The 144,179-nt window shown below is 31.7% G+C and overlaps 5 protein-coding genes across 8 annotated transcripts; 3 read left to right on the top strand and 2 right to left on the bottom strand.

Moving 5' to 3' along the window:
• The first annotated feature begins 18,034 nt into the window (after positions 1–18,034).
• On the top strand, positions 18,035–25,203 carry Trc8 (TRC8 ring finger protein). Its single transcript, XM_077427825.1, has 3 exons — positions 18,035–18,573; positions 21,269–23,025; positions 23,675–25,203. The coding sequence occupies exons 1-3, from the start codon at positions 18,267–18,269 to the stop codon at positions 23,693–23,695; spliced, it is 2,085 nt and encodes a 694-aa protein (XP_077283951.1). The 5' UTR covers positions 18,035–18,266; the 3' UTR covers positions 23,696–25,203.
• On the bottom strand, positions 24,485–31,497 carry FipoQ (F-box/LRR-repeat protein FipoQ). 2 transcript variants are annotated; one of them, XM_077427838.1, is made up of 11 exons: positions 28,050–28,241; positions 27,708–27,876; positions 27,404–27,559; positions 27,182–27,331; positions 26,951–27,111; positions 26,755–26,860; positions 26,479–26,680; positions 26,231–26,398; positions 26,099–26,153; positions 25,861–26,009; positions 24,485–25,779 (listed from the first exon to the last, which is right to left on the bottom strand). In XM_077427838.1, the coding sequence occupies exons 1-11, from the start codon at positions 28,143–28,145 to the stop codon at positions 25,644–25,646; spliced, it is 1,548 nt and encodes a 515-aa protein (XP_077283964.1). In that variant the 5' UTR covers positions 28,146–28,241; the 3' UTR covers positions 24,485–25,643. The 2 variants fall into 2 exon arrangements, with proteins under 2 accessions (XP_077283964.1, XP_077283965.1); XM_077427839.1 differs by lacking the exon at positions 28,050–28,241 and adding an exon at positions 31,278–31,497 and having other exon boundaries at positions 24,511–25,779.
• Positions 31,498–37,408: 5,911 nt separating this feature from the next.
• Positions 37,409–48,607, top strand: Zip99C (Zinc transporter Zip99C). Of its 3 annotated transcripts, none has more exons than XM_077427846.1 (8): positions 37,409–37,683; positions 39,445–39,732; positions 45,899–46,000; positions 46,295–46,782; positions 46,863–46,983; positions 47,054–47,139; positions 47,257–47,326; positions 47,417–48,607. In XM_077427846.1, exons 2-8 carry the CDS (start codon positions 39,528–39,530, stop codon positions 47,590–47,592), a joined length of 1,248 nt encoding a protein of 415 aa, XP_077283972.1. In that variant the 5' UTR covers positions 37,409–37,683; positions 39,445–39,527; the 3' UTR covers positions 47,593–48,607. The 3 variants fall into 3 exon arrangements, with proteins under 3 accessions (XP_077283972.1, XP_077283971.1, XP_077283973.1); XM_077427845.1 differs by having other exon boundaries at positions 37,482–37,683; positions 45,899–46,003; positions 47,417–48,168; XM_077427847.1 differs by lacking the exon at positions 37,409–37,683 and adding an exon at positions 37,728–37,863 and having other exon boundaries at positions 47,417–48,590.
• Positions 48,608–52,304: 3,697 nt separating this feature from the next.
• LOC143909146 (uncharacterized) lies at positions 52,305–66,126 on the top strand. The gene is made up of 6 exons (XM_077427047.1): positions 52,305–52,537; positions 61,975–62,328; positions 64,227–64,455; positions 64,627–64,815; positions 64,897–65,032; positions 65,115–66,126. Exons 3-6 carry the CDS (start codon positions 64,233–64,235, stop codon positions 65,248–65,250), a joined length of 684 nt encoding a protein of 227 aa, XP_077283173.1. The 5' UTR covers positions 52,305–52,537; positions 61,975–62,328; positions 64,227–64,232; the 3' UTR covers positions 65,251–66,126.
• A 12,886-nt stretch (positions 66,127–79,012) lies between these two features.
• On the bottom strand, positions 79,013–133,718 carry LOC143909145 (octopamine receptor beta-1R-like). Its single transcript, XM_077427045.1, has 3 exons — positions 133,528–133,718; positions 80,811–81,002; positions 79,013–79,367 (listed from the first exon to the last, which is right to left on the bottom strand). Exons 1-3 carry the CDS (start codon positions 133,716–133,718, stop codon positions 79,013–79,015), a joined length of 738 nt encoding a protein of 245 aa, XP_077283171.1.
• Positions 133,719–144,179: the final 10,461 nt, after the last annotated feature.

Here is a 144,179-nt window from a genome sequence, read left to right as displayed (position 1 = left end):
CCCGTTTCTTCCATCCGTTTAGACGCCGACTTGCCGTTTCCACGAAATGGTATGAACGACCTGTATTGTTTCGCAGATATTGTGCTCAACCTCAATGATATTTGAAGCTTATTTTAACTGATTCTAACTTTTATTTTATTTTAACTACTTATTTTAATTGAAATAGAACGGTAAATATAATATAAAATTTGAAAAAATTAAATCATTTGGAATTGTAAATTATGTTTTTTAGTTTATCTATGTATGTACGTAGTAACAATAGATGAAGTTTTGTGATCATGCGAAAATTCAAACTCGAGATTTTGACTGATTCGAACACAGAATCGATTACTGATCACATTTTCATGATCTAGAAAAAATGTGTGTGTGTGTGTGTGTGTGTCTGTGTATTTTGGGGATTTTTTGAACACTGTTTGTCCTATCGAACTGAAACTTAGTATTGGATACTGAAATTTTTATCGATTCACCGTAATTTTTTTTCAAATTTTTAGGTTGACCGGAAATGGTACCTTCCCTTAAAGGTGTCCTCTTTCTTTTTAAGTTTTTGAATTAAATTATCTCCCAAACCACTCATCAAATCGGACTGAAATTTCTTACTTGTAATAGAAATTATTAATATTATGCCCCAATATTATTTCCTAAGCCTTTCGAAAGTAGTACTTTTAATTTAGAGAATCAAGGTTATTTATGTGTTTTTTATACATACATTTGTGTTCAATTTGTATTGATTATCGAATTTTGTTTTTTATCCTTCTTGTATTCCTCAAATACAAAGATTAAGTCGTAGGTTGGTCACATCCGAATTTTCTACATAAAGTATATGTAATTGGAGTTTTTTTATATTAGGTGGATTGTTTCGATGAATAATTACTAGACGGTACAAACTATTTGTAAAAACGAATCAATGAATCAAAGCGATGTTTTTTTACTTTATTTAATTGTATTTTCGGATTTTTTTTATTTAATCTTAGAAATTTATGGATACAAACCGAAAATTTAAAGAATGTAGCCAAACTCTCAAAATTAGTACGCCAATATGGGAGTATTTTTTGCGTGAAACATAGGGAGAGTTTGCAAAATGCAATTGAACGTTTTTGAAATATGAAAACATGCAATTGAACTTTTTTTCATATACATTTGAAATCCCGGTGCTAGCACCGGGATCGCAGGATCGGAAATTCCCAGCACCGCAATCCCGGTGCTGAAGTAACCTTCCGGGATTGAAAGCACTAGTACATACGTATGTATGTACATATACACTATATGTTGAAATGTGCATATTAATGGAAAATTTTAAATGCTTTGAAAATGTTAGTTGGGAAAACATCCAGGAGTGGTTTGATCACGATTTAAGTGATCCGGGCTTGCAATGCATGAGTGTCTTGTCACTACAACAATAGAAACAATATCAAAAATTTAAAGTTCATTTATCCGGTCTGATACTCGCCAGCATCAGCCCGGATAATCGAAAGTGCACGGTAATTAAAAACAAATAAAATGTTTGATGTCGATATTAAATTAACAAGGCTAATTGCTTCTTCAGATACATACCTAATAAATGATGCTCTTTGCACAAATGCTTTATGATCCGTTGATCCTTGGCAATTTGAATGCAATCCCCTTCTCTTTGCAACGCACTGTGCATTTGAATGCATTTTGCAATAAAAACTGTACAAGAAAATTGCATGTTTAAATTAAATATGAATCAGACGACTGAATGAATGACTAGTGTGACGTACAAAGAATTAAAACAGAATAATTAAGCAAATCTATACAATACAAATTTTCATTACATACCTTGAGTACATATAAGTATAATTTGATTTATTGAAATTATATTCATTTCGAATTAAACACTATTTATCATCTACATAGGAACACACTATTTATTTATTTACATATCAAAAGACGAATGTATTAATTATTTTCAATTTAAATATTGTTTTGTGGTTGGTATGACTGACGCTTAATGCGAATGTGAAACTCGACGTATTGTTTACAAGTTTAACCTTTTGCTAGTATGCAATTTATAAATATATGAAAGAACTAGATAATATAATAAAATAATAATAATTTTGACATTGTACACGCAGACTTACTTGAATGGTCAATTTATATTAATTAAAATAGTAATGATCACTTTCAAAAACTGAAAAAATTAAATACTTTGTTATGGTGTTTATAACGATTTTCAAAATCTGATCAAATTGTTTGATAAATATCAGGGCAATCACGTTTACATTTTCCATATATTTTTTGTGGATAAATCGTACGTGTTATTCGTGTATATGTGTGTTATACTTATTATTTCTTGGTTAAAAAAATCTATTCGTACATAAAAATTAATATTTGCAAAAAAAATAGCCTAGACCTAATTTATTCAAAGTGAAAAATTGAAATTGAAGGTATTATACTGTCATGGTATTTATTTTATTTCCATTACAGTGAAATTTATATTTATGTTTAATTTTAGATTGCTTCCTTGACCATTCATTTCATTCATCTGCAAGGCTTTTAATTTTAACGTTAAAGAAAATTTCGCTGCTATTGGTTGTTATACTTGTATGTACATACTATATACATACATATATGTATGTATGTATAGGTATAATCTTATTTATTTCATTGTAATCATTTTTTATTATTCTACGATTATTTAGTTTCGCATACATACATAGGTATATGGATGTTTACTCTTTATATTTGAAAGTGGCGGAAGTCTAATTTTCAGTTCCAAAAACACTATTTACTCAATTCACAAATTATTATCAATTATTTTATTTAAATATGTCCAGAATCTCGGAAAAGCAGAATAAATGTATTACGGGCCACCAGTATTTTTAAATATTATAAAACGCAAAATATTATAGTGTTTTGCGAGATATTTCTCGAAATGAAGAAAAGTGGACTTAGCGCAAATTTCAAATATAACTGCTCATACTTGTATGTATTTGTATGTCCCAAAAACATATAAGAATTATAGTCTTATAATTCGTGAGATTTTTCAAAATATACTGTTACGTACACCGCCGAGTAAGAGCAATCGGATTAGGCCGAGTAGCATCCCAGAGACTGTGTGACCGTTATAATTGATTTCAAGGATTATCTCTAGACTGTGCATGTAGGCTAAACAATGGCCACGGAATTGGCCGCTATTGGTCTTCTCAGAATTGACCGATACCGTAGGACTGAGTGTCGTGGGAATACATATCCGGGTACATGCCTAAACAATAGGGAAGTAACCGGACGTTGAAGATGCCCTGAGCGACCGATCCGTTATAAGGCGATATCAAGACATTCTGGACGGAGCACTAGCAGTGCGTGTATCTCCTCAATCACCAATAAATGCTGTGACACGACTTTGGCCTTTTACTTGGATCCTCTACCCACCTCTACGCAACAATATATTTCTTAAAAACCGAAGTACATATAAATAGGTACATGTGTATATATTAAAATTGAAGTACATATATATTAAAATTGATAAATTATATATAGAGAAATTAAATGGATGTAAAATAAGGATGTCTTTGACAGTGATGGCCAAAATAAGACACGCGTGTCAAAGGTGACACGCATCCTTTACGTATGTACATATGTATGTATGTATGTACATATATAAAGTATCGGCATATTGTGAACTCGTAACTTGACCAGTTCGGTGAAAAATTAAATCAATTTAGACGTCTGAAACAGACAATTAAAAAAAATATGCCGTGAAGGTAGGTATCGATTCCAAAACTAAATCTAAACTATCTATCAAAACTAAACTATCGAGACACTAAAATACGAACCTTTTAAGGTCTCTTCATACCGTTCATTCCGTATTTAGTCCAATGTATCAAATAATACTGTCCGTACTTGCATTTTGCCTTCTGCTGCCGATACGTGCCGATTAGGTATGAACAGACCTTTACTAGTGCGAATCGTGATATAAAATCTTGGGATACTTATATCCAGTGGCGGCTCGTCCATATGCACTGCGGTACTGCAGCACCTCCAAGAAAATTGAGAAAAATGTAATATACATAAATTTATGTATATTATATGTAAATATCAATATTATTTAAGCTCCCACACACCGATACATTCAATAATGATCATATACCTCGGTACTAATATCGTTTATGATTTTTTGCAGTACGGTTTTCGATGAAATATGCTCGAGTGGGCGAAGGAGGGGCGCGGGGAGGGAGCTCGCAGCTAGAAACTTGGTCTCGTACTGCCACTTCCGACAGTATTTCGTGTTGCGTCGTATGCGCGTGTCCGAGACCTGTCACTTTTCGTCATTCCTTCTGCTTTCGTCTTTCCTTCTACACCTCTTACACTTTTTACATTTCTACACTTCATTCTACACCTCACTGTAAGAGTTTTATTTCTTCTAATTTGTTTGGCAAACTTATTTTTTTAAAAGCGAGATTTGCCCCTATTTTTGGAACAGAATCATGGCTCTAACCATAACAGAAATAAAAACGATGAAATTTTCAATGTTGTCACTCGAGGAAAAAGTGAAGACCGTTCGAAGAGGTCGTCCTATTCCAGATATTCATATTACTCAATCGGGAGTTAGCCATAATAGAAAATACGTTCAAACTTTTAGTTCAAATTGGTATGATAAGAAGAATTGGCTTTGTGGATGTGAAATAAGAAATACATTATTTTGTTTTCCATGTTTGCTAATGGGTGGCGATTCATTCTGGACAGAAAATGGATTTAATGGCATTAATAGAATAAAAGAAAAAACGTCTAAACATGAACTTTTAAGAAAACATATATGTACATACGTAGATAATGTCGTGGGTTTGTCACTATTGGGTAGACATAATGAAAATGTCATGAAAAACAGACAGTTATTATCAAAAATAATAGACTGTATAAAGTTTTGCGGATACTTTGAACTTCCTCTTCGTGGCCATGATGAGACAGACGATTCCATCAATCCAGGCGTTTTTAAAGGGCTCGTCAATTATTCTGTAAACTTGGATTCAGAATTAAAAATACACTTAAGTAGTGATTCAGTTTTTAAATGCACTTCAAAATCGATTCAAAATGATATCTTAAATTGCATGCTGGAAATATGCAATATTAAAATTTATTTCTGCAAGCAATTTATGCAAAGTTCTTGAGGAAATAACAAAACTTATTCAAATTTATCTCACAACTCCAATGACTACCACCGAGCCAGAACGGTGATTTTCGTCAATAAAAAGACATATATATGTATGAGAAACACAATGGTTGAGGAAAGATTGACGGCTTTGTCTATGCTGTCAATTGAAAAAAAAAATGATCATGAATAATGAAAAATTCAACGAAAAGGTGAGACTGTTTTTCAAGGAAAAAAGACAGAAGAATCAATTTTATAATGAAATAAAAATACATATAACATTTAATTTTAATAATTTTGATGTTAATAATAAAATATAATCCAAATAAACATTTTTTTAATCAACCGCAGCACCCCCCGATATCTTATTCACGAGCCGCCACTGCTTATATCACTAGGATATTTTTGCTTATAGGCATTATAAGATAAATACGCCATTAAACTTTTGTCTGTAAAATTGTTTTTTTTTTTACTGTTTTCCTATGTATTGAATTGAAATAAGTTATATAATAATAGTCGATGATTTTTATTGAATTAAAAACAGTTGATTTTTAAAACAATAAGTTTCCTTTTAATATTCTTAAATAATATTCTTGAATAATATTCTTAAATACAGGATTCGGATTCGGTTTTGAGAAAATTTAAAATTCTTCCCACCGTTTAACATTGTTCTGATAGATTTTTCGCAAATTAAAAATATGTTTATCTATAAGTTTTTTTTCAGTTTGTCATAGGACCTGGAATTATTTTTCCCAGGACTCGGGATTCCTCTCAGCGGCCCTGATTGTACATACATATGTATTAATGTAAGCACTAGTATGTTTTTATATGCATGTGCGTGGTTACCATTCATATCATACCTACTTCCGTATTTATCCGATATTATTGCAGACAAACTATTCAAATGCCTATTTAACAATTGTAATTTTTGATAAACGAATAATAATTTATATGAAAATTAATACTGGATATTTTTCAACTTTTATTAAAAGTGAAGGCCCCATTTCCGAGTAAAACTGAAGTTGTAGTTACATAGATTTTGACCTTACCTTTAATTTTGTATGAAATTTTTGTAATATGTACTTAGTACGTAAACGTTAATATGTAAACACATCATTCATATACATAGCTTGTGAATTTTTGTGCAATAAGTTAAATTAATGTGAGGTTTAAGTCAGCTTAGGATGGTTTTACTAACCATTTTTCATATTATATTATACCATAGTACATATGGATGTACATATTATATGCAGGGCCGGCGCGTCATATTTTTATTGTACGTGCGGTTCAATCTTTGGCGCCTTTTCTAAAAAAAAATCTGTTTTTAACAAAATACTATCATTATTAAAGAGACGAATTTGGAAAGAGTTCCTCTAGGTTGTTGTTATATATCCACTTCATAACCCACTCTGGTGTACTACCTTCTTCAATTTTTCGAGACAACAATTTCAACTCCATTTCAACTTTATCTGCTTCTATATCCTTCGTTAAAAATACATGGCATTTTTAATCATTCCCAAAAAATTATCCCTTGTTGCTTTAGCAATCAATGAAATAAATTCCTGCTGGATATCCTTTCCCAAGAAATTAGTCTTTTGTGGATTTTTTCGGTGAATAGCTTGTCTGAAAATCCTGTAAATGCAATATTCTCTGAGGTCATCGTTAAAATAATTGAATTTATTCTCTTGAGCAACTCATCCCAATGTATGACCTCGCTCAAATATAAATTATTTGCTATACATATTTATTTATTATATTTATTTATTTTAATATACAAGTATACCACAGAGTCTTTACAGGTCACCCCAATATGACACTGTGGCCAGACAATACATAAAAGATCAAATACATAAGAAAAAATAAAACAAAAATAATAGAAAAACAAATAAAATAAAACATTTAAAAAATTGTACATAAAAATTAAAAATTGAAAAATTGAGAATTAATAAATTGAAAAATCAAAAATTAAAAAAAAAAAATGAAAAATTACAAATTGAAAATAATAAACAAATATCTAATATGAAAATAATAAACATACAATCGATAGTTTGATTTGTGGAAAACCTCTTTTTTAAATCACTCCACTTCTCATAGCAATCAACATCTTCCAACAGCTTCCCTCGTGTCCCTTTAATAAAGCCGACACGTGTCTCCAATCATTAGAACTAGCTTTTGTCAAAGCAAATTCGCCTTTACTAAATATTTTGCAACGGAAACGGAACACTCGATCTAATTCGGATGAATACACTAGCCATGTTCTATCCACTAATTCACCATTTGCTGTTCTCCGTTGGAAATATATTTTGTTAAAAGACCGCCCTACAGTGTCTTTTGGTTAATAATGAATTAAAACTTGTATCGGTACTGTCAAAACTATGGTGTCAATTTGATTACTCTATAGTTTTTCCTCACACTTTTTTTCACAATATGTAATTTTTTTTGAGCTGGGTTGGCGCCTTTTTGTCTCTTGCCTCTGTGCCAAGCACTGATTGCACAGGCCACGCGCCGGCCCTGATTATATTATATTTAAAAATTCAAAAAATATAATATTAAGTTAACATCAATGTTATCTTTATTACATGTATTTATTTGAAGTAAAAATTTAAGTGTCAAAACGTCTTATTATGTACGACTCAATTAAAATTAGAACCTCAAGTATGAATTCCTAGGGTGACCGTGAAAAAGTCGAAGTGAATAAGTCGAAAATATTCGTTTATCATGCATACATATGAAAAACGGTTAGTATATATACTAGTGGCGTGCGATAAAACTCTCTCTCTTCCCCCGTCGTACATCCTCACTTAATTTGCGCGAGCAGGATACAACAGGAACAAGAGGAACAAGCTTTTCCTCCCGTATCCTGCGCGCGCACATTAAACAAGGCTGTATGACAAAAAGAGAGATAATTTCACTGCATGCCACTGATATATAGTATATATACATAGTACCGTTTACCATGCACCCTTTTTTTTGATCTTTCGACTTGAGATCTTTCGATTTTCGATATTTGCTTTTTCGACCTTTTCACTTTCGGTCCCGTGGGGTAGACCCGAATTCCTATGCATCATAATAATATAATAATAACATCCTTCTAATATTGCACTGCGACGTTGTTTACAGTCACAAATTAATATTATGGACTCACTTTCATTTTTATTTGATACTATAATTTATATAAACGCCCAAAAATTTGGATTGTAATATATTTTTATTTAATTGCAGGTAATATGAATGTATATTTTTTAAATGATGAATACAATACATACATATCTATTTTTTATGTTAAGTGTTTTTGTCCATTATGTAAAGGAAATACGTTTCTATTTAGTTAATCGAAACAACAATAAACAAAATTCACGCTCATGAAAGGATGTTGCTGTCTAAACGTGTAATCGTATGAATCACTAATTCACTTGTTTTTTTTTAATATTTTTTAATCGAGCTCTGGAAGGAAGTTTGCGAAAAACGGAAAACTACACTTAGATCGAAATTATTCGATTTTGTAAAAATACTGCGTATGATGACGCTGAAATTTTCGTACCTAATCCATTTTATCTCGTCGTTCATTTACTTTTATCGCATTTGCAATCAAAGCAGAGGTCGTTTTTATTCATAGTCTATCAATTTTATGGAATCTCTACATGTGAAATTTTTCAATTGTTTTTTGAAAGAAAAAGGATGTACATATGTAATTAAAATTTGTAAACATTTACAAATGTTTTATTTTATTTTGGTCGACTAGGTATGGTGCAAGTGTTGTGTTGTTTCACAACTCAAAATAAAATCGAGCATTTAATTTATTTATAATAAACAGTAAAGGGAATTGATTGCTTTAAATTACGAAGCGTTAATGGATTTTTTACATGAAAATTTAAGTGTTTATAAAAGCGATCGTGAGGTGCGTTAAAATAAGCATTGAAAATAACTTAAATTAATTAATCATGATAAAATGCAATTATATTATGTTTATCTATTGCAAAGCAAAGTGCTCAAAGCCACGCGAATTCAAACATCCTTTGTTTTTTAACAGGGAAAACTCGTTTTTTACGGAAAAATCTTTTTACATTTATTTAGATTTTTCCTTGGTCAACGATTTAAATACGATTTTGGAAATCAATTAATGAACTTTGTTATGTACATCTATTATTGCACATATGTAAGTAGAACGTCGCCAATAATCTAAAAAGCAGGTCGCCCGTAGTGATCAAAAGTTTGGCCACCCCTGCGATATACCTACATATGTGCAATAATAGATGTACATAACAAAGTTCATTAATTGATTTCCAAAATCGTATTTAAATCGTTGACCAAGGAAAAATCTAAATAAATGTAAAAAGATTTTTCCGTAAAAAACGAGTTTTCCCTGTTAAAAAACAAAGGATGTTTGAATTCGCGTGGCTTTGAGCACTTTGCTTTGCAATAGATAAACATAATATAATTGCATTTTATCGTGATTAATTAATTTAAGTTATTTTCAATGCATATTTTAACGCACCTCACGATCGCTTTTATAAACACTTAAATTTTCATGTAAAAAATCCATTAACGCTTCGTAATTTAAAGCAATCAATTCCCTTCACTGTTTATTATAAATAAATTAAATGCTCGATTTTATTTTGAGTTGTGAAACAACACAACACTTGCACCATACCTAGTCGACCAAAATAAAATAAAACATTTAAGTAAAAAATATGTTTAAATTTAAAATAAACATAGATAATACCTTACTTCACATAAATATAAAATAGGTGTTGCGTAGGGGTGGGTGGAGGATCCAAGTAAAAGGCCGAAGTCGTTTCACAGCATTTATTGGCGATTAAGGAGATACACACATTGGCAGTGCTCCGTCCAGAATGTCTTGATATGGTCTAAGTACCTCCTTATAAAGTACAGGTCGCTCAAGGCATCTTCGACATCCGGTTACTTCCCCATTGTTTAGTCACGTACTCGGATGTGCAGTCCACACTTTGGCGTTGTCAGTTCTAAGAACTCCACGGGAATGCGACCGAGTGCCGCTATCGCCGCTAAGTGCATTCGGGAGTCTCTCATTGTTTAGCCGACTTGCACTTAAGCCTGCAGATAATCCTGGAAACCAATTATAACGGCGGCTCCTTTTAGCATACGCTAGAATACATAGTTTATAAATAAAACAATATGTTCGTTAATTTTGTTTTTATTAATGCAAATAATGTACTTCAGAAACATGACATTGCATATTTTCGGCAAGCTTGTCATATTGTTGTTCATATGTACTTACAGTTATTCGTAAACATGATTTCAAATGGTCATCTGTTTTACGGGAGCGATGTTTGGTTTTGAATTCATTCATGGTGGAAAATGTTGCTTTGCAGAGTAGTAAGTAGAATCGAAAAAAGTTGTCTAATACCGCACATCTCCAAAAACATCGATATTTTTTTTCACAAAGTAAATTTCAATAACTATTTTGCAAGGACGTCATTTGGAGGGGCATGGGGGGAGGGGCACTCGCCCCCCCTAAATTTATTAATTTAGAAAATAGTGTTACGTACGCCGCGGATTGAGCGAATTGCACTTAGACCAACGGATATCTGTTATCGGATTAACTAAATGCATGCACTTACTTCCATAGATTATATCTGGACTCTAAGTGCATTTAGGCTAAACAATGACCGTTATTAGTTATTTCTCAGAATCGGTACGGGGAGACCCAATGTCGTGGAAATACATATATAAATTTTCAGCTTGATACGTTCAGGGGTGTGGTCACAATATTTTTGACTTTTCTAAGAGGAAAAAATCCCACTTCCGGTTAATTTTTTTTTTATTTTCATCACACTGATACAAGGATTATACTTGAATTTTGTCGTGTATACACATATTTTGAGGGTCGAAAAAAATAGTGGAAGAAAAATCGAACAAGAGTAAATTGCCACTTCCGGTTGACGCATGTTCACGAATTTTTATATATAACTTGGCAATAAACTTATAATTCGATCGATTCTAAGTTCGAATTAGTCAAAGTCTTCAGTTCGAATATTCGCATGATCACAAAACTTCATCTATTGTTATTACGTACATACATACATACATACATAGATAAAGTTAAAAGACACTCGGTAGAAATTAAGTTAATTTGCTAGTTTTTTAGAGATACAGATTTGATTCACGATTTTTGTTGGCGATGTGAAGATTTTATGAATTTTATGAACCTTTTTTTCAAAAATAAGCTTATTTTTTTCATATTTTATAACTCAGTAGGTTGTATTCATGGTATAATTTCCATTTTTATTTCGATATGAAAATATTTTTTGAAAAAATTTCAATTTGACCAATTTTTTCCTCCCCCCCCCCCCCCCAAGAAAAAGCCGAAATGACATCCCTGCTATTTTGAGAAGAAGTTCTTGATCCTCAACTAGTATTTGGTCCACATCCAAAAATTCTTTTAATTTTATTGATATGTCTTCTATTTGTATTTCATCATTGAATGAGAATGACATGAATAATATTATATCCTCTATATTTGAAACATCTTTAAATCTTCTATCATACTCATTTCTTACAGAGATATCGTATTGTCATATTGATCATATTCATGTGAGTTTCTATATGTAAACATGGCTGCCATATTTTCGAATTGTTTTAAATCCTTTCTCCTTATTGCACTTCTAGGAAGGAAAGTGTCCCCTTGAATGCATTTACGTCACCAACCATGCCATTCAATGTTTTGTTCTTTCCTTGAAGTTGCACATTTAATTAATTTGTACATATGTATCTGACGGGCGGGCGACTAGAAATATTATATATGTAATATATGTACATAGGTACATACATATGTAGCTGTAAGTTGAATTCATGTTAGATTTAAGCAAATTTAAAATCTAATCTGTAAAATTAGGAAATTTGAAACTATGAGAATTATATTTTGATTTTCAAGAAAAAAATTAAATATTTCCAAAATTTTTGTATAAATTTAGTAAATATCTTTGAATGTCTGAAAAAACTGCCCATCATGGCCAAAAATGAAACACCACGATATTTTTGTGGTCTTTAAAACCCATCAGGAAATGGAAATGAGTTCAAATACAAATGTAAACAAATTCTCACAGATATCAAACATCATTTGGAAATCACTGTAAAAATTTATTTATTCATTTTTTCCCCTTATTTTCTTTATTGTTATTGAAATACTAATTTATTATGATATTAATCTATATTTCATTTCAATATTCTTTGCAAAGGCCTAGCGCCATCTATAGTTGCCCGATTGTATTATTTTGTTGAGAAGGTGGCTATTTTTTACATACATACCTCTTCTTAGCTTGTTACAAGGCTATCTATGTTTTTTTGGAAAACGCTACACATTATGTCTACCATTGGCATGTCGTGAAAATTCTCTGTTTTTACAAGCTTTTTGTTAGTTTCACTAGTAACAAGCTTTTAATTAGTTTTTATTGCAAATATACATGATCAATATGAATAACAGAAATGAAAATAAAAGATTTTTATTAATTTTATCGATAATTCTGCGATTAATGTGAAAATAAAATTTGTTGCCATGTAGCTTCTACTCAATTTTAAATTTATATTAAAAAATCAACAAATTTTAACATTAATTATTTATTAATTTGAACAATAACAGTCGATAATGAACGAAAATATAGACATAAGAATAAAACAATTTTAAACATCAATTTTATATTTTTCATTAGATTTAACCTTCTGAAGACTACTTTATAAGTACATAATCAAAATTAATATCGAAATCAAAAGTCGCCGCCCTCGAAATCAAAATTGAAATCGAAACGGGTGGTTTCGGAAAGAAATTGATACACGAATTACGAATAACGAAGTGATACGTCCTGTGCATCGCGAATGTATCACTTCGGGATCCGGAACTGAAACAATAATCGGGATACGGAATAGAAAAAGGAATAGGGAACCGGAACTGAAAAAAGAATCGGGATCCGCAACTGAAAAAGGGACAGAACGTGGACAAGAATGGGGAACCAATCACAGCCGAGTATTTGAGACGCAGGGATTTCACTCAGCCGCGGCCGAATAAAATGCAGTGTGGGTAGCAGGGTAGTGTGGTAGCGGGGAAGTGTGGGGGGGGGGTCTGAAGTCGGCGTACGTAATTCGTAATTTATAATTCGTGTTTAGGGGATGGAACGAATGAGACGACTGGCTTGTTAATGCACGTGTGTTTATTATGACGGCCGAAGACGAAGTGATAGTAGCAACTCTGAACGCGGCCGAGTTGACCGAAGTGACCGAACTCGACCATGTCATATAGCGAGCCGCCACACGTGTATTAACTCCTTTCCGAAACCACCCGTTTCGAAACTACCACCCGTTTCGATTTCGATTTTCGGTAGCCTCGAGGCGGCAGCGATGGCACCGGGGGCCGCCGGATTCTGGATTCCTTTTTGTTTCGGATACGGACTCCATTTTCAGTTCCGGATACCGATCCTTGTTTAAGTTCCAATTCCCAATTTCGGTTTTAGTTCCGATTTCGATTAATTATTACTATTCGTATTTTATTTTATTTTATTATTATACAACATCAATTAATCAAGCACACTCGTCTAACAGATTGCTCCAAAGCGTTGAAAAAGCGCTAAAAAGATTAAGAAAGGAAAAAAGCACATGAAATTTTACAATTAAAAATACTTAAATAAAGAAAAGATAAATAAATAAACATGACAAATAAATATCATAACTAAACAAACTAACTCAACCTTTCTAAATGGTCGCGAGGAATGGGAGTGGTGCTGAGAATGAAGAGAGATGTGACAAATGTCAATGGCACCATCCAGTGAATTTAAGAAACGGAGGCCACGAGGAATAGGAGAATAACTATAAGCCACAGCTCTAGCCAGAGGAGTGTGAATTACTATTAACACGAAAACCAAGTGAAATGCAAAGGAGGTATGTAAAAAGGGGACGATGTCGGGTCCATATCACACTCTCCGGAGCATGAAGGCCCAACTCAGCCAGGAGACGGACAGGAGATATAGCCTCTAAATATGGAAAACAAGAACTTGATGAGGGCAACACTCCTCCTGTGTTCAAGGGAAGTGTAGCCGACCATACCCATGACGAATTGTGAAGGAAATAAATATGGGTAAATCCTATATTGCTCCTTATAAAGCAGTCGGAGAAAGCGTCTTTGGATAAGTTCAAGTTTCATAGATAGAGATTTAGTGGAACGATTCCGGATCATAGAGGTGTATTCCAAGATACTCCACTCCTAACTAAAGCATTGTACAGCAATCTCAAAACAGCGGGATTATGGTAGTGTCGAGAATTACGAAAGACAAACCCAAGCATTCGTGAGGCAGAGCAACACGAGTCAATATGATCAGAGAAATTTAGGTCACTCTGGAATGCAACCCCAAGATCAACACTAGAATCGATCCAGTTCAATAAAGAGTTACCAGCAAGATATGAAAAGGTACGATCGGGGATAGATCTGGATCTGGAATAACACATTACCTTGTACCTGTATTGTAACTATATTTTAAATTTTAGTAATCACCAATTTAGTAGTCGGTGGTCACCAATTATAGGACGGATGAAAGGTTTCGACCGTTTCCCGGCCTATGGAAATTCAGTTGAGTTTGAAAGAGGATCGTTTATTTTCGTTCAATTGGTACAATGGTTATTGTATGTACGAAGAGGTTGGAGCGAAGAGGAAGAGCGCTTCGGAGATGTGAACTGGTTCAACTCCAGTGGATCACTCTGGTGTCTGGAGCTGCTGTGTTGCTTTATATACCTTTTGGGTTGGAGCGTGTCGCGTGCAAATGCTTTGTCTTCGTTTCCAGGACACACGTGTTAGAGACACGGGTTGATATTTGAGGCGGGTGCTCGGTACATGTGTGGTTTTATGGGTTCAGAGCCAGGACGTCGTTCGTTTGAGAATGCAAGCGTGTGCCACGAGTTAATGACTTTTCACGTGTAAATGTCTTTCGGAACATGCGTTGCGGTCGCCTGTTCACATCACTGCTGGGTTTCGTTGTTTAACGATCGAACGATGAACTCTTCCTTCTGGAATGGTCGAAGGGGTCGTTGCCCTCGAGTTATGCGGTTTTGGACAGGATCGATAATGAGATCGCTGGTTTTGATGTAATAGCACAAGTTGTACTATATTCCTACAAAATTATGGGGGATGAACGAATGAGACGACTGGCATGTTAATGCACGTGTTTTATTTATGACAGCTGAAGGCAGAGTGAGTAGCAGAGTGAGTAGCCGCTCTCCGAACCCAGCCGAGTTGGTCCCCACTCGCAGGAAGGTAACCAAACTCGGCCATGTCGTATAGCGAGCCGCCACATAACTCCCCCCCCCAAGCATCAGCGATACAAAAATTACAAAGAAACAAATTTTACAAAGAAAAAAAAATATTGTTACACAAAGAAAGAGAAAAAAATTATTGAGTGGGGAGAAAAAAAATTGTTGACGTGGGTCATCCGCTGTGTAGGTGTACCGCCCTGAATGGTCGGTATATTCAAGGGCGGTGACGTCGCGAGCAGAACGGTGGCTCGTCCGATGGTCGCGCCGATGCGATGCTGCGCCGGCGCCGCTCTTCCGAGGCTGATGTCGGTTGGTGGGGCGGCGGGGGCGGCAGGGGCATCGATGTGGTTGATGATACTCCGAGCTGGACCGTGAGTCGTTGTGGCTCGTGGAGGTGTTGTAGCGCTGCCGCCCGTCTCGGCGTGACGACGCTCGTGGGGACGGACGGGGCCTTGATGATGATGATGATGATGGTGCTGAGGTGGTGTATGTCTTGTGGTGCTGGATGACCGTTCTATGTGTACTGGATCACGCATGACTCCACATCCAGCTGTCAAGATCGTCGTCTCATTCGCTCCCCCATTTTTTTAAGCACCTGTCATCGACGTTGTGGCTGGACTCCAGTCGGTAGGTAGGTAGGTAGGTAGCCGTGTCTGCTCGTTTATTGTCACCCGCGGGCCGTGACGTGCTGTGTCGATGGCGATGGCGGCGCGGCGGGTAGCTTTCCCGTCTGGCTCGGCGAGGCAGGGATGAGCAGCGGCATGCTGAATTAATCGAGGCTGCGTGGCTCGATGTCGGGGGTCACCAGTTATGGGGGATGAACGAATGAGACGACTGGCATGTTAATGCAAGTGTTTTATTTATGACAGCTGAAGGCAGAGTGAGTAGCCCAGAGAAGTGTTATACAATAGAAGTGCCTTTTTGAACAAATATCCTGTGTCAAGCGCGTTCACAGACTATAATTAGTAATAGTTGTCTCTGTCACGCTCGTAAGCGTGTCCGCGCGCGAGAAAGAGTCAGAACATCGTGTCTACGCGCCAGCTTTTAATTAACAGACCTTTTTTCACGAACGGAATTAGGGTCATCACAAATTCACTACAGAAATAAAAGTCCTTTTTATTTATTTTTTGATAATAGAATATACATGTTTAGAGATTTATTTACAATTAAATATTGATACAAATAATAAAAAAATTAAATTAGAAACCACTAAAAAGAATTTGCTTATTAAAGCGTTGACGGTTACTTTCGCTTTTATTTTTTATAGTAAACATTTTACTTTCAAAATGTAATCGTATAAAAAATATTTCTCGATTATTGCTTTAATTGGTAATAAACAATGACTTTCTGTATTTCCGTCAAAATGTGGAGCAAATCTAATAATGGTGGAGGTATCTAATAGTTGATATAAAGTTTTGCTTACAAAAAAATTTAGATCGTATTTTGGCAATAAGGTGTTATTACCACTTGCTGTTAAGACACATTTAAATAATTCTTCACAAGTGCAGCAAATATCAATTACTTCTTGAGTGGGGTAAACTAACCCTCCTTTATCTTTTAAAATAATTAAATTGTGATACGGAAGTAGATTTTCAGAAACTAGCGCATCACAACAATAATTACAACATATTTTTTGTAATATTTTTTTCACGGCAAACCCGGCGATATAGGCTATAGTGTTTTTTAATTATTTTTACATTTCTCTGGTGCCACCCCTGAAATTGTATGCAGTCGGTGGCGGTCGCAAGACGCAAGATGCAACTTGTCAAATTACGATGTCAATTGAATAATATGTTACTTAAATGATTAACTTACCTATGAAAATGTATTCCATGTTGTTTGTTGTGTGTATTTGAATGCATTGTGCAACTTTTAATGATGCACTTCCCCATCTTGCCAGTAATATGAACAATGTTTATCAGAGATACGACCAGCCCCATACACGGAACACGACTGCGGCGGAAAAAAATTAAGTGTGGCTACAGCCACACTTCAACTGTCGACACTTTTGATGCCATAGGGCACTTCTATTGTATAACACTTCTCTGGAGTAGCCGCTCTCCGAACCCAGCTGAGTTGGTCCCCACTCGTAGGAAGGTGACCAAACTCGGCCATGTCGTATAGCGAGCCGCCACAAAATCATGTATGAATTTGTTTCCGAAACCACCCGTTGAAATTTCAACGGCCACAACACTAGTGCATAATAGAAAGGCATTTTTGAGGCAACGATTGTCGTGCGCGCGATCGCAATTTGCGCCATAATCTGCAGGCTGCAAAGATTATTCAAGCTGTAGTAGCTCGTTGTGATCGAATGAAAAGAAAAATAGCTTGAATATATACTATACTGGGAGGTTCGCAGCCCCTCAGCCCATGTGGACGACAAAAATAGCATGCATTTGTACTGTACTGAGAGTACTGCAGCCCAATGCACGAGCCGCCATTTACCCATAGTATGGTGTATGTAGTGCTGCCAACTTAAAACCATGCAACAATAAAGAACGCTACAACCCAATTTTTCGAAATCCGTTCCTCATTATTTTCAATCGAAGTCTAATGGGTAGCACCACAACTAAACTGCATGTTAAATTTGATTTCGGAGGAGCGGTAGTGGCAATGCCGTAATGACATCTCACGAGTGAGGTGTGGAGTGTGAGTAGTGTGACAGCGCATAGCGAGGCGAATAGCCGTGATAGATGTGTGGCTGCGGTGCGTTTTAGTGTATGCATGTGTTGTGTTGGTAACGCGGCCCGGCCGGTTGACAGCGGCCGCGGCTGCGGACTGCACACTGCAGACTGCGGGGAGTGGGGAGTGGGGAGTGCTCGTCGGCTGACAGCTGACAGGTGACAATTGACAGGTGACAGGTAACCAGTGAATAGCGAGTGACGAGATGGCCGTGTGGGCTCGGCTGGCCACCCTGGCCGAGGCTGGTCTGCGCGTGCCACCACTCTTCGTGGTCGACGAACTGCTCAAGCGGAGTCTGGGTCTGCCCGTGCCGGTGGGCGAGCCCGAAGCGGATCCGATCACTCTCAACCACAACCACACCCCCGACCAGCATCTCAACCTGACCCTCTTCGCGGACGCTGCCATTTCCCATCTCACCGAGACCCGTGCCTCTGACGACGCCTTCTACTACAATGTCGATTTCGTCAAGGCCTTTCTCTACACCTTTGCCAAGTTCCTTGTTTGCTGTTGTGGTAAGCTTCCATGTTTTCTACTGTTATCACAATCACAATTCTATTTGCCATAGTTCAAACTCCAATCAATTCTAAATACCCATATCAAGAATCTAAATTGTGTATAGGTCGGGATTACCATATAATATAAGGTGACCATTCATACTGTTTCTACCAGTACAGTACTGGTTTTTTGAGTATGGTAAGTCGTGAAATAAAACCTGTACACTTTTTTTTTATCTAATAGATGTATTTAAGTATACAAAGCCTTCAGTGAAAATGTTGCCTCCTACAAAAATACCGGCAAATTAGTCAAATATTGTCTTTGTTTATCGGGAACATATGCATCTGCAGATGGACTTTTTTCGGTGCTACTTTAGTATGCGATCTACCTTTGAATCGCAGTCGATTATTTTATTTGTATCGTAGCAACGAAATGTTTATTATAATTTTTGTTTTTTTACTGCCGCCCCATAATCTTGTCGAAGCATTTCTATCAAAATATTGTCAGCAGATACATATCTCTTAAATGAATAGGGCCAACCTTAACTTAACCTAACCTATCCTGATCCTTAAATAAATATGTGTTGGCTGCTAAGATATGTTTTTTTTTGTGAAAATATTGATGAAATAAAACTTGATATCTTAGCAGACAACATCTATTTATTTAACGGTCAGGATAGATTAGGTTAAGTTAAGGTTGGCCCTATTCATTTAAGATTAGGTTGTTAGGGTCGGTATTATTCAGTCTCAGTGTCACATGCGAGAACTGAGACAGTGAGACCGCATATTAAAGTAAAAACGTGAAGGTAGATCGCATACTTAAGTAGATATGTGAAGGTAGACCGCATACAAAAGTAGCACCCTTTTTTCTTTGATGAATAATATGTGGTCTAGCGATAAAACGCAATATTAAATGTTAAAACTTTAAAATATTTGCTAATCGATAAGAATAATTTTAACCAGTTCTGTGTAGAATTTTATAAGAGCATTAAAGTAAATTAATTCTTTGTTAGTTTTTAATAATGGAAGTATTTAGAAAAAAAAAAAATTTTTTTGTTGATAAAATGTGCTGGTTTTCAATTTGAAAAACATGGTCACCTTAATATAATGGAAATTGAAAATTAGCCTTTTTTTACTTTGTTTTTATTCATGACGCATGCCATTAATTTCTATTCCTAATATGTATAATCATATTTATTGAATATATGTATATTAAACTTGATATGCCTGCCCAGTTTGGGTATGTGTGCTATTCGTGGACTATACATATTATATTGTTTGAAAGAAGAATTGAATAATTTTGTCGGTGTTTTATATATATTACAATTATATGAAATAATTGGTTGTTTTATTTTGGAAACAATGTTGAAGATTAATTTAAAGCCTTATTGGCGTTTTTTAGCGAATGTTATAATAAATTAGTCACATTAACTAATGCGATTTTTCATCCTATTATGTTTATTGAGATAAAAACTATTGACTTATTCAAGGAATTAATTTGAATTGTTTGGAAAATGCAATAAAAAGTCTAGTTATTTTCCTCAATTATCAAATTCTGAATGTCTGATCATATTCTTAATTTTCGCTTTGAATACAACCAAGATGATTATCCTCCTTTTGTGCTTACCTCATAAAATCAATTATTTTCAATACTTACTTTACAACTAAACTGGCTATCATCTCATTTTTGATCCACTTTGTTTGAAAATTAATTAAAATAGTGAATAAAATTATTAATAATTGTTACGTTTGAAATATTTTGTTCATAATATAATATTAGGTTGTTCAGAAAGAAATTCATCATTTTTCATGTTAACAATAAGTGTATTCTTCACTATTTATACATATGTACTTCCCTCTTTGTTTATGTAAAAGTAATTTCCACATCTCTGGTAATTTTTCAATACCCTTCGTGGAAAACCTAGTTGGCTTGAATCCAAAATAACTTTCAAGATGATTTTTTATGTCATCTATATTTTTTCTCTTAATGAATGCTCTCTAGGATACAAAGTCCTGTGAGTATGACGGATGAGGTACAACTTCCCAGTTTAATTGCGATATTTTTTCATAGTTCAATAGTTTTCCGGGGATCTACGACAACGGTGAATTCTTCAAGTAAATTAAAATTCTGCAAGTCTGCATCGAATTTTGATGGTCGTCCTGATTTAGAGGCATCCTGTAAATTCCTATTGCCTGATTTGAATCGATGGAACCAAAATGAACATTTGTTTATAATAGCTTTTGTATATAATAGATCGTAGAAAAAGAGCATCCAATGTCTATCATATTCTTGGTTGGTTTCGGGTTTCTCCATTTCACCCTTAAATATCAAAAAGGTTTGTATAGCAAAAAGTAATACTAACGAACAGTCTATAAAAGAATTCATCGAAAAGTTGTGCATTTTGTGGTGTCCGGATTGAAACTGAACCTAAAAGAAAACATGCAAAACGATGGATTTCTTTCCGAACAGCTTAATATTACATGTATTATAAATAAAAAAATATTACATCAAAATTGGGGACAAAAAAAACATAATTTAATATTTTGTCTGTATGTATTTATGTATGTTAAAACAGCCTAGAATAATTTAGTTGATTTTTCCTAATAGTGCAAAATGTTTGCACATCAATAAGGAAAATCTACTGAATTTATTAAAAAACGGCGTATAGTTTATTTAAATAATAAATAATAATGAAATGTTATGTTGTTCCAGGTTTTATGTTCGCCTTGTCGATGTTTGTGCTGCGTATGAAACATCTGATTATAATGTACATGTATTTGACATCTATGGGAATTATCTTCGTATCGTATTGGGCAAATGTGGCAGCTATGAAACAAATGTTAGCATTGTCGGCGGCCGAAAGTGCTGAAAATGTAATCAAAAGTAGTATATTGGAAGATGCGTTAAATCTGAACATGACGCGACTGGTTGATCCCGAAGGAGCCGGCAGTATAATTATTCAAAACTATGTCTTGCAATTCGTCTTAGGCGCTGTATTTTATGTGATCAATCTCGGCCCCAGACATTGGATGTTGCAGTATTCGTTACCATGGAGTTTCACAATACCGTCTGTTATTGCAACTCTGCCATTCCCCCATGCAGTATTGCAGCATGCACCTGTGTTTGCTGCGTTGTTGCCTTTGCTTGTAGTGAAATTCGTCCTTTGGTCTTCAGCATTTTCCGTCATGCAAATCGTTTTTTCTAGCTATCAACAAGCGAGAAATTTTGCGTCTAATTTTGGACTTTCCGCTTTATTTGAAATGGAATGGCTACGATTGAACGTTCCCAGCGTTTTGCGACTGTTCTGGATTATCAGAGTGATGGAGCATGCCAGTATACTCCTTATGGATAACTATGAATTGTCCGATGACAGTTTCAAAGTCAGCACTTTCCTTGCTTTTCAAACTTTCGCCTCGATGGCAAAATCCTTACTTATAACTGGCTGCGAAACAATAACAGCCGTACTGGGAATGACCTCTGTAATTTCATTCTTTTGTCATTATATTGGTAACTTTTTCCAATGGGTTCTGTTAACAGACGAAGAAGAAGATAGGAACATAGGAACAGTTTCAGCGATATTATTTTATATTCTCGCATTGCAAACTGGTCTCACTTCTTTAAATCCGGAGAAAAGATTTGTACGACTTTGCAGAAACTTTTGTTTGTTGTTTGCTGCTCTGTTGCACTTTGTGCACAATATTGTAAATCCAATGTTGATGTCTTTAAGTGCATCACACAATCCGAATTTGCATAGACATGTACGGGCACTATGTGTGTGTGCGTTCCTAGTCACTTTCCCTGTAGTTTTGCTGTGTTATTTGTGGTCCAACCACACTATATCAACTTGGCTTTTAGCTGTTAGTGCTTTTAGTATAGAAGTAATTGTAAAAGTCTTTGTGAGTATAATGATTTATGCCCTATTTTTATTAGATGCAAATCGCACTACTTTCTGGGAAAAACTTGACGATTATGTATATTACATTCGTGCCTTTGGAAATACCATAGAATTTTGTTTTGGAATATTTCTTTTCTTCAACGGTGCCTGGATTCTATTTTTTGAATCCGGTGGCGCAATCAGAGCCCTCATGATGTGCATCCACGCGTATTTCAATATATGGTGTGAAGCGAGAGCAGGTTGGTCTGTTTTCATGAAGAGACGGTCGGCTGTCAATAAGATAAATTCTCTACCGGAGGCGTCCAGTGTTCAGTTAGATTCGTTAGACGATGTTTGTGCAATCTGTTATCAAGAAATGAGCTCTGCGAAGATAACTAAATGTAACCATTACTTCCACGGAGTGTGTTTGCGTAAGTGGCTGTACGTTCAGGACAGGTGCCCGCTTTGCCATGATATATTGTATAAATTGGATAAAGACGGCAAGGATACAGGCAGTGAGTCCGGTTCCGAGGCGGAAAATATCAACAATGAAAATATTTTAGAAGAGGATCAAGCCATGCGATTGGGTGAAAATGTGAGATGATCTTATTTACATAACGGGAATTTTTAAATTATAACGAAATGTACGAAAATTTATCATTTGCTAATTTATAAATCCATTTATATATATAAACACAATAGATCATATTATATACATATTTGTCGAAGATTTAATCAATATTTTCCCAAACATTTACACTTAGTCTGGGCTCACATGAGGGCTGTTTGGTTTACCTGTCGGGAGATATTGAGGTCTGGGGCACTGTTATATAAACGGGAAGCACTGTTCATACATAAAGCCTCGGACCTTAATCTCGGCGAGACAACAACCCTCGTGTGCTACCAGCCTAAGGGTTGCCAACTCTGTACATACATACATTGGGAAATATCTAGGGTATCATTTTAATGGCTATTACTATTATATTATATTTAAGATTCAAATATTACAGATAGAAAAAAAATGCACATCTCAGTTATAGATTGAGATATTTGATACATCGCAAAATTGGTTGAAACATGTACATATGTATACCAAACCTAGTTTCGAGTTCTTTTACCAAAAGAATACATACAAATGTTGGCAGCCCTATTTGTGCTCTCTTGTTTTTTTTTATCGTACCATTTTCGTTATATGTATTAGTTTTAATACTAGCAATGGGTTATCCATATATTTGGTTTTTCAGATTATTATGCGGCAGTGGTAACTTTTTGATTTTTCGGGTCACACGCCAGTGTCTTTGCAAGATTGTCATGTCAGTACCTCATGTCGTCTAATAGTGAATCGATATTATAGGATAACATTAACACTTGTGAAAATTGAAAGTCGATGAGAGATGTAAATTTGATGCTAGTGATAGTTAACATATTGTGTTTGCATTGTTTCATAGTAATCCAAAAAACCAAACTTCGATCGTTTTCAGTTGCTTTTTTTTTGGAAATTTTGCAGATGTATGTATGTATTTTTTTATACGCGTCTGGTTGTATAATTTAATCTAAATAACTTATAAATATTTGTAAATTATGTAATAGTATATTTATAGTTAGTTGTCAATTATATTCGTGTACCAATACTAAAACGTTGTTAAATACTTCGCAAGTACTTTGTAATATAATGAAAACACAGAAAATATATTTATGGTGAGTCGATGGTAAAGGTTGGATTGTTTTAATTATTTAAATTAAATTGTGATTGTTCTATTAAATTTTAGTTTGTACTTTGGCCTAAATTGTGTTTACCGATGAAGTACATGCATACATATGTAGATATGTTATGCAATCTCATTATCGCAGTGAGCAATAAACTAACTATAAACTTCTTGTCATTGTGGAATATGCCATCTTTTTGCGACATTTATGCTCCAAAGAAGTACATATGAACAATACATATTTCAATATTCACTATTATTTTTTGCAAATACGTACATTTTCAAACTAAAATATTGAAATCTTTGTTACATTAATAGAAGTCCCTAGTTAATAGAAATTATTGAAATGGTGTGGATTTATAACATATTTTTTTGTTAAATTTTATTTGAACCTTATATACAGTGCTAAAATTACTTAATAAAAATAGAAACAGAACATTGTTATTGAGTCATTCTTTTAAAATTATATTTGTGTAAAGCATAACATATGTAATACATTGCCACTGCACATATACAGACTATTTTAATTAAAGATTGTAATTACATAAAAGATACACGATTCTCTGTAAATGTAGTAGTGATACCTCATCATGATTAGTAGTGTGTCAAACTTAAATAACAGCACACACTTTTACTTTTAAGTTTTTGACATTCAAGTTTTCTTTAGCGTTTTGTTGGCAATATAAATATAATTAAATGATTAGGAAATAAACTAAACTAGTTTATTCATGGTTCTATGTAGAATTGAGGAACTTAATTTTTATGACCTTGTACATATGCTATTTGTAAATCAATTGAAAATCGTCATGTAAGTCGTTAGAGTGACTTTAAAAAATTGTTTTAAATAATTAAAGTACGTGTAGTTTTTTTTGCAGCATTTTTGTTTTTATTTTAATCGATGTTGACAAAAGTTAAGATATTTGACGGACCATTTTATTGCTCATATACAATAATATATGCACTATAAGTCTTATAGTTGTAATTTAACGTGTAATATATTTTACATTTGTAAAAAAATCAGGTATTGTGTGATTTTATCGCTATTATAAATTGCCACTATTTATTTGAATGTTTTGAATTTTATTTCAAATATAATGATCCTATCCTTTATTACAATGTTTGGGCCAAATAATATGAGACTATCTACAGCTTTTCCTCTCTATAGAAATTACTATTATGTAGATATAGTGAGTGAATGTCATTTGAGTACGTGAATCATAATAGTTTAAGTGAACGTATGGAAACTGCAATGACCTATCCTTAATCCACCAATGGAGTTGCGCCTCGGACTTATTACTTATATTATTACTATCATTCACACATAAATGATGTATCCTATACCTACTAGATATCAGATTATTCAAAATAATTAATATTATATCTATTACGATACATTTTATAATATATGTTATGTGATGCGTTTTCTCCCAATGCTAATATAATATATAAAATTATTAGTGAATCATTTTAACGTCAATATACCGAAAAGTAATTTAATATGTTAACTTTAATTAAATACTAAATCCTTATAGTTGGACAACAAATGATAGTTAGACACCCTACAATTTGTCGTTGTTCGCACAACTGTTGTACGGTCAGCTCTCTCGAAGTTAGCTTTTACAATTTCATAATAACGACCATCACTGAAATGAAATTTAAAACAAACTGTCAATCATTAATATCCAATATAAAAATTTATATGAAATATTGTATTAAAATTGTACCTTAAGGCTAGGCATCTCATTTTAAGACATTTAACCCTGAGTATGTCAATGGCTTTTTGACTTTTATCAGAGAATCTTAGGTTATCAGGATCCCACCTCAATTCCAAACGTTCCAGAACTGGACAATTATTAGCTATTCCGTCCATTAACTAAGATTAAATTTTAAAATTATTTATATCATTGAATATCACATTTATAGAAATGGTTGCCTTTACCATTAATCATTAGCGAAACTCACCTGATCAACGTGAATATTTACTCCCAATCTATCCTGAGTACCCATAACAAGAATCCTAAAAATGATTGAACCTTTACAGTTTTTTTTATTAACCTATATTCTAAAATATATAGCATTAGGAAAATATTATACTTTGAATTAGTCAATAGTTGTAGAACACTTTGCCATAACTGATCGGTGATGTGTGGCATACCACTAAGAGCCAGGCCCCATAATTGCTGTCCATAGCGAGACAAAAACTTATGAAGAGCATCATCAGTGAGATTATCTGAACTGTCTAAGTCTAATGCCACTAGATTCCTGTTATTGTTATAATATGACTTTTGATTATCGTTCATAATTTTGTAGAGAGAATGTCATAAATAGAAGAAAAAAAATACCTGGCATTACCAGATTCCATGAAACTTTTTAAGACTGAATCGTTAAATCCATTGAGTTGACCAGCACTCAAGAATCTCAAATTTGGTATTCTGCTTAGCATATCGATGAGACATTCGGTCGACAGGTCTGTACCGGTGATATCTAATTCTTGAATTGACGATTTTTCCCATTCGACTTGCATCAAATATTCCGATTGCAGATCTGAAATATATATTATTGTTTTAAATTCAATAAACATTTTACAGATAGTATTTTGTAACAGGGAATTCGTGTACTTGTTCCACTCATCAATAAACATCTCAACCTTCGGGACCTTTGGAATAATGTTTTCATTGTAGAACCTGTCACTTTGTTGCAATAATTTACAGCAAGACATTCCAACTGAAATTTTCAATTTAGTGATAATTTTGATGAAATTTCACACGAAAAATTGAAAAAAATATTTTTCATGGATATTTTGATAGTGTTAACCTGAATACAATTGGAACTAAATGCATCGATATGGGAATCATCTACGAAGTTGATTCCGTAGAGATTGATGACTCTCAAATTGGGAGTTGCTGATTTCAATTTATGAACATTAATAACTTCATAAATTTCTTCTTCCTCTTCCTCAATTTTTTCATATGTACCTAAAGAAAATGTTTGTTGTATGATACATACATATATACTATGTAAACAAATATTTATAAAAATATATACCAATCAAGTGTAAGATTTCCAATCCATTGATGAAATTGTAAATTTTTCTCATGAAACCTTCCATGAAGATGACCTCAGATAAACAAATGCACATGTATTTGAGTTTTGTAGGAAATGCTTGCATTTCAGAAAAATCATGAAGTTGCATAGCTGTAAAATAGAATTTTAGAATAGTATAGGTATGTTACTTGATAAGTTGTTTTTATTTTCAACAAATAATACCTGTACTGAAGTCCAATAGCATGTGGGTCAAATTTGGGCATTTATTTGCCAATTCGTGTAGAACTGTATGAGTGATTAATTCAATTGGCAATTCAATGTAGCGAAGTGATGGGCCAAAACGGATCGATATAAGAGCCAGAAGAGATTCCAATGATCCTAAAATTTAATTGACACAATACAAATTATTATCCGAGTTTGACATCATATTTTGCTTCAATGACACTTATGCTTTTTAGTGCAAATCAATTGTTACATGTGTGTTTTGTTATTATTTATTTAAAAAAATCTTTTATGTAGTACTAACCAACATGCAATCCAGATATTTCCGGTCTCAAGCTGACATGTTTCCACAATCTAGTGTCATACGCAATGATCCTCCACTTCTTGCACACGCGGGCCATTTGACAAATTTCTCTGTGTGATAGATAGCTGAATATATTCAGGAGTACTTTATCTGGTAACTTTTCAATTGTCTGCAAATTAAATAACATTTTTTTTATATTGCAACATAAATAAATAAATCATTTTTTAAAGTTCTAAATGTTTCATTATGAAAAATGATATTCGTTGCTTTTATAAATTTTAAATAAATTATAGTGTATTTTAAGTATGCAGTCTGGTTTTGTCGTCCGTCGATCTTTCTCACCGTGTCAGCAAATGGACTTCGCATAACACCATCGATAAGATAAACTTGTGAAGCCTCAAGGGCTATCTGGCCCCATATATCACCTCCTATATCCATGATGCGTTAAGATTTGTGAAAATGTAAGATTTTATTACAATATTTGCAGGAGTACTGAAATTTTTGACGTGGCACGTTAATGAAATTGTGGAAACTGGAAGCATCTCAAGTTATTTTCGTACTTCCCAACAACAGCTAGTTGGCTGGTGCTCAACGCTATGAAAATTAAGTATCATCACTCCTATTCTATACAACAACAGTGGTATTTATTGGAAAATATCACAGTATGTATACGATGTTTTTCCATGGAACTGTTTTTTAGAAAAAATCTTACCGTTGTTGATACATAAACGGGTTTTTTGTTTTCAAAACCATCACCATCATCTGCAAGTGTTGCTTCGTCGTTGCGTGGTTTCCAGGAAGATTTTTTTGAACCCATTATTGCGGAGGATAAATGTAAGATCAGTGCACTTATAATTCAATCGGTTGATCGATTGAGACTGATCCAATTAATTAAATATGTTGGAATGATATCGTCACGTTGTGATTGCAATTAGCGCCCAGAGTTGCATGTCGCATTCCTCGTTTGGATTGGTTGATCTGTAAGAGCTGAATTCGAATTCATTGCTTGAATTTTGTTATTGTTTGCAATAAATAATTCAGCACAATCAATATGATAGCTGATCAATGTGTGTAAATCTAATATATAATTTCGAAAGAGACTTTGTATGTATGTATGTAAGTTTTGGTTCGTAGAATCCGCGACATTAAATTTAATAAAAAAAAAAATGTTTCCTATTAGATTAGAGATGTTTAAGCGGTTTATATTACAAATGCCGAGCGAAGCCTGGTAAAATCACTAGTATATTATATTGTAAACAATGCAAGTAAATTTTTTTCGGATTATTCGAGCTGAATTACTTTTTGTGTTAGATTGATTGTAGTAGCTTAGCTGGGTATACCAGATCAGTATAAAAATAAATTCATAACTTTGGAACAAGCTCGCCCGACATTTTGCAATAATCAGAATGCTTTCGTAATATACCTCTGAATTTGTCTAAATTTTACACAAATGTATGTTATAATCAAAAAGATGAACAAATTTTAAAACGTAATATATGTGTATAGTTAAAATAGCATTCAATGATTTTTTAATCAATAAATATTGTAATTCATACAATATTAAAATACGTATATTATATAATTTAATAACATTATTAAAAGCTAATATTATATTGCTAATTTTCTCACGGTATTTTTTTTAGATCGATCACTTTCGCAATGAATAGAGGGCTGGCTGAAAGCTTTTCTTCCAAATTTTCATTGGTTCAAACCTGTGCTAAAAAGCTTTTTAATTTTTTGTATAGATGTCACTGTATCAAAAATAGACAATTAAATGTTTATTTTTTATTATTTTACATTTTGCTATATCGTATTATTTCGAGTTTAGAAAGTACGAAATTAGAATAAAAATATGTTTTATTCCCCTTTTAGAGGATGAAATTATTAATATTAAAGTTTACGACTAAATTTTAACATACTTATGTACATCATCGAATCAAAGAAAGGTGAATATTTCGCTTTCAAAGTATATGAATATACATATTTCAGTATATGTTTATTATATTTTAAGCTCAGTTTACATTTCTGGAAAATTGGCAGAGGCAATGAGATTTCTGAATCACATGAATAATATGCGGAAGTGAAATATTCGTCTACCGTGTTAATTACGTACCAATTTAAAATATATCAATGAACTGGTTTGGATGTTTGTTTGATTGTTTGGTCACTAAGGCAATAAATTCTTTGAATTTTATAATGTAAACGACCAGATTTTCTTCTTCGATTATGTTATTTTAATTCTGAAAATAAAGCGTATATGCACACCTGTTTCTTCTATTCTCAATACGTTCCAAGCAAGTTTCGCAAAAGTACCCAAAATATAGTTTATTTCATTAAAAATATATAATTACAACGTCAAAAATTTATAGTGAATTCAAACAATAGAATTCTAATACGTACTTATTCATTTATTTATTTTATTTTTGGAAAACTTTCCAACTTTTTCACATATGATATGTGAAAAAGATCTATGTACATAGTATATCGATTTTCGACTAAAATACAAATGAGTACATATACATACATATACGTACATTTAATACAACTTAACTGAGATATACACGCTTGATAGAAAAGTCGATGAATCGAATTTTGAAAAACAATGGACATTGCTAATATGGAGATATCGATAATGTCCATAGTTCACATTCAATTTACATACACATACCTATGTATGTATGTAGAATATCATATCAGAATATATACCTACATTTCTAAATCGATAGTCATAACGCATGGACTTTTTTCTTTATATTGGTTTTTATTACAGTAGCTAGATTGAAAAATTGAAACCCAATTAATAAAAGACTTTAAATATGTGGGCAGGTGAATCTATGGACATACATACATACAAACGAACATATATATATATATATATATATATATATATATATATATATATATATATATATATATATATATATATATATATATATATATATATATATATATATATATATATATATATATATGTATATATATGAAAATATTGAATTGGGTTATGCGTTCCACGTAGATGAACCAGTTATTAACATAAACTATTTAGAACTAGAATTTTTGATTAATAATTCGAAGAAAGCTGCACAATCATAAATTTTATGAATATAAACCAGAGTATATTATTGTTATTATAAAATTATAATAGTATTTAATTTAAATTTAAACACTGATTATTTTATGCAAATATGCTAACACACATGTTACAGATCAATCACCGACGTTGGATGTAAAATCGAATGAAATATTACGACGATCTATGTATAAATATGTGATGCGTTTTGTAACCGACAAACAAAACCATTGATATTACAATAAGTTAAATGAATTATTTATAATTAGCCCCAAAAGGGCTGTAGGCTGTGAATTTCCCTTTACGCTGTGTAGCCTACTTCCATCTTCATTTCCGTTGCTGGACAATGATAATAGTGAATACTGAAGACAGTTGTTCCAAACAATGTATATTTTTATAGGTTGCTTGGCTAAACAATACAATACAGTTTTTGACCAATTATAAGAAAACTTTTTAATACCCAGCATTGGATTTACACAAAGACGCATTAAAACACTCACGATTTTGTTTTTTCTCCGAAAACTGCCATTCATGTCATCTCTGGAGATGGCAGTGGTCGCAAAGTCGACGCTGAGTGCTCCCCACGAATCCATGACTGTCGGTGGGTTAGGTTATGTACACAAACAATATCGCATACGGCCTATTGTCATCCGGGAAGCTCGATCCTGCCGGGATTGTCACTTGGCACGTCTGTTCGCTGAAAACTATTTCAGGTAAGTGAGAACCGATCGGACGCGTTTTCATTTCAGTTCTTGTTACTTTTTTTTTACTTTGACGCGTGTCAATTCGAATGACTGACACTCATCTGTGTAGGGGCAAACGTACATCTTACAGATATTCATATCTGTTAACACCTGCCCGTGTTCAGAGAAGTCGTCAATCACAGAATATATTATGAAACTGTTTCAACTTTCAATTGTATATTCCAATTAAAAGCAATACTCCGATCTATGTACATATTTCTAAGTTAAAACATAGTTACAATGTTATTATAATTGTACAATCGCATTGAGGCGTATTTTAATGGTGCGTACTGACCAAGCCAACGAAGGCAAACGGTGTGAATTAACGCTCGTTGGGACCATTGATAGTTTTAGTTTTGATATTTTATTTTATTTTTTGATTTAATCTTCGACATTTAATTTTTATTTCGATATTTTGTACGCTCCTGTTCCCAAAGCCGAATCCACTTCGCTTGCCTTCGTTGACTTAATGTGTACGCACCATAAGACAATCATTGGAACTGTATTAGTAGTTAGTTTAAATAAGCGAAGTGAAACTTAGAATAGCCTTATAACAATCAGTGTGATGTCAGTTGACAGACTGCACTGTGCGCATGCACATTGTCGGTATAACGTCTGTACGTTCAAACAATCATCAGACAATTATTGTGAAGTGTGACAAAATATGCGTTTGTCACACTTCACTTGAACCCGGCATGCGTTGCAATGGCACAATAACGCATGCAATTCCCGTTCCCATTTGTCGGAAAAACGCAGGCAGCGAACACGTTGGTCGCGACGCGAAAACATTTGAAATTGTAGCGTTGCAATGACTCATTCCCGTTTTTCCAGTTTCCGTTTCCGTTTTTTCTCATTTTATTTTCATAGTAATCTTACCGGACATGCATACAGCAAATCCTGAAATTTCCATCGCAATCGGTTCAGTGGTTTAGAAGCCTATTCGAGACACACACACAGACATTCATTTTTATATACATATAGTTGAACCCTGGCATGCGTTGCAATGCCATAATAACGAATGCAATTCCCGTTCCCGTTCCCGTTCCCATTTGTCGGAAAAACGCAGGTAGCGAACACATTTGGAATTATTGCGTTGCAATGACACTCATTTCCGTTTTTTCCCGAACTTTTTTTCACAGTAATCTTCCCAGACATGCATAGAACAAATCCTGAAAGTTCCATCGTAATCGGCTGAGTGGTTTAGAAGCCTATTCGAGACACACGCACAGACATTCATTTATATATATATATATATATATAGATTATAGATAGATTGACGTACACTATTTTCGAGAGAAGAAAATACGCCCCTTTTACTAAGCGCATCTGCTATTAACGGTTTTTAATTTAACAACTAATTAAAAAAAATAGGTGACCGATATTTTGAAACTAATATTTGATCTCGATGAAATTTGTCGAAAATAAATCAACCTTGATAAGCTTTAGTGGTAATTACGATTTTTGTATGATATTCCATTCGTCTGGAGAGTTCTGGTTTAAGTACATAGTTTTCTTTCTTATGTCATATTATTGAAAGAAATTGCTACTAAATAGAAAAATGGCGGAAAAACTGATATTTGATTACGGGAAGTGCGGTCGCGGGAATCCCGGGAGCCGGTCGGCGGTCGTGAGCTGACTAACATTGGGATAAATGTCTAATTACCACATTCGAATTGGCAGACCAAAATAAGTGCAGCCCGGGACACGGCACAATAGTCGACCGTTAATTCGGGAGCGCTAAGCTGAAACCATTTACTCTCCTCGGTCTAAGCCTCCCCTCTTCCTCCTTCTGGAGCACATCACAATACAACAAAAACAAATCGCTTGCGGAATTCCCGTTTGTCTACCGTGCTAAATGGGTCACAGAAAAATAATTAGATGGACACGACACACTTGGCGAAATGGTAGATGGCTGGCGGAGTCCATCAACATTATTCCACTTTCTATGCTTAAAATTAATGGAAACGCATTGTCCTTTTACCACCGCGCGCCAATTTTAACTGTATTTGAAAATAAATGATCAAAATAGATGGTGTTGTCAACGGTTTGTATTAACTATTTAAGTGGTTGGTTACTAATTCCTCTTTTCGGTCAGTAAATTAAATAATATATCAAAATGGTCAATTAATGCTATAAATGGTCTGTATCAATTGGTCAGTATGTTTTAGGTCATTTAATAAATTAAATGGTATGTAGTTAATTGAAATAATCAGCAATTAATATAATTGCGTTGCGTAGGGGTAGGTTCAGGATTCAAATGCCAGCAGCATAGCTCGGACGTTAAGCTTCTGCTTACCGTCAAGAAGGTGCCGGGTTCTATCCCTGAATGGAAATGAATTTTTCAGAGTATGCTGTTGGTCAGACCTGGATTTGTGACTCCAGGTTGATCGTTTCCTATCAAAGTTTGCCAATTTTCTCTGATTTCATTGTTGAAACGGTTCCCGGAAAAAAAATTGGCTAAAAATCCTTCCTACCTACTATGTCACCACCATTTGAAATTTGATGGATGTACAATAAAAATTTATGTACAATTCATATATGTCTCGTTAATTTGCGAGTTTTTTCAGTGTCTCGCAATTCAACGACTTATAATAAAAAAATGCTGCATTTTTATTTGTAATTGGCCAGGAAGGCGCATTGGGATTTACCTGTAAGGCCTTCCTGGTATATATGTAAAATAAAAAAATTAAAATAAAATAAAAATTAAATGAAAGGTCAAAGTCGCTTCACATCACTTATTCAATGATTCAAGAGGTCCACACGGATCTACCGCTCACTCCAGAATAATCTGATCTACCGTGTGTACCTACTTATAATGTGTATTTATGTGTATTTTATAATGTGTATTTATGTGAATCCTGTATGTATGTGTATTTGTGTATACGTGTAAGTATTTGTGAATATATATAATATACATATATGTTTATATAATTGTCTTTGGCCAGGAAGGCGCATTGGGTTTACCTGTTAGGCCTTCCTGGTATAAATTAAATAAACAAAAAAAAAAAAAATAAAGGACAAATTGCCCATCACAGCTTCCCCGATCCATTAATGGGTCTATTGTCTATTGGCACTTAAAGGTCTACTCTGGCGGGTTTATTGTTTGCGCATGTACTCACCCAGGTCAGTGAGAATTCCAGCGTATCCTTTGTTTGGGCACTTATTGAGTCCCGTTAGCCTAATCCGGGTTATCTATTGCTCACCCACGAATGCACTTAGACAGAGGATACTCTCACTCATGTTCCCACGTTACAATAGAGTTAGTATTCAAATTGAATAGTCGGCGATTCAAAAGAAATACATATATCATCCAACTGTTCATGTGAATACAGTAATACACGAACACATAAGATAATCACTGTACAATTTGAACATTCCTGTAAAATAAATACGTGAAATATTATTAGAAAAGGATTTCATGGTAAAAATAAGATGCAAATATCTAATTATTTTACATTTTTAAAAAACAACATGTACGCATATACCAAAATTTATCTTGGTCAGTAGAACAGAAGTGTTTAGATCCCACGGAGATACCAAAATCAAAGAATTCAATAGATGTGGAGTATTTTACTTGCCGTTTAATGATTTTTACGGACCACTTTTATGAAAATTTACCGTTTATGTATTAAGTAGCAGACCAAAAAAATTTTGCCTTTGCCAATCACGCATATCAATAGTTATTATTTGAAAAATTCTGATCAGACGCGCAAGGACTCAATGTTCCTGTTAATGTTCTTCGCTACTTCAAATTTGGATGTCTCTTCTGATCTGATCGTCAACCTTCGAATTAGTGCTTGAATCTATCATATTAACCTAATTTTTGTATAAATATTTGAAGCCAATTAAATTCATTAGTTTTTGGCTAGACGTAGGCAAATATAGGATACAGGAATTTCTTTACACCTGATCTTTATTGGTGTGATGGTCAATAATATTTATTAATTATGGGATATCGCTTAAATTTTGATAAGATGCTAAAACGATTTTTTTTGGATTTCAAAAAAACTTTTTATTTGAAGTATAATGTACATATTTATGTATATATGTAGTTAAAAAATCCTATTAGGCTATTTATATACGCAATTAAAAGTCAACTGAAACCTACACGATTTTATCATACGTCTGAAAATCTCTTTAATGAGATTGTTTTGACTATACTGTAATCTTCAACGATAATAAAGAATAAAACGAATCGATCAAGGTCCACGCTTCACTACTAGTAGGTAGATAAAATACGATCGGGTGTCTCCAACACAATGATGTTACAAAAAAATTATACACTTTCGATTGGCAGAGTGACAAATATTTGGCCACGCTGTTGTCATTTGTAAGTTCCAATTTCATTTTGACCTTTTTACAAGGTTATATTAGGTTCATTTCTTGTATAAAATATCACGATCAGGTCAAAAGTTTTAATAATCTCAAAAATTTTACATTTTAAATTAGTTTTTAAAAATCAGGTAATTTTTTTTCTTGGGCCGGATGAAAATCGCTCGCGGGCTGTAGGTTGGTGACCGCTGATCTATTAGGCCAGCAATGCATAGCCTTTTCATTGGCAAGCCTATTTTGTACTTTATTGTAATTGTTTAGGGGTGGCAGAGTACTTAAATAACCTATTCATTGGCCCTAAGCATGGCACCAATTTCGGTTGTTTAATTTTAATAGGATAAATGATAATATAATAGATAAACATTTTTATATAAGTAAATTGGTGTATTTAATTTTTTTTGTTGTTAATCTTTAATCTAGGTTGAATTGAGTGGCGAAATCTCCTGAACAAAAATTAAAAGCCGTGTAAAATTAGTCACATTTTAAATTAAGGTGTGTGTTATGATAGAATCTTGGAATAAAATGAGTGACTCTTCGTTTATCTTATAGCAATCTGTAAACGGTTTAGTTTTAATTTAAACGATCTATGAAAAGCAAAACATTTTTACTCCAGAGTTGTGGTGAAAAGAAGATATATGAAATAACAGACAAAATCGAAAGAAAAACATAGTTTTTCGTGGAAACTATCTACCCTAACAAAGGACAGGTATACCAATTTACATACTTATGTAGGTACATACCTAATATATAATTTCGAAAGAGACTTTGTATGTAAGTATGTATATATGAAAGTATCTTTGGTTGGGAACTTCGTAAACAAAATAAAGTCTCTATGACGATAATTCAATTGTTTGAATATTATATTTTTTGATGCAGTGGTGTAGCTACCTCATAGCAAAGTCTTGCAAAGCATGACGGTACGTATTTGTAGATACACTCAATATAATTATTATCAATCTAACAAATATAACTTAAAATTATGGAAAGTAATAAAAATGACTCGAGTCATACACTTGTAGGTACATATACAATATTAATTTGCTTCTCCTTTATTTTAAGACGCATAAATGTGAAAAGGTCTATTTGGACTTAAATCTTTGCAGACCATAAAAAGCTACAATATTTGGATTCCAGTGGAATAATTAATCACAATTGCCTTGAATTATTTGGTCTCACACATATTTTAAAATTTTGCATGAGGACCCGAAATTCCTAGCTACGCAACTGGGTCGAAATAGTTCACATCCCAATTTTTAATCGATTTAAATAAAATTCTTGCAAGTGACATCTGTGTAAAAATTTTAAAAGCTTTACAAACTATTGAGCAAAGAAGCTTTTCCGATTCGGAAAATTACTTGCACTTGGCTTTTGAACAAGATATAAATTTTCCACGACCGAAGATAAATCGTGCGTCTCATCCGATAATAAAATGGAAACGACAAATTTTCCGCAAATCACCGAACGGTCGCAACACCTAAAAATATGGACAGCGTTCCATCGCAATTAGATACACACGACATTAGACGAAAATCAATTTATAAAACCGCAACTCGTACACTTGGCAACGATTTAATTAAACAACAATTACGCAGTTTGCGGACGGGGAATGGCGATTGCCGAGTAGGCTGCGCAGTCGACGGGAGCATCTGTTCGTGATGTAAACACGCAGCTTCAGCCCACAGCCGATAGGAACAGCCCGCGCGCTCTGCGTGCAATATACATATGTACAGTCATACGAATACAATAACATTCAGTAGCGCGGCCGCTCGGTCTCAGTGCAGACTAGCGACGTGCTTTCGCTCCTGGCATCTATCGACTGCACCTTGATCAGGTAATTCGTTTGTTGTCGTTTTCTTTCTCGGCTATCGGTCGTTTGTCTTCGTTCGAGCGTTCGTTCAACTGGCGTGCGATACGGCTCATCGCTCATCGCTCATCGCTCATCGCTCATCGCTCATTGCTCACTAATCGCCTCTCATCAACGCAGTCAGAGTCTGACCGTCGTCGGTTACGGGTGAGTAGGTGTAGGCGTGGATGTGTGCGTGCGTGTGGGAAGAGCGAGAGTGAGAGTGAGAGTGAGAGTGAGATTGAACATGTGAGCGAGCGAGCGAGCGAGTGCGGTGCGCCTCATCAGCTGATCCTCTTCCTGGACTCTCGAGTCGAGGATTTCTCTTTGTCGTCGCGTCGACTCACGGTCTCCGTTTCTCGATTTTGATTTGGCGCCATTTGTAATTTCAAATTTGAATGACGTTTCGCTCGGATCACAATAGTGTTGTGTCATAACGCGTCGATGTACAGCCACGACCGTCGCTAACCCCGTGATTTAATTATATGCGTCGCAACTTTGTTTTTGTTATGCGAATGTTTTCAATTACGAATTTCTTCTATTGTCCTTCAATATTCTCTCTCTCGCGTGCGTTTCCTCATCAGAGGTAAACGACTTTATCGCAAATGCCAGGTGAAGAATCAATTATGAACGTGGGCGAAATTAATGATAGTTTTACACCAATACTACAATTTAATTGAGTTTGTATTTTATTTCCCATGGATCGATCAATTTTTGTATTGATATTGATTCTTTATGTAGACAAATTTTCACTCGCAGTACCATTTTCATAATTTTATTTATAATCATTTGCTAATAAATGTTTGTCTTGTGGAGGTTCAATGTCATCAATAAACTTTTTTTATGTCTCCAAAATAATTTTTTGCTCGGCAACAATTTTTTCATTACGAAAATTCAATTCAATATGTTGGCTTGAAATACCATATCTCTCAAATTTCCAAATAAAAAAATGGTCTATAAAGGATAGAATATGTTTAGGAGGATGTCTTGAGTTTCTTTCATGTATAAAAGAATTGTTTAATTATTTTAAAATAATTGCAAAAATTGTGCATATAACTGGAGTAAATTTTATAAAATTATTTGCTCACATTTATTGATTTAAAAAAAGGATTTCTTACCCATTGCTGTATATGCAGGGCCGGCGAGAGGAAACTCGGGGCCCTGGAAAAATAATTCCATACCCTATGACAAACCAAAAAAAAAAATCTTATAGATATATTTTTAATATGCAAAAAATCTATCAAAACTATTAGAAAAATACCTACATATATGAATGTTAAATGCTATTTTTTGAAATAATCGAATAAAAAAGTAAATTTAGCATTAAAGAAATATATGTATTTTTATGTAGAATAATATAAAATATCAATATCGATCATTCGAACGTCCCAACATGGAGCCCTTCAAGTAGTCCGGGCCCTGGAACTTTAACCCCAGCTTCCTCCCCCTCTCGACGGCTTTGTTTATATGTACTTATTTATACAATATTTTTATAGATAATTTTAACTCAATTATTTTAATCAAAATACTAAATGAAGAAATATACTAATGAGAACAGTTTTGATTATAAATGCAAGTAAATCACAGATAACATACCAGTTACATATGTATATATATACGTAGGAGGATGCAGGAACTGATATTTAGAACATGCATGCCAGTGCGATGAACGCATTTACTTTTTGATTCCGGGATTGACGTCCCCGTTAAATTTATCATTAAACTAAACTGTTTTTATTTTGATTCCAGGATCCATCCGACAACAAAAATATCAAACATTAGCCATGTGTCAATGTGAACAAGTGTAATTTTGATTTTTTGATTATTTTGAAATGGCTAACGTTAGTGAAGATGTGATTAGTCATATTTACAATGAAGTATTGAAAGTAGTGCCAGATTATGTGTTGACAATTACTGACGACTTTGTGTATCATCCATGGCTGTTTGCATTCCTCGGTTCCATGCTGGTCGGATTAAGTGGAATATTTCCACTTTTCATAATTCCTGTCAATGACACAACATCATTGGAAAACAATGGTAATAAAAATATTTAATGTTCTTTTATTTATTGTTTGAAATTTCGTGAATTTTACAATTACTAATGTACTACTGTGATTTTATTTATTATAATATATCGTTACTCAACAATGTCAAGGGTATTGTACGTTTAAAATTGTAGGCAACGTCAATCTGTGGTCGTTAACAAATGATTCGTTGTGTCAAATAGGACAGTGAAATCGCAAAATATGGTCATTGAACTATGATCTTGTGGATTAAAATAGGAATACATATAAATACATTGTGTATTTATATATGAATAATTTAACAATAATTATCAATTTCTCTTATTTATCAGAGCTGCATAAATACATCAATGTTGCTTCATTTCAAATTTCTTCAAATCCATATACGCATTGTATACATATGATATTACATAAATACGATTAGAATACATAATTATATTCAATTTTGAAATGCTTAATAACATCATTAGTTGGTAAAATTTGAACAGTGGCTAAAGACCTTCCTGGAATTTATTTTTATTATTTTTCCTGTTTGAGGAAGTTCAATTTTATTACTCTACTTATACATATCTACTACCATTTTTTTTTTTAATATATTTACATGAAACTTACAAGCTATGTTGCGTCATTTGTGACAAACTCGCCTGTCATGGCTGCTGTTCAATTTGTTTCTTTTTGAAGTTTTCGTTTGAATTCATTGATTTTTTTTCTATTTGCTAGTTTCCTCATTTCTTAATAGAACTGCCAAATTTCGTCGACAAAACTTTGAATGACTGTGATAAAGAAATTGTCTAAATTTGTTTATGTGCTCTCGTCTTTTGCAAATCATTTGGGGTGTCCTGTCCTGCTCAGTGAAAAGGTTGTCAACCCATGCAGTAATCAGCATCATAAATTTAGCTTTTCTTCCATAATTAGTCAACATTCTAATAATAAGTCGTTACTATTTTAATATTGAATTCGTTTATACAATTTTTTACATAGTCTAATTTCACTTTCTATATTGACGAATTTCACCGTGCACGTTTTTGCTTTGTAGTTTCATAACCATTGTAATACTGTTTACAAATAAATTGTAATATTTCTTGTATTCTGTAAGATAATTTAATTATTCCATGATTGATGTTTATTATAGTAGTAGCAATTAGTTGTATTTAATATTAAACGTCTTGAATTTGACTGAGAAAAAAAAATCATAATTAAAAAGTATCTATAAATCCATCTAAATCTCGACTATCCGACCTTCGATTTTCCAATCAAAGTTAAAATGGAAATTTTGTTACAAATATTACTCTTTCAAACAGTATCGGTTTTTCTTAAATTATTTTCGAAATGTGATACATATCATGTGAAAAAATACAATATATATATTTATATATAAAAAGTTTAAAAATAATTTAATATTAAAGTCAACTTTATTTTGATTTTCAGTGACTCAGAAATTATTCATAATTCTTAGTTATCTTTTATTGGACAATTGGTACTCATATATAAATCATCGATTGTGTAATCAATGTAATAGTTTTATAATGGCATCGATAAAACAGTCTAGATACATATTTTATTGAAAACTGTGAGTTATATTAAAAAAAAAAAAACGGAATAAAAAGCACACTGTATGAGTTTGCTTCGTCACTTTCTTTTTTGTTGTGATATTATTGTTTTGGGTAGTAAGAACAAAGACCTGTTTAATATTTATTTCTCATGTACTACTTTGTATTGAGCGATGTATCTTGTTTAAGTGTGATAATTGTACATCAACATTTATTGAAGTACAATTTTTGAAAGATTGTGGTTTCGATTATTCTAAGTGGCACGTAGTCAGTTAGGAGTGTATTAGATTCTAATATCTCCAAACCACGGAAAACGATTTCATCGAAAGATTATAGTAACATTTCTATTATCTGTCGGTTGGTTCCTGTAAATCATTTTGTAGATCCACGTATAGATGCAACAACGAGTACAATTTATTCACTATCAGTGTGATTGATTGTTTCACTTATAACGTATCACAATTATACCGATTCGTATCTATCACTTTAAAATTACGTTTATCTGTGAACGTGCGCCGATCTCCTGATTAAATAACTAATTCGTCGATTTGTTACCTTTGATAAGAAGGTCACATTAAGCGCCATTTAATTTTCATTTATTATCAGTCTAATTTTTTACACTAAATGTCTACATATATAGTACTTGCATTCGTTTCTTTATCTAACGTTTTAGATCTTCCTCTGCTTACAGAGCTAGAGACTAATACATATAGTGTTTGGGAGAAAAATGTATGATAGTGATAGTCATGATAAAATGAGTCCATCTTATGGTCGATTACATATTTACTTTATTTTCTTAACACTTATCGAAGTCTGTTTTTTCAAAACTTTCACCATTGTTGTCTATGTTTGTATGTGTATATGTTACAGTGAAAGCATATTTCAAGTTAAAATATATTTTAACCAATTCAAGCAGTGAAAATATATCAAACAATTAATTTAAAACGTTTAACCCTATAAATTTTACCCCAACAACCCAATCTGAAGTTAATAGGGCCAACCCTTACTTAACCTAACCTATCCTAACCATAGAAGTAGAATGCATAGAATGGTCATTGTTAACAAAAGTATCGTCTAAAAGCGAGCCATCGAAGAGAGAGACGGAAAGTCAGAAGAGAGACAAGAGAGAGAGAGATGAAGTTTAGCAAACAATGAACAAACTCTTTTTATAGCAACATTTTTGGAGTTGCTACAAAAACTGAGAGCGATTCTATGCATTCTACTTCTATGATCCTAACCCTTAAATAATACCAACCCTTACAATCTAATCTTAAATGAATAAAACCAACCCTGAAAATGAAACTGAAACGTCAGTGAAAATATATTTTCACTTGAAATATAATTTCACTGTGACATATACATTTATGTATAGGCAGAAAGTTTCCAATTTATTTATGATTTTGTGTTTACCAAAACGAATCAACGATTAAAATATCTGTATTTATCATAAACGAAGTTTCTAGCAGAGTTGTGTACTTTATTTGGTCTTATAAATAGTTTTTTTGTATTAAATATATTATATATTTAAATAAAGGAGTCCCCAAGCAACCGAATGGGATTTGTAATAGTGATGTCATCCACACAATACATTTTTTATTTATTTGTATGCAGATTTTAACTGTGATAAATGCGTAGTTGTATTAACAGTGCAATAGGTCAAAGTCATATTGCGTTTCTGGTCTGGTATCTGGTAAAACCGTATTTATAACGCCGATATGATATACATATGTACATACATACATATAATGAATAAACGTTTTGATGCCTATTATTGGTTTCAATTTTACACTCTCATGAACATTTATCGTCTATTTATACAACAAATCATTCACCATTCGCCTACAAACACGTCAGGCTTCTTAAATACTTTCTTTCAAATTCAACAACAATTCCAAACAAGAACTTCTAGTAAAAATTATGCGTATCGATTCAATGGAATAATCACATGTGTTGTAATTGAATCACTCGTGAATGTACATAATAATGACGTGTCATGTTGGTACGCTAACAGTTAGGCCTTGACTTCTGATTACGAACTGATTGAGAATCGCTGGTGCGTCTGGCGAACAACACTTTTCAATAATTTTACACTCCGATTGTTCCATCTTTTATCTGCCATTTGCACTCACTCGCTTTTCCAGTGGCGCTTAACATTTGCGTGGTTGACCCTGAAGTTGCTTTTACGTCAAGGTTTTAGTCATCGATTAGTGTGTTGAAAGACTCATGTATATATGTGCAGGTTTTATTAGTTTGATCGATTGAATGTCAAGGCTTACATTTCCACTATTATTTGGAATGAAGTAAAAAACGGTAAACATACCCTTTCTTCACAAACGAAATTTAGATAATTTTCATATGAATAGGGATTGCAATTTACAGTCAAATTTCATTTACCGGTAAACGGTAAATAATTTGTAAAGAATAATGTCATGTGTGTAAATGCATTAAGGGGGTATTTTAGTCTAGAGGCATGAATTTTAGGTATTTTTTCAGGTGCAATAAAAAAAAACAAAATATTTTTACAAGCCATTATTTCACCAAATATTTATTAATGTTTGAAGAATACATAAAAAAAAATCAAAGGAAAAAATTCAAAATTCAAAAAGTTACAGGCGTCTCAAAAAAATGCTGCGCCCTGGTTGACACGATTCCAACCCTCCTAGTATTCCAAAATCAAAAAAGGAAATTAATTCTTAATTCAAACAAATGCTGCTATAGTATGAACTACGGAAAAGTCAAACAAATTTTTTTTCGCAAAATAGCGGCTGTTTGAAATAAAAAGTCTATTTTTTACCAGTTTTTTTGTAAAAATTGGAATTTTGTCATAGTTCTAGTTCATGCGATAGAGGAATGTATAGAGAAGGCTCACACCAAATTTCAAGTAAATTGGCCCAGTAGAACTTGAGATATCATGTCAACCGTCTCGAAAAAAGTAGTTTCGAGAAAAACGCGTTTAAAGTTTCGGGTTAACTTACGCGCCGGTCAGATGCCACGTCACTAAAGCAGCTATATCTCCGAAAATAATTTGAATTTTGAAAAATCCTCTTAAGGACATATTCTTAAAGGTTTAAGCTTTGAAAATATGAAAGAAAAAAAAATCGATTTTTTCAAATTTCTAGACTAGAATAAAATTAAGTTCATTCGTAATATAATATATAATTTCGAAAGAGACTTTGTATGTAAATATTGTTGGTTGGAAATTGGTTGGGAACTTCGAAAACCAGTGAAAATTTCCATGAGGGGCGCCGGGGGAGCCGCCAGATTCTGGTATAATATATATAATACATACATCTAATATATAATTTCGAAAGACACTTTGTAAATTTGTAACTATAGTTAGTTGGAAATCGCAAAACAAGTCAATTTCTATGACGATTCGATTGGTTGAATTTTTTTTTTCGATTCCAATAAATTAAAAAAAAAAAATGAATATTTACTATTAGATTCGCCATGTTTAAGCTGTTTATATTAAAAATACTGAGCGAAGCCGAGTAAAACAACTAGTAATTTATAATCATAATTGAAACAACCGTCTGATCGCATTTATAACGACTTGGTTGGTCTGTGTTGCCCCTCTGCATGCATCAGTGTAGCCGCTCTTACGAATTCATCAGTGTTGCTACAAGAGAACTGTTAATACGCCAATACGCCATTTGTATCGATTTATAATGGAATAATATGCTTGTATATGTACCTAATTCGCCATAATTTCTGGTAAATTTCCCAATTGACCAGTAAATACCGATAGCGAAAGTTTGACGATTTAAGGTCTGTTCATACCTATCCTGCAGGTGTCATGCAAGTGCGGATAGTATTCTTTGGTACATTCTATATGGACGCGCATGAATGCGCATGCGCGAATGGAGTATGAATACGTCCATATAATGTACCAAAGAATACTATTCGCACTTGCATGACACCTGCAGGATACGGGCCATGCTGGATAGGTATGAACAGACCTTTACCGGTAATGCAATCCCTACATATGAACCATAATTTAAAAAATATCTTAAGTAATTTTTAATGTAAGTAGAAATAGTTTATAAAATTTTAGAGTTACGTGGAGAGGAAATAGTTGATTGATCCGAATTCAATTCTAATGGTATTTTTATATCAATAATTAGTCTTACATGTGAAGAAATAAATACCCAATTCCGTTGGCGAATTTTGAATGTTAAAAAAACATTACCGTCCTTTTCAGGTTGATTTAAATTTAAAACTCCTTATTGTTAACTAAATTTTGATGCAGAACCTCTATATAGAATGTTCTGCTATTTTTGTTACACTTCTTATATAAAATTGGACGATGAAAGGAATTGCATTATCTTCCTCTATGATAATCTGCTAAATTAAGATTGATGAAATCAAATCAGTTCACATAATTGACTACCCAATTAGCTATGACACTGTACTACTATAGTGTGGAGTTACTAGCTGATGTTGCCTTATTTAATATGAACACACGTAACTTTGTTTACGTCTGACATACGAAATTTATCGAGTACCTCAATTTTTTAGTATTAAATCTAACAATTAATTATATTATGTTTATATCTTAAAAATGACAATATGTTATATGTATATGACATATGTTATATCTTAAAAATAACAATATATTTTTTGTTTTAGCTGAATCACCGTCTTTAAAGATTTTGTTGAGTTTTGCAGTAGGAGCCCTATTGGCCGATGTATTTCTTCATTTACTTCCAGAAGCTTGGTTGTATGCTCAAGGTTGTGCACTGTTATTTTTTTTATCTTACGTTATTATACGCATATTATGTATGTTGTAGGTTTTTTTATTATATTGCTATTGTATGTACGTATATAAAAAAGCTATATTGTGATTATAAAATTGTTACATTTTTACAATGTTGCTATCGTTCAATCAGTTGGTTTAATATTATATTTTAATGTGTGATAAAAATGTACGATTACTCAATTTTGATTAAGATATAATTTGTCACTGTGCAAGATATAAATTAATCTGTAAATTTGTATGTATTAATAAATTAAACTATTCAACAGATACTGATCATGCTTCCATGAAGTGCGGACTGTGGGTTTTATGCGGTTTGCTATTGTTTATAATCATTGAAAAGATATTCTCTGAATATTCTGACAGTGAAGAGCTAGAAGAAGAAGAACCAAAAACTTCAGATTGTATCCCACAAGTTGATATAGAGGAAATTCATAGAATGATTGAAAAAGAAAAGAAAAAGAGGGATGAAGCGTTAGGGCCTAATCAAAATGGTGGTGCAATCCTCGCTGACGCCGATAATGGCCCGTTGAATAGTGTGTTGCAAGAAAGTTGTCTATTTAACAACAATTCGACGAGTCCTGGTGGAACGTGCGGTTTGGTAGATGGTATGTCGAACGTTTGTGGTGGTTCCATAAGTCGTAATGGTATGAGAGGTCGCTGTTTAAAAGGAAGATGGATCGAAAGATTAAAAGAAAAATCACTCAAAAAGCAGAACAAAGATGGAAGTGATAAAGAAAACAGTAAATCTAAACATGTTAGTATATTATTTGTGATCTGCCCATCTATTGTATGTTTTATTATGTGATAAAATTATCTTTACTGTTTTTGTTTTAGGTTGCTGGCTACTTGAATCTGCTAGCTAACTCTATAGATAATTTCACTCATGGTCTTGCCGTGGGTGGATCATTTCTCGTATCATTTAGAGTAGGTGTATTGTCAACCTTTGCTATATTAGGTAAGAATTTTATTTTTTTATATTTTTTATACTGTATTTTTCTCAGTATAATTTTTATTGTTATTCGTAGTACATGAAATTCCACATGAAGTTGGTGATTTTGCGATATTGTTAAGGAGTGGTTTTTCAAGATGGGAAGCTGCAAAAGCACAATTAGTGAGTAACAAATGTTAATTTATTTTATGGCTATATGTTTTAGAAGATTGAATGTAAAGAATTCGATATTGTTTTCAAAATAATATGTATTATGCTGTATAATATGTATTATTTTAGGCTACCGCTACGGGCGGTTTAATTGGAGCATTAGCTGCTGTGATGTTTAGTGGTGCAAGTAACACATTAGGTAATTAAAATTTTACTTAACATATGTATACATACTAAGATTTCACATTTTGATTATTATTTTTGTAAAAATACATTTTCAAATTTACAGAAGCAAAAACATCATGGATTCTTCCCTTCACAGCGGGAGGATTTTTGCATATAGCTCTCATAACTGTTTTACCAGATTTACTGAAAGAAGAAAATCCAATCGAATCAATGAAACAACTTTTTGCATTGCTATTTGGCATATTCATAATGGGATCATTAACATATTATCTGGATTAAATGTGATTATGATTATATTGTGAATGAAAACAATGTAAATATTATGCACATGTGTACACCTCAATACATTTAAATTTGGTCAAAATTACTATTTTTATGTATTTAATGAGTATTCGATTCGATTTATTTTGCAAGAAAAAAAATGAGATTATATAGTTGTAATTGATTTTGTATAGAAATACATACACATATTTTTGTACCTTGTATGTGGTACAGTAATGTAAGTTAAATTGAAATACTCTTCAAATTCTTATTCATACATTATGTATAGTACAATCGAAATATACTTATTACATACAGACATATATAAACATGTGAGCGTATAATTGTCATCTTGGCAAACTCTTCAAATTCATAATTTTTGTTCGTGTATAATTTTTTTTCTAAAAAATTTTACCTATAAGAGTATGCATTTTGACATATATCAAATTTTATATTGTTTTCTATCACAAAATATAAATCTGTGCCAAAGTTAACATTCCGAGGTTGGAATTTTGACCTTTATGTTATTGGCAAGTGATAAAATCGAATGATGTCTGGTAGAGTGGTGGCTAATATAGCTAAAACTCAAGTTAGAACAAAAGGGAATTAAGTTTCTTGTGAGAGCAATGTATGTCCTTACATACATATATATATGTATATTTTTTCATGAAACTTGTTTGACAAAATTTATGGTTGAAAAGTAAAGTAGCTATGTATACATAAGTGATAATAGATTAGCTTCTGTTTTCAATGAGAATCATAGCCAGTGACTTAATTTAATGTTTGATGCTATTATTAGTGCCATAATTAAGTATACAAGAGTGGTGTAGTGTGATAGTACATTGTACACAACTACTATTTAAGTTGAATTAATTTTTCGTGTGATATTTAGTTATTCATATGCATATGTAGTTATCTTAGTTATTGTGCTCAAAATTGATGACAGTCAAAAGTTCGATTTTTACAAATATCCAAAATTTCGTTAGGTTTATGTATTTTAATTGTCACAAATAATCAAAAACGTATTATTGTTGAACAAAGCATTCGCATATACATTTATATATTTAGAGGAATGTATGATATACCATTAATGAACAAATGTTATGCATGGTCAGTTTGTAGTGACATTTTTCCATTTTTTTTGTTTTGTTTTAAAACGTGTATAGTTTTTTTTACATATTCAGTCTTAAAATCAAATGGATATTTGAATTTTTGTAAACATAAATATATATATATATATATATATATATATATATATATATATATATATATATATATTTATGATTGTAAAATATATTCAATTTCAAATATTAAAAATAATAATTATATATTTTATTATTCTTATGTAATACGCAAAGTATAAAATTTATGTTAAATAAAATAAATGAAAAGTATGTAGATATATTTTATTTATTTTTAAAAAGATCAAGTCAAATCCCAAACCCAATATGTATTTGAAAATTTTTAATTGAAAGCCACTTAAATTGAATTTTCAACTATTTTCGTATCATCTTTAGAATTAAGTATGTGGAAATATGTTTTTTTAATGAAAAATACTATGCAAGCCAACTTTTTGAAAAATCACTTTTTTTTTAAATATTGGGGTTATATTTTTTAAAGTAATGCATGTATTATTATTATAAAATGGGTCTAAGACAAAGTTTTTCCTGGATTAATATTACTAAAAACTATTTTCACATAAAAAAAGAATATTTATGTACATACATACATACATTAATATTGACATGTACATATATAAAAATGAGAATACCTACAATGTTTTATTGTCTATACGAAATGCTATTGGTCGAGAGCGGCGAAAGATATAGCAAGTACGTTTTTCCTAAGTGTCTTCGTACAGCAGACCAACTATATATGTACGTATGTATACATATATTAAAAATGTATTACATACATCAGCTATGAAAGCAAAGATTTTTATGATGGTAAAATAATCTTTATTCCATATTTTTGTATTTTTTTCAAATATATAGCACCATAGTTGAGAGTGACACTTAAGATTATTTCGTTTATTTTAATAAACAATATACATATGTACATACATAGTAAATTCGCTTGTATATTTATTTTAATTGCGTACTCTCGCCCAATTTTCATATAATCTAATATATAATTTCGAAAGAGACTTTGTATGTACATACATATGTATGTAAGTTTTGGTTCTTGACGTTAAATGTAATAAAGAAAAACGAATATTCAAATAAATGTAATAAAATGTTTACTCTTAGATTAGCTATGTTTAAGCGATTTATATTACAAATACCGAGCGAAGCCGGGTAAAACCACTAGTATCAGTGGTATAGTGCTAAATAAAAAAGAACCCGGTCGGTATTTAATTTGTATGACCCCCCCCCCACTCTTTTTTCATTACATAAACATGTATCCTAATATTGGTAGTTCAAATATTTAAAAAAAAAATCAAATGCTAATTAAGAAATATTCTTGTTGAAATTATGATGTTTTTTATATTTTCTAAAAGTTTTCTTCCATACATTCTTTCCAACATCTTTGATTTTTTAAACCCGTGTTTGTGTGTCAACAGTAACATTTGCTTTTAGCAATACCAAAAACATATTTCTGTCAAAAAACTATGAAATTTTTACATGTGAATTTAGAGATGACTATTTATTTAAGCTGAGTTCCCTTATTTTATTTATCCTCAAGTGTGTATGGTTAATAGTTAAAATTATGTTTTCTTTCGAAGTTTTGGGTGTTTTTAGATAAAAAAAGCTTATAAGTTTCATCAAAACGTCTTTTAAGTTTTGAATATACTCAGATTTCTTTTCGGTTGTAGTCACCAAATGTTAGAACGAGAGTCTGCTCACAATATCTGGTATAAAAAGGATGTGGCTATTTGTACATACAGTATCGACGGATTATTGGCTATTTGCACATACATTATCGAAGAATTATTGGCTATTTGTACATACAGTATCGACGAATTATTGACTATTTGTACATACAGTATCGACTATTTGTACTTACAGTATCGACGAATTATTGGCCATTTGGACATACAGTATCGACGAATTATTGACTATTTTAACATACAGTACATATGTAGTACAGAAGAAGGCGGCAAAACCGACACATGGGGTTTGACTTAATATAAATAATAAAATGAAAACAAAAATATTCATCACAATAATAATATAAAAGAAAAAAAAATAAACATGAAAAAAAATCGAAATAAGAGAATATCAAAATATAAAAGACTAAAAATATCTGGGACGGTAACATAATAACTAAAAGAAAACAAATATAGAAAAGATTGAAAAAGAAGAATTACTAAAAATCTGTTTCTAGCTTGTTTTAAGTTTTTAAATATTAAGGTTTTCAGAATTTACTACATTGTTGGGAAGACTATTCTAAGTTTTAACCACTCTGTTTTAAAAGAAGGAATCTCTGATCAATTTATTCGATTTTCCTTTTTGGAGTCTGAGAGTGTGACCTCTAAAATGAGTGTTTTCATTCAACGTAATGAGTTTGGACATAGGACAATTATGATGATTATTTAAAAACTTCGATTAAGTCGCCTCTTATTATTCTCGTCTGAAGTGTTATTAATATTAGTCAAAATATTTTTTAATATTAATCAAAACAATTCATATCAATCAATCAATCAGGGTGGAGACCTGGCTCTTAAAGAAGTACCAGGGCAGCGACCTGCCCCGATATGACCCGACTACACCACTGACTAGTGGTGTAGTCGGGACCTCGTTGATTTTTTTTTAAATCAACCATTTTGTTGATTCTGCGCGCGCACATCAATACGGGAGGAAAAGCCTGTTCCTCTTGTTCCTGTTGTATCCTGCTCGCGCAAATTAAGTGAGTATGTACCGTTTACCATGCACCCTTTTTTTTGATCTTTCGATCTTTGCCTTCCAATATTTGCGTTTTCTGTAATTTAACATTCTGGCTCGTCACGGAGACCGATCCTGAATATATCCAATATGTAATCGCCATAGTTCTTTATCAACTCAAAATAAAATTAAATTATATTGCGCGCTCATATTACCATTATTAACCTACGCTTCACCTGTATGGAATAACGCCTCGAATACTAAACTTTCCAAGCTGCAAGTAATAAAAAATAAATCCCTAAAAATAATTTATAATACACCCATATATACTAACTTGAAAAAACTGCATTCCATATATAATATTCCGTTTGTTACAGACATTACTAACAAACTAATCAGTAGATTCTATGACAGAATCACTAATAACCATACTAACACACTTGTGAAGAGTCTCGGTGATTACAACAAAATGTCTATACCCTTCAGATATAACACACAGATTACCTAAACACAATCTGCTTTAGGTCATCGACTTTAGTGAGTCTTTAATTAATATTATGTATTAGATGTATTATGAGCATTTATAAGAATTGTAAATAGGTTTTTGAGCTCTTTTTCCTATTATGCTGTACAATAACATTAGAATAATATAATACTATGATTACTAACCAAATAAAATAAAATTGTAAAATAGAAAATGATTAGTAGATCAGTAGCTATTAAAATAGATATAAGATGTATTGTGAACATAATTTCGTAATAATAAAAAGCATTTACAAATCAAATCAAACGCCATCTTTTTGTTTGTTTAACAACTACATACAGACTGCACCATCTCCCATGACCAACATTTAACAAATGACGAAGGTGAACCAACGAGCAGCAGGTAAACGAGTTACCTGGGCCAGTTGTTCTCAGCGTGTTGCTATGTGAGCTAGTGTTCCGCGTATCCGCCTCTCAACACGCACAAACAGACCGTCAAAAACGCCAAGAATTAAAAAAAAACTCACAGTGGAACACTTCTTGTGGTTACTTATTCGTGATCCGTCAATCCAGATTCCTGTGGAAAAAACAATCGTTGGAATAGTGATCGGGAGTGGGTCGCAGCCGCCGTGTCCCACGGATGCAGTGTGAACGTTGTAGGTACACAATGCACCCACGCATACACTAACATCACTTCACGAATTTCATCGTGGAAATTGCCCCAAAAAATTTGATACTCCCTTGTTTCTCATCTGTTGACTTTCGTGGGACCAGCTAAACCTGTCCCAGCATCCGTTTTAGGCCTTTCGATAGGGCATTTCTGCGTTCTGAGATTATCTAATAATACGAACCTATTTCCGATCGAAATCATACAAAAATGTTTCGTGGTAGTGTGCTGTTTCTTAGGAGTAATTATCAATGTTTAAAAGTGCTTTTGAATCTTGACTAATTTTTGATTTAAAAATTATACCATTTCACATTTTTTCATTGATATGTGCTTTCGTAATAAAAAAGTTGGTGACCTTTCTTCCATATAAATTAATGACTTCCTTTCACAACTGCATTTCGGCCAAAATGCATTAATAGTATGATATGTGTAATTATTGACATGTGTAAATCACTATACATATATCCTGGTGAAAAAATCTGATAGGTTACACAAATTTATTTATGTATGTATGTCTCTATCTCATACATTATTGCTGCTAGTAAATTAATTTCACAGACTATCTATTCATGCCTAGGACATTCAATCTATATATTCCTGTTTGGTAACGGGATTTGTAATTCATTCGAAAAGTTCAGCGTTTTCGTATGTGTGTCCCCAAACTCCAATAACGTCTTTTATCCCTTTTTTCAAACGCATATAAAAACGAAAGCTTGTATCTTAATATAGTTCATATAATGATAATTATGATTATATAAGTATATTCATAAAAAATCTCAAGTATCAATATTCAGAATTGCATTTTATTTAATATTGTATGTAAAAAGTTTATTTCGAAATGTGTCTATCGCGAAATGATTAAGAAGATTGCAATGCAAATCAAACGGTATAGAGATGTATCTGTTATACGAATGACATGTAAACGATCGGAAAACGGTTTTCGCTATACGTTGCGTCACATTCGCATTCAATATTCATCCCGCGAATCCAAAACTGTTAGTGACTTTTTTAAAACATTTCCACATATACATATATACATATGTAAATATGTACATTTATATAGCATAGTACGAACACGGACGTGAACGTTCAAGGTTTCCGAAAATGCACGCACGCGTAAAAGAATTTGAATCTGACAAGTATTTCTAAAAAGTTTTACTATAATTTAGCGGTCGTCAAAAATTTTGCAAGAGTGAAATAATTCGTAGGAGATTTTAGAGATTTTTCTTGGTGCGTGTCATGGGTTCGAATTATGAAGAGCTCGTACTACATATCAAATATTCAATTTTGCCATCAATTGAGGTCGTACCGAGCTATGAGCATTGCTCATTTTATGTTCGGACAAGTGAGTCTACTTTCGCTCACACGAATAAAACAAAAATAACACACAAAATAGCTACAATGACGATCTAAAATTTTATACCAGAAAAAATATTACACATAGTTCACCTAGATTCGGCACGAGCGTAAAAAACAATGATGCGATGCGCATCTCGACGAATTGCGAAATTGTTCGATTTGCAATTGAATTACTGCGCCTAAATTTGTTTCTGCCTTAATGATTTTGATAGTTTTTCAGCTGTTCGAAATGTTTATAGATCGAAATTTCGCACGCTGTAAATCCTAAAAAAAAAGAATTGACTAATATCTATTATCCATTCTCAGAAGTGTTGGCAATACTTGTGCAAAGTACCTACACATTAGCACGATTATATTTGTTCGCATGACTTTTAAAATTTATTCGGAATATATTCAATATTTTCTTTTATAATTTTCTTTTTCCTCTTAGAGGTAAAGTAAATTTCATTTAAACGAGAAAGGTTTTAACCCTTTGAGTGCTGACGTCTTTTCTGTTGAAAGCCCGCCACGCTGAAAATTTCGCTAGAATTATTTAGAAATCCAATAGAAAGCAGGGATAAAAATTGTAGCTAATCCAAACAAACCCTAGAGCACTACCCTAAATAGCTACCGCCAAGGATTTCGAGATTTGTAAAGGTGTGTTTAGACTCTCTAATATATGTATCTTGGAACAATATAAAATAAACAAAAGTAGTCTATTAATGAATGTATTTTTCCAAAACTAGTTCCATTTTCTTCATTGTTGTTAAAATGTAATGCTCACAATTTAAATGCCAAGCCCCAATCTAAAATACTCAGCAGTTAGGGATTTCCATCGTGAAATTCTGCTATGGTTATAAATTCAGATATTCCGGTGTAAACCAGTCTTTATAAAGGTTGACAAATGATTGACATGGATTACATGATCCATGTTCGATGCTACCTGGAATGGCATAACGGGTAGTATTCCTGTTTACTTTGTACATGCTCAAAATACAACCTGAAAAATACGCCTACCGGTGTATTTCAGGCCCATGGACTTGTTGGCAAACGACGATTGGCGTTGGTTAGCATTCAAAGGGTTAAATAACCATGTATTATTTTTATTATTACATACATATATGTATGTAGTACATAAAGCGGGCTTAGTACACATTTGAAATTAAAAAGTTATAAACAATATATTAGTCCGACTATCATATATATATGTACATACATATCTATTTTTTATATTTTTATATTTCATGTTTTTACAATTTTGTATTTGTTTTATATTTTATATTTGTTTTATCCGTATTTGCTTTTTTTAATTAATATATAATAATAATATAATATAATAATAATAAATTTTCTTTTTATGTAGCCATAGTGACGACTTGGAGTTGATCTGTAAAGTCACTATGGCAAATTTGTAAATAAATAAATATCTATAAGGCAGTCTTTAAAAAAATCTAAAATATACAATCTTTAAACTGATCTAAATTGATGATGAAAAGATTAATCAAATCCATTGGTGTATAATTGGCCAATAACTTGAGCCAGTTATTATTAAAAATAATCAGTAAATAAAATAAACGGTCGGTATACAATATGTATGCATACATACATATGTATATCGATTGGTCAGTATTATACCAGGACCGTAGCGTGAGGGGACAAGGGAGGCAGATAACCCCGAGCGCAAGATTTAAGGGGGCACCAAAATGCGGTTGGTAATATTCCATAATATGTAAAATAATTAACTTAATTTTATTTTGAGAGAAATGTTCGTATGTTTATTTAGCATGCAGATAGGCGCTACGAGGAGGGACGTCATGTTTATTTAGGAAAATGAAAATATTCTCCTTTTAATTGATTTCATTATTTTGAATTTGAATTTATTTGTTGTTCATATTAGATGGAAAACGGAAGAATTCAAAAATTGTTATAAGAGGGGGGGGGGGGGGAGAGGGCGCTAGTAGCATGTAAATCAGTTTATTTTGAGAGTTGGATCCGTAATATAACATCTGAAGCCAGAGAAATGTAATATTAATAGAAGTGGCTTTAGGTATTATATTGTTGTCAAGTGACGGTTGTCCACAGACAATCCTAAATAATTTTAGAATCAGTCGTATTTGAAACTTTATATTAATCGCAAGATGGGCAAGTGCATCGTTAAAAATTGCCTGATGCATTCAAAAACACACAATAAACAACATGGGTTTCATGGTGTCAGCTAGCATTTGGCAAACAGATTCAGGGGTGGCACCAGAGAAATGTAAAAATTATTTTTAAATGAATGTAAAAACATTTTTCTTGGTGGCCCCGAATAATCAATTATATTAATAACCAATTATTTAAGTTTAATTAATATAAACATCGTTAATTTTATATTATACATATTTTTGTTGAAACTATACATTACACGTTAATTTAAGAGTTCCCAAGGACAGACAAATACATATCCCTTAAGAGGGCTGGACACCAGTGCCTTGTCCATACAAACGTACTATACTTCTCCCTACCTCAATTATGGCACTAGAGAAATTATTTTTTAATATGCTATGGATATCCACCATTGGGGTGCATCTATCGTTTTATTTTTTTGATTAATTATTTTTTATAGGAGCTAGGAGCCGCCAAACATCTATAAAATCGCCTCTTTTTTACACCCACGAAAAGAGTCTGGCGTGGTTATTTAACGGTCGATTTAAAAAAAAAATACGCCGATAGATGCACAGAAAATATCTTTCTCATACCGATGATGAAATTTTTTTAAAAATTGGTCCAGTTTTGGAGGAGAAAATAGTAGAATACGAAACCTCGATTTTGTCAATTTAAAACACGTTTTATCTGGTCGAAGCGCAACTGTCGCATTCACTCAATATATATATTGATATATATTGTCCCATTCACTCAATATATATATACACTCAATATATATATCGAAGAAAGGAACGGTTACAAAATTAAGGTTTCGGGTGTACAGCCCTCTTAATAAATAAATAAATAAATCTTAATCAAAACAAAACATATATTTAATTATCAAAAAGAACTTTAATTATGTAGTAATATGGGATGACCGTGATTCTATATTGCGTAGTTACGGAAACGGACGCTTGTTATTGAAACAAAAAATGTGTTCAAAAGGGCGATTCTATTATTATAACATTTCTCTGTTTGAAGCTCTATTATAATATTACCAAAAGCAAATGAATGATTTTATGTACATACCTGGTTACTGAACATCTAATTTTAAAGTTACTCACCGTATTCAATAACTGACCAAAGATTTAGTTGTTAATATAAGTTAGCGTTTGTAGTTGGGGTTTTGAATTGTCCTTAAAAATGTTTATTAAGAACTTTCGACAGATTGAAAGAAAACAAAATTGAATAGGAAATTTTCAAATAAAAAATATATATTCAATTATTTTAGAAATCCTAATCTAACGAATTTCTGTAATTGAATACTAATATTATGATCAATATCTTTGGTCAAATGAAAATTATACCTCTTGAGTGCAGGGCAATCAATCCTCTCAGTGTTCCTAAAACTTTCGTTGTGCGATTGCGAAAGTGCGCATTCGATTGTTTGCGCCTCTGCAAACGCTTCCTGTAGCCGAGAAAGTGGATTTTGCGTTGACAACGAGCTGACTGTGACATTTTTTCGTCTAATCTCAACATCGGTCGACTGTGCTGCACAATGGATGGCTTTTTGTTCTGCACAGTTTCTAATTGTCGGTGCGCCTTTGTTATTTTACGGATTTTCGCTGCTTACGTAAATATACGACGACAATAATTATCGGTTTCGCATCGACGTCAATTAACGCGCGAAAAATCTTCGGATCAAATTTGGAATGATCTCCCGTCAAGCTTAAATCTCCGCATTATAAATTTGATTGAAATCGGCGATAGTAGTGGAAGCAAATCACACGAAAACCATTGAATCGCATAGAGAAGCGTAAACGAGTTTCGATTCAGTCGGAGCTATAGGTATTCTTGGACGAGAGAACAAATTCCAATTTATGAAGGAAGTACTGTTACGCGATGCGTAAAAATTGAATGTTGCGTCTCTAATAATAACAACGCCTATGGCAATTTACGCCAGGTCTTGCGTAAATTACGCCAGTTCGTTCGCAACGGTCACTGCCGTCCATAGACGATGATGCTTTTTGCGGAAAACCGCTGATTACTCGCTCCGACAGTTTTTCGATCATTTTCTTCCGCGTGAAAATTGTAAATACTAAACAGAAAAAATTATGTTTACTTTTTCATCGGATGCCGTGACACGAATGTCAAATTGCGCGTGAGAACCGCGCGAAAGTAATTATTCAATCGATTAATATTCAGGGCAAACCCTACGCAACGTGCATTCCCAAATTACCATATTTTAAATCGCTTAATGTTTTCACTTTTCTTTTTTGATGATGATCCCGTCGTGGTTCAATGTGTGTACTTTGTATGTATGTAGTTTGTATGTATCTACGGTTGATTTTAAAGTTTATTGAGAATGAAGGAAAAGTTTTTAGTAAAGGTCAATTTTAACCATTTCTTAAAAATAAAAATATAATAGATTGATAGTTATCAGTTTGACCCTTTAAACCTTCAAATGAACTAGAGACAGGGCTATTTATGTTATGTAACGCGATAGAACGGCATTTAGGTTACTTTTTTTCGCAGTATTTTTAATGTTTCAAAAGCAATTAAATAGGTAATTCATCAAAATGATTAAATATGATGCTATGAACCGGATGAAATATGGATGTACTCGAAATATTGGAGTTCTTAATGGCGGGGCTTTTCCTAAAAACCTGCTTTAAATATTATTTACATGATATTTGAATTTAAATTTCTCAAGTAAAAAGCTTGACAAGAAGAGAGCTTCAGCACCTTTTTAAAGTAAAAAGCCCTGAATAGAGACATGTACGTAATGCCTGTATTTATTTGGTCACTAATTCATTTTGATTTGGTTAGTAAATATGCAGATGATCAGTAAGTTATATTATCGGTCAATGACTGCTTGCTTGTCTGCTTGTCAAAAAACATTTAAAACAATAAGCTATTTACTGATCGCTAATTTTTATCTACAAATATACAGTATACTATCATCACCAAATTTTCGTCAAAGTTACTGACCATTTGATAAAAAAAAAGTTGATTAAAATAATATCTAATAAACTTTATAATTAAATATTAATGAGTTGCTGTTTAATATAGAGTAATTTATTTCATTGTTATATTTTTCATGTTTTATGAAAATCATTACAATTAAGCATAGTTTCGTTTATAACGGTCATATGATTTTTTTTTTGCATAAGATGACCTTAATGGTAATAACACAATGAATTGTACTGCATGGACGTGGTCGTGGTTTTCAGCTGTGATGGGCCTATCTTTATGTCATTGTTAATTCGTACGATCTTATTACGTCGACAAGTTTCTCTTACATGTCGTCAAATATGAGAATCGTCGTTATCGATCACTGTCAAACCGAAATACCAAAAAATATCACCAAAAACACTCAAGTGGGTGAGTTTTGCCCTGGGTCGCGATAGCATAGATTAGTCGTGCTAGGGTTTTTTACATGTTAAAAAATCTACAAAAAAAACTCGTGCTGCGTAGCACTCAATTTTGACAACATTGTAAGTACTGTGGACTGACTGTATGACACCAGACTATCTACATAAATAGTCAAAATAAATAAACAGTTTTTTTATTTGTAGTAGTGCATTTTAAACTCACATTAATCGCATTAAAATAAGATTTGGTGCTCTATAGTTCAAAGGTGCAGAGCTACGAGCGAATCATTTGAATTTAAAACGATTAGTAATCTTTGTAACTCACATGCAAATTTCAAATAACGAGTCACTGCATTACCTATTAATTATTATTAATAATAATTATTACTTCAGAACATTTGCAAAATTTTTTGAAGTGTATGTACATGTATGAATGTATAATACATATGTACATAATATGTAAGACACAACTTCTCATAGGATCTCTTAGTGTTGGGTAAGGTTAAATTTTTAATTTTGTTCCGCCTTATTGTATGTATGTATGTGTACATGTAGATATCTTGTTGAAGAACGTTTTTGGCGGAAATCCTAAATAAATTATTTAAAGCATTATTAAAAGATACATAGCTATTATTTTGTATTTATATTATAATAATAATATAAATACCATTGAGGGATTCTTCAATATCATATGTAGCTTCAATCCGTCATTGATTCCACGAGTATTTTAGCGTAGTCAATACAACAAACGAGTGTTGATTCAGTTCTTTTATCATTTTGGTGCTCAACAACCATAACCGGAGGCGTCTTCGAGGAGTCCAGGGTGGCCATTCGGAATCAAGGTCGTCATGGTCCGCTGTCTATACAAAATTGACTCACCTGCCAGAGCTGAAGACTTGGTTAGCGCCCCCTTTGTTCTCCAGTGTCGGCCTTGGACGTCTCAGGTCATCCAGTCCACGTCCACGTAATTATCTACGCTGGGATGATTCCTGAAATTGAATGGCGCCATAAAAAATATCATTTCGTTTTGACTGTATTAATTACTTTTTGCACAGACGAGGCAATTCTGATAATTTTCAACGCCGAAGGTGTATCCGATTCATTTTTTTTCATTTCCGTTGTGCTATAAGAGATCAAATGCTAAGTTTAAATTCAATTCGTTATTTAGTTTGCAGTACGTTTGAAATGGAATGCCCAACATAGCTAATTACATTATACAATGATACAATGACTCATGAGTGTGTTCACTGTAGCACGACACCCTTCTATCATACATATTAGGGACACCTGCCCGTGTGTTCAAACAGATGAAAAACATCTAAAATAATCCATGATATTCTAAATTCATTCAATGTTTAAAAGGTTTTTTTTTAATTATGTATTTAGGCAGTTTTTCAAAGGATTTTCCCAGTGAACTTGTATACAAAGATCGATTTTATACCTATAAATAACGGTCCGTACAGAATTTACATAAATAGTTTTCACTTGTAATTAATATTCAGAAAAGAATAGGAGGCATGTCCCACGAGTGTTTCGATGCATTTAGATACCATCGTGTTTTCTCACATTGTTTCGTAATTATTGAACTTCATATCGAAACTTACTCTTACACCCGTATTATGAAAATAAAATAATTGAAGAGAAAATGGCGTTCTTTCTCCCATCGAGATACTTACATTGAATGATTGATGAATACTATAGTTCATTTTCATCATTAAAACAATGCATTCATTAGCGTTTTATTAAAATTTTCACTGCCATTTTTACAGCCATCACGTCGTTGACGCTTTCATATGTAGTTCGCAGGCAGATTTAGATTAAATTATATGTACATATATTATATGAAAATTTTCATAAAAATAATTAAGTTAACTATGTTTTTATAAATGGAAGTAAAATATTAAATGTCTAGAAAATCCCAATCTATTTAATTATTTTAAGTCAAAGGTGGTTGTATATTATGCCTGGTTTATTTTTATACGTTTATATTTGTATAGAATGACTAGTTATGCACATAATAAAAAAATATATATACGTAATACTAATTACGACCGTGAAGTTATTAGATCTGGAAAGATATCAATCGGTATCAACGTTATAAACATTGCAGAAAGCTGGTATTACCTGTCCATACTAATATAGTAGATTCTTATATCCGTCGCTTCTTTATAAGGAAATGTTTTAATTATCGCAAAGAAATTGCAACAGCTAGCTTTTACATTAAAAGACAAGAAACTTGACAGAATTTCTAATTGCAATTCAATAGTCTGGGGTCGGTAATTAAACTTGACCCTTTCGGCGAATTTGCAAAATTAATAATTGAAACCGTGATCGAATGGTGAAATTCGATATTTAGATTGCTTCAAGAGGAGGTTGAATAAACTTGAAAAGCAGGGAATTTGCGTATCAATCGAAATTCCCAAGCAATTATGTCGATTTTAAAAACATAATATTACCGTTTACTTTTTATGCGCTATTGTTAGAAGTATTTGCCTATTGTGCGAATGCATTTTGAACATTAATTATGATCGCGATTAATTACGCATTCAATTAATTTTGACCTTTTTTGTTTTGCCTTTTATTTTTGCAGACGTCTACCTATACGATGGGAAAAAAGAGGAGATGGAATAGAAAGGGATTGTTCTCAAGCCATCGAGATCGTCGACAATGATACTTGATCGAGAGCCGTCGTGACAACAGTATAACGGAAAATATATCGTCTGCATAGTCGTGAAAAGGGGTGATGATTGAAGGGGAATTTGGAAAGTGAAAATCGATTTATGAATGATTAAAAGTTTGAAATTTGAACGTGACTAATGTCAAAAAAAGAAAGTGGACTCGTGCAGTGAAATTAACGTGTGTCCTATCATACTTAGTGCTGGTGACAAATTTCCTTTTAGTGAACTAGGTGTTGTTTGTATTCAACCATTGTCAACAATACGAGGTGAGAAACATTTTTACTGTTAAATTATAATAATACTATATTCGTATATTACCAGAGATATGTAATAAGAATAGAGGGGCCCATACGAATAAATAGTTGTTGTCAATTTTACGCGGTACGTCTCTATAAATACGCTACATCGCACGGAATACAATCGGATCAATTTACGTATAAAGGTCTGTTCATACCTATCCAGCACGACCCGAATCCTGCAAGTATCCTGCAAGTACAGACAGTATTCTTTAGTACATTCTATATGGACGCGCATGAATGCGTAAATGCGCATGCGCGAATGGAGTATGTATACGTCCATATAATGTACCAAAGAATACTATCCGCACTTGCAGGACACCTGCAGGATACGAGTCGTGATGGATAGGTATGAACAGACCTTAAGAATGTATCCCATGTTGTTTATTGTTTGTTTTTGAATGTACTGTGCAATTTTTACCGATGCTTGCCCATCTTGCGAGTAATATAAACAAACAGAGAAGTTTTTATCGGATATACGTCGAGCACCAAACGTCAAATACGACTGATGCTAAAATTATTTAGATCTGTCCGTGGACAGAATGTCACTTGACAACAAAAGAACACCTAAAGCCACTTCTGTATATTACATATACATTTTTATGTAGGTACGTATGATATTATATTATGAGGATTAGGGATTGCAAAATTACCGGAATTTCCGATACCGGTATTATCGAAATAAAAAATAACGATACCGGTATTATCGGTACTTTCTTATTATCGGTATTTTTTTTAATTAATTAAGTTTTAGTAAAAAAAAATTTGAAAGGTTTGCGAACTTGAGACACATTGTAAGGGGGCCGCGATACCGAAAATGTTGCCTAACATTGTATTTATCGATATGTATCGGAAGGCAGTCAAAATTAAAACAATTTTACAGACGTGTGGCGTGATAATATAAAGAGAGATCGAAAACAATTTATAAAATAATAACTTTCTCAATATCTACCCATATATACCCATCGGTCGTTTTCGTATTTTTTAGCCATAGATATATCGTTTTCGACAAATAAAATGTACGAATATGAAAAAAATCGATACTATCGGTATTTCTTTTTTTAATACCCGTATTACCGAAGGCTTATTTTCGGTAAAATATCGATACTACCGGTATTGCAATCCCTAATGAGGATGTAAACATTTGACACACTGTTGAAAATGAGTTCAATAATATATTAAAACATTTATAATAAAATTTATGTACATATCAAATGCATTATATAATATATCGTGGCATAGGTATTTACTATTGTTTTTATTCACTACTATATAGTTTTGTACTTATTTAGTAGTGTAGTAGCATTTTTTACTGATTAAAGTAATTGTATATGTAATACTTGGGTCTACGTGACGAGCCAGAATGTTAAATTACAGAAAACAGAAATATCGGAAGGCAAAGATCGAAAATCGAAAGATCTTAAGTCGAAAGATAAAAAAAAGGGTGTATGGTAAACGGTATATACTCACGTACATACTCACTTAATTTGTGTGAGCAGGATACAACAGGAACAAGAGGAACAGGCTTTTCCTCCCGTATTAATATGAGCGCGCAGAATTTTTTTTTTTGATCTTTCGACTTAAGATCTTTTGATTTTCGATCTTTGCCTTCCGATATTTTTGTTTTCTGTAATGTAACATTCTGGCTCGTCACGGAGACCGGTAATACTTATGGTCCACAGGAAGTATAATATTAAACGATTTTTTTCTTGTTGAAATTCAATGAATCACTTAATTGCTGAATACTCAAGATGTTATTAATCTAGTAAAAATATTCAATATTTACATATGTACATATACCGTGTATATTATAATATCGTATGCATACAATATTGTAATTTTAATGAGGATGCTTTTTTACTTTTTAGAAAAAAATGAAGTTGAACGTGTTCAGACGTTGTATGATCTTTGCAACATTCTTCGGGTGCTGCCTGAGTGGTGCTCTATTGGCCGGAGCTCTAGGAACACCACGATGGACCGAAGCAGCAGCTACGAGAGCTCCAACAGCTTCTAGTCAGGGACGTCTGCACTTTGGACTATTTCATGGTACAAAGGATTTGAACGTTGCTTATGGATGGCGAACTCAACATTTTAGTGGTAATTTAAAACATTTTTTATATGTACATATGTAAAGCTAAAAATTAATCAAATTTTTAATAATCTAATTAGATTGCTAGTACATAAATAATAGACAGACCATTAATATTCTTATTTCAATATAGTAAAATAAGATTACAAGAATGTTTATCAATAATTTTATAATTTTAGTACCAACCTTAGTGCGCTCGGAGTCGGAACTGCTACACCCTGCTGCATGGCTTGCAACCATAGCCTGTGTTGGTGCTGGTTTAGCTCTTGCAGCTTTGGGAGCATTTTTTGCAGCTGTTAATACTGCAACAACACCATCATCCAAATTGGCAGCTGTTCCTGGTTTATATTTATGGAATTCATTAGCCCGTAAATATTTTACTTCACTAAAAAGACAAATATTTTATTTGTACCTAGATATTTACATATATACATTAATTTATATTTCAGTTTTAGTTGATTTGGCAGCTGTTGGGCTATGGATATTTGAATATTACACAAAAATGCAATATAATGTGTTGACAAAAGAAGATCAGGCGAATAAATGGTCTTCGGAGGGAATGGCAGATTTTGGGAGATCATTTTGGTAATTTTACTTTATATTAAGAAATATGAATTAAAACATATAAAAGTAATTTCAATTCTTAAATGGCTTGTAAATGCTGTAGGTTTGTTGTGGGAGCTGCTATTGTGTCTGCTTTAAATATCATAAGTATAATGATTGCTATGGCTGATGACCGTGATCGAGATCCCATTGCACCAATGATAGAAGAGAAAACTAATGGAGCCATAATGCTGTATTAATACATTATAATATTTTTGCTTGAGGTATTTTATTTTATAATAAAAATATTTAACAACGAATCATTTACAACTGTAGTGCCATTAGTTAAGATTATGAACTAATAATAATATTTATATATTATATTTAATCTGCTGTATGTGAGGAATGTTTTGTATATAAAAGTGTTCTTTATTTATGTACTTGCCAGAAATTATTGTAAAATTATATTGAATTTAAATGATGCTATACCTATTATGTGTTATAATTAATATATGTATGTATATTGGTCATATATAAAATACAAATATACAAGATATCCTATGTGTATGTTACAAAGTAAACTTAATTTTCATTAGTTGATTCTTAATAAATATGTTAATAAATTTTTGCCAATGATCAACAGAACAAGCGCTGTTAAGAATGAAAGAACTGAATAATAAGTGAGTTAGTTTAATATTTAAATTAAGGTGATTACTTACAATATACAAAATATGTATTATGTAGTGATTAGGATGTTATTAATATGTTATAGATTATGTTCAGAATACATAGTACAAGAGACTTTAAAGGAAGCTGTATTATTACATTAAATTGACGAATCAATGAAAAAACCAAATTCTAAATTTAAATCTTTCCCAAATGTAAAAAAAAGTAAAAATATGCTTTATAGTCTAAATATGTCGGTATATGTTGTGAGAAATATGATGGCATATGAAATAATAAATAAATTTAAGAACTATGCATTTACTGTAAATAAAACATGTTATTTTTACATTGTATTTAACCCTCAAATTTAAACACATACATACATACTATATGTATATTTTCAATGTTTTTTTGAATTATATTGTAGTGAATAACGAAAATTGTCTGTTAATTTTGTGAATATATAATTTAAAATATATAAACTATGTTCTTTTATTTTTTTATATTACCTATTAACTCATCTTATTTATCGTTTTTAATTTATTTTTAAACAAAAACTGAAGATTTGATATTTGATAATTATGATTAACGAATGGATCATAATATTTTGGTATTAACATATGTACATATGTATATAATTTGTGCATCATTTCCGTGTATCTTGTGATGCTCAGAACCGTTCGAACATTTTTATTATTTGGTGAATTGTGTAATAACAATTTTTTGTGTTATTCAGTCGAGGAAACTCGTCAAAAGTTAACTCATTCCGAAGTTGAGTACCGGGCTAGATCAGAAGTTATTTTATTAAAAGTTCTATAATAAATTTTATCAACTGCGAATACAGGAAAGTTCAGATAAAAAATGATATGTGGCGGCTACGTGAAACCCCTATTTTATAGGTATAAAAATATAATTTGTAATATACATAAATACGTACCCATTCTTTTATATTGATTTTTTTTTCAATTGAAATTTTACGTTAGGTATTAATTAAATATAATGCTTTTTTCGTGTACTGAAATTAAAATTTAATGTATACAAAATTTCATCTCTAGGTTCAAATAAAAGACAAGATTTTTTATGAACGAGCTTTTTATATACATAGCTGAGTATGCGGACCAAATTGATTGTGAACAAGCAGTTGAGACCTCGCTACTGTAAATAAAAAAAATTACGAAGAAAATTTTTATGTTTTCTTTTTTTTTAAATCAATTTATGTATTAATTAAATTTTTCCTATGAAAATATTGAAAAAAAGAAACAAAATGTATGTAAAAGCATAATATTTGCCGTTATTTAATGAGATTGCTTTCGTTGCTATCCGGAGGGGACTCTTCTGCCTGCAAAAATAACCACAGCAAATTAGAAAGGCACTCAGGTGGGAACGTAGGTATGAGGGTGAAGATGAGACTGCAGTCTACACCAGGTCAAGAGTGACTCTGTCAACGTCCATAGCTCAAGAGGTATTCTCTTTTCTATTTTCAAACACTTGGGTAGCACTATTGTAACTTTATTATGTTATATTTTTTCTAAAAAAAATTATATAAAGTAAATATGTATGTATAACATATCATATTTTTACTTTTATTCGATCTTTCAGACGTAATTTAAATTTAACTACATATGAAAATTATTAGAATATTTTAGAGGTATAGTATTATAGACAAAAATGTTTCCATAAATAAATTTACACTGTAGTAAGTTTGTTTCAGAAATATTGATACATGCTTCGTAGTAACGAAACTTAATCAATTTTGCTTCCAATTAGTTTTCCTTGGTGCAACGTTTTCAACGTTTTCCACAAGCAAATATCTTAATAAGAAAATTAGATTAAATTAATATTGTTCTTCGAAATGCTAAAATATATGTTACTTGTGGTTTTACCCAGCTTCGCTCGGTATTTGCAATATAAACCGCTTAAACATGACTAATCTAATAGTAAACATTTTATTAAATTTATTTGAATAGTTTTATTTATTGGAATACTCATTTTTTATTAAATTGACTGTCACAAACAAATAAAAAAATATATACTAACTATCTTTCGAAATTATATGTATACCAGAATTCGTAATTTCTTTCCGAAACCAGCCGTTTCGATTTCAATTCTGGATTCTAGAGGTGCACACACACACACACACACACACACACACACACACACACACACACACACACACACACACACACACACACACACACACACACACACACACACACACACACACACACACACACACACACACACACACACACACACACACACACACACACACATTCATTCATCATTTCGAACGAGTTGGATTGCTAAGTGCATAATGTGCCACTTTTTATTTCGATTAATATTACGTGCCCGTGCGCCTATAAATTAACTTACATTTATGTAACATATAACTTTATTTTTATCAATTCCCTTTCGAAAACACCCGTTGAGAACAAAGGGCACAACACTAGTATAATATAGTAAAGTATTCTTCTTTCCTGCAACGGACCTAATGTAAAAGTTGCATCCTATCATAGTAACGATTATAAACAGTACCTACATATACATATATTTTTTTTTATTTTATTTTACGTAGATATAAACCAGGAAGGCTTGGCAGGAATATATTTTACTAGTAAATATTTTCTTACAAATTAAATATTTTTTAATGTTTTAAATATTTTATTTACAATACACTAAATTAGATACAGAATATTTGTGACGACATGTAGGATGATTTTTTTTCCGATTTTGAGGAACCGTTTCAACAATGATCAGATAAAATTGGCAAACTCTGATAATAAACGATCGGCTTCGAGTCACAAATATCGAAGTCTAACCAGCAGTATTAAAGATTAGCCCGGGATCAAACCCAATAATCTTTTGGTGCTAATCATAAACTCAACCACTGAGTAATACACTTTTTACACAATATATTATTTATTTTATGTACTCGCTGTTAACACCATGCTCCGTATCTCTTTCTCCCCTTGGAATCTTATTTCGTGGAAAGAGACGGAGCTTGGTGAGTGTTTAAAAGTACTAATAAATTATTAACTCCGTTGATTCGAATTGCGATATTTTTCTGAGTGCACAATTACGTGCACACAGGCTATTATGTACATAATATAGAATATACATATATTTTGAAAATATGTGTGTTTGTTATAGTCGAATACATGACGAGTGTAAAATATGTATCAATTTTAATTTTTAAGAAAAATCTTTGTGGGGGCGCGAATTCAATGCTGCTCCTTGATATATAAGAATTAAATTACTCGACGCTGAAAATTTACTGAAAGCTGATACAAAGTCGATGAATGCAAAAAAGTCCGTTTGATTAAATAATGAATTTAAAAAAACATACAGAATTACAAAATTTCTTTGAAGCGAGTTAATTCGAATTGTGAGAAATTTTGCTTGTAATCTTCGTACGCCCTTACATCGTTTTCTTTCATTCTACGAATTCTCTTTTTGCTTTAAAGTGCTTTTTTTAAATATACAAGATACGGGAGATACAAATTTCCACAAACAAGGCTTACATATTTCTACCAACGCTATAAAATGAGCAGAAAAAATACGTTTCATATTTGAAAATATATTTAAATTTTTATATTAAAAATATAAATATATTTAAAAGATCCAATATCTTTAATATGACTTCGAAAAAACTTTTTGATACCAATTATAAATATCTTTTATATACACGTATTACATTTTTTTTTGCAAAAAAAATGATGTATACGCTTTTTGAAGAAATTGTGGAAAATACATTTACATACATACCTAAAACTGTGTTATCATTCATATTTACATAAATACATAAATATTATATTATATGTAGACATAGTGTTACTAATACTATCTGTATTATACATATATAGATGTCTAGATTATTTATAGTTCCTTTTATATGTAAGAAGATTATATCAAATGCATGAATTTCCCCAGGTGCTTACAGTATTTTGAACTTTTGATATCACGATATTGAAGTAAATAAATATACACTGTATATAGGAGTACATATATGTACATACATATGTATCTATAAAATATATTTAAAAAAAAGTGATTGATTCAATCTTGAGAAGTAGTCGCATAGAATTATAATACTTTATGAAACTAAATATGATGTAACGTTCCTTTTATGTATATTTATTTGAAATTTTCTAACTTTTGTAGTTTTATAACTCGAAGCCATTAAGTCGATCATATACGCAAGTTTTATTGAATTCCCTTGATTTGTATTTCATACATATTTTATAGTGTAAGATGTAGAGTAAAAATAAGAACTTAATATTCTATTCTGCTGTTTCTTGACTTGAGTTATTTATATAAATAAATAAAGTAAGGGTGTCTCTTCAACTTTGCGACTTTGATCTGAGTAACGAAGATACTTGTATCCATGTATGTATGTATATACATTTATGCATGCGTGTCATTCACGGCCAAAGTCCCTTTTTGTAGTTATGTATATGTATAATATATAGACTTTTTATAGTTGCTATAAAAAGTCGAGTTCGGTCACGTTCAACTTTTAGTTCTGTATGCCCCTTCACTATAAACGATGTATCCGTTCAAACCAATTAATTAAAAACCATTTTATTATATCCAAACCAACTCTTCCTAGAATCCAAGAGTCTCTTCAAGTAAAAAGAAATACGTTTTTCCATTACGTTAAACCGATACGAACGTTCTATTCGATTTGAGGATACTATTTGTCTTCAACTGTACATATGTATGTATGTAGTATGTATACATACCTATATACATACATATTTTATCGGAAATAGTATATCAGGTAAAGCTTTTACCCTATCTGGAAATGCTTTATATTTTTCATAAATATAATATGTGTAATACTTCTTTGATCCATAGCATTATGGCATATAAATGTAGCGAATCGATAATGAAATAAACATTTGTTATTGTGTTATTTTATCGTAGGATGATAATTCCACATTATTCTAAGATGGGTTTAAAATCTTCAGACTACATATTAGGTAAGTACATAAGCGCATTATGTGCAATGTGAAATATCTGGTATTATGTACATATGTACACACCTATGTATATTATGTAGGTATGTATTCATACGGTCATATGGTTTTGTTATATATGTACATATTTATGGATGCTTACAGGAGCGGTCGTAATCATATTGTAGAAATCGATGTTGTTGGGGATATCTGTAAGAGCGAGTGGAGGTAGAAAGGGAGTTAGTTATTGGGTAAACCTTTTGCGGTTTTCCCGGAGTCGCAGCGAGGAAAATGTTTAATTAAGCGATTCCGAATACCTATCCAACACCTGTTACTCGTCTTTTATCAAATAGCAGTTTCTCGCTGCTGAGCAGAGAAACCGTGTCGTTTCATTATTGGATTTTTTTTTTCATTTTAACGGTTTAATTATAGCGACATTTAGTATCGCTTTACTGGAAGGAAAAAAATGAGAAATTTTATTAAATTTCATTAAATGCGATTTTATGGAAGACTAGGCATTTTTCAATATTATAATAATGATTTTATATTTAACAATATTTACAATATTTATTTTGTTTTCACATTATTTTAATTTGTTTTTATATACATACAATATTTATTTTGATTTTTATTTAGTATTCTTTTTCAATATATGTATGTACATATATATACCTAATAAAACATTTTGTTTGTATTTTTAGTAAACTGAACACAGATATATTATTATATATTATATTTAGAATTTTTTTTAACAATTAAAATTTAATTTGAGAAAATATTTAAGAAGAATTTAAAAAATGTAACTTGAAGACTAATCAGCGATGGCTATTTTTGGGATTCTGTTAATAAAGTACGTATTTATAAGACATTATTTATTTAATTATTTCGAAGAGATTATCCTCCTCAGTCTTGACATTTCTAGAGGAGATCAAAATTCCACTCATTTATCACATTAACCATGAAAATAATGACTACCAGACAAATAATCTCCGATAGCCTACGCTCATTGAGTTAGAAAATATCACATTCAGGCACGGCAGCAACTAACTAGTCAAAATATATTACGACTGAAAATACACTTCAACTATAAGGGTAGTTGGTACCAGGTTAGATGGAATATATTCCAACACTAGTTTGTTACAATTTCGACTACGAAATAGTAATAACTGTAAGATACATTTCAACTGTAAACATACATTAAATAATATTTTTTATATAAAGTTAATGTAAGTATGTACATTGCAATGTGAGGTTAAAAATTATCTAAATGTACCTAAATTATGTATAATGTAATAGTTTTGTAATTTGTCTATTTATCTAACAATGTGACTACAATTTTATTATAAAATAAAAACGAGCCGAAATGGGTGATGACATCTTTTAAGATATTTATTTTATTTTATTTCGTGTATTTATTTTACTTAATTTTATGAATTATAAAAGTATAACTCAAATACTCATATATTGCAATAACAATAATATACATATATAATATATGTATGTTTAATGAATATATGTAATTTTATACCGTTTAATTTTGAGCTTACAGTAGCGATCCTGGAAAATAGCTCGATGTTTACCGCTTCGGGATTAATTTTCTTGAGTGTCGATTACTTGAACACATTCCGATATTATCGGTAAAACCTTTGCAAGCCGTGCTGATTGTTTTCCATAGCACGCCCTCCGTTTGCCCATCCTCACACACTTGTATAGGAAATTCGATACTTCAATGAGCGATTCTTTTCGGGCATTTATTTTCAATTCCGATTAAAAACAAATTCGCCAGCAATTAATATCGAACAATAGCACTCGTTTTCCGGAATTTTGGAATGTTTTGCGTATTTGGAGATTTTCCGATGATTGACACACATACATATGTAAATATGTATGTATGTATGTAGGTATTATGTATGATGATTGCTCGTTCGTCTATTGTTATTAAATACAGTAATGCCACCTTGAAGGTGTGTAGTTGGTAGCATTGTAATGGACAATGGTAGTGCGCCAAGATGCCTCCCGTCATTGTTCGCCAGTAAAATGCGGCAATTGTAAGCATACTTATTAATTATTCACAATTCGACCCGAAGCGCCGCCACTGCTAAAGTCCATCCATGTTCTATGAATATTTTGGGAATAAATGCTTAACCTACATAGTTGAAATGATTAAAAGATACTCACTACCACAGTACGTTCTCACTTTCAACAATTTAAAAAACGAATTATTCGTAATGTATTACGAATAATTGTATTCGTAAGGACTCAAATTATTATTAAACTAGTTTTGTGCGCGTTGTTATTTAAACGGGTGGTTTTGGAGAGGAATTTATACACCGAGGCTATTGTCGCTACAGGGGGCTATAGACGCTCCAGAATTCCGGAGAGGTATTCCTTGTGGTAGACCTTGAGGTATTATTTTCGGTCGACCTGAAATTGTAGGGGGCTACACACGCTCCGGTATGACGCGATGTTACAACTTTACGTCAATTCTCAGAAGTGATCGTGTGGTGCGAGCAGCGGCATGGCGACAACGGAGAGGGAATAATGAAAAGGGGGTATCCGCCTTGAGGCGAACGAACAGAATTTGCTTCGATATGAGGCGACTTGTACGCTCGTCGACCTCAAGGCGAATCTTCCTACACACGTTGCGGTCTGCGTCAACATGGGTCGCCTCACAGTAGACCTCTCCGGAATTCCGGAGCGTCTGTAGCTCCCTTAATGGCTTCGGCAAGCATTGCCCTTGCGGTCAATTTGCATCATTGCGTGATTTCCAGCATTTCTATGTACTCCCGGTGTATATATGAACAATTTTCATTCCAACCTCACGACTCGCCCGGCCGTCCACGTACAGTTAAGATGTATACCCATGGCCGCCGAGAGAAAATCCGGGCCCCGATACAATTTTGTAGCAGTGGACCCTAAGAAAAAAATTTGATTCAACCTAGTAAAAATATTTATGAAAAATGTTTGGTATTTGGAAAGTTGTACGTATTTAAATTAAAATCGATTATAATCAACAAAAATATATTTAACATAATTTCATAAACAATATTTTCATTTACAAATTTAAATTAGAGTGATATTTTGAAACTTATAATATTATGGCTCGGTGCTAACATCCCAAATGTGAATCGCTACCAGGATAAGCGTCGCTACGAAAATCGCTTGCGCGGATCTCCTGTCGCATTTGGGATGTAACCCGTTTACCTAATATTATATACTAACTAATAGCCTGGGTGCACAAACTTGTTTACTCGATGAAAAGTGAACTTTATATGTATAATTAAATGAATTAAAATGCTATCTATAATTAAATGAATTAAATCGACTGGGCCCTTCTGGATCCCGGGCCCAGGTTATTTGCATACTCTGTACCCCCCCTCTCGTTAGCCCTGTGTATACCTATATGAATCCATGACGAAACATCCCCGAATGAAACGCCGAACGATATAACGTCCCGACAAAACGATTACGCGATATAATGTCTACGGAAAAATGATCAAAAACGAATTTTTTAACGAAAAAAGCGTACAAGAATTCAATAAAACGTATGATGACGAAGATCCATACAAGCCCTTTGACATATTAATAAATGAATATTAGATAAGCCAGTCTAAAGGAAATTTAATCGTAAATAACAAACTCTATCAAAAGAACTTTTGAATTCTTCGTACTAATAATAAAACAATGATTTTTTCACATTCTTTATCGTAAACCTTTAGCGGGCGTGATTTTCTTATTTCTTTTGAGTACACTAAATTAAAAGTATTGATCGTTATAATTATTTTTTACTGTGTCCATTGTAAAAAATGTACTAGAACAAGGTATTATATATAGTCACAATACTTCTAAATTCTTTTTATAATCTTTTATAGACCTAGTTTCGTTCGAGATCATTATGGAATTGTCCATGTCACAAAATTGTCAGTATTTAGATGGGTAATTGTATAATACCAAACAGATATTATAAATATATTTGTTTTATTTTTAAATTATGCTAAAATCATCATAAATATATATTTAAAAATATCATAAATACACCTTCAAAAAATGTCGACTACAAATTCTATTAGTCTTTTTTTACTCATTAGCTTGGAAGTTTCAATTTATCTCACACATAATGTTTGATTATTTTGTCAATATGAGAGACTTTTCTATCGATCTGTTCTTGGTAGCATCTTTATCTACGACATATGTTATAGTCGGGACCAGTGGCGTGCGCTGAAATTCTCTCTCTTTTTGTACAAGACGAACGGGATACAAGAGGAACAGCCTGTTCCTCTTTTACCCTGCTCGTGCACATTAAGTAAGGCTGTACGACAAAAAGAGAGAGAATTTCAGCGCACGCCACTGTCGGGACTTGTCTGTAGATTTTACAATTTACAATCGACCTTAAAAGCGGTCCAAAGACCATTTGCCCTGCGGTTTATCGAAACCATCGCATGTTACGATGTTTTAATGTTTCGTTTAGGGTCGGATGATTCCTAAACTCATTTTAACGCCCATCCCTTCGGGGACAAACAAATTATCTCCAGTACAGTCCATTATCACATCAAATTCGGCGTTATGAATATTAAAATTCCCAGTTAAAATGTTCTTACTGTCGACATGTATGTACCTACATATAATATTTTGTTGGCTACTGTCATCAATACCCATTTTACTGTCTGATCCAAAATTTAAAATGGATCTCAGAGCTAGACATTTCACATTTTTAACAGTCACCTTTTGGTGTCGTGACAAGTATGACTAACTTATTAAAATATACATACGTACATATGTATATTCTCCTGTCAGACGAATGTTTTCCTAGACAGTGAATAATGAAGCTTCAGACGAGAGAAGGTTTTTCTACTACGTTGACGTTGTCGCATAATTTTATCCGTTCATGTGAATAAAAATGAATTTATGAAGTGGTAGGAAAGATAATCGCTCCTTGTTTAACTAGATGGGCGTGATTTTCCTTTGTTTGCGTTCTGAAATTCTAATGAAAATTCCCGTTTACGGTTCACACTACCCCGATGTGTAGGAGTGTGTAAAATATACCGTGAAAATTGAACATGTAAATTTCTTAGTTGAAAATTTACTCTTAATTCGATTTCATGTCAAAATAAATGATATTTAATAGCGTTTCCCCTGTCTCGTTTAATTTTATCTATTAAATTGGAAAATTTTAATATAACAAAAATTGTATAATGTAGCGAACCATCATACTAACGAAAACTCGGGTGACAGATATTCAGTATTCGCGATTTTCTTGTGAAAAAATAATCCGTTTACCGTATATTATTAATATTAGTATTAATATTACTAGGGGTTCCAAATCCGATAATTCGAATACTTTTTATACGATCTTATTTTTTTATTTTCAATCTTCAACACATATATGTACATATAGCCAGCAGCATAGCTCGGTCGTTAAGCTTCTGCTTAGCGTCAAGAAGGTGCCGGGTTCAATCCCTGAATGAAAATTAATTTTTCAGAGTATGCTGTTGGTCAGACCTGGAGTTGTGACTCCAGCTTGATCGTTTCCTATCAGAGTTTGCCAATTTTCTCTGATTTCATTGTTGAAACGGTTCCCGGAAAATAAAATTGGCTAAAAATCCTTCCTACCTACTATGTCACCACTATTTGAAGTTTGATTGATGTACAATAAAATTTATGTACAACTCATAGATGTCTCGCTAATTTGCGAGTTTTTTAGTGTCTCGCAATTCAACGACTTGTAATAAAAAAATGCTGCATTTGTGTTTGTAATTGGCCAGGAAGGCGCATTGGGATTTACCTGTAAGGCCTTCCTGGTATATATGTATGTAAAATAAATATTCTATTTGATATTCCAGATTATGTATGATTCTTTTAAAATTTTAATATCTTGACCTTCTTAAAACTACAAATAAATCATTTAAAGCTACTATACGATATTCGTTATTCGAATATTTTGAACCCTTAGTTTGCAATATGTATACAATCAATATGTTCGATATAATATATGGGAATGTATGAATGCTCGTTTATACCAGTACAGCTCAAGCCAGAAACTGCACATAAAAAGCAGGACGAGAAATATATTTTGGTATATTCTACATCGACGCATTCATATGATTCGTAATGTATATGTGACATATCTGAAACAGCAGCAACCGACACGTTATATTAATACAATACAGCAGTACATGTCACCGAAACGTATCACACAGAACCGGTTTTCTTTGGCCACTGTAGAAATATTCACGCATGACGTGACGTCATAGTGGCAAGTGCACCCGTACTAACGAAAGTGCTGTCATGCGACTATGAATATTTTTGGAACCGTCATATTGTGACAATATTGACTCGGCGATACGACGCAAGCAATATTGCACCATATCATCGCGCTCTATAGTGTATATGTAAGCCGATTTTATGTATGAACATGTTGAAAACGGGTGGTGTTGTATATTATGAATAGAATTAGTCTTTTCCGTGCAATGTCATGTCGAGATATTTAAGTGCAGTGCTTGATAATATATTCGGACCTTTATATGCATTAAAAAGAAAAATAAAGGACAATGATTTTTTTAAATTTTTTTTTATTACTTCATTCCATTCGATAACAAATCATAATATAATAACAGTTCATATTTCCGTCAAATTCATTATACATTTAATAAATAGATAATTTTAAATTCCATCTCAATTCACATCAACACAATTAATAATTTATATTCTATAGATAAATGTGTATACATACATTTTGAATAATTTCACAAAAATTATATCAGAATTGATTGTTAAAACACCGTGTAATCAGTTACAGTACTCAGTGAAAACCTATATGATTGATTTTTCACTTTATAATACCTATGTTACATACATACATACATACATATAATATTGTAATATTTGCTTATAATTAATTTATTATTATGATATGGTTAATTCATATACTTTCTATGATTGTTTAAAATGATTCAAATACACCATATACCTACTAATATGGATATTATTTTGTATACATATCATTATTTTTATTGTTTCTCACGTTGGTCCTTATGAATCGTACGAATAGTGTGTTTTGTTTATTTAGGAATTTAACAATGAATATACTGGTACATATGTACATATATGTACACACAAAAATAGACTATATGTACGTATCAATTTATATTAAATGTAGGTGTTTTCAGAATAATGTGTATGCAATAACATATTATTTAAGTATTATGTATGTATGTTTATTCAAAAATACATTTATATTCCACTTATAATTTTGTGATATTATAGGTATATTAAGTAATTTTATTATACATTCATGTTTAAATATTCACTTATATTACACCTACAAGAAATTCATTTTGGCACAATTATAGTTTAATCATGTAATTACATATATGTATGTCTGTTTGCACAATTTAACAGTAAATATCATATACATACATAGGTGTAAACATATATATGTAGAATGCAAGATGATATTACAATATAATTATGCATAGGTATATACACATATTATCTGACACTCAATGCATAAACACACCAATATTTTATAGGGGTATTATTTCTTAACACATTTACATACATTTACATATGTATTACTTATGTAATTGACAAAATAAGTTTAGAAATACTTCACAATTAAATGTAAATAAAAATTTTTCTATAGAGATATTTTAAATAAATTAACTGGCGATAATTTCATTAAATTAAAAATAGAAATTTTGTTTATTATAGAGATTTTGTTTTTAAAAAAGTATTTTATGTGAATTCAACTATAGTTATAAAAATTGATAACAAGTACAAAAATTGATGTACATATTTTGTGGATTTACTTTAATAGTTATTTCAATTAAATTCAAAATGAATTTCTATGTTTAATATGCTGAATGTAAATTAAAATATATATGTATTATACTTTTCGGAATAATCTAGTCTTATAATATGTACATTCATATTGTGCTTTGTATAAATAGTAACTCTACGATTTCAACAAAGTCGATGAATCTTCGTATTTCTGATTGAATTTGGTTTGATTTAAAAACGAGCTGTATATGTTTACCTATATACTAATGTACGAATTATTCAGATGATTGGAAAATTTTGGGTTGAACTAAACTATGGAGCGGAGGAACTTGTAATTATCATAATAATATGTACTATGCGTTTTATAATATGATTATAAAAGAAAATTGGTACATTAAAAACAAACTTAAATATGTCTTTTTCTAATCAGCGGATAATATCAAATAAAAAATTGTCGCATCTTACATCTCTGCATCGTCGTGTTCAATCGCAATAGGTCATTTAATTGATTATATATATATATATTTATTTTCAAGATTTGAAATGTATCTAGTACATTTTTAACAAAGTGTAATGATGATTATTGTGCAATATTTATGTGAATTCATTGTCATGAATCTTACGTGACACTCTCGCCATGTACAATTTGTTCCTTGAGTACGCACGGTTGTTCGTTTTTCGGCGATATTTTCAAGCAGTTATTCATATGTATTTCAGAGCTGGCATTTGAGTGAACATGCAACTCCCTTCTTCCGAAGCTCCTACCGCTGAAAAGATTGTTACCGGGTTCGCTCCTCAGAATGGTCCTGCAGCAGGACTCGAGTGTCTTCTTGAACGCTACCCTAAACTCTCGGTTAAAGTAGGCGTAGATTAAAGGATTTAGCGCCGAGTTGAAGTATCCTACCCAAAAAACGGCTGTCACCACCATCGGAGGACAGTAGCAAGGACCTCCACATAAAGTAGTTATCAAATACCTGAAAATAAAATGAGGAACTCAATTCAAGTTAAAATTGACTGCAGTCGTACTATTGTATGCATTAGTGAAAATCAAGATAGGAATGCATAATTTTCAATTTGCTTAGCATTTAGTTGTGTTTGAAGAATGGAAATACGCTTTAACCAATTTTAGAAATAATTACATATAAATATTGTCAAAAATTTTATGTAGAGATTGTATGCTATAAAAATCCATCTTACTAAGGAAGAAATGCGCACTTTATTATCTTAACTGACCGTTGTTTATACACACCTTTTGTGGGGGTAAAATGGAAAAAAGCCTATTTAGAGAAGTATGTAAATACACATTCTTAAAATGGCGTGAAACGATTTAAAGAGGAATTAATGGGTGAGAAGCACGTCTCAGATGGAAGAAGCAAAAATATGTACATACATAAGTGACAGTATGTACATAAGAGATGTGATTGAAGCTAGAAGAATACATGTGTGAAATACTAAATACATATCTAATATTCTTGTGAAGAAAGTTTAATGGTTTTTCATCATATAATATATGTATGTATGAGTTCCCATTTATTTGCTTTATATATGTACATTTGCCAGCAGCATAGCTCGGTTGTTAAGCTTCTGCCTAGCACCGAGAGGCGCCGGGTTTGATCCCATGAGCTGACCGCAATTGACAAGAATTTTTCTGAGTATATCTGTAGTGCTGCTGATCAGACCTGGATATATGTGACTCCAGGTCGATCGTTTCCTATCAGAGTTCGTTACCAATTTTTCTGATTTAATTGTTAAAATGGTTCCCGATTAAATTGGCTAAAATCCTTCTTACGTACTATGTCACCACTATTTAAGTATGATTTAATGTACAATAAAATGTATGTACAATTCATAGATGTCTCCTTAATTACGAGTTTTCAGTGTCTCGTAATTCATTGACTTGTGTAATAAAAATGCAGCATTGTTTGTAATTGGCCAGGAAGGCGCATTGGGGTTTACCTGTAAGGCCTTCCTGGTATATGTATATGTAAAAAAAAAAAATTAATTCGTTTTTAATATCCATTTAAAATAAACCCAACTTGCGCATTAAATATTTGGAAAGCTCCACAAATAATAAATATTTCATATTTTTATGAGGATGTATGTATGTATACTGGTATTCATATTGTGAAATATCTGTGATACAGTGGAGCTTTTGTTCGCTTCATAATTAAAGAGGCATCTCTATTGTACTCTAGGAAGACATTTTTTCCGCTGCTGTAGTCGGCGTGCTGTCTATGTGTGTTCAAGTGTGTGTTCTACATTTAATCAACTCGTAGGCGAACACTCTGTATATTGATTGGTTTAATCAACACCCTGTATATTGGTTTTCACGAAAGGCGCACCACAGCATCCCCGATCGATAGCGAAAGTCCCTTCTTCATAGTTGTACAGTTCAAAAATATTTATAGCATTCTTACCAGAGAAAAAATGGAAGCCAGCAGGCGAGAAATGCTGTCATGATTATGCCGAGAGTTCTGGCGGCTTTTCTCTCCCTCTTCATCCTGTTGCATGCTGCGGCTGGAGCCGGAGCTGCTATGCTGGCTCTACCACCAACTCCTATGCCGTTGATCTGAAGATGCTTGTCCAGAAGTAGTGCTGCCACTTTGCTCCTGCATACAAAAAAGAAAAATATGAATTTCAATAAAATTCATCTAAAATATTACGTATGTAGTATATACATATGTATGTATGTACATATATGTATAGGTACTCTGACGCAAAGCGAAGAGTATCACTAGCATCACACGTGAATTATGATATTTTTAAAATACAATGAATGAATAAAAAATTAAAGCAATAGTTTTTGCATTACTTTCTCTAACTCATCTTTAGCAAAAAAAATCTCTTTTGTCAATAAGTAATTTTATGAGAAATATCCTTATAAATTTTGGATGCAAATGATATTTTTTTTCAAAACTTGAGGTAGAGGTTACAAAACAAATCGAAAAAACCCATTAAAAATTCATCATTAAGTTCATTTTACCGAACATAAAAGTTTTAATTTCCCCAATCGATTTAGACTTTTTTCCTTAGTTTTTCTGCCCATCATGCTTCATATATTTTCGATTATATTGAAATCTGGATTGTTTTCTGACCACACCATGGAATTTATTCCCAGGCTGCTTTTATTTTGTATAATGTATTGCAGAGTATGTAGATCGTAGTTAGAATGCTCATTTATCCAAAATTTGACGGAATTCAGATTTCAATTTATTCATAATATACCTATGCATAGAAAAAATTCAAATCAAAATGAAAAAGAAATAGAATTGGTGACTTAATGCTCGAGTAACTTGACCTTAGAAAGATTTCATACAAATGTACACATATCATTTTTTTAAATAACATAAATAGCTTTTATACTGAAAAAAAATTACATTGTTACTTAAATATGAATGTTCAAATATAAGCCAAGACTTTAATATCTTATTATTTAAAATAATATACATATTATAGGATCAAATATTATCTAACGCCACATGAAATTTCAGGAATATTTGCCTAGTTATTAATATAATTTCCCAGACGCCAAATGTTCGGCTATTTTAATTTTCTATGATTAAATAATTTGGTCCATTAATGGATTAAGTCCTAAAATTTTAAACAGAAATCATTATGCAAATCTGTATAGTGGATGAATAAAGCCTAGTGACATCATTTAATACATAGTATATTCATAATATACTGTAATACAAAATCGTTAAATAATATAATGTACATATGTATGTATGTATGTTCGTAGAATACGAGAAAGTTGATACATATGGATTTATAATATAAGACTAAATAAATGGAGTGATTTTCTTATTACTTATTTACTAATTTAAATAATAAGATTAACTATATTTAAATAAATATGTACTATTGATACAGGTAAAATATTAGTTGATAAAATATTATTGAGAGTATATTTATGTAATTTGAATTTTATGATAATTCGATCTTTTCGTTGATTCGACTTGTACACGATAAAGGTATAAGTATGAGTTTATTTCCCAGTGCGTATGTACATACATATGTATGTATATGTGAACGTTGGGGTATCTTAAGCATCCTTACAATCTTGTTAACTTGTGTGGAAATTCACTTCGGACTGAATTTGATGCGCCACTGACTTAGTTGATTAGCTGAGAGAGATAGAGACAATCCTAACGTTTGCCAGAATGTGATGGGAACTTTAAGCGCTGAAGAACCTTCTTAAATTGTTTGAACCTCCAACCGAATTTAGATTAAGAAGTTGAATTAGTTCACCGTTTCGAGTAATATTAAATTTTTCAATTTACGTATATATTTTTTAATCTTATATGAAGGTAAAATGTTTTGACTTTTCCAATTTCAATCAAATTTCTACTCTGAAATTGATGTTATATGAGATTAGTTTTCATTCAAAGTTTCATTTGGGTTTAATAAAAAATTCAAATAAATTACGAAGCAGTCGAAAAAAAAATAATAATCGCAATATTTTTATATTTAGGTGATGCTGCTGCTCGTTCGAAAATTTTGGTAGAATTTCCCAATTCAAAGCATGCTTGTCCTGTTAAAAAGTCAAATAGAAGTCTCGACAAATGCGCAAATTGAAAACGTTGACTACACATTGAAAACGTTGACTGAAAATGTATGTATGTGTGTGTGTGTGTGTGTGTGTGTGTGTGTGTGTGTGTGTATTTATATATTTTATACGTACAAACGCACTACCGTTTCATGTAAAAGTGAATTAATACGGCATTTCGACAAATTTAAATTCAGAGTGTTTCCTTGTGTTATTTATATAGGTATGTATGTATGTATGTACGCACAACGTAAATAAAGAAGTAATTCAGGACTCTCCTCCGCCCAGGACTAATATGGCTGTCATAAAAATAAACGAAGCGTTCGGTAAACGTGTGATAATTTTCCACTAAAGGGAGCATTTCAAAGAGTTTAACCCTTTGCGACCAACCGTGCGGAACGTCTCGCGTCACATGTTCAATTTTTACACGGGTCGAGAGGCGAAACTGTCGTCTACCTATCGTCAGATTTCGCAATATTACGCATCGCTGCTGAAGAATCTTATTCGAGGGGTGATTGGACTCGAAGGGACGACGAAAAAAGGGTTAAACTATAAATATAGTCACACTTATAAAACAGTTACATATAATAATTTCATAATTTACGATCGTCTAAGTGGAAGTAGATAATAATTATTGAGCCATCATCTACTTCTGCCTCACCTGATTCGCCCTCATTTACCGAAATGGCCGTACTTTGTATGAAATTATTGCCACGGAGTCACCATTAGCGCTAATTGTTGTGTGTAATGAGCATAATAGCAATAATTTGATAGAGATAATTGGCTACAATGATTCGTTTCGAATTGTGTTGTCCGATTTTCAGAAAATAGACTGAAAGCCGGTATAATTGGATAATGATTTTGGTGCGTTTCCTTTTTTGTCTCGATGAATTTTAAGTGGTGCCAAAAGCTTTGGGATTATAACTCTAGCAGCTTAGACGAAGTGCTTCTATGATAAATTAAGCCGAAACTTTGTTCATATCTCCACTATGTAGATATGTACTTTCCACCATGTGACGCTGAAAATTTATGGAGAAGATACGCCACAAAATTCAACGTGAAAAGTAATATATTTCTTTGAAACGATTCTTCAAAAATTTCACTATCCGTAAAGTTAATAGTTATAAATTTATGCGAGTTGAATTTCAATATATTATATTTAAAAAAAAATATTTTAAACGTCTGCAATGTGCATATTCCTAAAAATACATACTTCTAAAAAAACAATCTTCACCACAAAATGAATAAAAATTTAGATTCGTTTCAATAACTGCATATTTTTGGCATGTAAAATATCGACCGAAAAAAGTCCAAGTATAGCAGTTTATTCATATTATTCCTACCAATATAAATATTTGATCCTCCATCATCCGTTTAAGATACACCCGACCTTTTAAATCTGTGCCGGTTATGTACAAAGGATTTTTACGGAAAGGGAGATCATTTGATGTTTCAATCATTTTTCTCTTTTCGAGTGAACGCAAAAAAGAAAATATCCTCTGGATTGCGTCGGGATTATTTGATACGCGTACACTTCCCGGTATTTTCCCATTCTCCGTTCATATACTTGAGACTTTTCTTTTTTCGAACATCATGAATGGACACAAAATACAATATACATATGTATATCAAATATATGTATACATACATATGTATATCAAATCGTAACGAAATTGTAAACATATAAAATTTAATTTATTATTCAAAAAAAATATATTTTAATTGTATTATATTATGCGTATGTATAATATGCTTACGGCATTCTCTATATGATGGCAAAATCTAGATAACATATAAAATTTAATTTATTATTAACAAAAAATATATTTTAATCGTATTATATTATGCGTATGTATAATATGCTTACGGCATTCTCTATATGATGGCAAAATCTAGATAATTCCATTTCCAATTTACTTATTAATTCACCCTAATAGAGTACGACAGGTTCTTTGCTTACTTGATTTATTTATGGAACAAATCGGAGTGTATATATTTTCAATGAGAACAATAGTAATAGGAAAAGGTGTTTATTTCAGATTCACAGCTATTTCCAAGGAAATTCAAACGTAATAAATATATTTCCTTTATTAAAGCATTTACCTATATAATACATATGGGCCGTTATATGTATATGAAAGCAGCATAAGTACAATTTTCTTCATTACGAGAAATAATTCGCAAAATATTAAATGTAATGTTTCGCCTTAACAATATTAAAAAACTGTTGGCCTGCAATACGTATGTATGTAAATTCTGAGATTTTGGACATATCGAATTAAAATAAGTGATTTTTTGATTTGTGAATTAAGTCAAACCATTTTCAAATATAATGATGTCTTTCGTAATATATATCATATGCAATGCGTGTACATATGTAAATCATTATTACAGGTGAGTGACTTAGTGATTGAAATGCTCGGCATCAGCACTGATTGGATGCTTTGATATTCGAGTTTAAATCGATAGACAAAGCCCCAATTTCACTTTGCGTTCTTCAGAAGACGATACCTATACATTATGTGTATGTTCAGTACTCAAGTAAATTAAAACTGTCCGTTGTGCGTAGAACAAAGTACCCTATAAGCACGGCTAATTGTGTTCACGCGTTCTCCTAACGAGGGCTCAATTTACGGAATAATCCCTCAATTAGCGTCAGATTGTCAACACATGTCCCCCGAATGTTAACCCTTTTCTCGTCGACCGCTCGATAACGCAGTTACAGCGATGTTTCAAGATCGTAAAATTGATTTTGAATCATGTCATTAACCGACGAACACATTTCACACGGCTACGTGATCATAGCGGTAAAAGCTTACTCAGGATTTCCTCCAATTTGAAATTGGTATCGTTATGTCGCTTCGGGCTCAAAGACGTGACGGTGGACGATCAGTTTGCGGATCGTGATCTACCCCAGCCACAAAACTTCTTCCCCTATTTATATTTGAATCGTTCACCTTCTAGTGCTTCTTGAACGTTAAGTTATGATTAGTTTTTGTTTTATTCTCGATAATGTTTGCCCTATTAATGCATCTTATTATTAGATATACCTTCATTTTGTAAATGTGAAACCACGTCTATTCGAGAGAGTGCTTATCAGCGAAAAAATGTCGTTGTGTAAAAAGTCAGATATTATCTTTCGTATAATATCGTTAAACAAAGAAAAATGACGCTTTCTAACTAAATAAAAATCTTGAGGTCAAATTTTCTCACAATCATAATACTTCGTATATATAATATTATTATAGAGCAAAAATGATTTGGCCTTGTGATTTTCAGTCAGTCCGCAGATTTGCGTTAAAGTTACGTGTATTCGAAAAATGTATGATATGACATCTTATAAATTGCCGCAATAAACAAAACGTGAACAAAGAAAATAAATTAATGTTTGTCAAACAACAACTTTGGTATTTTTATTTAGAAATTTTAAGCTAGGTATTTCTCCGTCCAAAAATACGGCTGGAAAATCCACTTCAGCTCCGCTAAGTTTTTGTTTCTAAATCCTCTGGATTTAAATAATTTTCTTCGGAACTGTATTCAATTTGAAGAGATTGTGATTTTGTCAGCAAAAAATCTATATCGGGAAAGGATACGTTTTTTCATCAATATGATAAAATGGTCACTGAACAATATTATACATATACTAGCTTCCCGCACGCACAACATTATTGACAAAATCGATTCATGCCAATATGCCTCCGAGTCATAAATAATAAATCACGGGCTATTTATATGACTTCAATTATATTAAAAATTCATCAATCATAGATATTTCAATTATACGGACAAAATTTCGGTGTGAGTAAGTACGCTAGTATCATATTATAATCTATATACATATGTACTTAACAATAAAAATATTAGTCAATTTGTTATTGTGGCAATGCAAAATCTATAGTTTTCAATTTAAAATTATCAAATTTGGTTTGCTATCCTATGTATCATAGACCGCGAAGTTCGATATTTTTCAATCTGAATAACGCCGCGCAATACAACTATTTATGTATGTATGATATATGAAAATGTTTGGAATACTAATATTATTATACATATATTATATATTGAATATAATTTCGTAATAACTTTTACTGTATACACATTTACTCATTATGCTATTATATTATACTAGTGTAGGGCCCGTTGATTTCAACGGGTGGTTTCGAAAAGAAATTGAAACTCGAATAAAAATAAAGTTAAAGATATAGAATCGACTGGTTTCGGAAAGACAAAGGCACAAAAAAATGAAAATTATGAAAAAAATGAAAAATATGAAAATAATGAAAAATATGAAAAAAATGAAAAAAATGAAAAATATGAAAAAAATGAAAAAAAATGAAAAAACTGAATATAATGAAAAAAAAATGAAAAAAATGGAAATAATGAAAAAGATGAAAAATTTGAAAAAAATGAAAAAAAATGAAAAAACTGAAAATAATAAAAATATGAAAAAAATGAAAAATATGAAAAAAAAAAATTTGTTCCCCATACTGGTTGATGGTTGATCATAAGAAATCGGAAATCGAAAAAGATTGTCGACGAAAGCCGAAGATACGCGAATGATTGGTTCCCCATACTTCTATAGGATAATCGAATATTAAGTAATTTTAGAGCGTTTTTTCTGTCGAGGCTGTAGTCTAATGGCTAGCGACCTGTTCTGGGCGATTTGGAATTAATTTTATTTTTCAAATATCGCTACAATATAAATTAATTTCAATAATTTCAATTAAAAATATATATTTAATTGTTTTATATGAAAAGAAAAAAAAATGGTTCAAAACCTCGCTAAATTAAATTATTAAAATTACGTATTTTTATATGACGAGAAGGAATATTTCAATTAATGTTTAAAAAAAAAGGCGAAATGAAAAATTGGATTTGGCGTGATGTCCGAGACCATTAGCTCAATTTAGACCCATATTCAGGCTATTTGGGGTGATCGGTTCGAGTCGCGACAAAGTCGTCTCGTCGAAAAATGAATTAATCGATTTTTATCGATTCGTTCATTATGTTCGGCGAGAGTTAGGACACACACACACACACACACACCCACACACACACACACACAGATTACCGTCTTTATATATATGATGATGATTAGTGGCCTGTGAGCACATATGTAATTGGTACACTCGGTAAAATATCGCATTTTGGATCAACGAAATTAATAATTTTAAATATAATTAATTTTTTTGATAAATAAAATTTGTTTTTGTCGGCCACTCATCTGAACGAAGTAATATGCCGAGTCTCTTTCGACGATATACGATTCCAAGAGAAGAAAGAGAGACGGAGCATGGTATTAACAGCGAGTAATTTGTAAATGCGCACGCACGCACTAGACAATTATTATATAAGATACATACATATATAAAAAAAGTATTTAAGGAAAAAAGTAAATTTCAATTTAATTGATCGAGGGTCGTTTCAACTTAGCGATGAAACTCTTTGCTTCAAAATCTGCAATATAAAGATAGATTCGAATAATTAAAGAAAAAAATTGAGCCAAAGGGAAATTAGTGGTAGAGGCTGCTCTTGATCTTTCGCTAATGTCAACTTTCAAAGATTTAAAATTCCAGGTTATACTCTCTGTATATGAAATATCGTTTAATTAAAATTACGGTAACTCGAAAAAATACCTGCCTGAAAGCGGGTCAATCAAAATCTCAAGATTTTACAGTTCACAAGAATGCAAAATCTTCCAAAAGAAAAAATGAATTATAATGCTGGAAAGGATGGGGTGGAAGAAAATATTCTGGAAATTGCTTTTTTTCAATATTAATTGTTGCTTAATCTAAAATCGATTTCAAAGTTAGTTGAGGTTTCACTTAAAACTTTTTATAAGCATAATGAGGGCAACATTTAAAAATCCATTTTGTTCAAAAATAATTTTTCCTGAAAGACGATTAGATTAGACAAAACGTGTTAAATACAGATATTATACATATGTATGTACATACATATTGTATAAATATCCAATTGTAATTGTAATCACTATCAATATATTATAATCAAATCAAATACATATTTGCATTTGTGGGTATAGCAGTTATAAAACTAAAATTGTATGTACGTGCGTTTTCGGAATACCTGCCCGAAATAGTGAAATTCAAATACTGGCCAAAGCTATAAATACCTGAATGCATATCACTATTTCAGATATAAGCTGTCGTTTGACCCACATACGTATGAGTCGGAAATGAACATTCCTAAAATATTATAAATTTTCGTGGAAAGAAAGAAGAATAATTAAATTCTTGGATAAATTTTATCAGATTCAATTCAAATTCTTACACAACGTACACCTTTTTGAATAATACAAATCGATACATAGCTGTATGAAAAACATTCAGTTAGTACAAAATTCAATTCCAATATCATAAATTCGAATGATAAATTGGCACGAGACGATTGCGGAAAATGCTTTCGAATCGATGTGATAGCGCTGCAAGATAATTGAATCAATTTGAATAATAATAATTCAATTCTCTTCATGACTTCATTTTTATAATTTCTCCTTTGATAACCAAAATATATAATTTGATATTACGCTTGTTATATAATCGACGCAAAGTTTATAAATATATAAAAAATGAATAATATGTTCGTACAGTACGAAAAATGGATCGAAGTAGGAAATTAATTATTCATTATACACACATATATTTTTATATCTAATGTTGCGTATGTGCTATATGTACATACATATATGTAGACATAAGGATATTTAATCGGTGATATATTACATTCCCCTGGGACATGAGCAAGTTCCTGATAATTTCTCCAAGCCAAATTTTAGTAAATACCCATTTATGCACATAAGATACGTGTGATAATGATTAGCAATGTCGTCTTTATTATTATGATGCGAAAAAAAGTTACCGATTTTGAGAACCAGTGTGGAGTCGATGGCCGGTTCCGATTGCGCCGCCACGCTGTCTACAAAGCGTTGAATCTAAACAATAAAGGCTTTGTTATCGAAGCTCAAAGCAAAACCAGGCTGATGGATTATGGTGATGTGGACACGTATCAAAAGCCTAGATTTATTTCTATCCACCGGAATGGACTGAAATTTTTTACTTTTTATCATACATGTGTGATGTGTGTATAAAAAACGAAATGCTTTCAGTATTAATATTTTTAGAAATACGAGTATACATACATATATGTATGTATATATGTATAATATATTTTTTATTAAAGTGGAAGCGTAACGTTACAAAGGTTGATTTGTGATATTATGTCGAAATTGTGCCCATCACATTTTTCGTCAATCGAAGCAATTTCCATCCAATTGGTGAAACGATGAGGATCAAAATCGAGAAGAAAAAGATTCGTTTGCAAATTGCTGAGCTTTTTTTCAAACACTTTTTTTTCTCATATATTTTACGTTTCTCTCGATTTTCCGTTACTCATTTCCATTTCACTTACAGCGAAAAAGACGTTAATTGATTAAAAAAAATCAAATCCAACATAAAGGTATGTATGTAGGTATATATTTATGTATGTACATAAATATAAAAATATACATTTAATATTTTAGTTAAAGTGTATCTTATACATACATATATGTATCAAATCGATCTCCGTGACGGGCCGGAATGTGAAATTACCGAAAACGCATATATCGGAAGGCAAAGATCGAAAATCGAAAGATCTTAAGTCGAAAGATAAAAAAAAGGGTGCATGGTAAACGGCACATACTCACTTAATTTGCGCGAGCGGGATACAACAGGAACAAGAGGAACAGGCTTTTCCTCCCATATTAATGTGCGCGCGCAGAATACGGGAGGAAAAGCATGTTCCTCTTGTTCCTGTTGTATCCTGCTCGCGCAAATTAAGTGAGTATGTACCGTTTACCATGCACCATTTTTTTTTGATCTTTCGACTTAAGATCTTTCGATTTTCGATCTTTGCCTTCTGATATTTGTGTTTTCTGTAATTTAACATTCTGTCTCGTCACGTAGACCTGTATCTTATACATATGTATAATAAAATATCATGTTCGAATTTATTAACATATATTTTAACTGAAATATGTATTATTTCCATTTAACACGATTGTATGTACCTATGTACATATTTATACGTATGAGAGATTTTTTTACTCCACATAATTAATGGAAACGCTCGAAAAAAGCGTTCCTCTTGTAACCTTTTAGGCAGTTTGCTTATAAAGTTATGTATGTGTAGGTAACGTGTTGCTAAAAGCCAAGTAGGTACGTTTATTTCAATGTAACTTTATACGAAGCACACATTCACTGCACATATTTATGTTTAAAAAAGTACATTTTAAAAGATAAAACCAAGTGTTATTTAATTGTGATTATAATCCCCAGCAGTAAATCACGATATATAATTTTTACCATTGAGATGAAAGGTCGTACGAACTCGAAATCTTTCTAATTGGCGAGGAATAATGCGGCTACTCATTTTCATCTTGTTTTTCAGCGGCTTTTCAACTGTGGAAATCCTGTTAGCAAATACATATTTCAGCTTGAGCAGGGAGAGGCTTTAATCGTCGACCGCAACGGCGAAATTCACTTTGGTTCGACGCCGTTTTTCCGACGCCCTTGCCCCGGTAATTTGCGTACCACCTGGTGGTCTCCCTCTCCTCCCATCCATCCATTCCTCTCTTGGCTTTAGAAGGGGCCCTCTGAAAAATTAATCGGATGTATTTAAGGACGACAAACGGTCCCACCCTCTGCTTCGAAGCCCCGGAAAAGTACCGCTGAAATTCCTCGTTGACGACCGATCGATTTGACGTTATTAATTTATAATTGGGCTCAAATATTAAAAGAGAATTTCAAACGGATCGTCTTGTCGTTGAAAGTAAAAGGATTGAAGTCACCATTTCAAATTTACGAGCATGAAAATATGACGTAGTTATATATAAAACAAATGATTATATTTTTAATATACGTTTTATTCTTTTGTTTTTAAATCAGCTTTACCCAGGTTTATTTAAAAAAAATCATTAATTTAGAGTTATTGTTTAATGAGCTACCAATTGTATTTTGAGCTGTATTGAGTTTTTTCATTATTTGAGTAGCACCTTTATATTTAGATCTTAAATTAAATGCGGCGTGGTTTGAAATTATCATTGATAAAATCAATATAAAATCAGTATCAACATTTTTGAAATATTCATTCATATTAAATATTCATCCATTGGCCTTTCATTTATATGTAAAATTATTAAGTTTAATTTATTGAAGTAATACCATTATAGAAGTTTGGACCATTGTTTTTATTTTACAAATCACACACCAATAACAAACCATGTATCAAATCGATCTCCGTGACGGGCCGGAATGTGAAATTACCGAAAACGCATATATCGGAAGGCAAAGATCGAAAAAAAAGAATAAAAAAAAGGGTGCATGGTAAACGGCACATACTCACTTAATTTGTGCGAGCAGGGTACAACAGGAACAGGCTTTTCCTCCTGTATTAATGTGCGCGCGCAGAATACGGGAGGAAAAGCCTGTTCCTCTTGTTCCTGTTGTATCCTGCTCGCGCAAATTAAGTGAGTATGTACGTGAGTATGTACCGTTTACCATGCGCCCTTTTATTTTGACCTTTCGATTTTCAATCTTTGCCTTCCGATATTTGCGTTTTCAGTAATTTCACATTCCGGCCCGTGAGGTAGACCCGTATCAAATATATTGTTTTAAATAAATTTATGTTCATAAAAGTATCCTATTTTTTACTATTGTTACGTGGAAATATTATTGGGATAAGTGCATTCGGGGGTTGACAATGGAGACCCCCGAATTGGCCTAAAGGGACACGTAAATGGCTGGTAGAATTCTCAGAATCTGTATGGGAGACTGTATGTGCCTGAGAGCGTGAGACTGTATAGCTGTACGTGCCTAAACAATGGATAAATAAACGGAACGGGGAAGCTGTAGTGAGCAACTTACCCTTTAAAAGGAGGTACACTTGGTACAGGGAGTATTCTGGAACGAGCGCTGGCTGTTCCAGAATCATTCAATAAATGCTGTGAAGCGACTTTGGCCTTTCATTTGGATCCTCAACCCACCCCTACATAACACTATTATAATATAGAAAATGAACAAAAAAAACTTAGACGATATTTAAATCCATGATGAAACTAACGATAAAAAACTTTGCGGTTTAATTATGCCATAGAAAACCTGATTGAAATCATTTCTAATTGGCAGATTTCGAAAACTAAGACTATATAATATTGTTGCGTAGGGGTGGGTGGAGGATCCAAGTAAAAGGCCAAAGTCGTTTCACAGCATTTATTGATGATTAAGGAGATACACACACTGGCAGTGCTCAGTCCAGAATGTCTTGATATCGCCTAAGTACCGCCTTATAAGGGGCAGGTCTCTCAGGACATCTTTAACGTCTGCTTTGTTTACCTATTGTTATGGTCACGTACTCGGATATGTATTCCCACGACATTCGGTCCCACGGTACCAAGGTATCGGTCACTTCTGAGAACTCCACGGGAATACGACCGAGTGCCGCTACTACGCCATTGTTTAGCTTACTTGCACTTAGTTTGCAGATAATCCTCGAAACCAATTATAACGGTCGCACAGTGTCAGGGATGCGCCTCGGCTTAATCCGATTGCACTTAACCGGCGGCTCTTTACTAACCTCTTATTTTAGTATACATAACAATATCATAATACAAATAAATAGATAAATGTCAGTGAATAAAATATCTAAGTATATTTGATTTATTATAAATATAAATGTATAAACTAAAAAACATTAAGGTATATAACTATATAATACAAACATATGTATGTACAATATACTTGCATTTTTTTTTAATAATATTATATTCTAAATTTTGCATGTATGTACATTGGAGGTTTCAATGTGAAATTTCTGATAATTTTGCGTAGGAATATTCGAATTCAGTTGCCACCCACTTGATATGTAATATTAAACGAATGTAGCCTTATGGCATTTTGCATATAAATGTCAGACCTGTTGTTATATAACAACCGTTTGTTTGGAGTAGGTAATATTATAATATCTTCACATTATTATGTACACTTTAAAGGAAATTAAATTTGGCTATTGAAAAGCCAGAACCGGTGCTAATAAAATTATTTCCCCAAAATTATAATGAAATATGTAAATAAAATAATTTTAAGTTTTTGAATTAAAATTATAAAGTCAATGTTAAATATATTAAGAAGAAATCTTATTTTCGGGACGAAAGTTAAAATATAAGTTTCAATGAGAAAATATAATGTTTTAATTTTAAATCATATTTTAATTATCTTTTTAAAACCACCTATTGTACACATTCTACCGAGTAAAATACTAGTAGAACATATTTTATTATTATTTAATACAAGATATGAATATCTAGTCGAAGACTTGCTAATGTGATGTTTTGTAATTATGTATAAACATTATAGGTAAATTATTTAGTTGATATAGTATTAATATGTATATTGTTGATTTAATGCTTTTGGATTGAATTAGTAACACTATATTTCCTAGCATTACGTTTATGTTTATGTATGATGAATTTATAATGTACATATTATTTTATCATAATCTGATATATACTCTACTTATTAGGTACTCTGAGAGTTGTGTATGTAGAATTTTTCTTTTACTTCTTTTGTGTTAACTTCCACGTCTACTGTTTCGATGTGAAACTTCCGAGACGCCCGAAAGAATTTAAGTTGTGAAACGCTTCACAATTCCCAAGAAGACGATCAAACTTTCGTATCAGATTTGAAAGCGCTCAAAACTTTAAGACAAAATATTAAGTACAAATCTGAAAACGAACCAAAAAAAGTTTAACACGCTGTTAATTTTGACATAAATCGATTTCGCTTTAAGATTCGATATTTTGCTAAAATGAACTTAAGATGTTCTCGTAAAGGTAATAAAATAATATAAAGGTTCGTTATTTTGCTCTCGAACACTTGTATTGACTAGTTTGTAGACTTCTTTTGTCTATTCTTCTAGCTTTGTGACCCACCCATTGCCATTTCAATCTCTTCACTCTTTCCACTACATGAATCACCTTGTCATATGTACTTTTCACCAAGTATTTCGTTTATATAAATACATATTACAATTTAAATAATATTATTTTCCACTATTAAATATTTGACTAATATTCTGCAAATTAAACACTTCGTACGTCTTAAAATCCTTGGTTTCTTTTTTTTAAATAAGAATTTAATTATTGGTAATAAATATGACAAACATTTACTAAGGGCTAATAATACTACGTTTCTTAAATTTATAATAAAGTAATCAACTTTGTGCAATTTTGGATATGTAGCAATAGGAGTTCCAATTCTACTTACAATATGAGAACAGATGAAAAGGAAATTAAACTTGGCTAAAACCGGAAACAGTCAGTATATTACTCTGGCTACATTCCATAAAAGACTTTGCAATAAGCAAAACGGCTTTTCCAGGACGCCTTTTATCTGTCGACGAAGAAGAGCAATCGTTTATTTTTGCACCAAAGACGGTGTCTCATAGTTTATGATATTATCCGGTTATGACGCAAATGGTTGAAGAGAATTTCACATAGAAGAGTTTATTAAATGGGCATATGTGAAAGATTAAATTGTAAAATTCTTGTATAATTCGAAAATTTAACAAAGCGACGATTTAGGAAATTATAAACGATTTAAAAACTACATTTTTGACTTAAAATATTTTAAGCCAAAAGGTTTGATTGAATTTACAAGAATTTAAATACTTGCTTTTGAAGTCAATATAAAATGATCTTTTTTTATTAAATAACGTATACAAATATGTATATATAGAATGGTTTTATGAATGGTTAGGTTTTATTAATAGACGTTTCAATCAGAAATCAACGTTTTTCAGCTTGAAAACCTTTTCAATTCTCGTATCAAAGCGGCATTGTATTAACTTTGTGACGTTTTATTTGAATATCGTTAAATATTTTAAAAAACAATGTTGATTTTCTTATCAACAACATTCCTTATCGTATGGACAGTATACAATTTTCCACGAGTTAATTAATATATATATATATTTTTTAAATAAATAAATATCTCACAAAGAAGAGTTTTTGTTTCATTCATTAGACCCCAGACACACTAAGCCTCATTTTTTCAGGCTGCGATGTTGGCGTATGATGTAAAGAGATTAGACAGGTCTCGCAGATTATTGTGTCGATATCTGCCACATGTCAGTCGCTAAATTAATTAATTCTGCAACGGAGAGGCGTCGAAGCCTTTCACATACCGACCTTAAAATGGAAAATATAAATTAAACCTCAAACAAATGGGGCTTTCCAGACCTCAGCTGGTGTAGGTCGCACTCGCAACCGTGCGTGGGATCTTTAAATGAAATCCCGTGTCGCAGTCGAGGAAACGTGCCATATTTTGCTCTCCAAGATGTACAATTGTCGTAAATATAAAAGGATAAATAAATCTAAGTGATGATTCGTCTAGATTTTCGAAAGAATGAGCAATGTAATTGGAAAGTGGATAGTAGGTACATATACAAACATATTTTTTTTATTTTATTTACATAGAAATATACCAGGAAAGCCTAACAGGTAAACCCCAATACGCCTTCCTAGCCAATTACAAACATTGCAGCATTATTTATTACATAAATCACTGAATTTGGAGATGCTAAAGAACACGAAATTAACTATTAATTGATTAATGAATTAATCCATAGAGACACTTGTACATATTTTTTTACATATTGTACATTAATCAAATTCAGATATTGGTGACATAGTGGGTAGGAAGTTTTTTTTTTGCCAATTTGATAGAGGAACCGTTTCAACAATGAAATCAGATAAATTGGAAAACCTTGATAGGAAACGATCTAATTGGAGTCACAAATATCCAAGTATGACCAGCAGCATTAAAGTTTGACACGGGATTGAACCCGGTGACCTCTCGGTGCTAATATATGTGTGTATATGTAGGTACATACATATGTCATATGTATGTACGTGGTCTTGCAATGAAATCCGCGATCGTATATTCTGAAATTGGACGTTTATGGTTTCATTTCAAATGTATGTACATATGTTAAAAAAAAAATTATCATTCGATCTGTTAACGACATATAGGTAAACGTGATAACAATTTACGATGCTAAATATTGATTATACTACATATATTAAACACATCTTCGGGAGGAAGTGTTCTCGGAGAGACTTTTATTTGACGTTTTAGTTAATGTGGAAGAGACTTTTCTTCTTTTTTTTTTAATTTTATCTATTCTTTTTCTCGGTTTAATATGTACATTCATTTCGTTATTCAAAATATAAGTCTAATGCAAAATAACTAAAAAACTGTTTTATTATTCCAGGGACATACCTGTAAAGACTACATACATATGTACATATATTCATTGAGCAGGTGGTGACTTCATACTGAATTTTGTATGTACATATACATACATACATACATATGTCAATTTCATTGACCTTCAAAACAACTTCAATATAATATATAATACAAGTGGTTTAACCCGGTTTCGCTCAGAGTTTGAAATATAAACCGCTTAAACAAATGGCTAACCTAATAGTAAACATTCGTCTGTTTTTTTTTATTAAATTGACTGTCATGAACAAACAATCATATGTATGTATATACTAATTGTCGTTCGAAATTATATGTATACCAGAATCCGGCAGCCCCCCCGGCGCCTTTGCCCTCGGTGCCCCTCGGGACTTCGCCCCTCAGGACTTCGCCCCTGGGAACTTCTCCTCCGGGGACTTCGCCCCCAGGGCTTTCGAATCCTTTGAATCGAAAAAAATGGAATCGGCGCCTATGAATCGAAAAAAAATATCGAATGTCTTGTTTAAGAACCAACCAACCAAGTTTACATAAATTATATATTAGATTTATTTGGATCGAAGAAAAATAATATTCAAGGATATAATATCGTCGGCGGTGACCGGAAAAGTGGCCTAAGCGAAGTAAGCACGCTCGATAGGTCCGCTATTGTAAATTCACTCTAGAAATCTCGCCCAAGCGAGGTACACTGTGAGGGTATACCACTTTGGACAGTTTGGCACTCTCGGATTACCACAGGATTGTGCATCCCACTGATGAGAAATTTCAACTTAATGATGAGAATGTAGAAATTTCAACTTAATTTCAGTTTGGAATAGTCTTCCCAACGATTTAGTAACCTCTAATAATATTAATATTTTTAAGAATAAACTTGATACTTTTTTTAAAACCAAAGGATTTTTGTGATTCTTCTTTCCCATAATCATATTTCTGTATTTTTATATTTTTTGTTTATATATTTTATATTTTTTTTCTTCTCTTATTTTATTTTAATATTGTTTTTTTTTTAATGTATTTTAATTTTTCTCATTTTTTTATTGCATATATGTATAATTTGTAAAATATGTTTATTCAAACCCTTTGGGCCTATCGGTTTTGCCGCCTCCCCCAAGTATATTAAATAAATAAATAAATACAATAGCACTCGCCAAAATTTCTCTTAAAATAATATTTTCTCGTCACTAGCGTGTGTGGTTTGTAGTTAGCCGAGTATTTTTATGGAAGGGTACTAATTTATTAACACACTTTATACTTTTTTTATATTTGTTATTCTATTTTACATTGCATTTGTTTTTCAATTTTGTATTTAGTGGTGAAATTAATATCAGCCAAATATCATCTTATCATGTCCCTCCTTTAGGGGGGATGAGCTGACCAAGGCTCTGGTCCAGTGGTTCGGCATTTGGGGTGTCGGAGTATCCAGACTGATTAAAATATATTACATACGACTATTCGATTATTTTTGTTTTCAATTGTTGATTTCTCAGGGGTGCATTTTTTTATACCTGCTATGACAATTGTTCATCGTACGCATCTTTAAGGATGCAAACACAGTCTCGGTCAATTGTTAAGTTTTACATAATTCAATCGCAGCTGATTTCATTTCTGTTAGACAAACTTTATTTTAATTGAGATATGAATGTGCTTTTTCACACTATCATAGTGTGAAATAACCAAAGTTGAAATAATATATTCAAGGGCTATTGGCAAATGATAATAAACTCGGATGATGCTTTTAAAACTATAAACTTGTTCAGCGAGTCCATTGCTTACGCATGCACTCGACCAGGTCAGTGAGAACTCCAGCGTATCCTTTGTTCGGGCACTTACTGAGTCCCGTTAGCCTAATACGGGGGTCTCTATTGTTCACCCACGAATGCACTTAGACAGAATACTCTCTCTCATGTTCCCACGTTATAATATCAATGAATATCGCTATATATAAATAAAACTGTGTTATTTTTGTATTAATTAGTGAAAAAAATCAAAATCGTCCATCATAAAATATGAGATTATGGCACGAACAAAATTGTATAATAATCTCAACAGCCTCCATGGACGAGAACGGTTTAAAGCCATAACGACGGGGATAAAAGCGGCAACTCAGTTAATATTAAAAATCATAATTCTCCTTATTGCTTTTCCAGAATTAATTATATCGTTAAAGAAAATTGAGTGAAGAATCTTAGGTGCTTCAAAAAAAAATCATTTTTACACTTCAGCTATGCGCATTGCTTAAAATTTGTCATGACATTCGAATAATTGATTAATCCTGTTTGTCAAATTCTCATATAGCATGATGGGGAAAAAATACGCATTAGTACAGAAATGAAAAAAAATAATACGAAACAGACAACAAATAACAAATATAAAGCAGATGTCGTAAAAACGACCCGTTGAAAACTGGGGCTAAGAGGGAAAGAAAGAGAGATCATAATGAAAATCGCTTTTTGGATATAAAACATGTACATTATAATTTGTAATCTTTTTACTTTAAATAAAATCTGTTTCATTTCTGAAAGATATCATTAAATATGATCACGTAATAAGACAAACGTGATTGATAGATTAATTCGCAAATGAGCAAAAAATTAATGATCATACATACATATATTATGATTTTTTATAATACATATTCATATACACATATTATTCGTGGATATTTCCTATCTAGCAAATTAATTAATGTAAATATTCAAATTTTAAAATTTGTATTTCTTCGTATGCTATATAAATAAATAATATTATATATTATTTATTTATTTATTAAAAACAGAAACATACAGTATTACACTATTTTTTAAAAGCTTTAACACCAAAACAGTTACATATTTATTTATTTATCCATTATATATAAGCCCTTATTAGCACATATGTATGTTGTCAGGTTGCTACAGGATGCCCAAGACGACACCTATGATCAAACTTTTGTACATAGTAATAAGCAAATATCATCGTTACACATAATGATTATAAACAAAACATGTTAATAAAATCATTACACATAAAAATACTATTATATTATTTGAAATACACGATATGATACAATATTATATACGTGATATGTATTGTATCATGTTCATTGGATGCTATGCTGTCTTTTCAATAAATACCTACATACTATGTATGTATGTATGTGTTTATGTATATACATATAATTCCATTCATCCAGCCTGGAAATGTAATATTTAATACGTAATGCTGTTAACCCGTTATATTATACACTTATATATGCACACATATATATGTATATACATATGTGTATACATACACAAGTAAACATGTTATCCATTTCGTAAATAAACGATTCCACGTTAATCGCGTCATAAATCGACCCGAAATGTAAAATATTAAAGAAGTGAAAAGTCAAGTGCACCGTGCGTAATTTTCATTTTATCTAGCACGTTCGAATGCGTACCGTGAATTTTTCATTTTGAATATAAGATAGAGGTCAGCCACACCTTCGATACGGTTCTATAACCCTAGGGTCAAGGAATGCCTTCAGAATTGACAAGTTTCCTTAACAAACCGCCGACTTACTTTTCAGAATAGTCAATTAAGTTGGAAGCAAAAAGGAGAGAATGAGATCAAAACAGAATGGAAAAAATCGCTATATACAGATTTAATAAAAAATTACAATGAAATTGTATTCAGTTTAAAGTGGGTCACTTGGAATAATAATCGGCGTTCTTAACAGGCCAATTAATTTTGATCTAAGTTTTAAATTTCGTCTTAATTTGGAACGATATTGCATGACATATGCACATTTTGTAGATAATATAAGATTTATATAAATGTAATGATATATTTCATATCGTTCGAACTCCTTTGAGTCGTATCACGCAGTTTGCAATTTAAACTTAATGCACTTTGAAATCAGACCGGATTGATTTATCTGCATTCTATAAACGTACATTTCGGTGTGGCGTATGTGACGTGCATGCATTATTTACATATACATACATATGTGCCAAAGTTTGCAAACTTAATTGCATGTCATTCGGTATTCACGCTACCTGTCTAACTAAACCTTCACATTTAACAAGACTGAAATCGATTCCCATAATAGTTGGAACCATTTTGAAATATCAGAATTCTTATACCAAATCCAAAGCAAATGAAAAATATAAATAATATTGTATGTTTCTTTTGTTTTTAATTTTTTCTAATAAAATTTTGTTTTTAATAAAATTTTAAACAAAATAATTGAATGTACATTAATTTAATAGCCTTCTTAACCAAAAATATTAACTGCTTGATATATTTTTTTTATATAGTATGAATAGCATTAAGGATTATATTATATATTAGTTTTATGCCCGTTGAAAATTCAACGGGTGGTTTTGGAAAGAAATTGATATGATTGAAAATATAACTAAAACTGAAACAGAAATTGGGTATCGGGAATCAAAACTGAAACGGGGATCGGAAATTGGAACTAAAACAGGAATCGGGATTCAGAACTGAAACAGGAATTGAGAATCGGAACTGAAAAAGGAATTGAGAATCGGAAATGAAATATAATTCCAGATCCAGAGCTGAAAAAGTAATCCGGACCAGATACATAAGTTTAGCTGTTATGTTTAGTTTATAAAATGTTATATTTTCTGATTATAACCAAACGGTCATTTACCTCGTAACGTTGAATATAATTATTACACGTAACAAATTACATACATATGTATACGATGTGCATTTAGCACACGTCTTCTGGGGGAGACGATAGCCGAGTTGGTATCGTGCTCGCACCGAGAAATATGGGTGCTAGGCTCGAAAAATTAAATTAATTTTATTTTTCGAATATCGTTAAAATATAATTCATTTTAATTTTAATTTAAAAATATATATTTAATTGTTAAATATGAAAACAAAAAAATGGTTTAAAACCTCGCTAAATAAAATTATTATAATTCAATTAATGTTTAAAAAAAAAGGCCAATTGAAGAATCAACTTTGGCGTCATGATTGAGACCATTGACCTCAGGTATACCTATATATAAGAGGATATTTTGAGGTCACGGGTTCGATACCGCGGCAAAGTCTTCACGAATGAATTTATGCAAAGTTTTCACCGATTCATTGTGAAAAAAATCTTTCTTGGTTGCGATATATGCATTTACAAATGCACCGGTGTATAGAGCTTAAAAAGCTGGTTCAAATAACATATGTATTTATGTATGTATATACATATGTATACATATATGTATAGGTACATAAGCAGTTACATTGAAAGAGACAAACATTCAAAGAAGAGAGGAATATTTATTAATTTTACTATGAAATTTATAACCTTAAAAGTTCATATTATAATTTGAAATTTTTGGAAGGGAGGGGGGATATTTATTTTAATCGTGTCGTACCAAATCTGAAATGAACCCGTGCAAACCTGGACCGTATGATATATACCTACTTTAGACTGATATAGTGTTTTTATTGACCGCGTTCTCCCTATATACTATTATTAGAATGTCTCCTTCATTTAATATTTCATAGAACTACCGTGTCTTTAAACATTTATGAGTGAACCGTTTGCTGATGGGAAGCAAGTGGACAATGTTTTGTTATGAGCTAACTCCACTAATTGAACTATCGCTTCTTTTATATACATTTGTACATACATATGTATGTACATATTGTTTATGTACCCCGCTTATCACTATAGTTCCCACAATATCAAATGTACTTTTCACACGCTCATATACGTGAATAACAAAACTATAAAAATTCCTGTAATAGGATATTCAGATAACACAGGAATGTGCCCAGCCCATAAGATAACAAATCATTTATATAGATCGCCATTCGATCGCATTAGTCAGTCATCACCATCAAGACTCCGAGAGAGCAGTCATCATCATCGACTCAGAGAGTGACAGTCGTCATCGTAAATACTCCGAGAACGCGTCCTCAATTAACGATCAGCACAGCAGCAGAATAAAGTGAACGAAAGTTATAGTGAAATAGTTCTACGTGTCTCCTATTATAAAAATCATAGTTCCATTATCTATCGGTTTTTCGAATATATCTAGAATATAAGATAACTGTAACATTTTAATAACAATAAAGAAACTTGGTTGGTTAACCAAGTAGTAAATAAGATTTTAAATAAATATCTCCCTGGAACGTGACATGATAATTTTGGTGGCAGCGGTGGGATGAGTCAATTGGTTTAAATTAAAAATATCCGTGCAAGGATAAGTGAAAGTTTTAAAAAGAGGAAAAATTCCTAAAAAGTGAAAGTGCTAAATAAGATATTAAATCTTAATAAATTTCGTGAACTTAAACATTCCAAAAAACGTAGCTATTCAGATTAGATCTTAGTATCTATCATTCCCGAGGGAATCAGCAATTATTGCTCTTGAGTGAATTAGTGACGTTCGGAAGTACAGTTCAGTTTTAATAAAAATAAAAATAATAATTTTAAACCAACGGCGAAAAAACGTAGCAGTTACGGCGGATTCTACATCCTACAACCTCGCAAGGACCTTCCCAGATTTTCGAGACCAAGAACAACCAACATCAATATGGAAATTGTATTAGTGTAAGTCTTCTGATACTTCACACATTACACAAACACACACAAAATAAACTTAGCTGCTGATATTTAAATTCTAAGAATGCCTCCTAAAAAGGATAGTGAAGGTGAAGTTGTGATTCAGGAAGTAATAGACTTCAACACACTCACTAAATTCATAAAAAGGTATGATGGTAGTTCAATACCATTGTACGAATTCATCGATGACTGTGAGAATGCTCTCATATTAGCATCGGATTCCCAACGTAAAATATTATTAAATTACATTGTATCTCAAATTACGGGATCTGCAAGAATAATTATATCGAATATAAATACTAGAGATTTCAATAGTATAAAAGAAGCGCTTGTTAGAAATTATAGTCCCCATAAAAATTACTCTACATTATTATTGGAACTTCAACAATTGAAGCAACGACATGACGAAGACGTAACTAAATTTATGAATCGTATTCAAACCGCGACAAATTCCCTTATTAAAAGCATACAAAATTGTAACATCAAGTCCAAAGCAGACGAATTTAACGGACAAATAAAATTAATTGACGAACTTAGTCTTCAAATGATGATTCACGGAAATAAATGTCAACAAACGCGGATAGTATTTTATTCTACTCACCCAAAAACTCTCTTAGATGCGTATAAAACAGCTCTAGAAATAGAGACTGATACTGCAAGAAACAAAAATTGCAACATTTGTGGTCGAGAAGACATTCAAGCAATGCATGTTTCAAGAATAAAGACAGTAGAAATCGACAAGTCCACTCTGTTGAGACGCGCCCCAAGACATGGGAAAATAATAGAAATAATGATGAACATAAAAATTTTAGCAACAATAATAATAATTATAAAAATGGATATAATAATAAAAACAATGCGGGTTTTAAACCAAATCGTCAGTACAGTAAAACTGATCAAAATAAAAACGGTTATAATAAAATCGATAAATATAACAGAAGTTATGACCAACCAAAGTCATGTACTTATTGTAATTTAAAAGGACACACATTTGAGAATTGCTACAAACGGCAAAATAAAGAACAAAGAGATAAAAATAAGGTCAATCATTTAAACTTAATTCCGTCTGTCGAAGCCCGAGTCAATCGAACAGACTAGTTAATGACTCTTATTGTTTTAAATTAAACCCGAGCGATAACCCCATGAAACATATTAAAATTGATATTAAAAATAATAACAAATTTATTCCTAGAGATTTTCTAGTTGATACAGGAGCAGGGATCTCCATAATAAAAGAATCGTGCTTAGATGAAAAAACTATTTACAATAAAAATGATAAAATTACAATTAACGGTATTAACCAAGGTTCAATATCCGAATCAATAGGAAGCATACATCTAAATTTAGAGTTTGCTCATCACAAAGTATACATTATGAAAGACGATGAAATCGATACCACATATGACGGTATAATTGGCGCTGACTTTTTTGAAATTAATCAGGCTAAAATTTGTTATAAAATAAACAAACTTATTATCAACGAAACGATAAAAATTGATCTTCTTAATAATAACAAAGATAATGAGGATGACGAAATTCTAAATAATTATATTGTAAAACCTCGAACGGAAACGATTACAAAAGTTGAAATAACAAATCCGGAGATAATAAAAAGCGAAATTATCGATGACGAACTTAATCAAGAAGGCGTTTATTTAGTCAACGCAAATGAAAATAATGAAACTCTTTGTACTACTCTCAATACTACCGATCAACAATTGAGAATTGATAATTTGAAAGTCGAATTAAAACCAATATCAATATCTACGGAAATAAATAATTTTGAAAATGAAAGTAATATTCCTATTTCCGAAATGAATGATGAAAATTTTGAAAATAAAACAAACGATCCTATAAATGAAGAAGATAAAGACAATTTTGAAAATAAAAATAATATTTCTATTCCCGAAATAAATAATGAGAACTTTGAAATCGAAATTAAATCACCTGAATTAAAATTATGTAATGACGAAATTGAAAAGTCATTGGAATGTTTTCCTAAAATTCCTGAGCCGCAGGAATGTAATTTATTCGTATACAATGAAAAAATTGTTAATTGCGATATTAAAATAAAATCTATTGATATGAAATTGCCAGAAGATGATTTCCTGTGCAATCTATTAATTAAAAATAAAAAGGTGAAAATAAAAGTTAAAGGGAAAATAAACGGAATTAACCGTAATATTAAAAATGGATTCGTTAAAATGTTAAAAGATATTTTCATAGATAAATTGATTATAAAAATAAATAACGCTACTAATGCGGAAATAAATACGAAAAGGAAAATAATTGAACGTGGTAATAAACCTAAATTTCGAATAACAAATAAAATATTGTGGTGTAAACCAACAGTAAAAATTAAATTAAAACAAAATAAATATAAATTATATAAAATTTACCCTTTACCTATACCTCATACAGATACAGACATATACTCACTCATAATACCAACATATAAATACATTGGAGTATCAGTCGACGATATGAGTTATACTATTTTTGATAATTTAGAAAATAATTGTAAGAATATTATTAATCAAATTTTTATATGTAATAAATTAAATATACTTTCCACACTAAGTGAAATACATTGTGAAACAAAATTGCTAAAAGATGTTACTAAGAATATACCTGAATATTGTAACACAAGAAATGTTAAAGGTAAAATAGACCTATGGCAAAAATTAACTAACAACAGATGGCTATATACCTTGTCGGAAAGTAAGAAATTAACAATTAATTGTAAGAATAAAAAGAATGAATATGTTGAATTATTCCAAACAGGAATCATAAAGTTAGATAAAGGATGTAAAACGAATAATGGCTTAATAAGTTTAAATGCTGATAATAACATTTTTACTGAATATGAAAATCCAATGTCAAATATAAATATAATAAATGATAAATGTTGTGTTATAGGAAAAACAAATTATAGTTTACATCAACTAGATCATATAAAATTAATAAATGTAGATAACACAAACACTCAGAAAGTCCTAGAGACATTTGAAAAATTTAACGATAAATTAGAAAACTATCAAAATCAGCCAGCCATTGTAAAGCAGTCCTCATTTTTTGTAAAGCTAATTTATGGAATAATAATTACTATTGTTATACTTATGCTAGTTAAAATAAGTTTTTATCTTTATAAATGTTTTAGAGATAAGAAAAGATTTAATGTAAAGTATAATCGAAAACCACGAGATAACGTAGAGAACGAAGTAGAAATAGTTCAAATCGAACCAGAAATTAGATCTAGAGAAGAAATATTAAATGCCATGAGCGGCTAACTTCTTAATTTTTATGTATTAATAAGTTTCTTAACAATGGGGGTGTTATGTACCCCGCTTATCACTATAGTTCCCACAATATCAAATGTACTTTTCGCACGCTCATATACGTGAATAACAAAACTATAAAAATTCCTGTAATAGGATATTCAGATAACACAGGAATGTGCCCAGCCCATAAGATAACAAATCATTTATATAGATCGCCATTCGATCGCATTAGTCAGTCATCACCATCAAGACTCCGAGAGAGCAGTCATCATCATCGACTCAGAGAGTGACAGTCGTCATCGTAAATACTCCGAGAACGCGTCCTCAATTAACGATCAGCACAGCAGCAGAATAAAGTGAACGAAAGTTATAGTGAAATAGTTCTACGTGTCTCCTATTATAAAAATCATAGTTCCATTATCTATCGGTTTTTCGAATATATCTAGAATATAAGATAACTGTAACATTTTAATAACAATAAAGAAACTTGGTTGGTTAACCAAGTAGTAAATAAAATTTAAATAAATATCTCCCTGGAACGTGACAATATGTACATACACACATATGTGTATGTAGCTTACAACACTTTTTTTATAATATTAAATTCTGAATACATTCAAATTAAAGTACGTGATTTCTATAGTTGTATTACAAATTAAACATTCTTGAAAGTTTGTAAATTTCAAGCGGCGTAAGAGTTTTCGCCAGGTGAAAATCGGGCAGGTATTGGTGGAAGATTCGCGTCTATAAAACAATTAAGACTCGGACGCGGACAAATCACTATAGCAGACGAAAGATTTAACGTTAACAAAGACTCAACAGCCACGCGAGCCGTGTAATGTATTACGGTGTTGAGCATGATTAGCTGAAAGCCACTGATAAAATGCGGGTCATCAATCATCCGGTTCGTCTTTCAAATGTTCGACAGTCAATACAACCGGTGAATCTCAAACCTCTTTCGAATGCTTTCTTACAATTCGTTCAATTTCGATAGCTAGGTTTATGAAATAGATTTCTTACAGACCATCTACCTTATTATTTTTTACATTGATTATTAGTAATATGAGTACGATTTTAGCTTACTTACTTATGCAAAGAAATTACAATTTTTTTTAATTTCCTTAATTTTATTAAATTTAAAACAAAGTTGAAATGAATACTAATTTTAAAAATTCTTGTTTTAATGATAAAAATTATAAAAAAAATGGATGGAAATGAAACAAAAGTTTGAAAACAGTCTACTTGTTCTCTTTTTTAACGGTATAAGAAATATCGAATCACTTCTTTTTATCACTATACCTAGCATTTATCACTTCAAGTGATAAATGCTAGGTAATCAAGATGAAGAACAACCTTTAGCCCCATTGTTTTCTCGTTTAATCTTTGAATGTATTTATTAAATTGAATTCATTTTTGACTATGATGTATATATGTATGTATGTGGTATACTTACATATGTGATATAAAGAAATAGTTTATACTAAATATGTATGTACATATACATATATATATATGTATATATGCACTATTCTTGTAATTCCTACTTATGTACATACATATATACCTATGTACACAAGTACCTCAAAAATATATATACCTCAAAAATACTTTCTACTTACATATATTGATCCACTTTTTTGTACCATGTTTTCCTTTAACTTTTTATTGTTTAATCATTTTTCAATTACCTTATATCTCGCATTATTCAAAATCTTTTCTTCTTTCTTTTTCTTTTATGAATGAAAATTAATAATAATGTAATTACAAATAATTATTTGTAATTTCATGTGTGTCTGTGTAATTTTTATATATTTATTTTTGTTTGAATGTTTTAGAAACTTTTTTGGTGTCAATGTTATAATTACTTGTTTAATAATTTATATGTTTCCGTTTTTGTTAAATAAATAAATATTGAAATTTTGCAGGGGAAATAGATTTATAAAATCACAAAATCTAATTAATACATGTACATATCTACGAAGAAGAAAGAATATTTATGTGTACTTCAAAGATTATTCTCGAATATTTGGCAGTTAAAATTTCATCCACGAAGAATCCAACTTATTTTAACAATCGCACCGTAAATTTTCCGCGCTTTTATCCGTGCTGTAATACCTGGTGTAGCCAACGTTTGAAACGTGCAGTTGGCAGCATTGTCATTCGTTAAAACGAGGAAAACAAGGGAAACGGGGGGGATGTTCGAAAAGGATCGTGAAAACAACAGAAAACCCTCCACTTTTCCTAAAGAAAACATACCCATTCCATAGATACTCAACGTAAGGGTCGCAACCGTATTCACCTCTCCAATTGCATGAGTGGAACTCAAAAAAACTTCATGTGTGAATCCCCTTTTTTTATACACAACAGTACGATAAAAACTAGATTTCACAATTTCACAATACTATCGTATACATATATCGTTTTGGTTCGTGTGACTTAAATCGAAACAGCTTGGAAACCACTACACCGAACAGTGATCAGTGTAAGCCCATGTTATTTTTGGTACTGTTTATCCGCCACACACATGAACACACGTGCTTGTATGGTTAGTACATCATTAACTTTTCTCGCTCGCACTTTGCGAAGGTTAAATTTAAACGTCAAGATGCTTAAAAAATTAATTAAATAACGAATTTTAAGTATTTTTTAAATCTTTAATAATTGCTTAATAAATGGGTAATTTTCACTCGGTTATATAATATATAATACATCAAAACCTGTAGCAAGGGTAGTGGGTATAGTGAAATGAGTGAAGAGATTGAAATGGCAGTGAGCGAAGAGATTGAAATGGCAGTGAACGAAAAAATTGAAATGGCATAACTAGAAAAATGGATAAAAGAAGTGCCGGAGTGTGAAACAGTGTGAAATGAAGGTCACGAGAAAGGTGGGTAGACGAAATTAGGAAATGGATGAGAGTTGCGCAATACAAGACAAATGGAAGAATTTTATAGAGGCCTTCATCCAGCGGTGGATGGTGAGTGGCTGTGGATGATGATATAACATCCAAAATCAATACAAAAATTGACACAAACAGTATAAGTGATACATGTGTTCGTAATTGCCATATTGCATTCTTAACATGTGTGTTATTACATACGTATATATTTAATGTGTACATTAATAAGAAATTGAAACCGTCTGTTAATTATAAACGAAAAAACGGCGATGGCAATCGATCAATCACGCGTGAAAATTTTCCACGCCCGGAAAATTTCTAACCCACTATTTTCCAACGCACGCAAAAAAACGATCGGCCAAAATAAGTAAATACGTATTCACCTTAAACTGCGAATATAAGATTTGAATCTGCTTGAAAGCACTTTTCGGCTCGAAAATTTTCCCATGGGGAAATTGTCTACGAATTCCGAGATCCAAAAGCTCGATGTTTGTTACCTGCCGAAATCTGGAACTCCTGAATCCCACGCTCAACAAGCCGTGTCCCGGTAACACAATGTCAACCCTCACATAAACGAATAAATCCCGGTTCAGAGTGCCGTTTTTACCACCTTTTTCCCTGGGTCCAGACTTGGGATTAACCGTTACGCTCTAAAGCCCCTCGGGGACCCTACGATTTTTGCCTGTATAAAATTTACGTTCGCAAATCGTTTGCAAGAACGTATTCGCATAATTCTACCATTGTTGAAAATAGGTTCACTTTAAATATCAACTAGTTATGTTTATAATACAATCAATAGGTATAGGTTCTCTAAAAATAGGATTAGAAAATAGGTTCACTTTACATATCAATCAATTCCCCATAGCGTAGATTTCTTATAAAAAGATTCTCTAATAACATTTCGCATTCGCATATATATATATATATATATATATATATATATATATATATATATATATATATATATATATATATATATATATATATATATATATATATATATATATATATATATATATATATATATATATATATATATATATATATATATATATATATATATCTACCATGTGCCATGAAAGGTTGCTCTAAAAAGTGGTCTTCATCTATGGACAAACTAGTTCAATCAACAAATTCAATATACATACATACATATGTACATATGTATGTACTATGAATTTGCGAGACAGATATTCTACATACAATGAAGGTAAGAATAATTATATTCAAATACTGGCGACAAATAAGAATTCGATTGTACATAGGTTGCAGACATTTATTTATTTACTAGCTGAACTCGGCATGCGTTGAAATGCCACAATAACGCAAGCAATTCCCGTTCCCGTTTCTCGATGTGTTTCGATAAGTGAATGCTTCAGTTTCAAATTAATACTAAATAATCAAATTAAATTAAAGTAATGTTGCGTGGACGTGAAGAGGGGGCTTCCAGAATCGGAGAGAAAGACACAGGAGGATTGTAGAAGTCGTTTATTGGTCTGCTCTCGTCAGCGACACTGTAACCAAACACTCAAACAAAAAAATAATTCACGTGAAAAGAAAAAATACCTAAATAAGAGAAAAAAAAACAAAAAACAAAAAACAAAAGAGCAAGATAATATTTTACAAATTATAGATAAATTCAGAAAAAACCAAAAAATTGTATGCAATTACAAAAATTTATTTTATTATTGTATGTACTTATACAAAATTTTGTAGGAAAAAATAAAATAAATTTAAAAATAATATTTCCTTGTACATTTAGTACACAAAATAAACTAGCGCAACAAAATTCAGCAAAACACTTGACGGAATTGTTTGAAAGCGATAAATAATTCATCGTTCATTTTGAATGATAAAGGAAGTCTTTTGTCTCATTGAAGCCATTCATCAAGAGCAGTCGTTTGCAAAGATTCTGTATTTATAATAACTTGGGTACATACAACCCTTACGTTTCAATTTTTAAAATAAAATATAATATATGTAGACCAGTTAGAGATTTCTTATTTAGTTAAAAATCTTCTATATAGTTAATTAACTGACGCGATTTTACTTAACGATACTAGTTTATACAACGAATTTAGGTTATCCGGGGAAAATCTCAACATGTAATACTATGATATATTTTATGACCTTCCAAGTCAGTCAGGCTAGTCCTTTATATACCTACATATATATGAAATAATGAGATTGAGATAATGTTGTCCGCAAACTTTTGGCGAATTCGTTTACGATAGCCGTAACGTCCCATCTTTCTATTAAAACAGACGGAAATTAGTCGACTTATAGTTTTGAACGGGATATATCCGACGGGAAGTACTATGACATCAATGGAAATTTTATATTGATTGGTGGTTGAGTATTACCGAATTATATATGTACATAGAGGGATGCTGGCAATTCGGTAACGAAACCGTTGAAGTATTCATGAGTGCGTAACAATATTAATTTCTTAACGTATACATGATTAGCTTTCAATACGTGAAGCGGAAAATTAGTTCTGCATACATTGAACTGCTTCGTATTACAATATAGTAATATGATTGGTAAATTTTTTCCATTACTGTAACGTGCTTGCTGTAATATTAAAAGCAGCCTCGGTTTAAGTTTTCATCAAGAATAAATTCTAATGTTGAAAAAAGCTTTAGAATCCATTAAGGAAATATTTTTACTCATAATTAATATGCACTTAAAGCGCAGCTTCAATTAAGAGAGGAAGTGCTGTATGAAACCTTCCGAGTGGCACTTATTACCAATTTGTTCAAGAAGAGTGTTGTTTGGAACTCTTAAGAGCATCACATTGTATGAATTCTTTCGATAAAAAATAGAGTAATAAAAAGTGGCCGCTCGTTCAAATTCTTCGTTTTTTTGAAATCCAATATTGAGGAAATTCACACTGAAATCAATTTCGTCTCTTATCAATATCGTATGTCCCCTGAGACTGCACATAGTTCTTGCTTCGATTGCCTCAGAAAATTCTAGGGATTTTCTAGGCGACCATATTCCAATTTATTTCATACCACTAGCCCATAGGGAATTATAAGAAAAGTACCTAATTCGTTCAGACCGCGAATCTTCAGCTAGCCGTTATAAATGTGGTTCAATTTCGTATCTTCAATAAAATCTTTACAATGATATGTATATTGTAATCAAAATTCAATGAAAATATTTCAACTTATAATAATGTATTATATTTCAACAATTTATTAAATTTTCCGAATAAATACAATGTTGGAATTGGTTCGCTTTTGCGCGTCACGATTCAATTATAATTTATACGATATTGTGTTCACAGTATTATATTACAGTTACCGAAGCCTGGATGCATAAATTTTAATTTTCATGTACAAAACAGAATACATTGAAAAATGTGAAAAATACTCTTTGATTTTTGCCAAACATGTTTCAAGCCGTAAATTTTTCAATTTATACATACATATTGCTGCTAAATTCTTTTTTTATATAATTTACAAATGGACTAAAAATTTTCGCCAAAATTTATTTTACTACATAATATGTACATACTAGATTTTTTTATAAATCCATCAAATTATTTTAAATGTTCAATGGAATTAAAATTTTTTAATTTTCATATGTACATATGTATTTTAAAATCTTTATATTAACTATCTAGTTTAAATAATTATTAACCTATGATTCACCTGTATGAAATAACGCCTCCAATACTAACCTTTCGAAGCTCCAAATAATACAAAATAAATCCCTAAAATTAATTTATAACACACTCATATATACTAACTTGAAAAATCTGCATGCAATAAATAATATTCCGTTAGTCACAGACATTACTAACAAACTAACCAGTAGATTCTATGACAGAATCACTAATAACCATACTAACACACTTGTGAAGAGTCTCGATGATTACAACAAAATGTCTATACCCTTCAGGTATAAACACAGATTACCTTAACACAATCTGCTTTAGATCGTCAACTTTAGATAATCTTTAGTTAATATTATGTATTAGATGTATTATGAGCATTTATCATAATTGTAAATAGGTTTTTGAGTTATTTTTCCTATTATGCTGTACATTAACATTCGAATAATATAATACTATGATTACTAACAACATTAAATTAAAATAGAAAATGATCAGTAGATCAGTAGCTTTAAAATAGATATAAGATATATTGTAAACATAATTTAGTAATAATAAAAAGCATTTGAAAATCAAAAAAAATAATATACATATGTACATTTTAAACTTCAATTTGGTTATAAATTGAAATAAATAAATTATTTAAAACAAATCTTACAATAATTCTTCACACAAAAAGTATATAAAATTCGTTAAAATCACACCATATACGTATTTATTTTTTCAGGAAGACTTGTGTTTTACGATCTTAATAAGAGATATAAGGGAATACACTAAATTTTGTGGTTTTAAATTGATTTTCATACAGGAAAAACAAGCAAAAATTATTTTTATATCTATACGTACATCTATGTACATATACATGTGTAAAAATCAATGTTTGTCTGTTTGTCTGTCTGTTTATCTGTCACGTATGCGTTCCAATACCATTCAACCGATTACAATGAAACTTACAATAGCTATTGTTTGTATGCCCGCGATGGTTTCTATAAAAAATCGACAAACACGGGAACGGAAACGGGAAAAACGGGAATGAGAACGGGAAGGGGAATTGCATGCGTTATTGTGACGCATGCCGGGTTCAGCTAGTAGAAAATAAGAAGGTTTGGAAAGTACAATAATATATATTTTACATATACATATGTATGTATGTTTATTTGAATTTTAATTTTAAAATGTTTTGTTGAAGTTTTCTTTATATGTACTTTGTCAACAAGTTAATAGTTTTCATGAAAATTCTACAAATATTCTACAAACGGAATCAATACTGGCGTGTAAGAATAGAAACGTCGATTCAATGTTGACAAGTGCTACTATCTTATATGTGCATACATACATACATACATGTTTTATAGCATATTGAACAGATGTCAAAAGTCCACCAAGTTTCGATTTTACCTAAAGGTCAAGTTAATAGAATCAATCATTTGTGAAAATACTTGAAAATCAATGATTTCATTATGTTACACAAAAATTATAGATTCAACACACAGTATTAAAAATACAATTTCATTAAAAATAAAATATTATGCAATGGGTAATTTCGAAAATGAGACGATTTAATATCGAAATTTAATCCGATTATTCATTTATTATTGAGCTTTTCTTCCTTATCTTTTTCATTTCCTCAAATTTTAACTTGGTCCGAACAAAAAAAAGTTTTTCGATGGAGAAAAGAGGATTTTTCATTAGTTAAAAAAGTTAACTGGTAGATATCTCGCTTGAACTCTTGATTTTTTCGCGTAATTAAATTCAAAGCCAAACGAAAGTTGCTGATGATAGGAATTCTTATCTTCATATTATATTTTATCGTTGTGTATCTATGTATGTACATACATATAAGTATAAATTCCTTTAATATTAACATAGACATGTTTTTATATTTATTAGGTATGTGTATTTGGGAGGGTATTAACATAAAACCAGCAGTATAGCTCGGTGGTTGCATTATTGCTAACCACTAAGAGGTTCCCGGGTTCAAGCCCTGGTTTGACCTCGATTGAAAATAATTTATTCGGAAGTGGGTCAGATTATTTTTTTTTGTGAATCCAAATCAATTGTTTTCCAATCATAGTCTGCCAATTTAACTGATTTCATTGTTCAAACGGTTCCTCATCAAATTGGCAAAACCATTCTACCCACTAGTCACCACAAATTTGAAAATGATTTAAAAATTTATACTCTATAAATTTATATGTAATATATACATGTTTAATACCTTAGATATCGCTCAGGGGCAACCCTGAAATGACATCATTGGAAATATAAAAAAATACAAATTAAAAAAACCACTCATAAAGAAAATGATAATATAGAAAATGCTTATATAATATACTAGCTGAGCCCGGCATGTGTTGCAATGAGTGACGCGTGCAATTCCGGTTCCTGTTCCCGTTCTCATTACAGTTCCCGTTCCCGTTCTCATTCTCGTTCCCGTTTCCGTAGTGCGAAGTAGGCGCGGCGCAATTATTATCACACTCGCGGCGTGATGCGTTGAAGGCAGGAGGATAGCTTTACTTTCGCGTCAGTAAAATCCTATTTACGAATATTATTATTAAGAGGTTCTTTCCCGTTTTTTTTTCACAGTAATCTTCCTGGACATGTATACAACAAATCTTGAAAGTTCCATCGTAATTGATTCAGTAGTTTAGGAGCCTATTCGAGACACACAGACAGACATTCATTTTTATATACATATATAGATATACAGTATACTCTCGATTATCCGGGTACGGATTATCCGGTTTTCGGATTATCCGTACTTGAAAAATAATTATTATTTTTTAAAAATTAAGTTAATATTTTTCTTATATGATAATGTGACGCAAACATTGATTGCAACCGTAAACACGCGAACACGTGTTGCGGAAACGCATCAGAACTCATAAAATTAAACTATGATGATTGGAAAAGCAAAAACGCCTCGATCTTTTAAGGGAGCTGAAATGAAAAATCTTCCCATCGATTACACTGCTCGACAAATGACGACTTTTTTTTTTTGGTTCAAATACGAGATATTACTTTTCTTATAGATCAACACTTTTTATTACCAGATTCGTGTTCACTGGGCATAGATCTATAAGAAAAGTCATATCTCGTCTCTGAAACATTTTTCGTGTCGAACAGTGTTATTATAGTCAGAAAGGGGCATAAATGGACAGGAAAATTTTTGAAGATTGGTTCAAAAAGAAATGTGTTCCAGAAGTGCAAGATTTTTTTTAAAATAAGGGATTACTACAGAAAACAGTATTGTTATTAAATAATGCCCCTTCTCATCCGAACGAAAGCATATTGGAAACAAACGATGGTTAAAAAACTTTTGCCCCCTAATGTGACATATTTGATTCAGCCCATGGATCAAGGTGTTATATTATCAATAAAATTTCTCTATCGTCATAAGTCTTCTGAAAACTCTTGTTGAGGAATATGACAACCTGATCACTTTCTGGAAAAAAATGACGATATTGGATGTTATACACGGAATAACACAATCTTGGTCAAAAGTAAATCCAGTAACACTTGTACATACGATCATAGAAAAATATTATTCCTGCTATGAAAACAGATTTAATGGATTCTGAAGAGAATGAAATTGAGAATGAATGAAGAAAATGATATATATGAAATATGTAGATTATTGGAAAATTTAAAATGTTTTGAAAACGTGGATAAGGAAAATATCCCGGATAATCGAGAGTGTACTGTATTTATATAATAAAATTAAATTATTAACTTTCCACATATTTTATATATATATATATATATATATATATATATATATATATATATATATATATATATATATATATATATATATATATATATATATATATAAATAAATAAATAAATATATATATATATATATATTTATGTACATGCTATGGAAATTCAATTAATTAGCACATATTATACTTATTTTATGTGCAAATATAGGAAATTACGTACTTGTTGGGCTTCTTCTTGAGTACTAGTCGTAATTTCCTGTTTAGCTTTTGAAATCCGGATTACTTTATCGAGGAAATTGGTATGACACCTTGACCTAAAACTCGTTCTCGGGGGGACGCGCTTATATGTACATATATATATGTACATATGTAAGTGCAAATCCTTGTTTACGTATCAAACTACAAAAACGTCCTTCTAACGTTACGATGTATAATATTTATTTTTACATAGATACATATAGTGCAACATCCATATCTAGCAATTAAATTATTTTGATTTACTTAAATTATATTATGTACATTTATGAAACCAACGCGATGTGGAGAACAACGATTAGGTATATAATACATGAACTTAAGTGTATGTAAATGTACCATAAATGTATATTTACATACAAGTTGGATTCGACTTACGAATGCGAAATTATTATGGCGTGTGAGTGACGGATAGTTTGGTGTGCTTATCGAATCGATGCTGAGGTTGACCAAAGGGCAGTTTGTATCTGAAAATTCTATCAATGCTTCTATCAATAAAAACGTGATTTAAACGATACGAGTCTCATTTCCATCTCCGCACATCCCATATCCCGTCCGAATTCGATCTTACATAAATATAAAGTTGATTAATTTATGAATGTCTTCAAATGTTCGCTGTAGGTGAAAAATATATCTTATTTATTCATGGAAGAAAATATGGGAATATTTGAATGTTGATATGTACATATATAATCGCCTTAATAATAACTTGCATTCTTTTAAAATATATTATATTTATTTGAATTCATACAAAAATGAGTAAAGTATTATTTTAATAAATATACTTTGTTATGTAAAAATGTCATGTAAAGTAGCCAAGAAACTTTCCTGCTGAGTATAAACGCAAAATTCGGCCAACGCTAAATATTTATAAGTCGAGGCCGCAAGACAGAGACACGTTTGAATTTCCGAAAAAAAATTATTATTTAAAACGCCAAATATCATGACAGTCCTCGAAACAAAAATGTGCAAAATGAAAATGAAAAACCCCAACATTTTAATTTATTCTTTAGCGTAAAACAAAAACGAGTCAAAAATTATACATACCTCATTTGGAAGACCTTGCTATTATTACCATTTGCAATTTGATCACTTATATTTGATTAACCTAGATATTTTAAATGATGATACGGAACGACAAATAATATTATGTTTTTTCAAATCTAATATATAATTTCGAAAGAGACTTTGTGTGTAAGTACATATATAGATATGTAATGTTGGTTGGTAAAATCGAAAAAAAATCGAAGTGTCTATGACGATTCGATATATATTTTTTTCAATTCAAATAAATTTAATAAAAAAAACAAATGGATACTTACTATTAGATTCGCTATGTTTAAGCTGTTTATATTACAAATACTGAGCGAAGCCGGGTAAAACAACTAGTATTATATTATATAATCAAATAAAAGAAAAGCGTTAAAATAAATTCAAATTTTAAATTAGAAATTAAAAATCGTATCTCAAATGCATATTCGTATTAAAGTACATATGAATTTTAATTACATAATTCACTTGTTTATTTTTATTCAATTTCAGTCGAAACATAACAGTTGAAGCTTACACTACGTAAAAATTGTTCACAAATATTTAACGTATCAATTAACTATCAATCAATAAAATTATATCGAAAAGTTGAAAAATTAAAAAAATATATATTGACTATAAAAAATCGACCATAGTATTATTGAATATTATATAAATTGCGAATCGTACGCAGCATCTGCGTATTTAATTTTTGTTCAAATAAATCACCATTCCCGTTGGTTACCAGTGACTATTACATAGCTATAGGGATACAAAGTGATTTCAATGTGCGATTTTCATTATAATTTTAATTATATGGTTCTTATGTGAAATATAAATGCACTAGTTTTTATTCATGGTTTTAAATTTAAAAATAATAAATATCATTCTTAACGGTATCAAAAATAAATATCAGTGTTTTTAAATTACATGCAATATTTTTGAGTGTATATTGGAGAAGATGATCGGCAAAGGCAAAGAAACTATGTACATATGTACATACATACAGCTGGTGAATTTCAACATTATTTTATGTTTCAATACAACTATATTTAATAATGCTGTATGCTAATTTAAAATATTTCATTTAATTTTTTAGGTTACAGTGATGGTAGGACATTAAATTTACCAAACGAAGAAAATTTACCTGTAAGCATATTAATTTATTTTTATACACATGCGCAAACATGAACAATTTAAGTCGCCTTTCAATTTTGTTATAGTTTAACTGCTATATTTTGATTTTATAGTATAATATTTCATTTATCGAAATCTATGTTTATAGTTTTTACATATTTTTTTGAAAAACGTCAGATGTCAGTAAAAATACATACATGCTAAATACATTTGCATATTTTAATCAAATTTATATTTTACCATGATGCCATTACGAGCTTCCTATGAGCTACACCTATGATATGAAGCTTGTACATACATACATACACATGTACATATATCGATTTGAAATAATATTCAAATAGTGGTAACAAATTGGTAGGTAGGATGGTTTTTTTTTTCAATTTGATGAGAATCTGTTTCAACAATGATAAATTGATAAAGTCTGATAGGAAAAGATCGACTTGGAGTCACAAATATCCAAATCTGACCAGCAGCACTGCATAAATACTTTCGAAAACATTATTTTCAATTGAGTTCAACCCAGGGCTTGAACCCGGGAATCTCTCGGTGGCTGGCAATAACGCAACCACCGAGCTGGCTATAAATTGAGTTGGCTAAGCTGACTAAGTTTCTCCAAAAAAATATTTAGTGTGATGGGGAATTTTTCCATTAACAGTTTTTTTGTGTTTTTAATTTTTGAGGGTGAAGAGGGGGGCATAGTTTAAAATTCCGCCACTGAGATCTTTTATTTTTATAAGCAGTTATTAACAATGTAGCAGCACACCCCATGCAATGTAAGAAATCACTGTTTTAGATTTTCGACAAATTTTTATACAAATTTCATATATACATACATAAGTATATTGTTTTGAATTTCAGAATTTCTAAAATTAATTGTAGTTTAGCACTGAGGTATTCATGTTAGACTTTTGAGCATATTCGTTGAGCATGCAAAATATCATGATTTCAACTCGAGCAAATTAAATTTGTCTTCGGCGAGCTCAAATGAAATGTTATACTGTTTTGTGCCGTGTCTCGTCAAAAATCCTAAGCAAGTCATATTACATCTTGTGATTGATATTATACCAGCTTTCGTATAAAGGGTTCTCGTGAAAATTGTTAAGCGAAAACCATAATCTCGCGGAGTACTTTTGAGATAAAATTTAAGCGATTTTATGTGGGAGGATGTACCTGTTATGAAACGTTATTTAATATGTTATCGTGAATTTTTCAGAATTTATTTTAATTTATATCTAATGTACGTGTATGTACTCATATATGTATATGTACATAGATAATAGTTTTTCTTTTTGCTAATTACATCCACTAATTAATCAATGCTCTCCAGTTAGCAACGTTTACCAAGTAAAATCAATAATTAATATTTGAACCGTTTCTCTCATCAATTTTCCCACGAGATTTCACTAATTTTCACAGTGGTAGCGTATGAGATTACTTAAACAGCAAACGTTGAACTTCGCAAAACTTATTTTTTGTGAAAAATCTATGTCTTCTCAATGAAACTTAAGAACACGTTAAGAAAATACACAAATATACATATGTACATACATACATATGTATATATGTCACACCGAGTCCGTGAAATTGTCTATTACACGCATTCGGCAAGAGAATTGCCGATTGCGTGAAAAATGCAAGCACGTTGTCCAGTTCACGGATTCGGCAAATTCTTTGCCGAATGCGTGTATTCGGCAAGAATTTGTCTGCTCAAAGCGTGGAGTCGGCAAATAGTCAGCAGCGCTCCGGTGTTGTTTTTTAGAACTGGACAGCGTGGAAAAGTGACAGCTGAATGAGGATGTTTAATTTACATATTATTATGTACAATATAATATGACTACATAAATATGTTTTGATCATCTCATATGACTTATACATAAATTAATGCTATTTTTATACATTTTGATCAATAAACTTGTGAAGAATCAGTATTATATTATAAATATTTAATTTCATTACACATGTCCCAGAACATAGCTCTAGGCTACACCGAACAGACCACAATTGAAATACTAATATACACATTTGTCGACCCTTTTTTTATATGTATAACATAAAAATTGCAAAATGTTTATATTTTTTGTGTGAATTGATTTTTTTTTGTATGAAAATTGATAAACCTCGACATATGTACATATGTACTTTCACGCTATGTAAAATATGACTTACAGGATTTTTTTTTGCCTGTCCCGCTTTTATGTGAATATTGAATACAAAAAACGTACCTTTCAAACTCGTTCATATTTATTGCATCACAATTTCAATAATACATAACAATTTTGCTACGGATTCAACAAAATAAATATACATATACATACAAACATACGTTTGTATGTTCAGCCGTCGCTTTCGATGCCACTTTGAAGGGTGCTTTTCAGAAAGATATTCAATTATTTAATAATTCAAAATTTTGCACAATTTTCCTGGGTTTGTTTGTGTTTACTTTAGAGACGAGATGAGGTTGCAAATCTGAAGACCTCCAAGAAGGGTCCCAACATACCGCTTGTCCGTCCCATTGTACCGTGCTCAAATACATTTTCTTGTTATGTTGTGTACACTACATTTTCACCCATAGAGAAAGCGGGAGAAAGTTTGGGAGTCCGATTGAACTTTCCCCAGCTTTTATACCGCACAACGGATAGCCACATGCAAACATTCATCGAACCGGTTCACGCTTCCTTCGTGAAAGGATAATTTCATGCAAACAGAATTTAATATATTTCAAATAAAACCAATGTAAATATATGGTGTTCTAAAGTTTTGACGTAAAACTACAAACTATGTATATTTCCAATTAATCTTTCAGCCGTGATATTTTTTTCAAAACCTATTAATGAAATTAAAATTATGTGTTAATTTGTATTTTATTAAATATATGTATGTACAAGTTTTGAATAGGTTGGCATAGTATATTTTATGTTTGCAATAATCCCGCATCGTTCAGTAATTCCCGGAATTAAATTATATAAACGGATCGTTGAAATTTCATGGAATTTACTGAACGCGTGTATACCTTTTTTGTTATGAATTATATGCGGTCGTAATAGATCCACCGTATAAGATATATGTATAATATTCTACTATATATGTATTATATTAAAATTGAGAGGTCACGTTCGTTTTACACATACATGAGAACGTGAATAGCGTTCAAATTTGTGTTTCATATTGCGCAGAACAAATCCTTTTGAATTTTCCCCTCGTTTAACTCAATTAAGTGTGGGTCCTGTAAATTCAATACCTAAACCGCATATTCAACAAATCTTGACTCTTCATTGAGCAATGTGGTAAATTTCGGCGGCAATTCAAATCAAATAAACGCTTTGATCTAAAGCACACGCGAATGTGAAACGAGATAAAATAATAATGAGTTTTTCAGCAGAAATTTGTTGGCTTCCATAACAAAACCGCAATATAATCAATTAAGAAGGAAATTTAATTTCACATTGATAAAATTCAGAGGGTTAAGTTTCAAAGGTCTATCCTGTCACGCGAAAAGGGTGCAAAAATAAGTAGCAAAGACTGTGGTGCGAAAATTTAACTTTACTTTTGATCTACGTATAAAAAAATCGTTTCTTTGAAGGAGAATAAAACCACAAAAAGTCGCCTTAAAAAGTAAGAGTTGAAAGTTTGCCGACGACACAAAGCTAATAAAAAATTCCTTTTTTACCTATATATGTATTTGTTGAGTACTTTGTAAATTAGAAGAGGTACATTTATTTCTATTTAAGCCTTCGAGATCATAAATCAATGGCAAAAATAGTATTTTCTACAAATTCAGCTTTTTATTTCCACTTTAAAATGGTGTATGTATTCACTCAATGGTGTGTGTTCTTTATAAATTGACATTTTCGAAGAAACTATGTACTTGGTGTCAGTTTGATTGATCTATAACACCCACTACACTATATCGCTTTTCAACACTCTTGTCTATATGCCCAGAAATGTAATATCCCTAGAAACAATTACCGTTGTATGAGTAAAGTTGGTACATAATGTAAATTTAATTAAATTTCAACCCCGCCGAAAACAACTATCAAGGATGAGTTGTCAAAACCTCTTTCGTTTCACACAACGTGTAATGTATAAAAAATTATAATATCTTTTAGTAACAAATTTCATCTTCATAAAATTAATTCATGAATGTTATTGGTTCGATTTTATCCCACAGTTTTAGTTGTTGGAAGCTGTGCCATGTTGTTTATAAAGAATTAAGTTTCCATGAAAGCTCCATAAATCAGAATCAATACGCAAGCTTACGTACCTACCTGTTGCTGATCTTTCTGCAAAAGTGGGGCAATTGTTCTTAAGTGAAAGCTCCAGGGCTTTAAGGATTTATGCCCTTTAAATGTTGTGAATTCGCAGTAAATCTTACAGTAGGAGACCAGGTTTAATATACCTAATGAATATCAACACGTTGTATCTACATATATGTACATATCATCAAAAAATATTACATAATTTAGTAATTATTTTGACCGAACAATTTTTTCGTAAATTATGAGATCTCCGTGTCAGTGGTTCAACTATTACATCGTTTCTAGTATGAAATTTACAAGTCATTGAATCGGGAAATATTTTAAAGTCTTGCCATTTTAAATTTACCTACATCTTACGATAAAATGAATCGATATTTTTCTTATTGAAATATAAATTTTTCGTAAACATTAGCTTCTATCATTTATTTTGAAACTGTACTAATTCACAAAATTCAATGGAACCTGCGGTGAATTAATTGCTTTTACAAAATATCCGCTCAACGCAGATATTAAATCAAAATCAATGCATAATCGAATTTCATAAATGAAATTTGTGCCAAAAACTTTTTTTGTGAAATTCTCTACACCACCTACCGAAAAAAGTTTAACCAAAAAACTAGAATATCTTATTAATTTATATTATAATTACATACAATGGAAATATTGAATGACATATATTTTCCATAAACGTATTGATTGGGTAAAAATTATGAATTCTGATGAAACTACTATATTAAAAAGTTACTTAAATAAATTCTATGAATTTGGGACATTTTTTATGTACGTATGTATATACGTATACATGTATGTAGACATACGTACGTACACAGAATGTTTAGAAAATTTTATTTACGTGAACTATCGATTTTAGATTTTGTTTATGGGAAACGCGTACGCGATAGATTTATTGTATTTCTTTTTTCATTATTTCTTTATACATAATTCAGTATACGAAAGAGGAAAGTCGAGTGAGTGGTTTTATTATTATATCAAAATATAATGACGCTCGGATAAATAGGAATTGAAATGTTGACACGCGAGTCAAAATCGTTTTTTCGAAAACGATAAAAAATATATATTTGTAAGATCTAAAACAAGAAGACAAATTTTAACAATATATCTTCCGTAGAATCTTTTGGAATATAAATTTTGAAAACAACTTATCTTGCGTAAGACTATTTATAATAATAAGAAGCTTTTAAAAATTATCGTAATTTTACCCAAAAATTACCGTCATTAAGTATTTAAACAATGTATCGATTTCATATTAGAACGTATTGCGCAATTTATTTTATTTCCGCTTGGTAAATATCCCCGTAAGGTCAAACAATACGTTCAAATTCCTGTTTTATTTACGCATTTTACATCCAATTTGGTCCATATTTTCATTAGCATATTTTTCATGGTTTCGTTCCCATGCCGTCCTCGGGGAATTTTTCCCTCATTGCCTCCCCTACAATGTAAATTAACTCTTGATGAATATTCGCCTCATTGAATTTATATTGTTTTTCGTTCGGGTGCTCGATGAGGTGCGGAGGGTGGGAAGGGGGTAATTACTTATTTTTGTTCATTTTTAACCCGATCCCCCGACCCTTCACCACCCATACAGCTTCCACACCATTCATTACTCTTTATATCCCGTGCGGATATTTTTTATGTATTTATAATCATGTAATAACACTGTGGACTTGGATATCAATTTGAATAAAAATACTCAAAGTATGCATGTATATATTTACACTAAAAAGCTTTTGTATTATAGTAATGTAATAACTATGTATATGTACATTTTTAATATGTACATATGTGCATTTATGTACGTATAAAATGTGTATGTTCAAAATACATGTATCCATAATACATACATAGATGCGCATAAAACTTTGTTCTGAACTGCAATTGACCGTATGGATACGAACGAGATAAAATCCATAGAGTTTTGATTCCATTGAAAATTCTGTCAACAAATGGAATCGCTTTGAGAACTTATCCTTTTTAAACATGTACATATTTGTATATTAATAATGTATGTACATACAGATATTTGAGCCATAAATATGTAACAACAACCGCAAATTGTTTTGAACCGTGCGTATGTAAGTAAAAAGCTATTTTAAAAATTCAATACAAATGTAAATTTTGGATCTTTTTCGTGAAAAAGCTAATTTAACATCGCGTATTTTGATAATATTTTCAAAACGTCGACACTCGGTGCTTAATGCCGACGTTCAACCGTGGCCAGCACGACAATGACACTCAACACGCAAATGAGAGCTATTGAATGAGAGGGATGTTGACGAAAATAAAAATGTTCGAGCTCTACAGGATCTACTTTTTGTTGAATATTCAGCGTTGCCTCGAAAACCTTCTTCTTTCGTGTTGTATCGTACATACTATGTAGGTATGTACATTTTTTTTAAATGGTACATTCGCTTGTTCGCTTTCGCGAACACAAAGGATATCTGCCGTAATAAGGCTCTACCTAATGGCCCCAAAAAGGATGCGTGAAAATTTTATTGTCTCTCACGCTTATTTCCAAACAGAAGAGAACGCTCGAAAGGACGTCTGATAGGGTAAAAAAGGATTTCGGTATAAAATTGAATTTGCCAGTCGGAAAAAATTACGCCTTCGATCAAAAAGAATTGAGTTGAACATGTCGATAGTATTGTACATACATATATGTACATATGTACATATATGTATATATATATATATATATATATATATATATATATATATATATATATATATATATATATATATATTTATATATATTTATATATATATATATATATATATATATATATATATATATATATATATATATATATATATATATATATATATATATATGTATATATATATATATATATATATATATATATATATATATATATATATATATATATATATATATATATATATATATATATATATGTATATATATATATATATATATATATATATATATATATATATATATATATATATATATACATATATATATATATATATATATATATATACATATATATAAATATATATATATATACATATACAATACATATATCAGATCGATTCGTTCAGTGAGGAAACAAATTTGAGGAAAACACTTTTCTGAGAAAAAAATTCCACTTCCGGTTTATTAAATTTAATGATATTGATACAAGGACAATACTTGAATTTTCTCGCGGAAAGCACACATATTTAAAAGGTCGGAAAAAAAGTGTAATTAAAAACCAAAAAAAAAAAGAGTAAACTGCTACTTCCGGTTGACGGATCTTCACTAAATTTCATTCATTACTTGCTATTAAATTTCAGTTCAATATACTGAAAACTTTCTGACAAAAATAAAAAACCTTGATTCTCTGGAGTAGACTATTTCCGGTTGAAGTAAAAAAATACATACATATCGAAACAAATGTCGATTATTTTAAAATCAAAAATTATTACGATATTCGAAGCAAATCTTTCAATACGTCGTCGAGTGGGATTTGGAGAGAGCTCAGTTCGTCGATTTTTAAAAAATTATCGATCAACTGTTACTCTAGTGAGGAAACCTGGGAACGGAAGAGGACGTGTGACCAGTGTTCGAGAAATTCGCCGTATCAAGCACACGATGCTAAAAAATCCATTCAAAATAGCGGTAGAAATTCCAGCAGAGCTTCAAGCATCAGATGGTGTGACATTTTTGGAAAAAACATAGAGGAAGGGACCTACGGAGCATAAATATCGGCCACACCACCCTGCCAAAAAGCCGTTTCTTACGCTTAAAATGCGAAAAAATCATCTAAACTGGACTAAGAACCACAGACATTGAACTGCCGATGATTGGAAAAGGGTTGTTGTTTCTGAAAAATTGAAGTTCAATTTCTTTGGGCAGGATGGGATGCTTATTGTTCGTAGGAAAGTTACCAAAAGTTATTGCGCGGAGTGCATTTCTCCGGTCATTGCGCATTCACCCCATTTAATGGTTTAAGGGTGTATTTGTTTAAGGATCCCTGACCATTGTTGAGGGAATAATTAATGCAGAAAATTACAAAAATGTACTTTTAAATTTTTTAATTCCAATGATGGAGAAGATTACGCAACATCAAGCGATTTTGCACCATGTCATCGCGCTCGGGCGATTCCGAAGTACAATTTCGATTATTTTTTGTCTAAATCTTTCATTAAATGATTAATAATATCCTTTATCGCTTACAGATCACAGAATTTAAGAATATACTAGGCATCAAATCAATAGAATGGCCGGGAAACAATCCAGATCTAAATCCGATCGAAAACCTATGGGCTATTTTAAAGAGAAAATTGGCAAAACGACGTACATACATCAAATATCATAGAATTGCGTAAATATATAACCGAAACTTGGAAAAATGATATTACGATGGAATGTTTAAATCAACGTATATTTTGGGGTTTCTTCAAAATCGAGGCGGCAGTACAAAATATAATAAGTATAACATTATCCAAAAGTAGTTTTATTCAAAAAAGATCTTTTCAATACCTCACAAGGAATATTAGCTTTAGAAATCTAACAACAAAAATGGTGTAAGGATAGTCTGACCCTCATAATTTACATGGATTCAACTTCGGCGCAAGTACCGTTAATGACCGCTTTCCATTTCTGCATCCATTCCAAGAATATCCTATTAACTATTTCCATTTTTTTTTTTTGCTTACATTGAAGTTTACTGATAAAACCTTCAAAACCCCATTCAAGAATTCTTTGAAAATTACAATACCGAACATAACTACGTACACATATTCTATCAATCTAAAGCAAATCTACCTGTACCAACTCGTGCAATATATTTTTCCTATATTTTATATTATTCCGCATTATTACACATAGCAGGAGCGTAAACATTTTTTCCCCATTTTCCATGGAAAGTCAGTAATGTATGAGGTTTTCATGAAGTCGTGAAACAACAACCACAACATTAACCTCTCACGTCCCGTGTATACACTCAAGGATCTGTACGCCTGAGGTACCTTGACACACTTTTCTCCCTTTTCATACTCACTCATTAAGCTACTACACCTTCAATATAGTTTCCATTATTGTGAGGAATAAAAAAAATCTAAGCCTAAATAAATCTAGATATTTAAAAAATGATTTTCGATTTTTTTTTGTATTTCGTAATTAAGTGGTCCAATTTACTAACCAGATTAATGCAAAGGTACTTTAGCCAGCGAGTTAATCGTATTAAATGGGGGTATTTTAGTGGTTGACTATAACGGCAGTATTCTGTATAGAAAGTTTTCACTGTGATAAAGTACGACTGTATAAAGTCACATTACGGTTTGAATATTTATTGAATTCAGACTCACTGAAATGATATGTTTATTTGTATGTAACATATATGTACAAAATAGATGTGTAGGTATGTAGGTGTTTAAAATTTGATGAAATTTTAGAAATAATAGAATACTTTTGCTAGAAAATGTATTACGAAAATTGAAACATAGAAGTTTTAACAAAAGAAACACTGTTTCTGATCGAGTTTTATTATTAACTATTTTATGCCCGTTGAATTTTAAACGGGTGCTTTCGGATTGATACATGATTTAAAATATAGTTACAATATGAATAGTAATAATTAATTGGAATCAGAACAGAAACAGAAATTGGGAATCGGTCATGCCAATTAAATTATGTTTAAATATTAAGATATATAAAATTATAAAATAAAAAAAACTAGTAAAAAATAAATGTATTTAATAAAACTGTAGAAATAAAATAATGTACTAAAATATAAATAAAATAAAAAGGCAATTTAAACAATATTTCAACAACAAATGTACAAATATGTGGGATTTCATGATTAATATCAAAGAGTTTTCAATGATTGGGGTTTCAATCAAAATTATGATCCCGGCTTAAACTAATGTAATTAAATATATTACTAAGAGGTTTGGGCGGCATGTGATGATTTTAAATCGGAAATAAAGAAAATCAGAAAAATTGGCAAACTCTAATATAATTATTTTATTTATTTTTTATTTTATTAATTGAAAAATCAACAGACAGGATGTACAGAGATAGGTATAAAAAACACAAAAAGTAAATAAATAATATATGTAACACCCGAGTCCAATAATAGATTTTTACAAAAATGAAAAAGATAAATATAAGGAAAACAAATTAAAAAGTAAAGAATAAAGGCATGACAAAATATGTAGTACATTGCATAATTAAACTATAGTATTAAAATAATTGGAAAAGGTTATAAGATAGAATATAAGAAGAAATTGAAATTTACAAATATAAAAAACAAATGAAAAAGGTAAATACAAAATAAACAAATGAAATGGAAAGGAATGAAAGCTATAATATGATTAAATAGCACATTACATAACTAAACTAAAGTATAAAAATAATGGAAATATTGGAAAAATAGAATAGAAGAAAAAATGAATCAATCGGTCAAGATTCTCTTGATGTTAGACCTGAATTGATGTAGGGAAATACCAAACAGATCAACCTCATTCAGCTCTCCGTTAAACATACGATAAACGCGCTGCAGATAAAAATATTTTTGGGAATTAGTATTGAAAGGATCAAGTGAAAAGAGTGCAACGCGTCTAGGGTATCGAACTGGGATTCTGAAATTAACCTTATTCAGTAAATCAGAACAATCAAGGAAACCATTTATGAGCTTAAAGAAGAATATAGCATCAGAATGTCGTCGCCTGACAGAAAGATTGTTAAAAGAAAGGATTTTTAAAATGTCGGAAACAGTAGAATGGGTATAGGTAGGAAAAAGGTAGCGTAAGGATTTAATAAATTTAAGTTGAACTTTCTCAATACAATTAATATGGGATAAATAAAAAGGTGACCAGATAATTGAGGCAAATTCAAGGTGAGACCTTACAAAGGAAAAATAAAGTAATTTTAGTACGTAAGGATCATTAAAGGGTTTTGTTGAGCGGAGTAGGAATCCAAGAGATTTAAATGCTTTGTTGGTAATAAAAGAAATATGTTCAGAGAAATCTAGTTTATCATTGAGTATTACACCAAGATCCTTAATAGAAGATGACGTGTTAAGGATTGAATGATTTAATTGATATTGATTAGTAATAATTGACTTATTTCTAGTGAAATTTAAAATAGAGCATTTTTCTAGATTAATAAAAAGATCATTATTTAAACAATATATAGAGAATCTATCTAGATCTTCTTGTATCTTATGACAATCGTCTATGGTGTATATAGGTTTGTAAATTTTTAAATCATCAGCGTAAAGAAGTATAAAGGAATGTTTGAAGATGTATGAGATATCATTAATATAGAGTAAAAAGAATAAGGGACCTAAATGCGACCCTTGTGGGACACCGGAAGGAATATGTCTAAGTGATGATCTAAAACCATTGAGAATTATGATTTGGTGACGATTTAGTATATACGAAGAGATCCAACGAAATAAATTTCCTCGGATTCCGAGGGACCAAAGTTTATTGAGTAAAAGGTTGTGATTGATTTTATCAAAAGCTTTAGAGAAATCCGTATAAACGACGTCTATTTGGATTCGTTTGTCCATATAAGATGTGAGAGTACTAGTGAAATTAAGCAGGTTAGTCTCTACCGATCTCCCCTTAAAAAAACCATGTTGTTCAGGTATAATGTAGTTTTTGAAATTGGAGAAAAGGAAATTATAGATAATTTTTTCAAAGATTTTACTAATGACAGATAGTTTAGATATAGGACGGTAATTCTCAATAAGATTCTTATCACCTTTTTTAAAAATAGGGGTGATGTAAGATAATTTCCAATAGTCAGGAAATTTATCTATGTATTATATTCCTCAAATACATAGATAAAGTCAAAGGTTGGTCACATCTGAATTTTTTTTTCGCTTTTCCAATTATTTTATAGATATAAATAGAATTCTTATTCAAACTTTTATGAACAGAGCTTCAATTTTCTAAGTTTGATATCAAATACACCGTCATATAAAATTAAAAAAGTCCTTTTGAGTAAAATGCTGGGTTTTCTTTAATATACCTTACTTAAAATTATTTATTATCTAATTTCAAGAGAATAAAATTTGATCATATCGAGATATATGTACATAAATACATACATATATGTATGTACATACTATATACATATGTATAATAAACTAATTTTCTTATCTGAACATACATATATGAATGCATATGTACATATCTGTATACAAAAATAATAAGTTTCATTTTGTTATGAAAATATTCATTTCAGTATATGAAAAAACTTTTATATTGAAATAACATAATACTGAACAAGTAGGTATTCGTTTGTTATCGAAGTCTGAAAAGATTCTTAATTTACGAAATCCAAGAAGTTTCGTGTATAATGGGTTTCAGATATTTGAAAATTAATGTTTATTCACTACGACTTTTTTTCTCCTGTTACATTTATGCTAAAAAATTGAATTTTCAATTTATTACCAAATCGATTCGCGAAATAAAGATTTCTGAATTCTGCGTGTGTATAAGTTGAAAGGGTTTTTCTCGAAAATCAACCGTTGTGTAGTGTATAGCACCTTCGTCAATTCCAGAAGACTGGTTTTACCCCAATTTAATATTTGTTTTTGAACCCCTTTCTGTTGCGATTCACTGGCCACTTTACGATGACCAATTTGATCGCAATATAAAAGATTTTCTCTCTATTGCGCTATTGAGTATTGTATAATCATGTTCCGGTATTATTATATTTCTTGTCTATCATAAATGCATTGATCATACATACATATGTACATATATGTCTGTATGATCAATGTACATATACATATATGTATATTATAGTCAAATTCCATTTTTTATATAACGATGACAACTATCAATTTATTCCAGCCAGATACTTCAACCACTCCAGACTGCACCAGCGTATTTTCATACTATGTACATATATTATGCATACATACATATGTACGTATGCATATTTTCAATGTGGGAATTCAAACTTTTTAATCTAAAAGCCAAATAGGATTTAGTCGAAAAATCTATTTAGCTATCCTATTACAGTACAGGTTTGCTGTGAAAGGTTTGTTTGAACTTGAGAGCCCTTCGGTGTTCTGAAATTCCTAATATAGATAAATGATGATTCTAGTCGGGGTCTGCACACCATTAGCCCGATAAAACGCCTTTTTACACTCATAAACGAAGACAGGAATACTATGTACGTATATTATATGTATGTATGAATGTAGTGTGCTGCTGAATATACGAATTTTCAGTGTACATATACACATATGTATAGACTTACCTACAGACATATTTATATTTGTATGTTGTAAGGTAGATACTTCCTCGTATTTCTGTGCTGCAGTTAAAGTAGTTTCACTGCAGCAGTCCTGAACTTTATCCCGTATTTATTGTTATTAAATAGAACACGTTTCTCTGGAGACCTCTAAATAACCCTAATACACTTCGGTTGGCAGTTCCATTTTGAATGAAATATATAAAGCTTTTTTGAAATGTTCGAATATATGTACATATGTAGATATGTATTATATATCTTACCTGTACAGCATCCTCTCCTGTCGATCCGCTTCCATATAGATCCTGTAGTACATGAAAAGCATGATGACTCCAGGCACCCAAAAACTGACACTAGACGATATGACTGCATACGGTCTGTTCACCGTGAAGCCACAAACACCAGGATGAGTCCTTCTGAACTCCAAATGCTCATCGGTCGTGTACCAACCCATGAAGATGGGCAGGAACGAGACGAGTGCGGGACTGCACCAAACCACGGCCAGCATCACGCCCAGTCTGCCGTTGGTCATGATCAGCGGATAATCCAGAGGCTGGACGATGGCGTAATATCTGTCCACCGAGATGCAGCACAAGTGCAAAATGGAAGCTGACGAAAAGTACACGTCCATCGAGTTCCAGACGTCGCACATAAAATATCCGAACAACCACTTGCCATTAGTGAGCTCCACGCTGAAGTTGAAACACATAGCCCATATTGCTACCAGCATGTCGGCCAAAGCCAGAGATACCACGAAATAATTCGTGATCACCCTCAGTTTCCTATGTCTCATCACGGAAACTATTACGAGAAGGTTGCCCAAAAGTGCCGCAAGTATAATGAACGCCATGATGCTGCTCTTAATCGTTTTGAAGACGACCACATACCATGACATAGACATGGTCGTCGCATTGGACACGTTGAACCCTTCGTCGAAGACCAAACTGCTGTTCTGGTCATACAACAACGATCTATTGTACTCTTCCGTGTAAATTTGCACGGTATTTGTAGAATCATCGTTTACGGTGGTAATCCATGTGTCTTGGCCGTTAGTCAGGTTACTGATCATTCCCAAGCTGAAGATCCTCTCGTTGAAGATGTCCGAGACGAATCCACCATCTGGTCGAGGGAAAAAGCTCAACTTTTTATCTTCCATTTTATTACGATCGTTACAGTGTCACGTTGTGGAAGTACTCGTTTGTCTTGATCGAATCTTTTGTGTTTTCATTGTGCGTCATTCCAACGGAAACAAATGCTTTCATCTAGTGCAAATAAATTGTGTGTACAGCTCTTTACTTTTTGATTGTGTACAATCGATATTCGTATGCGCTCAAGATAACTTCCTAAATTATATTCACAAAATTGCGGAGGTACTTCCCTTCTTTTTCTTTTGTTTTTCGTTTTTAGCTGAAATTAAAAAAAATATATATATTAATCTTTCACTTGTTGGTTTTGTGTAAATTGTGTTTGTTTTTAAAAGGTTAATCATGGAAAAATCCATTAGATATAAAAAAAATTAAAATACGGAGAATAAATATTTTAACTGATTTAGTATGTATGTATAATATATCTGTGTGGGTGTACATAAAAGATTAATTTAACAGTAGACGTAAATACAAGAATTCAAATTTAATATGAAAAATAATTGTTTGCGTAATTTTGTTTGAAAAAATATTTCATTACTTTTCTCAATCGTCTAAAGTTATTTTAGTTTCAGGTACAAGAAAAATTTATTTTTATACAGAATACACGGCGCACACTGCGTTGTCGAAGTTTAATAACAGCGATTCGCTCTCATCTTTGAAAAAACAGAAAAAATTTAATCCGGAAAAAAGGATCGTAAAGAAAACGATAAAAGGAAATTGGCCCAACCGAAACGAAAATTAAACACCGCTCTCCGACTTAAATATAAAATTCTCTTTTATTGTATTCGACGCCTGATTTTCCAATGTGCGTCACTTCATTATTTAATATGATATGCAATGCAAAAAATCATAACAAAAATATTTCTAATATACATATACAGCCGAGGATGTACGTATAAGGCTAAAATGACTTGACCGAAAATACTTGGGTATTTCAAATAGCCATTACCTCATTGTATCTTACTAAGGATTCCTCTATTGTTTAACCCTACTTTCTCTTCTTTTCTTTAAAAAAAAATACAGAATTATCCATTTTACGCAAATCATTGTTTCAAGAGAATTGGTTTTAATGCGTTGTTTTTATCATTTCCGTTTCTGTTTTTTTCTATTATTTTTTTTATATTTTAAAATTAAGTGCATATTTAATTGAATAATGCAAAAAATACGGGAATCGAGTGAAGGGAACAGGGCTCAAATCATTTTAATACATTTTTAAGGGTCGGAATATAAAAAAATTAAATCTTAAATTATCGTGATTTGCAGTCCAAATGACATCAAAAGAATACAATGAGATTGGATCTATAAAAACTTTGTCAAGATCTCATTAATACGACCGTGTCTTTCAAAATCCCAAAAACGGACCATATGAGCTAGCTAGAGAAGTGAAAAAGGAATGAAATTTTAAATGTTATTCGGAAACCGTAAGAAAACGTCTTATGAAAGCTGGATTATGGGGTTGCAGGGTAATAAAGAAGCCGCTGCCCTCTGAGGTGATGAAAATATGCCCGATAAAATATCATCGGATATTCATACTCAATAAAATATCTAAAATATTAAAATCGACTCGTCTCTCGACGCTCCGTGAGAACGGACGTGCCGAAGACGTACTCTCTGTGCGAGCGCTCATAATACAGCGATACGCCATACCGTCAAAAAACCCACACCTTTTAACATACACCACAAACACCCCCCACAAAACGAACACCAAACGAACACATGTTGGCACCATGCGAGGATCCAACCTGAAAAAGCGAATTAAGAAGACACTGATAACTACAACCGAAGCTCCTCAACCAGGCTGCTCTCAGACCGCTCAGATGGAGACCGAGTGGCAGTTTCCAAAACATACGGCAAAGAACGTGAAAGATGTTGCTCCTGAATTTAAAATTCAGGAGAAAAACAAATTTGAAGGGCTCTTGGAAGTTTCCGATGTCCCCAGAAGCGGTGGAAGAATCCCGCCCATCATCATGACAGCTACTGGCACTCACGGCAGCATGATCGAGTCGATCAAGAAGTTTATAAAAGACTTCACAATGACTTACATTGGTCAAAATAATGTCAAGATACAATGTAAAAGTCTTGAAGACTTTAAAAAACTTCGGGATGGATTGACACCAGACCGACAATTCCATACCTTTTCCAGGAAGGAGGAAAAGGAAATAAAAAGTGTCGTACGTGGCTTGCCGAAATTGCCGGAAGCTGATATTAAAGATGACATCATCAGACAGGGATTCCCTGTAACCAAAGTGATACAGATGAAGACGAAGGAGCCTAGGAGCAACGCCACCGAGCTATACTTGGTGTTCTTCGAGCCATCGGTATCGGCAAAGAAGATTAAAGAAATCCGGTACATCTGTTACACAAAGGTCAGTGTCGTTAAATATACTAGTAAATCACAAAATATTACTCAATGTTTCAGATGCCAAGAATATGGACACGCTGCGAAAAACTGCAATCGGCAGGCCAAGTGCGTCAAATGTGCCGGCACTCACCTCACCGCACAATGCAATCAAGGAATAGTTACCCCTGCTGTGTGCTCAGGCTGTTCAGGAACTCACCCCGCTAACTTCAAAGACTGTCCAAAAAGACAGAGCTATCTGAAAATGCTGGAATCGAGGAAGAATCGAGCATCAATTGTCAAAGCCAACCCTTGGAAACTCCCAGTGGCGCAGCCACAAAATATCCCGGTCGTTAACGATCATAACTTCCCAAAGCTACCGACCATTAAAACTCCTTCACCAAATATCCCAAATATCCCTAAAAAACCCCACCAACCAACCAATCCCAACATTCAACCAACAACAGACCTAACTTCCATGGCGTCTATGACGAAGATGTTGAAGATCCTCCAGGAGATTCGTGCCAAGGCCAGCGGTTGCACCGACAAACTAGAGCTGGCACTCATGCTTGTCGAATATCTCGATGTCTTTGATTAACGGGAGGCGACTGAACATTCTAGCTTGGAATGCTCGTGGACTTAAGAATAAGATTGACGAACTAGAGTCGGCGATCGGTGAGTACTGTGTTGACATAGTTTTAATCTCCGAGACCTTCTTAAAACCTCATATCCGTATTAACCTACCTAACTTTAATTGCTATCGCGAAGACCGAGAACAGCATGGAGGGGGAGTTGCCATTTTTATAAAATCGTCAATTAAACATTTTCGCGTAATAACCCCGCCACTAAAAAATTTAGAACTAACCGCCATCGAACTAACAATTAACAACACCCGTCACATAGTAGCATCCGCTTACAATCCTCCCCAAAAACGATTATTGGCATCCGATCTTAACAAAATATTTAACATTGGTAGTTCGGTAGTGGTAGCTGGTGACTTTAATGCCAAACATCCGTTATGGAGTTGCGTAAACACTGACCAACAAGGCACAACTCTTTTTAAATACATTCAACTAACAGATACAATCTTACTTCATCCGGATACATACACACACTATCCCACAAATAACTCACAACCATCCACACTAGATATTGTCCTCGTCAAGAACTGCCCAAAAATATCGACACCAAATGCCCTTCAAACCCTGTCGTCTGATCATCTCCCGATAATCTTCTCAATCGACGGGAAACCCGAGGAAATCATCAAGCATAGTTGGGATTACGGGAGAGCTAACTGGCGAGAGTTCAAGTCGTACATAAATGACCAAACCATTCTAACTTCTACCACACTCACAAACAAAACCGAAATCGACAGCTCCATAATACACCTAACGGAATCAATAACTCGATCCAAACACCTTCACATACCTAAGACACAATACATTGAACACAAATTAGAGATAACTGACTTTGTCGCAAATCTAATTAAAAGTAAAAATAAACTCCGTAAAATTTGGCAAACATCAAAAAATCCAGTATTGAAAACATTAATTAATAAGCTCACATATCAAATTAAAATTAGAATCAAAGAAATCAAAAATGAAGCTTGGTCTAAAAAATTAGAAAAATTGAGCTCAGTTGATGGCTCTCTATGGAAATTAGCTAAAGCGATTCGCAGGACAAAAAACTCGATTCCTCCATTAGATGATGCAGGAATCTCAGTGACGCGTGATAGCGACAAAGCAGAACTATTATCAAAATCCTTCCAAAAACATCACACACTCACACAACATTACAATCACATACCAACGCATAATAAAGTCAACCGGTCCATTAAAATCATCACAAAAACTCCCACTAACAGTACTAAAAATATAAAATCGGTGCATCCGTGTGAAATCCAAAATATAATACGTAATTTAAAAAATAAAAAGGCACCTGGGCGAGATTCAATAGATAACATCACAATCAAACAACTTCCATTTAAAGCTTTAGTCTCACTATCTAAAATATTCAACGCATGTTTAATCACCGGGTATTTCCCAGAATACTGGAAAACAGCCAACGTAATTCCCATACTTAAGCCCGATAAAAGCTCAAAAAACCCGGCCAATTATCGACCCATTAGCTTACTTTGCACGCTTTCAAAAATTCTGGAAAAAATAATCTACACACGTTTACTTAAAGTCGTAAATAAGAAATTAATAAATGAACAATTTGGATTTCGCACTGGACATTCCACGACCCAACAACTAACAAGACTAACTGAACACGTGACGAGGAACTTTAATATGAAGAGAAGTACCGGAATGGTATGTCTCGACATAGAAAAGGCCTTCGACACGGTTTGGCACGATGGACTCATTCATAAGCTCCTTATTAACAAAATACCAAACTACCTAATTCTCATCATCAAATCGTACTTAACTCGTAGAAAGCTAGTGGTTAGCGTAAATAACGAATTATCGTCTCCAAAAATTATCGCAGCTGGCGTTCCGCAGGGGAGCTTGCTTGGCCCACTCTTGTTCTCCATATATATAAATGACATACCTATTCCAAAAAACTGTCACATAGCCCTATATGCAGATGATACAGCTTGCTTCACAAGTAGCAAAAAACCAGACACTATTCTTAAAAATCTTGAATTTGCAATTAAAACAATGACTGAACACTTCACTAAGTGGAAAATTCAAATTAATCAAACCAAAACAGACACCATATTCTTTAGTGTTAGAAAACACAAGCCAAGTTCAGATCTGAAAATCCCCTCTGGAGAAAGTCTGAAATGGCAGTCAGTAATAAAATATTTAGGAGTAACGTTTGATAAAAGAATGAGATGGGCACCTCACATTGAGGCAGCGAAATGCAAGGCGATGCGGGGTATATCTTCAATATATCCAATATTTAATCGCCATAGTTCTTTATCAACGCTAAATAAAATAAAATTATATCGCGCGCTCATATTACCATTATTAACCTATGCTTCACCTGTATGGAATAACGCCTCGAATACTAACCTTTCCAAGCTCCAAGTAATACAAAATAAATCCCTTAAAATAATTTATAATACACCCATATATACTAACCTGAAAAAACTGCATGCTATATATAATATTCCGTTTGTTACAGACATTACTAACAAACTAACCAGTAGATTCTATGAAAGAATCACTAATAACCATACTAACACACTTGTGAAGAGTCTCGGTGATTACAACAAAATGTCTATACCCTTCAGGTATAAACACAGATTACCTAAACACAATCTGCTTTAGGTCATCGACTTTAGATAGTCTTTAATTAATATTATGTATTAGATGTATTATGAACATTTATAAGGATTGTAAATAGGTTTTTGAGCTCTTTTTCCTATTATGCTTTAGATTAACATTAGAATAATATAATACAGTGATTACTAACCAAATTAAATTAAAATTGTAAAATAGAAAATGATCAGTAGATCAGTAGCTATTAAAATAGATATAAGATGTATTGTGAACATAATTTCGTAATAATAAAAAGCATTTAAAAATCAAAAAAAAAAAAATCAAAATATTAAAAATAACAAATTAAAAAACAAAATTATCTATTAAACGATTTGAATATTGTAAAATAGTTTAAAACACTTAAAAATAAATTAATTATATTAATTATATTATAAATTAATTATAATAATGCGCTAATCGTTCCAATCTCCATAAGTGCGTTAATACTAAATTTAGATTTCATTGTAATTAAACATTATTTAGTAAATTTTGAAACGACTTAATTTGATAAATTTTAAATTTTAAACGCTGGGTATTCTATGTAAATAGAAGTCGATATTGAAAGTACATACATATATGTATATGTATATGTACATATATGAATGTATGAATGTTTGAATGTTTGAATGTCTGAATGTATGAATGTATGTATGTATGTACATATGTATGTTTGTACTCTTACGTATAATATGTACAGATTGTACATTTTTCACAAAACTAACTCTGACGAAAAATTGCTTACGAAGAATATTCCATTACAAACAGATGTCACCCTTGACGAATAAGCAAACGCGTTTTTTTTATTTTTTAGAGAAAGCGTTTTTCACTGTGCGCTTTTTATAACGGTCGATCGTTAAAAATAATCACAGATATACAAATAGCACATATACCGTATCATCAATGTCACAAATATTTCACTTTGAAGTGGTAATAAATCAACTTTTTCTTAATTAAATATATCCCGCAATATAGTATATAATTTTCGGATGGGCGTTTATATTTCTAAAATAGTAATTGTTTTAATTGAAATTGTTTCGCAGAATACTTCAACGTTATTTCACAATAATACGCCCACATTAAACACTAAATATATATAAATCTAATAAACCAAAAAGGAGGTATGTAAAAATATATAAATTTATATATGTACATATATACATATACATACATATGTATATATATAAATATATATATATATATATATATATATATATATATATATATATATATAAATATATATATATATATATATATATATATATATATATATATATATATATATATATATATATATATATATATATATATATATATATATATATATATATATATATATATATATATATATATATATATATATATATATATATATATATATATATATATATATATATATATATATATATATATATTTATATATATACATATATATATATACATACATATATATATATATATATATATATATATATATATATATATATATATATATATATATATATATGTATGTATATATATATATGTATATATATATATACATATGTATGTATATGTATATACATATATAAATTTATATATTTTATATATATATGTATATATATATATATATATATATATATATATATATATATATATATATATATATATATATATATATATATATATACATATATATTAATATTAATTAATATTTTTAAGAATAAACTTGACACCTTGATAAGGATTTTTGTAATTCTTCTTTCTCATAATCATATTTCTGTTTTTTTTTTTCTTTATTTTTGTTTATATATTTTCCTTTTTCTCTCTCTTATTTTTTTATTTTAAAATTGTTTTTTTTTTTTCTCTTTAATGTATTTTAATTTTTCTCATTTTTATTTCAAACATGATAATTTGTAAAATATGATTGTTCAAACCCCTTGCGCCTATAGGCTTTGCCGCCTCCCCCAAGTATATTAAAAAAATAAATAAATAAAATACACAGACACACACACACAGATACACATACATTTTTTCTAGATCATGAAAACGTGATCAGTGATCGATTCTGAGTTCGAATCAGTCAAAATCTCGAGTTCGAATATTCGCATGATCACAAAGCTTCATCTATTGTTACTACGTACATAGATAAAATAAAAACAGCTGTAAATACAAAACATCCCCGCGAGGCCCAAATGGAAGAAAAAAGATCGAAATTCCTCTCATATATTACATAAATCATGAAAATATTGCATGCTACCAGACAAATAGGTTAGAATAATCTGCGATAACCTAAGCTCACTGAGGTGGAAAATATCACATTCAGGCACGGTAGCAGTGATTTCATTGAGTCGGATAGCTCTTGTAATATGAGTCATCCGATAGGAGGTACAACCATCAAATGATGATGTCTACCACACACATAATTAATAGGAACATGATTTCCCTACTGTTCCAACAACGACGGGCATGACTTATTACCAAGTAGAAGCTGGAAAACAAAACAAATTAATGAGAAGGGTAGAGATATGGGTAATACCCATACTCTTTCCTACATAGGAAACATAGAGATTCTGACATACATGTTTATATGTAAATAATACAAATAAGTACAATATTTGCCAGTGTAAATCCATTATTGTAAAACTCGAATTTTGGGTACACATCAGATACCTTAATTCCTTTTATAATACAATCCTTTAACAAATAGTGATTATGTCGAAGCACGCTCATCGGTGGGTGGGTTATCTTAATGGATCCGAGCGCACACATTGAAACGTTGATACGAATTCCAATTTAGAGATTTAATCCGTGAAAAAAATTAGATTGTCTCTCGTACGAATATACATAGACGCATTGAGAAGGTATGGACATTATTATATTCGTATATATATATATATGTATGTACATACAAATGTATATATTGTGGGGCGAATACCGGTTGTTGCTAATGTTGATAAAAGCACTTCGGTTTGAAATGTGAAATGTGAGGGCGGAAAATGCGAGAGATTTACGCGATCGCCACACCCATCGAGGGTCGTTTGCGATTCAACACGTACCCCCCCCCCCTCCCCCCTCTTACTTACAACCCTAAACTCTCGTGTTTTTAGAAAAAAAGAGAAGTTCAAGTCTAGTAGAAGTGGTTGAACGATTGTCGTAACGGATGTAGACCCAATCAGGTAAGCCTCCAATTCCGTTTGCCACAAATTCACACTTTGCATATTCGTCGAAATATATACATATGTACATATTCCTATTGGACTGGCACACTTGAGTTTCTTTTCATTCGATGATGGAAAAAATATTTGAAATGATCATTAAAAATGCGATTCGATGTGTATCGCCTATAGGGAATGTAAATCAGCGTGCGTTTATTGCATTCGTTAAAATTTGAATTCAATGATGCCATTTCAATTAATAAAATCGCATACAAAGCGAGCGGATTGCACATGTTTCCTATATATGGTTTATTTGTTGTGATGATGGGGCAATCCCATTAAAGAATTAATGCAAAAAAAAAAAAATATATATATATATACATATATGTACATATATCAAAAATGCATTTATGTACATGTATGTATGCACACTTTCATGTATGAATTCTAAAAATATAAAATATAAGTGTAGTGACGTCTGTCCTGCACGTTTATTCATATAAATATTGATGCAACTAATTGCAATTGATCGGAAAGTTATCAAGTGTATTCTAAAAATATTACATGTGAATTAAAAATAGCACTATTTTCATTGATCATCTTTTTAGTTAGATAATATGTATGTATACAAGAGTATATAAATGCATATATTTGCATGAATGTACGGCATATATTTGGCACATATATATACGGTATGTATGTAAGGCATATATTTGTATGAATGTACATATATAATATATTATATGTTGAATCCTAAATAAATATTGACTAGTCAAACTTTACCGCAATTCCCTATATGTCATACGCTAATTATATTATTTTACGTGAAAAGATCTTAAGGATACCGCTCCCTTTCCTAATTTTATATTCACAGTAAACGTGCACGTACATACATATAGAGTTCAAAATCGGGTCATGGAATTAATTATTATCAAAATTAATGTTTGGATTAGAATGAATTGAATTCATCTCGAAATCGTGATTGCGTAATTGCATAATTTTGTGATGCTTATCAGAATTAAAGATTTAGAT

The sequence above is a fragment of the Arctopsyche grandis genome, chromosome 3, assembly GCF_051622035.1.
Source record: "Arctopsyche grandis isolate Sample6627 chromosome 3, ASM5162203v2, whole genome shotgun sequence".
Taxonomy (NCBI): domain Eukaryota; kingdom Metazoa; phylum Arthropoda; class Insecta; order Trichoptera; family Hydropsychidae; genus Arctopsyche; species Arctopsyche grandis.
Note: the sequence above shows the minus strand (reverse complement) of the source record. Positions and strands in the feature narration are given on the sequence as shown.

What these genes read in the sequence shown, in the direction of transcription:
- Trc8 (XM_077427825.1), top strand. Translation starts at nt 18,267, where the DNA reads ATGGCCGTGTGGGCTCGGCTGGCCACCCTGGCCGAGGCTGGTCTGCGC. An exon ending in GTTCCTTGTTTGCTGTTGTG is followed by an intron (nt 18,574 to 21,268) that starts GTAAGCTTCCAT and finishes ATGTTGTTCCAG; the next exon opens with GTTTTATGTTCGCCTTGTCG. An exon ending in CCATGCGATTGGGTGAAAAT is followed by an intron (nt 23,026 to 23,674) that starts GTGAGATGATCT and finishes TTGGTTTTTCAG; the next exon opens with ATTATTATGCGGCAGTGGTA.
- FipoQ (XM_077427838.1), bottom strand. Translation starts at nt 28,145, where the DNA reads ATGGATATAGGAGGTGATATATGGGGCCAGATAGCCCTTGAGGCTTCA. An exon ending in GCTATTGGACTTCAGTACAG is followed by an intron (nt 27,332 to 27,403) that starts GTATTATTTGTT and finishes TCTATTTTACAG; the next exon opens with CTATGCAACTTCATGATTTT. An exon ending in GGAAATCTTACACTTGATTG is followed by an intron (nt 27,112 to 27,181) that starts GTATATATTTTT and finishes CATTTTCTTTAG; the next exon opens with GTACATATGAAAAAATTGAG.
- LOC143909145 (XM_077427045.1), bottom strand. Translation starts at nt 133,718, where the DNA reads ATGGGTTGGTACACGACCGATGAGCATTTGGAGTTCAGAAGGACTCAT. An exon ending in CAGGAGAGGATGCTGTACAG is followed by an intron (nt 81,003 to 133,527) that starts GTAAGATATATA and finishes TTTTGTATGCAG; the next exon opens with GAGCAAAGTGGCAGCACTAC. An exon ending in TGGCTTCCATTTTTTCTCTG is followed by an intron (nt 79,368 to 80,810) that starts GTAAGAATGCTA and finishes TTTTATTTTCAG; the next exon opens with GTATTTGATAACTACTTTAT.
- LOC143909146 (XM_077427047.1), top strand. Translation starts at nt 64,233, where the DNA reads ATGAAGTTGAACGTGTTCAGACGTTGTATGATCTTTGCAACATTCTTC. An exon ending in GCGAACTCAACATTTTAGTG is followed by an intron (nt 64,456 to 64,626) that starts GTAATTTAAAAC and finishes TTATAATTTTAG; the next exon opens with TACCAACCTTAGTGCGCTCG. An exon ending in GATTTTGGGAGATCATTTTG is followed by an intron (nt 65,033 to 65,114) that starts GTAATTTTACTT and finishes TAAATGCTGTAG; the next exon opens with GTTTGTTGTGGGAGCTGCTA.
- Zip99C (XM_077427845.1), top strand. Translation starts at nt 39,528, where the DNA reads ATGGCTAACGTTAGTGAAGATGTGATTAGTCATATTTACAATGAAGTA. An exon ending in TTGGTTGTATGCTCAAGGTT is followed by an intron (nt 46,004 to 46,294) that starts GTGCACTGTTAT and finishes ACTATTCAACAG; the next exon opens with ATACTGATCATGCTTCCATG. An exon ending in AAGCTGCAAAAGCACAATTA is followed by an intron (nt 47,140 to 47,256) that starts GTGAGTAACAAA and finishes GTATTATTTTAG; the next exon opens with GCTACCGCTACGGGCGGTTT.